Here is a 105,732-nt window from a genome sequence, read left to right on the forward strand (position 1 = left end):
GTCAGTGTGGCCAGTCAAGTTCAATGGCTACAGTTTATCAACACTCCTCAAGCATGATTTTAAAAATAATTGCAAAAACTATCACCAAATGGTTTCAAGACTTTCAATCTTTCCACCATGTCCTTTTCGTCAGTCCCCTTTTTTTCAGTATCACTGATGATATAGCCTAGGAACATGTTCTGGAGAGGAAAGGCACATTTCTCACCCTTTACATACAAATCGTTCTCTAGTACCCTTTGTTGCACCTGGGATCGGGGAGAGAGGCAGACTAAACCAAAATGTTCTCTAGGCAACTACTAATCTTCCTATCATGTACATCATTGATGAATGCCTGGAATAACGCATCCAGAATATAGGCTGAAAACCAGGCTAACATGAATATAAAGGCTCAGAAATGTAAGGTAAGCAAACGACTTCACAGTAACAAATGGGATATATATATATATATATATATATATATATATATATATATATATATATATATATAGGGAGAAACAGGAACCAAGACACAAGTGAGACTAATAATTTGGGGAGTTGGATCAAACAGGAGGCTTGTGGGTAGTGTAGTTGGTTGTGGACTGAGTCCATTAAGAATGTGTGACGTATGTGTCTCCACCCATCTACTACATCTGTCATGCACATTTCACATTGGCCAATCTTTTGGGTAACTGTTTAGCTGCCAAACGTTCTCCAAAATAGCTTTTTCATGCACAACATGAGAGCCAGCCACATGAATAAAATCTCTACCTAGACTGACTCATGCATATGGCAAACTCCATATATATAACCTGGATCAATGTAAATGGTTTGGCAGTTGATAACTCACATGGATGTGAGTGCTTTAATTTCTGCTAGATGGGCTGAAAATGGCTAAGGCACACTAGTCTTGAACAAAGTCTGGATTTAGTCACTGTCTTATAATAAATGCACAACAGTATATCTCACTTATTGTCCCCTTTTCCTTTAAAGGTGGATCCATCTACAAATAAAATGAGTTCAGTATGAGTGATAAGTTTAGACTCCATGTGTTCCCTAAGTTTCAAGAAAATTCTTTATAAAAATGTTGCAGTTATGAGGGGTCCCATCATCTTGTTTGACCATCCCCTCAGCAGGGGAGCTCTTGAACATGTGTATTGTTAACTTGGGTTCTGACAGGATAATGTCATATAATGGTGTTGGTTAGTACAAAGGATGATACTGTTAATAGCATATGCAATGCGGGACTAGTGTATAATTAAACTTTATACCCCATTATAATTGCTGTTGCTTTCTCATAGGCATAGGTGACAAAGTGGTGCTCACAAAACAATGTGGGGTTTATAGATAATTGAAACACATTTGAGGGCAAGCATGGCCTTTTAGTGCAGGATGGTATCTATCCTACCATGGAGGGTGCTCTCCTTTCCTGTAACATAAGCCACAGTATTATGAGAGACCTAGTTAATATATGACAACCTAGAGCAGAGGCCAGGCAGCAGACAAAGAGGCTAAAGCAACTGTCTGTTGGTCGCTACGTGACATCACCCAAGGTTCATCATCTTGACACTGCGTCTGTTCCCTGAACTAAGCAAAAAAAAAAACAAAGAAAAATGTCAGAATAACCTAATTAGTATTAGTAACATCTTCTGGCTACAGCTATGTGCATTGCCCTCATTTAACTGGCCATAGAGCCGGCATTGCCGCTATTTATACTGACACATTAGTCATAAACCAGAAAGCTGGTTATACTATTGAGTCCTTTATCATTATTTTTACTAGCATAAGTGATGTAGCCATTGATAAGAAGCCCACTCAGCCTCTTCCACATTTTGGCATTTATAGGCCACCAGAACCCTATTCAGAATTTATTAATGAGTTTGCAGTTTTTCTCTCTAATCTAGTCACTCTAGTAGAAAGAGTCATTATTGTTGGTGATTTCAAAATTCACTTTGATTTTGCCCAATACTTTCTGAGATCACCCTTTAGTTCTATATTAGAATCAACTGGTTTCACCCAATGTATAAGAGAACCCATAAACTCTTGATTTAGTAATAAAATATGGTGTAGCCATAGAGAGTATGGTCATACTATTCAGTCTGATGCCATCTCAGACCATTCCCCCTTTTCTTTTGAACTACATATGAGCCACAGTATAGTAATCTCACCTTGCTACCACACCAAATGCACAATCATGTCAGCCACTGCTTCTAGATTTATTGAGAATCTCCCAGACTTGGATACCCTCAATCCCCAAGGAACTTGATCAAATGATTGAATGCTTAGAATCAGTATTCCACTGCACACTCAATGATGTTGCTCCACAAGAATAAAAAGAAATTAGGGACAAAAGATTAGTACCTTGTTATAATGAAAATTCACAATTTTCAAATGTAATTCTCAGGTATAGAAAGGACTTATTACCATCTTATCTCTCAACCCTATTAGAAAACAACAAAAATAATCCTACATTTCTATTTAGTACAATTGCACATCTAACTAGGAATAAAATTGACACCAATGCTCAGATTACAACATCACATAGTGGTAATGAGTTCATGAATTTCTTCAGTGAGAAAATTAAGCACATTAAGGATAACATGACATTGGGCAGCTACTTAGAGATCAGAACAACCAAGCCAAAAAGGACTCTAGAATCCTTTACACCTATCCAAGAGCCAGAATTTATGTCTCTGATCTTGCACTCAAAATCCTCCACTTGATTACTATTTTAACAGTCTGCATACTTGCTTAAGAAAATCCTACCTGAAGTAATTGAACCTTTAGTAAATTTAATAAACTTCTCATTGAAAATTACCTATGTACCTAAATCATTCAAATTAGCAGTAATCAGACCACTTATCAAAAAATCTAACCTCGACCCATGTCAGCTCTCAAACTACAGGCTGATCTAAAACCTTCCATTTATTTCCAAGATCCTAGAAAAAGCTGTAACTCAGCAGCTAAGATCATACCTAAATCAGAACCGGATACAGGAAGTCTTTCAGTCAGCGTTTAGGCCTCATCATAGTACAGAAATAGAACTGACTAAAGAAGTGAATGACCTTTTGTTGGCTTATGATCTAGGTTATGTCTCTTGGTTTATGTTATTTGATCTGAGTGTAGCATTTGACACTATATATCACAACATTTTACTAGATAGACTTGAAAATGTTGTTGGGATTAGGGGAATAGCCCTTTCTGGTTTAAATGTTAGGTTGGAGGTTAGGTTGATTGGATCCTCTGAATTGTCCTGTGTGAATTTGTGCATGTATGTCCAGTGATGGTTGGTGTTCTGTCATGGTCTTAACCTACTCCCTTTTCCATGCATCAGGTGCAGTTCCCTAGGGTTGCTGGTTCAGAAGGTTGCTGGTTCAAGCCCTGCCACTGCTAAGTTGCCACTGTTGGGCTCCTGAGTAAGGCCCTTATCCCTCAATTGCTCAAGTTGTACACAATCATAATTGTAAGTTGCTCTGCATAAAAGCATCAGCTAAATGCTGTAAATGTAAATAGTCTCTGACTGAAAGTATTGTGTGTGCAAATTGGCTGCCACTTCTTATCAGGTGTTTGAATGTGTAAAAGCAGATATCTATCTGTAAAACTGTCCTTGAGTTTGAGAAAGGCACTATATAAATGTAACTAATAATAGGTGACATTAGACATAAACACTGCGCTAGTTTCCACTGCTACGCTGATGATACTCAGCTATATGTCTCAGCCAAACCAGAGGACATATATCAGTTTAGTATTACTGACGATTGCATAAAGGACATCAGACACTGGGATGTTGAGGAACTTTCTCTCTTTTAATCCTGACAAAACAGAGGTGCTTCTATTAGGCCCAGAGACAGCTGGGTCCTCGCTCTCTAATTATTCACTTATCCTAAATGGTCTTCCAATCACAGCTTCTCTAACAGTTAAAGATCTTGGAGTAATTATGGATCCTAGTCTCTTGTTCAAAGCTCATTTAAATAATATTCTAGGACCGCCTTTCTCCACCTCAGGAACATTACAAAGATTAGGAACATACTCTTCTCACATGAGGCAGGAAAGCTAGTCCATGAATTTATCACTTCAGGATTGGATTACTGTAATGCCTTACTAGTTGGCTGTACCATTAAGTGCCTAAACAAGCTCCAGCTAGTTCAAAATGCAGCAGCCAGATTTTTTACTAGAACAAGAAAATCTGATCACATCACTCCTATCTTAGCTACCTAACATTGGCCCCCAGTAAAATTTCGTATTTATTATAAAATACTTCTAATGACCTACAAAGCTCTGAATGGTCTTGCCCCACAGTACCTCAGACAGCTCCTAGTGCATTACGGCCCACCACGTCTGATTAGATCAAAAGGTGCAGGTTCTTTACTAGTACTAAGAATAAGAAAATCAACCACAGGTGGCAGAGCCTTTTCAACTAAAGTTCCCACACTATGGAATAATCTTCCTGTATTTGTTTGATACTCAGACAGTCTCAGTATTTAAGGCTAGGCTGGAAACCTATCTGTACAATCAAGCATTTTATTAACTACTTCCCATCTTAGGTAAAGGTGTAGATCTGGGGGGTCCATGGGCATTGAGAGTTATGGTAAACTGGGATGTTATGATGCTGTCACTTCATCTCTCTTTTGTCACTCAAGTTTGTTGACTGAGAGTGGTGGAGTGCTGATCTTGCAGGGTGCCCTCATGTCTGTGGTTCCTCCTGACTCTTTCCTTTAAGCTGTGCTGCCATAGCTAGATCTGCCAGAGTCCATCTTTGTACATTATACTTGCCTAATTTACACTAACCTTGTACCTGGATATGCCTAATAATCTATTCTTTCTTTCTGCCTACCCCTGATGTCATGATGTTACTGAACCTCAACCTGGATACTCCCGCCATCCCCTGAGGTCCCCTGCTGTAACCCAGCATACCTCCACCACAGCCAACTGTGTTCCGGACACATGCGCAACATCAGGACCAGACTAGGACTTCTAGAAAACCACACTAGACATTAATTGCTTTTTTTTTTCTTCATTTTATTAAAATTGATTTATTTTTCTCAAAATTGTTACTGTTGTGGTGGCCGTTGTCAGCCAGAGGAGGATGGGCCCCACCTTTTGAGTTTTTGTTCCTCTCAAGGTTTCTTCCTCATGCTCTATGGAGTTTTTCCTTGACACTCTATCCCGTGGCTTGTTCACTGGGGCTTGGACTCAGACATTTGTAAAGCTGCATTTTGACATCTGTTGTAAAAAGTGCTATATAAATAAATTTTATTTAATTTGGTTAGCGACACCACTATGAAAATAGAAGGTCTGGCTAAGACAATTGAATTTGTGTCCAGTGAAATAAAGGATGTCAAAAACGTGCTGGCAATACTGATTCAAGACTTGCGACTTACAAGAACAGCAAATGGAACTATGCCTAAATCGTATTTCAGCTCTTGACAGATGCTTGCAGAGATGGAATCTGTGAATGTACCCAGAATGGAAAAACAGGCTTCCAGAAATGATTGATAACATAGACTTGCATAGACTTAGAAAAAGGACCTGAAAAGGCCTCATCCCATTATCATGCAGTGTATATTCACTTTCTTGTCAATACCTTCAATTCCTAAAACAATATGTTGGAAGTTGAACAATTCTCTCCTTTCTATTGAGTTAACGTTGTTTTTGATCCAAAGTCAATGGAAAAAAAAAATCTTACAATCTGAAAGCTTTTAGTTATCAGTGGGGGCTTCTGAAATATGAAATATCAAATTTTATGAGGTCTTTCAGAAGTAACTTGGGTAAATTAAGAATATTTGATCAGGAAAGTGTAGCAACCAAAATAACATTTTATCCTACAAATCTTCTGACTGAAAAAGAGATGCTTTGGATATCTGAATGACAAGTTAAACTACACAAGCTGTATAGGAGAAATATGAGGATACATTTGGAAGCTCAAGGAGAAAATAGATAGAAGAGGGGGAAGAAACCTCTCATTATTTCATATTAGAAAAAAGTAAGATAAATTCAGCCAGTACTATTTTGTAAATTGTTGAAAGACAATGATTACAAAGCAATAGCTTCTACTGTGCTAAGCTTTATAGCAACCTTTATATATCCAGGGATTCTCAGGAAATGGCATCTGTTCTTTTAAATTCTATTTAGTAAATGTAAATCAATCTCTGAAGAAGACAATACATTTTGTCATAGAGAAATAACAGAAGATGAAATACTTTGCTTTATAAAAGGTCTTAAGAACAACAAATCCCCAGGATGAAGTGGTCACTCAGTTTGTAGTGTGACCAACAATAACAGTAACTATTAAATTTAAAATAAAATATCTAATTTCTCTGGCTGAAATATTACTCACTGATTCAGTATGCTTAAGTATTTTAAAAATAGTTTTATGCAAATTAAAGGAAAAGAAAGGCTGTTAAATGCATTTAAGAAAGCAACTGTGACATATCCCAAAATATGAGATTACTTATTTACAAAAACTCAACAGTAATGCAAATTATTTGTTTCTAAATATTTTATATTACTGGGAACTTGTTAAAAACTGGGAACTTTTTAAAAAGCATGTTAAGGAAATTAATTTTAAGATAAATAATTGCTGACATTTTTTAAGGCCATGCCAATTCATCTAGATAAAAATAATAATTAAAAAAACACTAAAATCACTTAAACTAAAATTTTAATATGAATTTTTGCACCCAACATTTGTAAAGTTTGACTACTTGCAACAGATATTACTTTTTGTATTTTAAATTGACCTGTTAAATCTTTATACATCATTAACCCATCAAAAGATACCAATGTATATTAAACTGTACACATTAGCAAGATGTACATTAAACTTTAGACCAGCAATAGATACAATTCAGAAACAATTCAGTTTGTGGCTCTTCAGAGACATAACTTTAAAAGGAAGGACATTTCCTAATAAAGCTAAAGGCATTTCTAGATTAATTTACAAAGTTCTCTCCTTATATGTTGATCCATCTGCAAGTAAGTGAAACAAAATGCTCTTAGTTTTTTTAATAGAAAAATAGAACTTGTTATATAAAAGATTCTGTTTTGAATTCTGTAGATAATGGTAGTCTTAAACTCTTGATTTCAACTCCTTAAACTGCACCTTCAAAATTAAAGCATTGGTTCAACATGTTACTGGTTTTCTTTTCCTTTCACAGCTCACTTTCTTGTTTTTGAACAGTCGGTCTTGCCATGGAAGTGGCCCTTAATTTGTTTGGACATAAGGCTGCCAAGAGACAGGGACAGTGCTGTCTTTTGCAGCTTCTAACAGGTTTTCCTCCAGGATTACTTTGTATTTAGCTCCATCCATCTTCCCATCAACTCTGACCAGCTTCCCTGTCCCTGCTGAAGAAAAGCATCCCCACAGTATGACGCTGCTACCACCATGTTTAAAGGTGGGGATGGTGTGTTCAGGGTGATGTTCAGTGTTAGTTTTCCACCACACATAGTGTTTTGCATTTAGACCAAAAAGTTCAACTTTGGGCTCATCTGACCAGAGCACCTTCATCCACAAGTTTGCTGTGTTTCCTACATGGCTTGTTGCAAACTGCAAATGAGACTTCTTATGGCTTGCTTTTGAAAATGGCTTTCATCTTGCCACTCTTCCACAAAGGCCAGATTTGTGGAGTAAATGGCTAATAGTTGTCCTGTGGATCTCTGCAGATCCTCCAGAGTGACCATGGGCCTCTTGGCTGCTTCTCTAAGTAGTGCTCTCCTTACCTGGTCTGTCAGTTTAGGTGGACGGCCATGTCTTGGTAGGTTTTATGTGAAAATGAGTGGTGACATTTAGCTAATGCTTTTATCCAAAGTGACTTACAGTTATGACTGAGTACAACTTGAGCAATGGAGGGTTAAGGGCTTTGCCCAACAATGGCAACTGGGGGGCTTGAACCAGCACCCTTCTGAATACAAGGCAAGTATCTTAACCACTGAGCTACCACTATCCAGATTGGAATATTGGACTATTTGTTTGTTTGAGTTTGAGTTTGACTCCAGTAGCGTCACTAAAATGTTTATCAATGTTATATTTTTAGCACTATGCTTGTATTTCAATATTGATACATTTTAAAAGAAATACATGATCATCTTATGTTTAAATTTACCTGAAGAGAGTGCTATCTCTTCTCATCCCTAGAGTATCAGCATATTAAATATCTATATATTATATCTTTTTCCTGCTCTCTCTCTCTCTCTCTCTCTCTCTCTTTCACACACACACACACACACACACACACACACACACACACACACACACACACATTGTTCAATTCAGTTTTGATAATTGAAATGATATTTACTAAAATCATTAAAACTATCAAAACTGAATTTAACTATGTAATATGAACTATTAGTAAATGTTATACTGCTGATCCAGTGTTTTTTGCAAAATGTGTTACTATTGTGTTCACAATAACTAAAGTGTTGGTCCCCCCTTTGCTGCAGTAACTGCCTCTACTCATCAACTGTTGGACCACTGCTATGAGCATTGATTGCATTCTGCCACAAGAGTTTTAGGGAGATCGGGTACTCCAACACTTTTTAGATACTATAATATGGTATGGTGGGAGGCCCAGTAAACTGGCAAGTCAGTTTTATATGGTGTGGCATTAGCTAAGACAATATTAAGGACAAAAAGACAATGACTTTAATGTTTACATTTCATCATTCCCAGCCTAGAAACAAAAGCAATAGTTTCAAAAACCCTTGTATAGTCTATATAAAAGTATCCCTTATAAGATAATGTGTCTAATGTGTCTGTTTCCCAGCCTTCATCACGGAGGCTTTCTGCCCTGCACATTTTAAAGCTTTAGCTGCTTTGACACACTTCAGCTGAGGAAGGGGTTAAAGTAGTGATTAGTTTGATCATGTGTGATCATGTGTGTTTGGAACAGGGGAAAAAAACAACTTGTGCAGCACAGGGTCCAGGATCAGACTTGAGAGACTTGGGTGTAAATGGTTTCCCTGTTCACAAGGTTTATCAATCATCCCAATACTCTATTCACCAATTGTTCTATACAAAAGTACATCACAAATGAAATCTTAGGACATGGGATTACTGACATTAGCATGGTGTGTATGCAAATAAGGATTTGTTTACATAGTTTTACATTTAAGTTATTGTATAGTTGCTGTAGCATCCACCCATACCCCATTCCTCCAAAGACTTGTCAGACCGAATCTGCACCCATGTTCTTACATATATTCATATTTTGACTACTTAACAAGCTCATAGTTCAGTAAATCCAGAGACATTTAGGGAAATAAAATACTTTTTTCTTGACTCCCTGAAAATATGATTATTACATGATTCTTTCATCTTTCAGTATGCAGTATAGAAACATCACCTTAGAATGCCCAGATATCACTTTAGTTCCAGTAATATTAAAAAAGCAAAAACCTTTGGAATATTACTTGAGGAAGAAATGCTATTTTTTAATCCTTAATAAGACCACATATGCTGAATCCTCCCTATGTCCGTCTTAATTAGCTACAGTTGTTTAACCAGTAAAAGTAAGAATCAGGGAAACTTAAAACTTCTTGACATATGCAACATATGGATCCCCATGTGACTGCTGGTGATAGTATTCTCTGGAATCTGCATTAGCTCCTTTGTCACATTTCATTTTGCTGTCTCTCTACTCCATTTCCAGGGTACTGAAAGGAAATATTCTAAGTAGTTCTTAGTAAACTATATATGAGACTGATTTCAGCAAACCCACAATGAACCTGCACTTGCCTAGGCCTCCCTGGGTCAGGTTCATCAGTTGTTTTTCTCCTTCACTTTTCCCACCCAATTGTACTTTTTAACTTAAGATATTAGGTTATACTTATACGTTATATAGAGATACATTATATATCTTTATAATGATGTTACATAATGAAAATACAGTAATGACTACTTGTACAGCCAGTTTGTGTGAATTAATGAAAAAGGATAGTGATGCAATATGAGGGCAATATTATTTGGATGGGGAAGTCCGTTGGGAAACCCCAACAAATTTAGTCCTTGCTATGCAAACGTGTCAGTATCCTGCTGGAGAACATGTCTCTCTTGCTCCCTATATATAGGCTACATGCATGCTGAGATATCACCAGACCTAAGTGTCTCTCAAGTCAGTGATAAGACAGGCGCTGCATAAATTATCACTTTCATCTGGCATTGTCACTCACTATGGAAATTTGCTGACACGACACTAAACCTTTGATTGGCTATCTAGTGTTTGAGGGAGGATAATAACATATCCACGTCGTCATCCCATTGGAAAGGAAGGCAGAACGTAGCTAGACGGAATTTGCGAAGTTCCGAAGTTGGAGGCACGAACGCATCATCAAATTGAGGAATCAAAGAGAAAGGAGGTGGATTGTTAAAACTGTGGGATCCAAAAACGGTATGGCTGCTAAGTCCAAATAATTATACAGTTCTTAGCGGGGACGCTCACTCTCACGAGGCCTCATTTTTGTGTGTCGAATCTGGTGGTAGCGGATGGGACAGCCTGCTTGTCATCTTGCATGCCATTGTTAAAATAATGGGCTGTGTTAAGATAGCCTTATTAATTAGCTAACCTAGATAGGTTAGTAGTTTCTCAGCCCTGTGGCAGGCAGTCGCCATTCTTGAACTTTGTACAAAATCGTAGAGTCTACAGCAGTCAATTTGAATGACGTTATTGTGTGGCGTTGCTAGCATACAAATTTAGCTATCTGCAGCCTTACCATTTTTGGGCACATTTGAGGGTTGCCTTATAGAGAGCCGCGCGAAGTCCATGTAACTTGTAATTAGGAGACGTTGTGATTATTATTCGGCTATCTAATATTTAACCTTTAGTCGAAATCTCTGTGTTGTGACTGTCTTCGTGTTGTCCGTTGCGTAACAGGCCGTTGCTGTTGTGTGATTGTCAAAAGCTTTTCTCAAAATCAGTGATGATTTACAAACCTCATTCTTTGTTATGGTTTCCGAAGGCAGTAGTACATTTTGTTTTATAAGACTAACGCCACCTTGGGTGTTTCGACTTTACAGCCCAATACGATAAAATAAGTTAATCTTTAGCAATGCTTATTACAAGGTTTTCCAGGGGTTGTACACTTTTTGTGTTATCACTCTGTATTTTGTCTATGGAACTACCTGACGATAATGTGTTTTCACTAACGTACAGCAAGAGCTCTGTTATTCCAGAACGCTGTCTGCTCATGGCAGGGTTGGTCTAAGTGGCACCGATAACGCTTTTTGTGTGTGGATTTTTGTTGTTTTGATTTTGTTTGTTTTTTTGCAGGTGCTAAGACACAGGACTGTGATGTCTGATAATAGCACCGGCAGCAGTGGGTCTTCCAGTAACAGCTGGACTCTCCTCTCTCCTGAGGTAAATAAAAGAAATGGTAAATTGTTTGGTGTGACTATTATGGATAGTGACTTGGATACATTTTCTGTTACGGACTGGTCCATAAGGCACAATAGGTAAAATTGGTTAAAAGAATGCAACAGGCAACAGTCTCATTAGAATGGAGGAATGGAAAGATTTCTCTGGCATCACCTGTACATGCAGCTGGGCATCTGTTCATGGTTGTGTGTACATGTCTAATTTTCTCTCCCAATGTGTAAATACCAAGTAATAAATTTATCAGGTAAATGTACTATATAGCTGCACCTGATAATTTGACATGCATTTTACAGTCAATCTACCAGTGCTGCCACTACTATGATGAGCTATAGTCAGTTGATTGACTGTACCCTGTGTGTGATGTCAAGCTTTCGTAATTGACTTGATTTTGGTCAAAGTTTTTATTTATCATATGTGCAGCATGTCAGAGACATCATACATTGAAAAGCTTATAGTGTGGCTCAAGGTAAATTTATGGCAAAAAGGGTAGGTGATGGCTGAATGCCTTTAATATATATGTATAATGCCAATGCATTTGTTCATGCAAATTCTTCATAATGCACCATAAACTAAAATGTATGCATTTTTGTGAAGGAGCAAGAAAGTATGTGTACATGCTTTTTATCATGCAAGTATAATGTGTCAAGATAATAACAAGTGCAATACTTCAGCAAAGTTTATTAACCCTTTTGTATTGCCATCACAATCACACAACCTGACCTCTCCCACAAACAAATAGAAAAAATTATAAACAACCTCCCCTTTTTGTTAAAGGGGAAAGAACAGATAAAACAGCAAGGAACTTTTTTTTTTCTTTTTCTTTTTTTTTGCACAGGAGTTCAACATAGGTTTTAGTTTAGTCTATCTGTACAGACTTTACTTAAGTTCCCATACAAGTTCACTTAGGTCCTTAAAGAGAACCAATGCAGATGCCCCCACTTTCTTAAAACAGTCAGCAAGTTGCTTCTTTGTAGCTGACCAAAGATTTTGCTGTTTACTTCCACAGATGACTTCCTTGATGTTGCTAATTTCAAGGCAAGGTCTATTTTCTGTAACATGGTGGATTTACAGAATCAGAAAGATAGCAATTGTCCATTACACAAAGGATAGGCAAGGCGTGCCCTTTGTTGTTACCTGTAGTAAGTGTAGAGAGAATGTAGCCAAGAAGATGGTGTAGAATCTCTGCTGAATTATGGGTTGGCTCTCCAATTGATTGTTTATATGTCCTTTATTTTTGCAGCACATAAACATATCATAAGAACGAAGATCCTGAAAACTTACTTATTTCTGAGTAAAACATTAATCATGCAACACACAGTCTAAGTTGGCCGACAATACAGTTTAATTCAACAGTTTAAAATCAGTACATCTTTTAATACAGTTTTAATCTATATTTGGAATTAATCCAATCAGATTGGTGAAAATTTATGTAAACATAGCCATTGAGGATGTTCCTTACCATTCCGTAGGGCTTTGGTGAAACCTTCCTAAATATATTCGTCTTTGTATTTATATTTGGACATTGTGAAGACTGTAGCTAACCTTATTCAGACTTCATAACTGTCAGATCTCAGGAAGCAGTAAATGGAGCCGTGGAGTGGACACACTGCTGTCTATAGATGCAGTCTATTATGGGCTTAGTTTGTGTGCTTTTGTTTTCTCTGCCTTGTAAGGGTAGTCTCTGGGGTTCTAGATTACTACTTGCTTAGTCCTTAGTCAGTTTCAGTCTTGTCTTTTGCGATGATTAATTGGTCAGTACAGCTACAGTTTTGGGTTAGTCCCACCTCTACAATTAACAACTGAGGCTAACACCAATAAATTAAGAATGTAGCCAAAAGAAGGAAGAAGGGTCTACATGCTATTCTTACTACCTAATTGAACTTAAGATGATGCCACACTAGGGCAAAGTGGCTACTGTGGGCTCAAAAGGCACTATTTATTGTTGCCTGCAGCCAGACCTAATATATCTGTTGCTCAGTCCTCCATATAATCCACACATATGGGCCTCAAAGAAACCAGTGCTTATGTCTACCTATGCCAAACCCTGCTACAGAAACCAACCAACCAATAACTATCCAGGAAATGACCTACTGGAGCAAACTGAGACTGCTACAGGAGCCAGGCTCCCAGACCTCAGCATCATCTGATGCCAGTGGTCAGGAGGAGGGTACGTCGCAAGTGATGTGTAATAAAACAGAAGCATGGTAAGAGGGTAGGAGTCCATGCCAGGATAAGTTTACCCTAGTCGACTAGTTCTACCATCCATCCTGCTCTCCAATGTTTGCTCCCTGGACAACATGCTAGCCTATTGCACCACCCAATATGAATTTAGAGACTGCTGTGCTTTTCACAGAAATGTGGCTCATCGACAGAAATCCTCACACTTCCATCCAGCTGGATGGGCTTGCATGTTTTGTGTGGACCGAAATAGAGCCATGTCCTGTTAAACTCGAGGAGGGGGTATGTGTGTCTACATCAACACAGAATGGTGCAAGAACTCTGTGCTAGTCTCCAAACACTGCTCACCACTGGTGGAGCTTATAACTGTTAAATGCAGACCATTCTGTCTGCTGTAGCAATTGAACACTGTGTTCATAGTTGCAGTGTACACTCCTCTCCCCCCAAGCAACAACATGAGAGGTTCTCTATGATCTGTATGGGGCTATTGGTGAACTGCAGAACACATACACAGACATACTGCTTACTGTGATTTCAATCATGCAGATGTCAAGTCTGTGTTCCCTAAATTCCATCAGCATGTAGACTTTGCAACAAGAGGGGTGAACACGTTGGATCTTGTTTACACAGACATCCCCAGTGCATACCAAGCAGCACCCTGCCCCAACCTCAGACACCCACACCACATCTCTGTTATTCTAAAACCAGCATACAGCCTGGTCGTCAGATGCTCCAAGCCAGTTCAGAAACAGGTGAAAACCTGGCCAGCAGGAGCCATCCATGCTGTTCAGGATAGTTTTGATCAAAGTGTCTGGTGCACATTTACGGAAGCTGCAACCAATAGTGACTCCATTAACCTGGAGGAGTACACAGTACATGTGCATGCCCCAAACAGAAGCCACAGATGACTGCTGAAATGCATACACTGCTGAAGATGAGCAGGTGCCAAAGTGGCCTTGAAAACAGCATGGGCCAAAATATCCCAGGCTATCGGGGATGTGAAGTGCATACATACTCAGAGACACTTCCAGGACTCACATGACACATGGCACATATGGCAGTGCATTTAGGCAACCTGTAATTACAGAACACCTCCTGCATGTGACGGTAATGCCTTCTTTCCAGACATGCTGAATTTCTTATATGCGTGGCCTTAAGCACAGAACAACAATGTGGCAAAAAGACCTTCCCTTCATCTAACGATCAGGTATTGGGCCTGACCATGGCTGCTGTAAGAAAATCTATGTACAGAGTCAACCCATGGAAGACTGCTGGACCAGACAGTGTTCCTGGCTGAGTGCTCAAGGGATGTGCAAACCCTTGAATGTTCTCACAGCCATCTTCAGCATATCCCTGAGCAGCAACACCCTACATGCTTTAAGGCCACCACTATTGTCCCTGCACCAAATAAGTCTTTAGTGTCCTTCCTGCTCCAGTGACTACTGACCTGTTGCACTTTCCCTAATCATCATGAAGTGCATGTCATGAGGCATATCAAGATGCAACTGCACTGGACCCCTCACTGGACGTTCAACAGATGATGCAGTCGCCACTACCCTTCATCTGGCCTTTACCCATCTGGACAAAAAGGATGCGTCAGAATGCTGTTCAGCATTTAACATCATCCCTCAGCATCATCTTGAAAAGCTGAAACTGCTGGGCCTGAAAACCTTCCTCTGTACGTGGATCCTGGAGTTTCTGACTGGGAGATCCCAGTTAGTTTGGATCAGGAGCAGCATCTTCACCACCACACAGCATCAAGGCCCCCCAGGGCTGTGTGCACAGTTGGTTGTTCACTCTTTTAACTCACAACTGTACAGCAATGCACAACTTGAACTACATCAAGGTTGCTTATGACATGACTGTGGTGGGTCTCCTCAGCGTGGATGACGAGTACGCATACAGGGAGGAGGTGCAGTGGCTAACGGACTGGTGCAAAGTAAATCCCCTGAATGTAGAAATGTCTCTGAATGTGGAAAAAATGAGGTGGTGGTTGACTTCAGGAAAGTATGTGGTGATCACTTTCTAATCAATATTGGCAACTCCTCTTTGGAAATCATTCCAAGTACAAAATTCCTTGGTGTCCACCTAGTAGAGAACCTCACCTTGACCCTCAATTACCAGCGCCATAGCCAAGAAAGCCCAGTATCTTATTTACTTCCTCAGCATTTAATTGCTACTTATAGTTCCATTTAATCCATCTCCAACTGTCTTAATTGTGTTTAAATGTACTTTTTTTTTTTTTACTGTTAACATTGACAAAAGATATCACTTCAGGAAAATATCAGTGACTTCATGACTGTGTGTAAACATCAGACTGATTGCAGTAATTACATTTGAGTTATATGTAGGATTGCACTTCATCTGATTTGTAGCACTGTTTAAATGCACAGAAAACCCTTAATATAGTGGCAATTCACAGCTAAACATCCTCCTCCCTTAAGTCATTCTTCATAACAAAGAGTGGCTAAATGTTAACAATTCCACCTTCATGACTGGAATGATTCATATCTGGGAAAGCAGTCATCTTTGCAAACAGTCTGCCAAAATAAATGCATAAATGTAAAGCCTTAACAAATGTTTCATTTTTGGTAGTATCAAAGTGTTTCTACACAATTTGAAAGAAAAATAAGTGAATAACGTGTCTTGTCTAATCTGCACAAAATGTACCCCAACTTGGTAGCACTTTCTACGAATTTAAAGAATGGTGCTCAAGATGGAGCACACTTTCTGCAGTATTCATATCAAACACGGGTCAGCACTCTGAGGCAATCTCAAAACTCCATTATTTATGCTGCAATTATTCACTTGAAAATATAAGTATCTTTCCTCCAAAAATAGCTACAAAGGAACTAAGCTGAGAGTACAAGTAATATGCTAAAATTCAAAGGAACATTTGCTGACATTAAAATATCCAGAGAAAATACTCATACAGATAACACTACCCCAAAGTGAAGCACTTATGACAGAACACTTTAATTTTCATACTGACCCTTCATTAACTGGTAATTTAACATTTTATAATTTTAAATGTGTGTTCTAATAATAAAATTATAATATAACTTTCCTAATAAACCACAAGATGGGCTCATTAATGCACACCCTTTAGTAGCTAATTTATATGCCTTTAAACTCCCTACCCCCAGTCTAGGAAAAAGCATTAATAGTGCCACAACAATTGTGTGTACATGCTAATTGTGTTATTTCCCTTTATTTGTATACTGCACACCTGTTACAGTTATGGTGAGCACGTGCAAGTGTTTGACTCCTATGTCATTTCCGCCATGGGACTTTGTATACTGCAGTTAACAGATAATGGACACACAGTGAAGTCGAGCAGGTAAACGGGAAATTTAAAATAACTTCTGCAGTAAACTGCGTGACAATACGTTTTACTATTTTGGAACTGTGGAGGTCACACAACATGCTGTCAGTCTTTTGTAAAAGCTGCATTTTCTCTTATCCACACTACAGCACCCAAGCTGCATTTTCTGAATTATCCACTTTGGAGAGCAGATTTCAAAAGATGCAATAGTGGAAAATACTGTTTTAGTATGAATGGGCAAAATGTGACAACAGATGTGTTTTACAATTTACATATGTTTGATTTATGCCTAGTCCACACTTTCATGAGTATTTTGAGGGTTGCATCTCACTCTTCCAGTTTGAGAGAGGCTACAACTAAAGCTTTTTTTCTTTTTGTCCAGTTCTACAATGTCTCTACACATTTCCGCTTCATTTTTGATAACTTTCATAGGCTTTCTTTTAATCAAAATGCAATGGGATTTTGTAGAGAACAGCAACCATCCTCTACCTCCAGTGCCATGACAATATCAGTGATGAATGTGATAGTTACTGTCTCTCTTGCATGGCCATCAGTCACAAAACCTGCCTGTACCTACAAACACCCAGTTTTGTTCTATAAACTCATTTTATTTATTTCAGGAGGTTGCCAGTGACACTACTGGACACGTAGATGATGGAACAGAGAGTATTGGTGATGCACCAAGCCTTTCAGAGGAAGTTGCAGGTTACCTCTTCAGTCCTACAGTGTCCCTTTTTATATCAGATTCTTAATTTCTCAGTAGAGGGTGAATGTATTGAGAAGAAACCTCCATTTGTAATCTGAAATTGTTTACACAGTCTACATGTTGTAGCTCTACATGCCCATTTTCCCCACAGCAAGCTCTTCGGATGTGAAACCAAGTGAGGGTGAAATTCCACTGGAGACCATTTTTTCAGAAGAGGGCCACCAGGTTGGGCATTATAATGTGGTGTATTTGTGATCTTTACCACCTATAATCCTGCCAATTAGTCTGTCAATCTGTTATTCAGAAATGTACTCCTAACAGTTAATTATTGTTGTCTCATTAAAGTTATTTTTACTTTAACCTCCCCTTCTTTTTTCACAGATGTAACCATAACCTTAAAACAAAACTAAAATTTACATATGTACATGTTTGCAAAAGTATTGTTCAATTATTATTTAAATGTCATTAATCCTGTTTTCTATATTGCCATACAGTATTTGCATGTGAATATGGTTTGAATTGGAACAGTGGAATACAAAATATAGATATAGTTTTTAATTTCTATTTTATAAGCAAGCAAACTGTAGTATATAGTATGAAAAACTAAGGAACTCCTAATAGAATGAGTCAAAACTTTTTTTTATGACACAAATGCAAAGCCTAATACCTAATACTAATATCTGGTGATGGGAAAGTTACTGACATCTAGTGGCTCACTAGAAAAATAGTTAATAAAACATTAATGTTAACTGTTATTTACAGATTTGTCAGGAAACTTCCCCGGAGTTCTTTGAGGGGACAGCTTCTGGTCTGGCTATTGAAGCTGACCCTGAAATATGTGCCCCTATCATCCATGATACTATCACCAGCTCCCCTCCTGACAATGATCTTCTTGGTGCGGTTCCCTTTAGCATCGCTACAGAGTCAGCCCTCTTGCTTTCAGAGGAGCCAACCCTTGAAGAGCCTTATGTAGAGACCTTTCCTGATGTACAGCCCACCGTTGAACTTCCTTCCAAAGAAAGCCCTGCCACTGAATCAACACCTGAAATTACCACTAATTCTGAACCAAGAGAAAAGAGTCCCTCTCCTGAGATTCCTGATTCTACTACTTCTGGTGTTGGTGCAGACATAAGGTCTCTGGTCTCTGACATCAGTTATACGTCTGCAATCCCTGTAGAAGATATTAATGTTGAGGCAATTCCTGGCCCTGAAAGCCTATCTCCAAGTTTACTCTCTGAGGTTGATTTTGGTTCAGTAGCAGAAAGCCCACAACTTGAGAGCCCATATACAGAAACAATCACTTCATCTGCCTTGGAAGAGGAGGAGTCTGAAATACAGGGTGAAGAGCTCAAGCCAGCAGATAAATCAATGGATGTAATGAGGAAAACAGGTATGATGTGGAAAGAATGCAAAGCTCAACAATAATATGCCTTAGCTTCTAAACCTCTCACGTTATTAGTCATTTTCTCCCTTGCTCGTGATGTGTGTAGAATATGCTGGTGTGGATATCTCAGTTGGCACTCCAGCAGAGGGAGATGGACTGCGGCTCCGGCATGTGCCACACAATGAGGTGGAAAGACAGAGCTCGGATGAGGAAGAAGAGGAATTTAAGCTACCAGAGAGGAAAGAGGAGAAAGCAGGCTTCTCACTAAATCATCTGATTGTAGGAGCACTGGTGCTGTTGTGTCTTGGCTCGCTTTTCTTCTCAGGTGAGTTGATAAACAAGAACACAGGTCCTTAGTTCTTCATCTGGAATATGCTAAAAGGCTCAATTAAAACACTTCACAAATTATTAACCTTTGATCAGTGAGCTTTGATTTGTAATCAGCAAGGGCCTGGAGCTCAATTTCCTTCTTTGATTTTCAGCTAATTTTAAGTGCTTCAATTGCAGTACTAAATTGTGCTGTGCCTCCAGGTTCCATGGTTGACCAGGATGGCGGTAGGTACACAGTGAGTGCTAGGTGGCAGAATAAACTTATATTGTTGGTGGGTAGGAGTTCCCTTCAGCACCATGTCAAGGCCATCTTCCTGGCTACAGATGCTGACATTAACAACTTAATACAAAAACATTGTAAACAACATTTTTTACAAATTGCAAAATACAAAAAATTCTTCCTAGATCACAGGCTGAGGGTCACTTCTGTTTGCACTTTTGTTCTGCTAACTCCTTCTAACCAGCAACCAGATGCCCACCACTCAGCTTTGCCAAAGCAGTGTGACACTTCTAGCATTTACTTTCTTCTAAGCCATTATAGCTTGTAGTATCTCCTAGACAAAGCTGAACTGCTTAGCAGATATGCTTAGCAATAGTAAATGGTTACTAAGCTATTTGCTGTAATGAAATTGTGTGCTGAATTCAATTAAAGTGCAACCTGATCATTCTGTTCCCAGGTGATTGTTTTTTAATTGTTTTGTTTTTACAAATTCAGGCTCAGTGAAAAAGCATCTATTTTTCAGATGTGTGCTTCCTTGTAAATGGGGAGGAGCAGCAATGAAATGCTATAGCTGTACTTTTAGCTACATCCTTTGCTATGTATCCCTACATTCCTGTGGCTTATAACAGTGCACTGTTGAATTTTCTCTTTTCTTTATCCATCCCTTCCTCCCTCACTCTCAACCCAGAAGACTTTGATGCCTCTGAGCCAAGTGAACAGGTTAGCTGCTACTTTTAAAAACAATTTGGACAGTTTGTGTATAATGCAAATTTTGCATCTTACTATGATATACTGTTTTTAGCAACGTGTGTGTGTGTGTGTGTGTGTGTGTGTAATCCCTGCATCTGTTTGCCCCTTTATCTAATTAGTTCTCTAAATCTGTTCCACCCTAGGAACTTCTTGAAAAACTTGCTCAAGAAAACAAACAGATTTACATACTGGAGGCCGAGATACAGGTCAGGATATTATATATGCAATTGCATAAAATGTGTAGCAGGACATTTTGTAGTGTGAGTCTCAATTTCCTCCAGTGGAATTCTGATTGCGAGTGCATATATATATATATGTTGAATATTCAAAGAGAACTTGATCAAAAATTGGTGATGGTGATTGGTACTCTGTAGGCGTACAAGAATTGTCTAATGTTGTATAATCTTTATCAGCATAATGTTGAGTTTGCATTTCAGATCAAATGCGGGTATGTATGAGATTCTTCAAGTGCTAGGTTAAATTGTAGCTATAGGTACTGTTTCGTAGAAATCTATGGCAAAAGAGTATGTATGTACTGTGCTTGAATCCTTTTTATCTGAATATCCATTGTTTTTCACATTGTTTACTATGAGCTATCTGCACTTCTGTGAAAAGTTTGGTAACGTAACATATTACATGAGCCGGTTGACTAATGCTTTCCCAAGAAATATCAGTTCTTTTTGAAAGCTACACATTAACCATGTATTCTTCAAATATTTTAATTAAGGTTCAAGATGGCAATGAGAAGAAAATGTAGCTACCTGAGTGCATAAATATTGTATTGCTTACACAATGATGGTAGATCGATGTTAACACTGGATATGATATGAAATAATGGCTACCTTGGTTTTTCAAACAACAAAGGACAAACCGAAGCAAAATAAGAAGAAAAAGGAAAAAAGACACTACTGGCAAAGTAATTGGCTAATGTCAGTGAATTAGCTGCTATTACAAGGGTATTTCGCCCTACATTACAAAGTTAACATTAAACTCCACAAATATGTCTTGCAATTTTTGGTAGCTACCTAGCCAGCCACCAACATAACTGCTTATCAGTAATTTGCAGCTTTTTAGTATTTTGCTTGGCTACAGAGAAGGACCAGAGATCTGTACTCTGGACTGCTTCCAGGCTCGAAAACAGCTTTCACACTTTGCCAAATGTACTAAACTCATGGAGCAAGTGGACCTGGGTCTGGAAAAAAGTTCTAGTCTGAAAATGCCATGAATCCCTTCATGTTGCAGAGAAAAACCAAGCCCATGTTTATTCTTATCTTGGCTCAAGATAATTCATTCTCCCTTTTAGCTTGCTGACCCTCTTCAGTTCAAGTTTCAGGGTTTTTTTCCCCCCACCAAACCTGTTCGTTGAATGAGTATTTCATGCTTGTTGAAAAATTGTAAATGTGTCAGAAATCTTGGACAGTGAATGCTTGTGATTGAACAACTTGGAACGAGTGAGTTTTATATATGCAGTGTGATGGGCAGTTGTTGGCCAGTAATGTGTATGTACTGGCGATGTTGCTGTATATAATCTGTAAGGGCATCATTTTGTATATAATATACATACATTTCTGTAAGGGGATTTTTAATGCTTTTCTTCGCCATGCACAAAGGCTCAATTGGCTAACTCATGGATTGTGAATTAAGGTTAATGGTAGATAGTGATCATGACACTTTACTGTCTAGTTTGTACTGACCTCCAAGTTGTAATCTTGTACATTTATTATAAAGATATACTTGTGAATACATAATATGCAACTGGTGTCTGAAATAAGCTGTGTGGTCCTTTTCTCAGTCCCAGAAAGAAGAGTTGCACAAGGCACTGAGGCTGGCTGCAGATAAAGGTACAACTGATGTAGAAAATGCTATGATGAAAGAAGAACTGTCTGCATTGCCTGGTCTGAAACAAGAATTAGAGGAGCTCAGAGCCAGGGTCATGGAACTCACCCAGCTTACAGGTATGTACATATAGCACAAAAGACCTTGGCCTGCTTTTATAGATGGAACATACTGTTTGCATTTTTGTTGTTGTTGTTGAAAGGAATATCGTGTGTGTAGTGTGCCAAGAATAGTCTGTTTGACAGTCATAAAGAATGCAATCAAGTTTAAGAATTTTATTTTGCTTATGATAGATATGCTACTAATGAGCAGGCAGTAAGTTTATCATTTGGCCAGTTGCTTAAAAAAAATGTCTCAATTTTTATTCAGTATTTGAACAATCAGAAATGTACATGCAGATGACTATTTCTGAATCTGACCAGCCCTTCCATGCACATGGATGGAAAAATGCAAGTAAAATATGGGATGAAACAACACGAACAATTTTATGTCTGCACTTTATAAAATATTTTATAACCTTTATATAGTCTTACTGCTATAAAATATTTGTAAAAGTAAATATAATTGCTTTGCCTGAAAAGTCAGGAAGTTATGAAGGCCCAGTGAAAAAATGAAATGTTTAAGTAATTATCCAGCAAACTAGGTCCCTTGTGAAGTTGGATTTTAACAAAAAAACACCCTCCCCAGCCATAAAGCTTAATATCAGTAAGGTGTTCAGCAGTCACAAAATATGCAGTGACCTGTATCCAAATCATAAAACTTAAAATAACAATAAAACTGCATAATGACTACACCTCACAACTTCTTTGTTAAGCTGGTTTGGCACGTTTGTCTTTCTCTGTGAACATCATAATTTACAAAGGAAGTTATCGTTGAAGAAACGTGAAATGGAAAGACGAAGAACAGCAACTGAAATGCAAGCATATAGTGATGCTCTGGGGGCCACTGTGGCATTTTGTCTCTTTTTAATTACTGCAAAATCTGAACAAACATGAAGTTTGATGTCAGAATTGAAGCAGCCATTTAGGTCTTAGCTGACTAATATTAGTAGAGTTTATCGTGACAGTGAGGAGAGAGAGAGAGAAGACTTTTTGTCTAGTGCTAGCAGTAGTTATGATGATCTGTTGCACATGTTAACTTCAGGCATGCCTAACTCTGGTCCTTGAGGGCTGGACTCTGGAACTGTTTGAGTTTCATTAGTCATTCAACTTATTTAAATACAGGGTTTTAGGTGTATTGAAGCAGGAAACAAATTCAGCAAATTCATATTTTGTTTAATACACAGATTTTCTGGTCATAACAGGCTTGACAGCTTGGATCAGTTGCTAAATGTTTGCCACAATCTGAATAGTGGCAATGCATAACAGAAATATTTAATTTCTTAAATAATGAACAATTTGTCTGTAATGGGACTGGTCTGGTTTGCCAACTGACAGTGGCCTCATTATAGGGCCTCTCTGTGTGTGTGGTGTTATGTAAAACCTGTTTACTTTTAATTACAGTTAATGGAGAAAACATGTAGCATGACTGTTGAAAATAATTGCATTAGGAGTTCCATAATTACTGTGAAATTGTAATTATGCACCTTCAACAGGAAATCTGCCATCAAAAAGGCCTCATCATGCATCAAGACTCGAACCATATTTTTTAAATGCTATCCTTTTGTTACATCGCAAGAACCTTCACACCTTTCCAAGAAATAGGGACAGAGTAAACAGAATCGGAATCAGGCTTTATTGGTCTACTATGCTCATGCATGCAAGAAATTTGTTCTTGGTTACAGTAGCTCAGCCCATACAGTGGCTTGTACTTGGCACAACAAAGACACCACACTTGCAACACACACCTACACTCACAAACATACAAACCCAGTCAGTCATGTGAACCTTGTCATGTGAACTTGTGAACCTTGCATGTGCATCAATTGTTCAGAGTGCTGTGTGCAGTGGTTGGAGATGCCTTTGTAGAATGATGAAGTAAAAATAAATAAGTAGATTGACAGGTGAAATGTAGGGCAGAAAAGTGCAGATAATGGTGAAGTACTACAACATGATCGAGATGAAAAAGGTTCAGGTGTCTGATTTATACAAGTTATGGGCAGTTTATATGCAATTAGGTATTCAACTTTTCATGAGTTTGATGGCATATGGAAAAAAGCTTCTTTGTAGCCACGTTGTCTTGATTCTCATTTGGCTAAAGCGCCACCTTGAGGGAAGGCGCTGGAACAGGTGGTGATAGGGGTGAGATGGCTCTGCTGTCATTTTTTCCACCCGCTTCCTGATTCTGGAAATGAGCAGATATAGCAGTGTGGGCATCTTAACACCAGTGGTTTTCTCTGCAGACCTGATCATGCGCTGAAGTCTGTGGATGCCATGTTTGGTGGCTGAACTGCCCCACACTGTACTGGATGTGGTGATGACCAATTCTATGATTTCAGCGTAGAACTGGTCCATCAGCTCCTGGGGCAGGTTGAGCTTCCTCAGCCGATGCAGAAAATACATCCTTTGTTGGGCTCTCTTGAACCTTGGTCATTGTACTACCCAGGAACTTGAAGGACTCCACTTCTGACACAGTTCTGTCAAGGATGGTGAGTGTATACAGGGTCAGGGGACTTCTCCTCTAGTCCAATGTAATTCCACTGTTTTTGCTGTGTTCAGTTCCAGGTTATTGTGGATACTCCAGAGGACAACCTGGTCCACCATGTGTCTGTAAGCAGACTCATCACCATCATGTATGAGACCAATGACTGGTATCATCTGCAGGATTTTGACTAAGTGGAGCATGGAGGTGCAGTCATTTGGTCTACAGTCATGGCCAGAGGTTTTGTGACAACTTTTGGTTTTAACAAAGGTTACTGCCTCAGTTTTTTTTAGATCCTTTTGGCAGATGTTTATATGGCATAGTCAAGTACAATTCTAAGCATTTCATAAGTTTTTTTTTTTTTTTTTTTTTTTTTTTTTTTTTTTTTTACTTTTTATTGACAAATACTCCCAGTTTAAGCAAAGTCTTAATATTTACAGTGTTGACCCTTCTTTTTTAAGACTTCTGTAATTTGGCATGCTGGATATCAACTTCTGTGCAAAATCTTGACTAATGGCAACCCATTCTTGCCTAATCAGAGCTTGGAGTTAATCACAGTTTCTGTGTGTGTTTGCCCACCCTCTTTTTGAGGATTGACTACAGGTTCTTAATGGGATTGGAGACCTGTGGAGTTTCCTGGCCATGGACCCAAAATTTCAATGTTTTCACCAAGCCACTTGGTTATCACTTTTGCCTTGTGACATGGTGCTCGGTCACTGATGGTCTGGGTTTTGGATGTGAACTTTCCCCACCCCACCAGCTGCTTTCCGCCAGTGAGGAAGTTGGTGATCCACTGCCAGGTCGATGAGTGTGCTGTGTAGTCGAGCTGGGTAGTATAGATGATAGTATTAAAAGCCGAGCTGAAGTCCAAAAAGAGAATTCTTGCATAAGTTCTTTGGTGTTCAAGGTGCTGAAGGATTAGGTGGCGCCCCATGTTCACATCGTCCATGGACCTGTTGGTCCGGTATACAGACTGCAGGGGGTCCAGCAGGGGGGTTGTGATATCCTTCAGATGATCCAGTGCCAGTATCTCAAAGGATTTCCTGACCACCAAGGTCACTGAGACAGGTCTGTAGTCGTTCAATCCAGTTATGGTGGCTTTTTGGGGTATAGGTATTAGTGTGGCGCATTTGAAACAGGAGGGTACTTCACACAGCTCCAGTGATTTGTTGAATATCTCTGTGAAGACAGGTGCAAATTGATTCGTGTACGCTGACCGACAAGATAGTGAAACTCCGTCAGGGCCAGGTGCCTTCTTCACTTTGTTTTTTTAAGAGGTGTCACAAATCTATCTCGCAGATCTTCAGGGCAGGCGGAATGGGTAGCTGGGTCGAATAGGTGTGTGGTACCGGGCTTTTCAAACCTGCAGTAGAATGTGTTATGGTTGTTAACCAGCTGACAATCATCCATTGTCTGGGAGGGTGGCCTTTTGTAGCTAGTCCTGCAAGCTTTTCCAGATAGTTGATGGCTTATTAGTGAACATCATTCTACGCAGTTTGTTTTGAGTAGTTTCTTGCCTTCTTTGTTCGGAGAATTCCTTGCTTGATTGTACAGTGACCGATCCCCACTTCTGTATCCTTCCTCCTTGGATTGGTGCAAATGTTTCAGCTTTGCATTAAACCTGGGCTTGTCATTGTATTTAATGTGGGTTCTGGTGGGAACACTTTGCTAAAGCCGATGTAGGATATCAGTGTCTGTGTATTTGTCCAGTAAGTAACCTAGCCATCTTTTTAAATGATCATCATCAGTTTTCAGAATAATATTTTATAAATAATAAGGTGAATATATAGAAATTAAAATACATTTTAAGGGTAACTTTATGAACAATATTAATTACTAAGCTGCTTAGACTTTTTTAACTTTTCAGGTATTGCAGTTGTTGGAATGAGTCTTGTATTTATTGACTTTCACTTATATTTGCCTTACTCTGTTCCTTGATTCGCATGTATTTCTGCACAACTTCACACACACAACCCCAATAAATAGGGTTTTTGTGACCTGTAAATTAATAAGAGTAAGAAATTATAGATAAAACAACAGGTAAAACAAATGCTAACATAATTGCAATATCCCATTTATCTATATTAATCCAATGCTCTTGTGTACTTGAATGCTGCTATTATAAAGACAGTCACCTTGACCATTTTTGATAGGCAGAATAAACATGAGGCATGTGATACCTTGAACACCTTCATTCAAGGTATTATTACTTAGAATCAACTTTGCAACCAAGGCAATCATTCTTACTTTCAGTACTCACAAGGAAATCAGTAAAAAAAAAAAAAAAACTACCAAGCTTTTCTTTTGACTGTTAAATTTACATCAATTTCATGTTTTTTGTGATTGTTGTTGTCTCATGATAATTAACAATGAAAATCTAATGATGCATATTTTGGCTCCTTTAGCTGAGGAAGCCTCTGAACCTTCTGCCAGCTCTGTACCATCTTCACCTGGTGTTCCTGGAGAGAGTCAAGGTTCATCTGGGCCTGAGGCATGGTGGGATAAGAAACAGGAGCTTAAGAGACAAAGGACTCTATTGGAAGAGAGCAGAAAGAGGCTGGAAGGAATGAAGAAACACGGTTGGCACCAAAAGGGCCTGAGGGAGAGTTTGGTTGAAATGCAGCAGAGGCTGTCTAAACAGGTGGATCACCTAGGTAAGAGGGATGAGTGGAAAAGGAAGTACAAGCACAAAGAGGGAAAAAAGGAATGGTGTAAAAAGAAGAGTAACCACTGGAAGGTGGAAGAGTCTGGGAAGAGAAAGGATGATGGTGACAGGAAATCCAAAGACCACTTCAAGAAGTACCAAGAAGAGTGGGACTATAAAAACGTTGAGAGGAGGCTTGAAAGAGAGCGAAGAAAACGCAAAGAGAGGCCATGGCAAGTCAAGCTCGATCAGCACCAGCATAATCCCCATCATCATAAACAGCACCATCTTCACCATGAGTCTGTAGGCTTTTGGAAACACCAAGAGGAGAAGCTCAGAAGGAACAAGCACCCTCCAAAACGCTGCCAGGGTGTGGCAGAGTGTGCTGATTCAGAGGGACTAATGCCTGTGAAGTTGTCTGAGTTTCAGGCCCTCTTGGAAGTCTACCTGAGTAAATTGGAAGGGGTTTCTGAGGAGAACATAGAAGCTCTTCATCGTCTCATGGCACAGTTCTTCCAAGGTGGGATCTTCATGCATGAGAGCATGCTCTTCAGAGAGTTTGCTGAAGATGTGGCAGACATCTTGGAGGACCTGGCAGATGTTCTGAATGATGAGCAGCAGGGCGGTGATGATGACGTGCTTGAGGAGCAGATGGAGGAGTTTGAGAGGGAGGCCCTGTGGAAATTTGCTGCCTCTTCTGCCTAGAGCAACAAGGCTTTACACAACCAAGATGGACTGAAAAATGAGCCATGTGAAAGAAAAATGGAATGCCACACCAAAATGAGATGAACAGACATTGGTTATTTTCCCCAGGCTATATGGACTAACTGTAGTGTGCCTGTACTCTGTGAAAGGAGTGTTTTCCTGGAGTCTTGTCATTTAGTGAAGATCCAGTACATTGGGGACCCTGTTGTGAATTACCCCTGTAGTGCCAAGCCCCTGGTTTGTGCTTGTTGTTCATCGATTACTTTGAGTTTGTTGTTGCCTCTTAGTGTCAAGTTAAATCAAATCATCTTTAAAGCAGAAAGGATTCCCTGATTCCTTTAGGGAAAAGTATTAAGGTTGGTCTGGGCTGTAATGAAAGAAGTGAGCCAGCCGAGGCATGTATGTGTATTTTGTACCTGCTGCTTTGGACAGCCTGTATGTACCTGTTTACACTCCTACCATAATATTGCTGACTGCTTGTGTGTCAAACTTGCCTGTTCCCTGTGTAGATATGACCACTTCAGTAAGATGTTTTAAAGCATACTGCACCATCTGAGTGGTGGTGTGTAATTTTTTATTTTTACTTGTGAGGAAAGCTGGCAGATTCTGATTTGACTTGGTATATGAAAAAAATAATGTCAAAGACTGCAAAGGTTTGCTAGTGGGGGAACATGGTCCTAATTTAATCAAATTTCAAAATGTCTGACACGTCATTAAATGAGCTTGTGCACTGCACAGTTTTATTTTGTTTTTGACATTTTTGTGCATAAAATAATCATTTGAGGAAAATAAATTTGTTTGCTAACGTGCCTTTGTTTGTCTGGAAGAAAAGATGGTAGTCAATATATTGTGGACTTGTAGATTTAGTTTTTCTGTTCTTTTTACTGGAGGAAAATGGCCATTTTATTAAATAATTGACTTAAATTATCATTTTTGTCACTAATGGGTCATTATACAGGAGTCTGGCTTTTATAAGCCAATCTGTAAATATGAGGAAAATAATTTAACTAAAGTAATTTAATACAAATTTGGCACTTTACAGAGAAGAAAATTATTTATTGCTAATGTTTTTCTTGTCAAGATTAATTAAATCCAATGGCTGGGCTGGATTCAGACAAACAAAAGTATGAACAAATTTGGAATTTTAATAAAATTTTGTGAGGTACCATCATAAAAATGATTCATTATTTTGAATGGAATTCCTGAGTAAAATATTATTGCACTTAAAGGAAAAAGTAGCCAATTTGATGACTAAATGCAGAGCTTTGTAGACTGGGTGTTTTGCAAGTAAATATGAAATATTTACTACTAGTATTTGCTTATCAGTGTTTGTTAAAGGCTATTACTATCAGTGTAGACTGTGTGTTATCTTATTTGCAATGGAAAAATCTGTAAAGCAGATTGAAGCATCTGACAGTTTGGAATCAGTGGTGTGTGTGGAATATCTTGTTCAGCAATTTTTTTTGTTTTCCACTGAGCTGTGCTTTAGGATGAATGGAATAAAAGGAGGTGAAAAGAGACGAAACGTTACTTTGCCTACTTCTGCTGCTCATACAACACTACTCAGGTACAGTGAAAACTGTTTCCTTCCCCTTTCATTTTCTCTCTTTTATACTTATACGCACGTTTCAGTTATTTTCTGCTTATAATAATTAACTAAAATTTTGTTTGTTGAAAGATCACAATAAATAATTTAAACAAAATTGTTTAACCTTCACTGTAACTTTCAGTGCTATTATTAATAAACTAAAGAAACAACTGGGTATTTTCATTAGTGAATTCAAACAGTTTGAAAAATATGGTGAAAACTGGGCCAGTTTATTAGACCAAATATTCTGCATGTAATTAAAATGTTTCATTTGTTTTGTGCAGTATTTGTGTTAATAAACAATGTTTGTCATTGTGATTGTGATTGGTTTGAATTCTGTTCTAAAGCATCCAGTTTTGTCACGATGGAGCCTGCCATTAATGTACTAGTCTCCCAGTTCAAGACTTTTGCTGGCAAAGATGGCCCATCACACACCTTGAGCAAAGAAGAATTTCAAAGCCTAGTAGCATCCCAACTACCAAACTTTGTCAAGGTCAGATGGTCTTGTCCTGATCACTATTATCCTTAAGTTCTATGTGCACTTAAGTACTGTGGTAGGTAATGTGTGTTTTACTGGCTATTGCATGGACTGCATGGAAACAAATCCTATAATGTGGTTTCTTTAACCCTGTCTGTGTAACTTGTTTCAGTAGTGATGTGTAGATATTCCTACTTTCTAGAGTTATTTGTGATGAGTGGGATGAGTACCATACATCTAGACAGAGTAATGATGTAGGCATCATAAAATATTTTTTGTTCATAAAATAAACAAATGTGGCACCATACAAGTAAGTTTTTCAGCACTCATATGGTGAGTCAGTACTTGAAGAAAAGATGACTGAGTTGATTTCTGCATTTTAGCTGCATTCTGTAAGGCCCAATCTCTCTTAGATTACTGGAGTAAGACATGAAGAAAAGCCTCTAACAGTGTTTACTGTCTGCCCTATAGGAAGTTAGCAGAAGTGAATGTGCAGTACCTTACATTGTCACTGGATGACGCTACTGTCATAGCTTTTTAACTCTGTCTTGAACTGTATGTAAATGCTTGTCTCTCCCCTATCTGATTACCTTCAGAATGCTGCTGATCCAGCAGTGATTGACCATCTTATGGGCTCATTGGATGTAAACAATGACGGGGAACTGACTTTTCAAGAATTCTGGCAGCTGATTGGCAAGCTGGCAAGCAAGCATGGTGGCTATAGCCAATAAATGTACAGAAAAAAATTTTTCAATTGTATCCCCATTATGTTTTCAAGCATTAAGGTCAACCTTGTGCCCTTCTGGGCTAGCTTTAATACAGAGATTTTAGTTATTCATTGACCAAGGCAGGTGATGTGAAATAAAAGAAACTATTGTTTTATTCTCAAGAGTGTCTTACCCTTTTGCCTTGTGGAACTTATATGATTATCAACATACCTGACCACTGCAGTTTAGACAAAGTTCTGAGGTAAATTCAGATTTTACTATGCAAACTCACTCCCAGTCTCTGCCTTCCTGAGTCATTAGGTAGCCGTATGTCCTTGATTTAATAGCGTAATTATGCTGCAACTATACACCACCTCAAATCCTCCTCCATGGTGGTGTAGTTGAAGCCAGGTTTCTGCTCTTCATGACTGGCAGAGAGCAGAGAGAACTTTTTACATTGCTCACCATTGTCATTAAACAAAAGGTTTGCCTAGAAAGCTCCCTATTGGTGATTTTAGTTCCTCTGCTGATATATAAAACTGAACTGTAGCATTTCTTTTGGATTCTGTAACAGTTCCTCATAATTTAACATCTTGTAAAGATTTCTTTAGAAATTCAAACTAGATTCTTTGCACTGAAAAATCAAACCCACTGGATTTATCCAATGTTGTGGACGTTGGGCCCACATACATCAACAAACTTTAAGTTAAAACATGTATTTATTTAAACTGAACACAAGACCCGGTCTAGTATATTCAATTCAGCAAAGCCTCATTTGCAGTGGAGTCATATCAAGGATACCATATGGTGGTAGATTTAAGGACAAAAGGAATTTTAAATCATAATTAAATGAAAAAGTAATAATGGTAAAAGCAATGACTGCAGCATTTGAAAATGTGAACATAAATCACTGAAATTTGGTCTTTATTGGTGGGGGACTGCTAAATTTTGTAAAAGACCCAATAGTAATTCTAGATTATAGTAAATGCATAACCATGAAAATTTGGGCTGTACCGGTTCACCCTGGTTATCAGTGGCCTTGTGATTTCTCACCACTTTTTTTCTTTCTTTTTTTTTGCGGTTCTACATGTGGGGTTAACATATTAGGAGAAATTAAGTTTTATAGGGTTGGTTTGTATTTTGTTAAAGGATAATGGAGCTACTCTCCTTTAGACACTACAAAATGTATCCAATCTTTATCAATTTATCTAACCTTATTGACGAATTTACATATGAAGTGTTATGTCTGTTCATTTATAATGGACTTTATTTCACTTTTATTTTATGAACGAGATTAGATGACCTGCGTAGGAGGCTGATTCGTTCACTACTCTGGACTTTGTAGCCTAATCAAACAAGAGTAAGAGGTGTGACAAAAGACTAGTTTACACACACCGATACAGGCAGGTATAGTCACACGTTACAAGGGCGTCGCCACCCTTCGGCGTGTACACACACACAAACGTACGTACTATAAACACCAAGATCTGATACGTTTACTCAAGTAGATAGTAAATGAAGCAATAGGGCTACCTCATACTTCAGAGATGCCTGATTTAAAAAGATGTTATTGTGTACCAGTCTCTCGTGCTACTTTATCAAAAACCCCTTACTCTGCAATGCCGACAATGACATTTCTACTTGCGGCCGAAGTGCGACTGACTACGCAACAGTTTCAGAAACGCCATCATGCCGAGTAAGGGTTAAAGTACTGTCCTCCCCACTGTAAACCCGGACAAATCCCTCCTTCGCTATGTAATCTGCCATGTATTCCCACATAAATTCAAAATTACATGAAACTACATCTACGCATGACGTACACATACAGTACGCAACAAGTGCATCTACAACCTAAAGGAAAACGATTCATGACCACTGGTTACCCATCTAAATATTTTCTTGAAACTAACGTCCTAAAGCCTACGCTCGTCCCATATCTTTTCCCAGTCCTTGCTCCCACGTACACGCCCTCTGACTTGTCAGCAAAAAAAAAAAAAAAAAGTTAAAAGAAAAAAATAAATCACGGAAGAGGTTCTGTGGTCTTTCCAGTTTGACAAGTTTTTTGCTTGCAAAGAAGGGGGAAGAGACGGGAAAACGGAAAAGGCGTAAAATACGGTTTGTCAGTCGATTCTGTCCCTGTTTTGTGGTAAGTGCACCAGATCCATTTTGCTTTTAAGTTCCTGAGTTTGCTAGTGAGTTATGCAGTTTTATTAGAATTGTTTCATCGCCATTTCAACGCCACGTTTTAGATACACCCTTCTAGTGCAGGACTACTCAAACTCGTACTGATGGACGATAAACCACTTCTGTCGCAACCAGTCGTTACTTTTTTCGGATTTTAGTCGATCTGAACTTGATCGTTTGTCACAACTTGTATGATCGTTTTTCACAATTAAACGTTTGTCTCCAAGATATGAACATGGTTTGGTATTACTGCATAGTCTGGGCCAGAAAATCATAATCTGTGCTAAGAAATTGGCAACTTTCTTGCTATAAGTATTAACATTAACAATATTAGCAATAACGAAATTTGCGGCCTCCGTGATTGGTGTTGTTGCACATTAAATTGTTTTGTTAGGCTACTCGCTTTAACTATAGACGGTTACGTGTCAGTTATCTTGTATTAGACTTACTAAGGAACACATTGAGTTTCAAAGATGATTATAATTGGGTTTATGTAAAAAGATTACTATAAATCAATGACATGTTTATCAGTCTCAAATTATTTTGGCAGTTGAATGTTTTGTATATAATGCTGAATGAGGTGTTGAAAAGGCATGGATACGTGTGTGAAATTGGCAAAAAATAATAATTTTGGAAAAGATACAGCCTCAGCCTGTTTTTTTTTTTGTTTTGTTTTTTTACTACGATGCAAAAAGACAGGCACCCTACGAGAATTCGCTGGGTTTTTATAGACAGCCCAACTTGTTCCTCTGTTAATTTTTCATAGGACGCGAGCGGCAGTATTGTCATTACTGAGATAGAACGCGTATCACGTTCACCAGTTAGGAAACGCAAACCTCCGATCTCTTTTGCGCATTGGAGAGAAACGGGAGCTCGTACGGGTTATATAATTAATTATTTGCGCCTGTTTTTTTTTTTTTTTGTTTTTTTTGCAAGTAATAATAGGAATTAGCTGTGCATCGGAACAGCGCGCGAGAGAAAGTCGCAATGGTGATGAACGTGCTCATTAGGGGAAGTATTAAACTGGCGGTAATTCATGTGTATTCGATCAGAGGCGCTCCAACCGTTGACGATGGCTCGCGGTTATTGACCAAGTATTCAATTATTTATGTGACTTTACGGCTGAAATGGCAGTTGCGAGGTCGCTGACCTTGGGGTGCAAGAGTCACCAGAAACGGACTCGTGGAAACAAACGTTCGAAGCTTAGCTGTAACATAGTAGTTGTAAGACTTGTGACAACAGTTCGTTGTTACAGACAAAACCACACCCTTTGATCCGGACAGCAGTACTTAGGCGCTTGTACCTAGGTCTGACAAGTACTGACATATTACGCACGTTTGCAGAGTTACCCATTTAAAATCGATTTCTATGGTTGGTATAGAAAACAAATTTGTTGAAAATTAATTAAAATACACATACGAGTAAATGGTTTGATCTTTTATTGTCTGTGGAGTCACCGAGTACACTGAAGAGGATAAGATTCTTAGGACTATCTAGAGAACAACTTCCATGACAGAGATTTTAATAGTAATGCCGTCACCCCATGTCAAACAGCCCATGAAACCAGTGAAACCAAATACTTTAATAAGGTTCTACTTCCTTGGCATATTCTCGCTGTTCCTACTAATTATTATTACTAATTAGTCTAATAGCTATGTTCCCTAATGGCTATTACCTGTACATTAGCTAATAGCTGACGGTTGGGGTACTTTGTGTGTGTGTGTGAGGGGGCGGGGGTAAATTCACCTATTTATTCAGTAATGCAACGGTGTATCAATGCAATAGAACAGAAAATAGTGTATTTTAAAAGAAAAAAAGAAACTCTTTACTTTATCCACAACTTGAAGCAAACTAGCAATCGCAAGGCTAACATTCCAGTCAATTTTGCATGACTCATCCAGACAGCAATGCATGGAATCTCCATACTAACAAGTCATTGGCTGCTTTCTGTTGTTTGCATCTGTTTGTTCTAAACTTTCTGTTCTGTTGTTCATGCGTCATTTGATATTTCACATTCACATTGGTTGATTGCTCATGTTTATGCCAAAAATACACTGGAAAGAAATATTTTTATTTGGTGTAGTCAGTATTTTAGTCATTATTAATATACTTACAGATTACTGGTAACAATTTATAGTGGAAGATGTCTGGGGACACATGTTAGTGTGCACTTGTTAATATGAAGGCAGGGACCAATTCAGTGAATAAAAGGAACAGGACTACATATGTGACAGTAATGTTCTCTTTGTTACTTAGAGCAGAAGAAAAAAGGAATGAGTTAGAGAAAGAGGGGGAAATGGTTTGGGTGCTGGTAATTCCTCAGGTAACAGGAAGCCACTGTGCAGTTAGGCCTTCAGGAGATCAGATGACCTATCAAAGATCAGGAGAGCCATCGTGGCAACTTGTCCTCTTCTCTCTTCCCTTATCTGCAATCAGCTGTCAGTTCTAGCCCTAAGATTTCCAGGCTACACACTGCAAAGTCACATTGTCCTTTAGAAAAAGAGCCAGCAGTGTTACCCAGTATTTATAATTTACTTGATGACTTTGGATTTCACACCCTAATATGGCTTCAGTGATATAGTGGAAGGGGAGACAATTCAAGATGCAGATAATTGCATCCAATTATCAGTTTCAGAAGAAAATAAAGCAGGTGAATAAAGTTTGATGCTTGGCTTGAACTACAGACAATATGTATGTTACATTTGCTCTTTTATGACCTTCAATAACTCAGTTTTCGTAAGTGATGTATTTCAATTTCTTTCTTAAATATGCCCTTTGATCTTGTGTAGATAAAGAGTAAGAATGGAGTCAGCGATCAAGACAGTTGTGACAGTCTTCTTGAAGTCGTCAAAAGGCAAGGAGAACCTTGGAGAGAAGGACTTCCAATCCCTAGTGAAGAACCAGCTGAAGAACATACTGACGGTTAGGAACTTTGTCCATTCTCTGCAAAATACACATTGACACTGTTATTCAGACTCAGTCCTTCATCACTTCATCAGAGAATCTCAACTCTCCAGCTGATGAGGATCCCACTGGCATTGACCTCTTTCTGGGTCTTTTAGCTGGGGAAAGCTTTAAAGAAGTTGTGTTGAATGTTTTATAACTGAATGAAAGCTGTGAAAAGGCAGAATATTTTTGTAGCCTTAACATAACTGTGTAATTCTTTCATCATAAAATTTATACAACAGTGTCACACCATACTTACAAATGCTTGTAAGTTCACCAAATTGTCATCAATCACTTGCATGCTCAACTCAGTTAAAATAAGAGCAAACGTTCATGAGAATTGTTAATTAGCATGTTTCACACCCACATTGACTCAGAGGGCTAAGTAACCTGCCTGATTTGAAGTGGCTTTAATAAAAACACCATTTAAAGGTAAAAAACAGAAACAAATGTCCTGTTTTCCAGAGCTCAGTAAACAAAAATATACCATTAGTTCAGTTAGAAAATGACAAAGCCAAGGAATGGAAACATTACTTTGTTGATGCTATCATATTTGTGCTGAAGACATAGGCTACATAAGTAAGATATGGTTTGATATGAAACCAGATTTAAAAACAAACAAAAACGTCTCACCAAAACATTCTGCATACTTGAAATGGAAGCAGATCAAAGGGAACAGAGGCAAGAGATTACATGTCATGATAGATGATGTTGCTCTGTTCTCATACAGTGACTGCCAACACCAATGTCACAAAATGTTGAAAGGGGTAAATGAAGTTTAACTGAAGGGTAATTTGCACTGTGGCCAGGGAAAATATCATAGTACCTCAGACCTTAGCAGATCAGATGATTATCCATGGTCATGATTAAATACTATTGTCAAACAGGATAATTGCAACATGATTAGTTTATTATTTATATTCAAACTCAAATGTATTTAAACCATTAAAGACCATTGAAAAACAGTTTAACTAGAGACAAATTCAATTGGTCCAGTTTTGTTTTTATTGGGGGAATTTTATTTGGAGATTTATGACAGGTCTGGACCACTCATTTTGTTTGTGCTTAAGATAAAGTCTTAAATGTGAGAAAATTGGTGAATTAATCAAGTCCTCTTAAATCACTGTATGTAGACATTGGACCTCATGAACCACTGGTATGAACAGATTTGTTTTTTAAATCAATCATATGAATGAATCTGGTCATATGATACCCTATATCTGCAAATAATTAGCAATCTAATTGAGAAAGCCATATAGCTCAAATTTAGCAATTCCTGAGCATCATGATAGATTTATTTAAGATACAAATAATAAGATACATTTAGTTACATTATGATATTATTATAGTTAAACTAGAACCTATTGATTCTAAACTAAGGAGTAGCTGCCATGGGAAATCAAAGTTGCTATTCTTTGTTTATAGCGTTTTCAATGAGTCACCTAACTTGTGATTCATGTAGTTAACTTGTTCAGAGCTAAGCATCATTTTGAATTAAAATTACTGTTTTGGCGCTTAGGACACAGACAGCACTGAGGCTGTAAAGACAATGCGTCAGGGCCTTGATTCGGACAAGGATGGAAAAGTCAGCTTCCCGGAGTACCTGAAGCTGATTGGCTACATAGCAGAGTCATTCAGTGGACGGTGTTTCAGCGAGAAGGAGACACAGGTGGCAAGTTCAGTCCACGAGACACCGGCTGAGGTCCCAACTGTGACAAATGTAGAGCCCAAAGATGGCAAACAGGAGGAGCCTGTAAAAGAGGAGGTGGCAGCCAAAGTACAGGAAGAGGAAGATGAAGAGGAAGGAGAGAAGGCAGAAGCGGTAGAAGAAATAGAGGAGACCTCATAAGAGCTTGAGACAGTTTAAACTAACTTCCCTAAACCTCATGTATACTCACATCTGTTTCATTGTCATATTTTTAATAATATATTTTATTACATAGCCTACCAACTTTGTCCACATTACAACGTCAACTTTTACCACTGCATTGCAGTATAAACCACTCCATATTGTTCATTCTTACAAAACCTAATTGTCATTTGTACTGATCTGTATTGTATTTTAACCATTTAAAGATTCATTTACATTAAAAATGCATCATGGATCTATAAATATGCAATGCAGTATCTCTGGCAGTAAGTTTACAAGTGCCACTCTTGGCATGTATAATCAACTGACTTTCGTGTTACTTATGAGCCAATAGTATACCCACCTGTGATTCACTGATTCAGCCCCATGTCCACAACTATTGTCAATTCTTTTTTCTAGATATGTGCAAACGTTTACGTCTTTTTATACACATTGGGATGCTTAACATGCATGCTAACATTATTTCATCACTTCTTACCAAGTGGTGGCCAATATTGAGCCTTAGTTCACATACCACTGCCAAGTTTGAATGAAGCCATATTTGCATGACAATAAACCTATTGTCTTTAAGAATTTAGTTTAATAGCATGCGTGTTCTTATGCTCTCCTTTTTTCGTCTTGTTTTCTTTTATTTCTCTTCTTTGGCGTGTCTGAGCCTAGCAAAGCTACTAGCAAGTGCTTCCTCTCCATGAGTCAAATATTTTTCTGTCTTATTTGCATTTGTGTTCTTCTTTCACTTAGCTAGCTTTGTCTAGCTTTATCTTAAGAACTGGTATGTCAGGTGCTTGGTGTCCTTATAATGACTGGAGCTTAATAATTAAAAGCCATTAGATGGAATCCACACCAGTGGACCCACGTGGCCCTGTCGGAGCCCAAAATAGCCCTGCAGTATTGGGCCAATGACCGAGGAAGGGCCCCAAAACAGCTAGCACACCTTCACACAATATATCCACACACATTAGGAAACTGGAAAGAAAAAAGAAAGAAACTTAATTTACATTTGAAATTTGATTACTTATGCTAGATGTTTTTTGTTTGCATCTTTCTCTTTAACAGTAACTTTTGTTGTTTCCGTTTTTGTTTGTTTTTTTGTGATGTGACAGGAATGCGGAGAGAAAAATGATCATGCCATCAAAATTGACTTGCTTTTAGAAATTCTCCCTAATGCATTGGCTAGTTTTCTATGTGCAGAAAAGTATTACTAACAGAATACTAATGTGAATGCCTAGAGTGGAAATGGATGTTGGGCAGGGGCAAATCTAATTGAAAGTCTCAGTTAGGAATCACTGAATTTGTCAGGTTATATTTTTCCTAAAACTTTCAAGCGACAGCCATGCAGGTGGGAATTAAGAAGTTGGGGACATATGGGAAGCCAGTAGATAACTCTTAATGAAGTTCTCTGTCCCTGCTAATGTCAATGTTTGTTAGTTTATTTGTATCTATGCAATGGAATCACATAACTCCTACAACCACAGCTCTGTATGTCATAATTGGGTTTTTAATTTATACTAATGAAGCATCTCTGAGACCACTAAATGTTCAATGTATAATTTGTATCTATGTATCTGAAAGAAATCAATAGCCATATGGGTCAGTTTTCATAGCGGTTTTTCATGTTCTACTCCGCCATGTATTAGCTACATATTCATTTGACTTTTTTTTTTAACCTGACAATGTATCAAAAGCTTGAAATTAGAAAATGTATCTTGCTTTAGACTTTGTCACTGAAGCAATTTTCTCCATCTCTGCTTAACGTTTGCCTTTTTTATACAAGTAGATAAAGAAAATTATTTTTACGCTTGGTACAAAAAAGTCTTGGGTGCTTAACCACTTCTACATTTTTTGTGTTTTTAAACACAAAATTACATTAGTATCATTAGTTTAGTCCTCAGCAAGGGACATGAAATTCTCTATAAATTCCACAAACATGGAATTTTAAAAATGGTATAAAATATTTGCTTGATGCACACGTGAAGACACGCAGATGTATGTCAATAAGATGTGTAGTAATTATCCCACCCCACAGATGCACCCCCATCTCCCCCAGTCATTGGGTATAACACTTTTGCACTGCCAAACAAGCAAATACAGTTAGATCATATCTTGGCTATGTAAAACCATCCCTAAAGGCTATGTTACTGTCTCAATGGCTTTCGATGTGTCTGGGACTTTACCGTGCCCGGTGACGTGGGGCTCCATTACGCTAGCATTAGCAATGTGCCGTCACTCTGAAAGGTGATATGGGGCACCACTATGCTAGCCTCCTGGAATTAGCCCCATGCTAATGTCACACACCACTGAGTATGTTTATAAATTGATGTGCTCATACTTACAATGCACTTTTTAGGAACATTTATTAATTAGAAACTCACTGGACGTGAACCATTAAAGTGTAAAGTTCTGTCTGTTACCATACACATTTTGCCATCCTTCAAAGCATCAGTGGTCACTTTGACCTTTTACTGGGTGGCAGACCATTCTCAGTCATGCTGTGACATTGACACATGTAAAAGCTCCAGCTCACAGCTGTGCCTGAATGTATAAATTACTACATCCTCTGCTGCATCAGGGTTAATATTCAGTCTGTCTTTCCAGAATAACTGTACATGCCAAGATATGGGCTACAGTCTGTAACTGCAATTATAAAATGTCTTTATAAAGTAGGTCCACCTAATCAAGGGAACAGTGAGTGAAGGTGCATAGTAGGTGATCCTAATAAAGTGAATGATTGATTGATTATTTTCAGTTCATTTAAACTTTTATTGTCATCCCAATACAGGGCTGTACAATATAAGTATAATGAAACACTGTCCAGCTATACTCCAGTGCAATTATAAGAGCAAATGATAAAACAATATAACAAGATAGTAGACAAACATGAAGACTGTATGTGCATAGCTATTAAACACAGAAAATGCACAGAGGTGGTCTTAAAGGGCAGATTATGGTATCAATAAATATTTAAGTTGGAAGTGGCCAGGTCAGGTGTACAATGTTATGTCTCAATGGTTAAGCTTTCTAGATCTTATCCACAGCATTGCTGGTAAAAATTCAGGTGGAAATATAGTTAGTAGATGACCATTTAAGTGGTTAAAGTGAAATTCTAAGCACATGAATTCTTTACTCCAAAGTCCACTGAAGATGTAAGACATGTGCTCTGACAATATTGAAACTGTCTAAGCAGTTGGCAAAGAAGAAATGCAGCGCTCTGTTCTAACTCAGCCGGTCTGCTGTGTTCCCATGGGTAAGGAGCATCTCCTTGTGCTGATGCAATCAAGCAGTCAAGTCACCAGAGAGTAGGGAAGAAGAGAGGTTGGAGTGATGGAGAAATAGAAGCTGATAGTGATGTGCAAAGAGGGGGAGGGGTAGGGTTGGTGGGATGGGCGGGCTGGTGATATTTAAACCCTGGAGATACTCTCTCTTCAGCTGTTCCTCCACTCTCTCGCTATCTTATCCACGTCTCTGACTCTTCATCACAGACAAAGGAGGCTCTTCGGAAGTACTCAGGTAAGACGGACGTCTCCAAATAGAGGCAGGGTACCTTTCTCTTGTAGCCTTTTCTTGATGACTGGGCAGACTAGATTAGTTCAGATCTCTAATTTTATTGATTGCCCTTAGATTATTAATATTGGGTTGACGTCTTTTGAAAACCTTTTTTAAAGATCATTCTTTATAATATTGTTTTAATAATAGTTTTATTGTTAAGTCTTTGGGATGTTTCACATTTTGAAAGTGTGGCAAAATACTCTGAACTTTGTTGATTTCAGCCAAATGAATTTTTTTCCTTAGATATTTTTTATATTCTTTTCCTCAGGGGTTTCTTAAACATGCTATGACTTTTCACCCCCATGTCATTGTTGGGACTTCATTACCTAAAGTCTAAGGTTAACAAACAAAAAGCCTTCAAGGTTAGTGTATGAAAAGTTATTAACCAAGTTGTTAACCATGTATGTCTAAAAGCTATTAATTTCTTGGTGTCCTTAGGCCACTGTCTTACATTACTGTTCATGTGTTGATTGCTGTGGTTTCTCACTGTGGTGTTTCAGCCTGTAGCCTCCACCCTTACTAATGAAAATGCCATTTTGTTAACTCATGTCTCTTAAACAATGTGCCATATTTCATCTTTTTGCTAGGACATCTTTGCTAGAGTGATGTACAGTTGTTATCTTTGTGCAGTGCAGCCACTTTACAGTTCTTTTGTGTGATTGTGCCATATCTGCCAAACAATAGCATGGCCTCAATAGCCTTTAACCTAAGGCTACACTCCTTCAAATGAAGGTCACAGTGGCCAAAGGTACTGATTCCAGACTTCCACCTTACCATTTGAGCTGCCTAACTATGCTCCTGCTTTGGTGAATTAATTAGTGAAATTAAACAGTGTAGCACTTGAAATGAGTAATAGAGACATGCAGTTCTCAGCTGAGTAACTTTGACTTAGGCTTGACGTTAAGGAAATTGCTTCATGTCTGGAACACATTCAGCAGAGGAGATCTTTTATTAATTCAGTTTATTGTAGATTGGTTAACCTGAATGAAATCGTAGTAGAAATAGAATGCATATTACAAGAACTTGAGCATTAGTTTTGCTGAATTAATTTCCCTTCATGACCTTTAGGATCATATGATTAATATAATAATGATATGTTATCATTAGTTTTAACATTAACTTATAATGTACATGTCTTCATCGGCTGCCTCTGAATATTTGTCTTGTGTTCCATTTTCCTGTATTTTGACAGTTATGCATTTCCCTTGCAGTTTGATTTTGTATGATGTGGATTTTATGCGCTCTGACAAGGCATTGTGCATTAGTTCAGAATAATCTAAATATTTAATGAGCTCTACTTTGTGTGTTAGTGTAGATATTGCAGCTAAATTATTGTAACAATGATAACAAAGCAAAACACTGATCAGAAACATCTTACCACTTGTACTGTAAACTTAAACAGCTAGTGAGTTCCACTCATTTTTCTTCTCCTACTCTTTGTGCTTCATGGGCTTTTGGGCCTTTCTTTGAATTTGGTAAATGACTATGTCTATCTTTAAAATCACAGTAGCTTGGCAAGCTGGGAGACAGAAGATCCAAGATGCCACGCTCACGATGTGATGTGTAAGAATGTTGCTTTTCAAGTGATCTCCTCATAATCCCTGCCCAGACCCCCCCCCCCCCCCCCACATACACACACACACACCCCAATTCAAATGAAAAAGTGTGTAAGACTTTGGAGAATGATGGAGGCAATTTGTCATTTGGGTCTTTTAAGGGTGATCTAAGACTGGTTTTACTAATTGACACCACTTACAGCAATTTTACTCATTAACACCATTTTGTTTCCTCCCTGCAATTCAATCCTTGTGCTTGTGCCATTTCAGTTGAGCTAAAGCTCCAACCATGTCAGTCATGTGACCACACATGTGGCTGGGGCTAGGGAAGGGCGCACCATGCGCTGTGTCTCACTTTTGGCCTTTATGAATGCCTTGCAGCATGTCCAAAGAACCTAGCACCAACCTGGAGAGTGCCATGCAAATGCTCATCAAGACCTTCCATAAGTACTCGGGAAAGGAAGGAGACAAGTACACACTTAGCCGAGGGGAGCTGAGAGAACTACTTACAGAGGAGCTGGGAAACTACTTAGGGGTGAGAAGTGCATACAGCCTATATACAGCACACCACTGCCCAGGGGGGCTGTCTTAGAGCTATTGGAAACTATTAGTCTTTCATCTTCTGGTATATTCTTGTATATGAATTCTAACTTTCAACACTGTGAAGGCAGAAATATATAGTGGAGTGTTCACAGAGAGAACTCCTAATTGAATAAAGGAGGGTGAAAATAGTGTGAATAGCATGTTAAAACATGCCTCAATTCTCACTACATTTGAGGATAAATACTTTGAATATTTCCCTAGAGAGGCTGTCACACAAACCCATGCACATATAAATACCTTACCCATTCATGAACAAGATGTACAACATGTATGTTTATACTTTTTTGTTGCACTATATGTATCATTCACAAGCACTAATTCCCATTCACAAAGTCTTCCATGCTCCAGCACATGCCCAAAATCTATTAATTCAAAAGCCATTCATTCAAACATTCAGACAGCCTAACTTGCAGACTGCAGCATTACCATGTCTCCTATAGCAAACCCACAGTTGCTAACACTGCCCTCTGTCCCTCCCCTCCACCACCTCCTCCCCCAAAGAACGCGCAAGATAAGGATGCAGTGGAGCGAGTGATGAATGACTTGGATGCCAACAACGATGGCGAGGTAGATTTCACTGAGTTCATCATCCTAATGGGGGCACTCACCGTGGCCTGCAATGACTTCTTCCTTGACAGCCCACCCCCCAAAAACAAGGGTGAGCTCAAGTCGGGCTCAGTGGAGTGCGAGAAGAAAGAGTAACAAGGGGGAGGAGAGAGGAGTGAAGCCAGCCTGGGAGGTAGAAGACAAGGCAAGAAAGGGAGCTCATCTTTTCATCCATTTCTGTAATCACAATTGACAGGCCTAATTCCTTGAGGTCTGGGAGAAGATCCCTCTCTATTGAGCTATTAATTACTTGAATTTATCCATCATCAAGATTGTAATTATGTTATGTCCCGAAGACATGAACAGGTGCATTTTCAGCAATGCAAGAAACCTGTTTGCCCCAGCCTGTTATTCTACCCAGGTAAACAGAAAAAGTACTTGCTTGAAGATATTGTTCAAAGAGCATACTTGTTGGGGTAGTAGGAAAGATGTCTTCCATTTAAAAGTACATTCTGTGATTTTAATAGAACAAAGTGTGGCCTCTGCAACATGTACTGTCAAGCTCTCTATGTACCTGAGGTTCCTCAATTTCACAGACACAGCTAAAATGCAAATAAACAAGAGCAAGTAACTCGAAAAACCTCATTGAAGCTGTTGTGGCTTGGTTTACAAAAGCAATAAAATAGTAGATGTATACCAAAAAATGACTTATTCTATATTACTAAAATCAGTGTGTGGCTTTAAATTCTTGACAGACTGAACATGGAACAACACAAAATGTAATAAACAAAATCACACCAGCAAAATAGTGTAAATTATGTCCATGTAAACAATATTAACAATATTATCAGGGTTGACCATTTGAAAGTGTCTTCTTTCTTGGCACCAATTTTGTAACCTATTTTGTTAAGTGTTAATATGTATCTTTCTCATAAGAATAAACATATGTAGTTGATCTTCAGTGGGCTCACATTATTGTGAATTGTGAACTTCTCTGTCTGAAGAACTGCTGATATGAGTTCCTCAGATTACTGACAGACACAGTATTATGAAAAGTGATACTGCACAAGAGGAGATATGTATTATAGCCAGGTCATTTTGTGAACCTACTTTTGCAGAAATGTATTAATTTAAAAATTATGGATTATTATTCTATGAACATTATCAGAATAATCAGGAAAAAAAAATCAAGAACCATATTTTATCTTAAAAACTAAACTAAGACAAATAAATAACAAAGCACCAGTTACATGATTTAAAATAGTACATTTTGGCTTGTCATACCAAAAAGTGTGCTATCCACCTAAAAATATAGTCTTTGGCCTAATATAGCCAACTGTCCAAAAATGTGTGCCGACATGCAACAGAAGTTAATCCATTCTACCAAAGCTGGGTGCAAAGGTTTATTCACTGTGCTCTAGAGGATTTTTCTGGGCAAGTAGCATATGGACCACATCAAAATGTTATTACAGATATAGGCCCTGTTACACTTGACAGAGCGCTCAAAAGGAAGACATTCTAAATTCAAAAAAATCTAAAATAATGTGGTTTACAGGGGGAAATTGTTTAAAAATGCAAATTCAGGAAATTAATAATTCAGAAAATGTGAGAATATAAGTTTGATAGAAATATAGATTTTTTTAAATGTCTCTTTAATACTGTAAACCATCTGGACCTCTATTTGTTTTCTTATACATAGTATAATATATAATATATAAATTTGTTCTCAGTCATAGCAGGACTCTAGACTGTATGGGGACTGTAGAATCATTCTGAGTATGTGCGTAAGTTCAGGCTGCTTGCTGGAGCATATCCTGGGCTGTCCTCATATCCTGCTTATCCTGTTAGACCTGTCCCATCTACCTGCAGGTGTTAGATGCTAGGAAAGGAAACAAAAAATGAAAGAAGTGGTCAGACACTCTTTTCATGGTTGTTCAGTGACTATAAAAAAGAAAATCTTATTTAAGGGAGCATGGCTTGAAACATCAATTAAAATGTGTGGGCACATGTGTATGTGAAAGAGAGACAGGTAGAGACTGAACGTGTGTGTGAGTTGGAGTGTGGATATACAGGTATGTGTGGGCACATGAGTTCATAAGTTTAATAATTTATATCTGAGAGAACAGTCATTCTCATCATGACTCCTTAATACCACAGACCTTTTAAGATTTTCAAAGCATACCAGCTCTTAGCTTTAAAAATCTGTGTAAATACTGCCTACAACGAAAGTTCCTTGGTCTTTTTAAGGCAAGCTGCAATGTAGTAATTGTAGTGTATTTGTGATGGTTACATATGCTACCCACCCCTATATGCCATGGACAGTAGCCCAGATCTTGGGGCTTGGTCCAATATTCAACCTGGGCCAGGTGTGTCAGCATGCCTCTGACACAGTGGTGTCGTCTGACTCCACCGGTAACCATAGTTCCCCCTGTCACCATTATCTTGCCAAGCTGTCTGGAGTGGCCCAAACAGATACCTTAGCCTGACATACATGAGCTCAGGATGTCACACCTGTCAGCATAACAGGAATGACATGAAGAGTATCCATATGGGAAGAAGTACAAGATAACAAGATAATCACCATTCCAGCATGCACAGATCACAGACAAGATGGGCCCCACATGTGCAGTATCATGAGGATTTTACAGTACATACATGGCATATTACACAAGAATGCAGGAGTATGATAAGATCTTTGGTGAGTAAGACCCCAAGCTTGCTTATATACAAGGGCAGCAGGCACTGATGTTCATAGGCACAAACAAAATACAACTGAGGTGAAAAGATGGTACTTTTTGAAAAAGAGGTAAAGATTTCCTTATCAGGGGTCTCTCTGGAGAGAAGACTGTGTAGCACACCACTTACTTCAAATAAAACAGGTCACCCGTAAGCAAATGCTCTTTTATGAGCACATTTAAGCTGAAAAGAGCCATAGAAAGAGATATAAGTAATGAATGATGTGGACTATGATGTGGTCTATTATATTAGTGATAACCTTACTGGGTACACCCTCTTGGTAGTGGAACCTAAAGGCTACCAGTGCTTTTTCTATCAATTCTATGTTCTCTGAAATTAATTGACTTGAATTAATTTGTCATGTTATGTTCTCTGCACAGTTGCAGTGTTTCCAATTGCTCTTTTATAAGTGACCTGTTTAAAAATAGGGCAGGCCTGGATATTTTTATGTATGTATATATGAATGCAGATTTATCAGTCGATCCTGTATTTCTAAGTGTTTGCTTAAACAAACAAGTATACAGCATATAAAAAATATATATTAAAAGCATCCAGCTAACACCACTTTTTGTTTAGAACCAGGTCAGTCATGGAGCATATTGAGGGTACAGGAATGCTTTTTGGAACTACATTTGTTATATGTGAGTATAGTGTGCATATACAGGTAATAGTTGTGGCTGCCCTTCATGGTTACCTATAATTTGATTAATAGCAATAGCTCAAAAGTCTATGAGTAAAGTATTGTACACATGATAAAAGACTATTGTCAAAGTCTTCTAAGATTATTTCTTTACATACAGACTGCTATCACTTTACAAAGGGATTTGCTAATGACCCAGTTGGCCCCAGCAGTTCTGGCTGGGCAAGCAGTGATTAAGGAACCATTGTTAACAAGTACTGAATTACAGAACATGTTCTCTGAGAGACTTTTTAGGTTGACTGTTGTGTCCTATTGTTTACTCTCATTCTCTCTCTACCTCTTACTCTCTCCCTCTCAAACGAGCATGTAGATCCATACTTGAATGGAATCATAGCAAGATAATCACAAGAGGCCACTTATCAGACTCAGCAATCGCAGTGATGAAGTGAGAAAGGTAAAGGGAAGGGGATCTTAGTGTATTGAGTGAAAGAGGGAGGTGCAGTGTCAGTTCCCTCCTTTTTTCCCTTCATGTTAAGTGTCTCTAATGCCAGTGAAACGATCAGATGGCAGTGCATTGCGTTTTTTTTTTAATTTTTTACTAGTGTGCTTTTGCTCCTGCTATCATATGCTGCCGTAGTTATAACCTTAGTCTCAACCTTGGAGCCCATATCCTCTGTGTACATATGATCTGCAAACAGTCATTAGCCCCATCGCTTCCTTGACCCCATCCCCTAACCTTTAACTGTGATCTTAACCTGCCTGTGACAGCATCACCAGATTAACATTTAATCTGCTCTCTAGATAATACAGACAGCTACTCAATTCCACAGCTATAATGAACCATAATGAGGGTTTAAGTGTGCAGAAATGGTTAATTATAACTGATAAGGATATACACACCAGGGTAACATCATCTGGATAATTCATAACTAATGACTAGTGGTGATGAGAGGCTAGGAGTCTGACTGACAGGTCGAATTGTGCTCTGTTGGATGTGGAATGTGATCCTCTGGGGCTTTGAAACACGTGTTTTTTTTTTATGTACAAATACAAATTAACGTTATTTTGTTTGTTGAACACATTTCTGCATTAAAGGTAATCTGCTATAGTTTTGTGAAGTTTAGTCAGATTATAGGTCCAATGTTAGACATTAGCATTCTTCCTAAATTATATTGTTACATCTAACTGTATAAATACTCAGAATTGGGCTGTGTGATGCTAAGGCTTGGAGGGAAAGCAAACTGTAGCTAGAAAACTGCCTTGGCCGATGTTGACAGTGGACCAGAATCAGAACTAGGCTACCTATATTCCTCTACCACGACAAGATAGAGAAGACCCCAACACACGTGTACATTGGGAACTGGACACGACTAAAGTTTTTCAGTTTTCATGTGTGGGGGAGGTGGAGATCAAAGTGTAGGTGGAGATCAAAGCATCTTGAAAATTAGGTGTTTGAGAATACTAAAAGACACCTGGATATGTGCTAACAAAGACCTGGACCCAGAACATGTATTTATAAACAAATGTATTTATAAATTTGCTCTTTTTACAACACACATTCTCACAAAGCAGCTTCACAAATGTCCAGATCTCTAATGAGCAAGCCAGGGTCAGCAGTGACGAGGAAAATCTTCCCAATTGGGATTTAGGAAGAAACCTTGGGAGTCAGAGTAGCCACTTCAGTGTAGATGTGGAGCCACACTTACTCCAGTGGGTCTAGGGTGGGCGGGCTATTTTTGAGATGGTGGCATCTGCTTGTCCACTGGTGCCATCAGCACGACTGCTGGTGGCTTCGGCGCGTGCAATGGTGAAACCAGATCATTTTCAAGATGCTTTGTCACACATTAACATGACTAGACCAATGTTGGTATTATCTCTGCAATAGCAGACAGCAAAAAGACAAAAACATGTAAGTTAGATTTGTAAAGCTGAACAACACATGAACAGTTAATATGCAGATATACAGTTCATATACAATACACAAATGCCTCTGATTTCCCATCTAAATCCTAAAAAGATATAGGAGTTACTTCTTGGACCCAAAGCTACAAGAAGCAATGTATCTAATATTATAATAAACTTTTAATGGCTGTTCAGTAACACCCAAATCTGTTATAAAAAGCTTAAGTGTTACTATTGACTCTGAACTTTGACACACATGTATGTGATGTTACTAAAACTGTATATATACATTTATGTACTATTGCTAATCTGAGACATTAACTGTCCTTATCAGATGCAGAGAAATTGGTCCATGGTTTTATCTCATCAGGACTGGATTACTGTAATAGTCTTCTAATTGGATGCTCAAAAAATTTCAGCTCGTACAGAATGCTGCAGTCAGAGTCATAACAAGGGCCAGAAAATCTGACCACATTAGTCCTGTTCTTTCAGCTCTGCAATGGCTAACAGGAAAGTTTTGGATCAATTTTAAAATTCTCTTCTTGACATATAAAATGCTAAATGGTCTGGCCCCACAGTATCTGAGAAAACTCACTGCATAATATAATTGCTGTTCCTAAATCCACAGTCAGCTAATTGTAAGGTTAAACTTTCAAATATAAAATGAAGATGCAGACTTCAGAATTAGTTAAAGAGAATAGCTGGTCAATCTTTTATTGCAAGTTAATGTTAACAAGCATTATTGAGGCACCTTCCACAGAATGTCTAACAGCCAAAGAACCCACATTTTTATACATTGTTCAGAACTGATTATGTATTCACCCCACCATTTTACATACTAGGTTTTGCATTTGCCATCATTACAGCCAAACCATACATTAGTCAACATATGCAAACTGATATTCAACACCCATACCAGTTGTAACCTGTTACCAACACATTCCAAGAGAAGACTTCCCTTAACTTTGTCCTAAAGAAGATTGTTTTTCTGTACCATCCTGAGCCTGGTGGAGAGGACATAAATCTTGCCTTGAGGTCCACCAAAGCCTACCCAGGATCCTTTGCTGAAGCCTGCAGGCCCTGTATGCAAATCATTCTGAAAGGACAAAGACTCTCTATACTACTTTGTTTTACATTATTAATATTTCTAATGCAATGTTGGGCCTCTTTTGCTGGTTAACACTCTTTTATTACCTAATAATCCACCTCACCTACTGCACTCTCAAAATGCAGGGTTTCTCTTAGTCCCTAAAATTACTAAGACTATAGCCAGGGGTACAGTGTTCTTCTATAAAGGTCCTCAGTTATGGAACAAACTTCCAGCATCAATCTGAAACTAAGACACACTCCCAATTTTTAAATCTATGCTTAAAACTTAATCATTTACTCAAGCTTTCAGTTAGCCTTCTGCATATAAAGGTGCAGAGCCTGGAGCCCCAGTCATAGTCTTAATTGATAAACATACACATTTTTAATTCATAATGTATAATATGATTCATAGTGTAATGTGATATCATTCATAATTTATGATATTATTCTTAATATTATTATTATTTACATTTATGTAGCACCTTTCTCATGCCCCAGTATACTTTACAACACATAAACTTTACTTTGTGTCTACGTTCATTTTTGATCAAGCAGAACCTTTAACCTCCCAGTGTCAGTGCAACCTGACGTGATGAAGTGTGACAGAGCAGCCCACAAGAGGGAGCCAGATTTTTGTATTTGAATTGCTAGGTTAGCACTTCATTTCGTACAGATATACGAAAATAGAAAAAGGGGCGTTTCTGAAAAACAAGAGACTGCCATCTTTTCCTAATCACTTCAACCTAGGAACGTGTGAAACTACTGGTAGTACTATTCATTTTGTAATTTGGGTTTATGCACCAAAGAGGTAATTCTTGAAATGTTAAAAACTATAACGTGACTATCATTAGTCTCTCTGCTCCAGAAATAACACCAAGCTGTGTCTGGCCTCCAAACTCAAGAGTCATAACTTATAGAGATGGCCTTCAATGTGAGATTACAAGTCTCAAAAGCCTGTCTATCTCTGTTTCTGTTTATTGTAAATTGGGGGACACCGAGGCTGTCATCACGTTTACAAAATTTAAAAAAAGAAATATAATATGACAATCTTTGACAAAACTTATACAGTCTCACTTTTTTAGTATTTTAGTATTTCTTTATGTTATTTGTATTTTAGAACTTAAAGGGGCACCATTCCACACGAACTACTCAATAGGAACAGAAATAGGAACAGACAAAGAAACTGTACTTTTAGAGGATGTAACCAATTTACCATTTTACAGATTATTTGTTTCAAGCAAAACTAACTGTTTTAGAGTTTCCATATCAATCTGCGTGAACTAAATATGCATGAAATAATGCATATATTTAATGAATCTATATATTTCTCTATATATTTCTCTAGAATATCTATATTTCTCTATGCATATAAATAAAATTTCACATATAGAATATCTATATTTCTCTATGCACCCGTTTTCCTTTTCCTCAGTTTGGACAGAGCACTCTCAACCATTTCACTGCGAGTTATACTGTGTATGACTACGTATGTGACAAACCAAACTTGAACTTGAATCTTGACTACACAGGCATTTTTCTACACAGCTATACCTTATTACTTAAACACCGCTCTTAATATCTATTATTATATATATTACAGCAATGCTCAAAAACATCTATTCAAGTATGCAAATCAAATTCACCCAGTTTAGCATGCAAAACAGCTTTGCGTTATTAGCATGAACTTGCTGCAAGAAGAGCTGTGTGCCAAGAGTGTTGTGCTCTGTGCAACCGTCAGCTGAAAGATAAGGATAATTTAGTGTAAACCTCTCGTTTTATACATTTTCTTCCCCCAAAAATATGCAAGAAATTTCAAAACTGGCTAACAACATGCACATCCTGTCTCCGTAGATTCCCTGTCTCTTATCCTTGTTTAATTTGATCATGTTCTAGTCCTTGTTTATTAGTTTCACCTGTTCCTCGTTTTTATCTTGTGCGTACTCAGCCTGCGTCGTGTTCTCCAAGTTTGTATTTAGCATTGTTTTGTTTTAGCCTGTGTTTTCTCTCTTAGTCTGTCCGTTTATCCTTTTGCATTTCGTGTTCTTTGGACCTGTTCGTGTTGGCTCTTTGACCCTGGGCCGTTATTATGACCATGATTTTGGATTTGCCATTAATAAATATTACTCTTCTCAGCATATACGCCCTCTTCGTTTCCGCTCCGCGTTACTAGTAAATCCACGTCTAGCAAATGCCCTCAGAATCAGTTTTATTTGCCTGGTATACACATGAGGAATTTGTCCTGATGCGGGAGAGGGCAGTGTGAAAGAGACTATCACCCCTGAAGAAGAGGGTAGTATGATGGAGACCATCATTGTGGGGGGTACAATGTGTGTTCTGACAGCTGTGTGAAGGAGCTCGTAACTTTTATTTTACCTCCGAATCTTTAATTATGAAATTGAATGTGGAAACGGAGACTTCAGCAAACAGTAATACCTGTGGGAATAAATGTGTGGCTTGTGCTGATTCTCTTATTAATGAACAGGATTTAGCACCGCAAAAGAGACTGAGTCAGCTGGTATAATTCAAAAAAGCTATAAGCAACAAAGCTAATAGGAAGCTGTAGATTTGAGTGTAGGTTTCAGTGTTTATTTTCATGAGGAAAAGGTAAATTAATAGGTAAAGTTTAATAAATAATTATTTACCAAATTCAAGTGTAACAATTACTTGAATAAAATCTGTTAGTCTAATTTGAGTAAACTCCTTTTAGATAAAAACAATAATAGCTTATGAATGATGGGGAAAGCAAAACATGAACAAAAGTTGTTCTAAAGAATTTCACATTCCAAGTTTAAAGAGTAATTGATTTAAAGAACTATATGTACTCAATGGACATTATGTTGAAAACAAGGCAACAATGAAATAGTTCAAATCACAAAGGTGACGAGGCTGTCACACATTTCGACAGCATGGACCTCATTAAACTTTGGTCTTGTATATGGCACTGGGTCTAAGAAGTGCAAAGCAATGACATTAGGCATTACAATAAAAATGGATACTAAGTTATATCATATAATAAGTATCTAACAGTATTTAATGGTAACAAAAAAGAAGAAGAATATTTTTAAAAGCTTGCCACTCAGATGGTCCATTGGTTGACTTATACAAGGTCCAGTATTTTTGGAGACTTTTTTCTTGCTGGGTTTTTGAATGTCTGGCTCCTTATACTTACAAGGTATAAACAGCTGTGTAATTCAGTCACAAGTTAGTGTTTACTGTTACTGTTAAAAATTTAAAAACTAGACCTTCTCTTGAAATGATCTAATCATGACCATTTGCAGTCAATGGCAGCCAATTTTTCCATATGCAAACGGATTTCCTTTTTTTTTTCCAAAGCTTGAAGCGATTCCAGGTTCAAGCATGATTTATCATGTCATAAAGCAGTGTGAAATCATTATCTTTACAAAATTGACAGTTGTTAAAGACATTAAATAATTTACTTCATTCACTGTTGACTTGAGTGTGCGGTGGCTGGTATTCAAACCCCAGATATTCCATTTGGTTGGCTCATGCTTAAGATGGGGAGTCACCGTGGAAATTGAAATGCTAGCCACTTTGTGATTTTTGTTAAGTTTAATTAATTTTTTTAAGTTTAATTAATTAATTGTAAAATTCAAGTTTAAACATATATTTTCAGAGTCATACATAGGAATAAATATAATTTACTATTTTATTATAAATTTACATTATTTGGTAGTTGATTGGCAAATGTTAAACCTATTAAACGCCTGATGACAATTAATTGCCTGAGAGTGGCCATGTTTTTTGAGTCAAGACCTCATCACTGAGCGTCCTGTTAGAAGTTGACTCCCTGATGCTGCACATCATGTTTTGGCTTGATGTGACCAATGGTTGATAAGAAACAGTTTTGTCCATGTTCAACAATGTTGTCCAGCATTGGCATGTGTGCTCAGATTCATCTGCCCTATCAGAATATCAAGTTTCATGAAGATTGATAAAAACATTGTTGAGATTTAGCTGTTGAAGTAAATGAGCCCTGCCTCTGAGCTGTTGATTGAGATATCACAGCCAGGCTTTATACAAATTTCAAAATGTTTTTGACAATTATTAAGGTTCTTGTGAATTGATTGACACCAGTTTCATAAATATTAGCTGAAAAACCTATTTAGAGTTGCAGCACGTAGTGCTTTTTATTAATATTCTTCTTTTTCTTGGCTAAAATGCAACATGGAGCATAGACTGTAAGGCCTAGAAACAACAAATTTGGCAGGAAGGAACCTTCATTGGCCTGATGATGGCACTATAGTACAGAATTTTTTTTCAATATCTCCTAATCTCTGCCCTAATCTCTGCAACATACATGCAGTGGATGGAGATTGTGGGTTATTGAGGCTTTTTTTGCATACTGGAAGACTAATAATCACTGAAAAAAATTATTTTGTCTGTATGACATACAGTATAGGAGTTATGGACTGGAACATGTTTGGGAGTGCCATAGCAGCACCTATAGTCTGATCAGGCAGCCATTGTGCACATGAGTATTAGGAGAGACTACTACTTATTGACCAAGTTTCATGTTTGTAGGACTCATGGTTTGGTCTGCACGATTCATTTTAAGGCAGAAGAAGAAGAAGAAGAAAAAAAAAAAAAAAGAGCAGCAATTCCAGATCCAAGCACAGTCTCACAAGTCTGACATGAAGCATTGTGAATGTAGAAACCTCCCACCAGGGACTCATGATATTCTGGCTTTGTCCGCAACTTCCTGAAGATGCTGTAGGTTTTTAAGGTTAGATAACTGATAAAAAGTGTTCTGATGAACTGGAAACTTGAATGAGGTGTTTGCAAAGTTATGAAGAATGTATAGACATATAGACTGGGATATCCTGTGCTCTCCATCCAGTCATTAAAGGGCTTGTCATTAAAATGGGAAGTAGGTAATTGTACGCTGTACAGACTCCAGATAGACTATCTGCCTCATACTTTACAAACAATGATTACATGTATGTGTTTAAATTTCTGTGTAGATGTTAGCTAAGTTTCCTTACTTTTGTCCACCTATGGATTTAAACACAAGAAGTGAGATAATATACACAGTAGTTAATTTTACACTGGGTTCAAGCATGTATTCCTATACATAAGACACAAGGGGCTCATAAAGCTTATGAATCTTAGTGTGTAACTGCTTTTTAATTATATAAGATGAATTAATTTAGTGACATATGACAGTAGCTTGGTCTTTTAATTCCCAAACCTATGGTATAGTTTGGCTAATTTTGCTCTTATTTGCATCCATGTTGCAAAGACTTAAATAAAATTTAAAATCTAAGAGTGCACTGAAATGCCCTGTGCAGGCCATTCAGGGTCAACACGGAAAAGCATTACCAGAGTGTTATGGAAATCATGTGCTTAAAGTTTTATGTTGATCTGACTCACTGTTGCTGACTTGTGTCCATTTAAGTAAGAAACCTCAAGGCCCTTGATTGTATATAAAGTTGTACACTGTTAGCCTCCAGATGACAGCAATGTCATAAGTGGCTAAAACCTTGCAGACTGTCATTACATGTGTGTTTCAGTGTTGATGTGAACTACTTTCCTTACTTCTGCCCATTTATGTGTGAAAACACAAAGCTTATAAGCAAAATAGGTAATTCTGCAATGTGGAGCATCCCGGCAATGGATTTGCCTCAAATTTTGCGGTTTTCTTCAGAATGGTAGTGTGAATATATTTCCATTTTGGTCAAAATCACAAAACTATGATAGCATTTTAGTGATATGACTCGTAAAAGTGATATTAGTACTCATTTGATCAATGTGTTGCAGCCACATACAGTCAAAAAGTCAACATTTTTTGGAAAAAAAAAAGTTTCAGACTCTAAAGATTATTTAAAAACCTGATTTGATGTAATTGAAAGAAAACACCAAGACTAATACAAAAATGTTTTGCAAATTTTATATAATTAATGAATGTGACATTTTTGAAAAGCACTTGCAATTGCAAAGTTGTTAGGACTACTGCAAGGAATCTTTTGAACCCAGGCATATGTTGCTAAGTGAAAATATGTAGGAGATATACTTAATTTTTTGGAATAGAGCTCCCTGATGGTCAAATGTTTTGAAACTCTACAGAATCACAGAGAATCCTTACATATCCACAACCTTTATTTTTCATCATGATTGTTCACTGACAAGCCTGTCAAATGGCTTCTGACTTCTGATTGGCCAAGGGTGATCACACTTTTTGACATGTTGGATAATTCTTGTATATTAAATCTAAAGGATGCAGCATGCAAGGTTTCATCTTGATCTGATGTTGGGAAGCTGAGATACAATGTTCTGGGGTTTATAGCGCTCCCTATTGACATACATTCATCAAAATGATTACGACACCCCAGCGTGGTGGGCCTAAACGGCCTATGAAGCTTCAACAAAATTGAATGAAGCATTCATGAGCTATAGGCATATGCATATGGCGACCATATTGTTTTGAAATGACAAAATGTTTTTGATCATTATTGAGGTTCGGACAACACGTAGTATTTTCTCACCAAGATTGTAGTGATCGGGTAAAAAACCTAGGTCTAGTTCACAGTCTGTTTCGCACGTTATGCAAATTGGCAAAAAAATAAATAAATTAAAGCTAAACAGTTACTGATGCTCTTTGTTATGCTTGAGCCACGGAATTCACTGGAAGTGGAATTTTGATTCTAGGCCTTACGGTGCGTTATAGACTGGAACGTTTTTGGGACCTTACAAATTCCAGAAAATACAATAGGGTTCCCAAAACTCAGATAAACGTTTCCGCGCCCTGACATTGTCTTGCACCTGAATCAAAAGTAGTTTTATCCATGGCCCTTCATGGTTTGATCTCGAAGAGTCCAATTCTAAATTTTACGTGGGGTAATAGCAAAAATGTTGACACAAAAATGTTAAATGTTGACACAATATCCATGAACGTTGCCTTATGTTTTGATAAAATATTACGTTTAATATAAAAATATCGAAAAATAGTTTATAATAAAGCTTATGTGGCTTTATTTTATAAAGTTATAAAAACATTCATCTTAGACACCCCCCTCGTTTCCGACATCCAGTGTAGGCGTCTATTCCGGCTAGCCCTCTTTGTCCGGCAGCGACTGTAGGCCATAATAGTCATGGCCAATTTCGCGTTTGAGGATAAATTTTAATTGTAAGTTTATCTGATATTGATTGTTTGTCTTATGACGATTGGTAAATATGAACCAATGTAACGTTTTCGGTCATTTTAACGGGTAGTGTGAGCGACATACCACTTGCAAAGCCTGAGCTAGCTGATTTACTAGCTGTTCGGTTCCAAATAGCTGGCTAGCTAACGCTAGCAATCTTGCGAGTTCTTTCACATAAGACACATTGAATTAAATAACAGGTGAATCGGCTCCTGCTACAAAAACAGGACAGTGTTTCATACTGAATGTGTGCGGGTCATTTTCGCTGTATGTAAACCGATGCATTTCCGCTCATTCTAACCATGCTTTAGCTAGATCTCCGTATTATTTCTTCAGGTGTCTAGCTTTGCTAGCTAACATTTACCCTCTTGCAACACATCTGTAATTGATCATAAGGAAGAAGGGGAGTGTATCACCGATAGCCAACAAAGAGATTAGTTCGGTACATGCTGGTAACTTAAGAGTGTTGCGCGGGCCTCGTCACTTCTTCGTGTTGATGTTCACTAATCCCGGGAAAGAGCAGACGGTTAGTATCGCAACGCAAATAGCTGGTCATGATCATCTGTCTGCCCTGTGGCGAAGAGGTGGAAATGTTTGCTATCTAGAACCCCCGTAACAAAGCGTGGCTAATGAAATAAGAAACCTAACTGTTAATAATTCTGTTAGTAATATTTGGAATACGGCCAGTTTTGGTCGGCTTCTCCTATTAGTGCACTTTAGAGTTTTTACTTGGACCTAAGGAAATATTCGTCAATTATACACTTTTTCTCTATGTGAACGGTGACATGGCACCGCACCGACAGTCATTTTAATGGCTGCCGAATCGGGGAGACTACTGGCGGGACAAGGTCAAGGAAAACGAGGCAAAGGTAGGCAAATGTCCATAAGCGCATCTCCGTGTACAAGCGGAATCCACAGCTCTCGCTGCAAATCTGCCTTTCCTTGTCCGCTCATTCCTGTATGTACGGTGGCCCTGTTTTTCGTGGGATCTGTCTCTGGCTAGTTGTATGTCAACTTGGCGATACCTGTGTGTTTATTGAGCTATAACCGCGCATTCGTGTGTCTGCTCTTTGCATTCAGCTGTTTTCCAACTCGTCATTTATCTTGAGCCTCTCACCCAGGTTAATGTAGGGGATGAATACGCAGCTGAGTGCGTAACTGACGCTTATTTCTAACATCCGTTTTCATTATTTTTTTAACATTAAACATTGCACAGTTAATCGCAACTGTTCACTGCATTACAGTGTTAAGCTTCTTAAAGTGATCGAGTGTTATCTTACACATGTAGTAGTTTAGGGTATATAAACATTTCCAATTTCTTCAATACAAGGTGAATTCTGTAACTCTTACCTGGATCCAGTTTATAATATTGTTAATTGTGCTTAGACCCATAAATGACACGTTATAAATAATGCAGTACATTGTAAGTTAATTGTATGCATAGGGTTAGTCATTTGCATGTTGATTAATTTTTAGCCCAGCACATGAAAAACTGCTTAATCTAAGAGAATAAGCAAACAAACAAAACAAAATGTATTGTTTACAAACTACTTCCAGAAATATTGTCATGTTTCATAACATATTGGCTTTTCTTTGTTTTCTTTCTCTGCCTCATTTTTTCCCTTCTGTTTAGGTTCCCAGATGAAAAGCCCAGAGAAAAAAAAGAGGAAATCCAGCACTCAGGTAAATGTACTACAGAAAAGCAAATTTAAGAAAATAGGATTTAATTGTAATAACTTGATGATTGTTCAGTCAGGCATTCAGCATTTTCATCTCTCTCTTGTGTTTGTAGGGAGCCGCATTCTCCCAGCTCTCTGAGTTTGCGCCTCCTCCAACTCCTATGGTAGACCACTTGGTGGCCTCCAATCCATTTGATGATGATTTTGGCCCTCCAGCACGCCCTGGTGGAGCTGGCGGTCCAGGAAGTGCACCTTTTCTGCCAAGCCCAGGGGCCAGTGGGGGAAGTGGAGGCTATGGAGGGCCTGGAAGAATGGGAGGGAGTATGGGCTTCATGGGTGGACCTGGAGGACCAGGTAGTGGACAGCCTGGGCGAAGACCCCCATTTGGACCTCCACCACCCAACACAGGACCACACCATGCATTAGGATTTGGGGGGATGCCTGGATTTGGAGGTGGGGGAGGTGGTGGTGGAGGTGGCTTTCCTCCAGGTGGGCCCTCTCAGTTCAACATGTCACCTAATTTCAGCCCCCCTATGCACCCAGGACAGGGCTTTAATCCTATGTTATCACCTGGTGGAATGGGTGGTGGTCCTGGAGGTGGTGGTCCTCCTCACCCACGTTTTGGCATGCAGCAGCCTCAGCATGGACAGGGGGGTCATCCGTTCAATAGTCCTCCATTGCCTGGAGGCTCAGGGCCTCGTGGCCCTCCTCATGGCCCAATGAATCCTATGGGAGGTATCCCTGCAGGAATGAATATGATGGGAGGTATGGGGGGTGGAATGGGTGCAGGTAACATGGTGGGAGGACACCCAGGTTTACCAACTCAGGGGCAGTTTACCCCATCACAAGATGGACCCTATCCTGGGCCTGGTACTCCTGGTAGTGAAGAAGGCAAGAACTTTGTTGGTGGACCAGGTGCTGGTCCATCAGGTCCTCCTCAGCCACCCCCTAACCTGAACCCTTCTGGCCCTCCCTCCAACAATGCTACCCCTGGTCCGTCCCCAGCCTCAGTACCTCCGCAGCCTGGAGGAGGATTCCCTGGTCACCCTGATGTTCAGCAGTCAACACCCAACACACCTGGGCAGACCTCTTCTGCTCCTCCACCCAACCCTAATTCCTCTCCAACTGGTCCTCTAAATGGTCCCCAACCTCAACAAGTGCCACCTAATCAACACCCTCCACCAAATTCTGCTGGTGGCCCTGCTCCAAACACTCCATCCAGCCAGCAGCTGCCGACACCACCCAATTCTACCCCAGGCACTGCACCCTACAGTCAGCAGAACAGTGCTCCTGGCAGTGGTCCTATGCCTAACCAGCCACCCAGCACCAACCAGAATAACCTTAATAGCAACAACAGTGGAGGGAACACTCCAGGTAACAACCCTAACCCTCCATCCAACTCAACGTCCACGCCAAACACACAGTCTCCACTTCCCACTGGCCAAGCTCCACCCTCTACTGGCCCAGGTTCTGGCCCCCCAAAGCTGGGAGGGGGCATGGTGTTCCCCTGTGGCTTCTGTCTGTCAGAAGTCCATGATGACCAGGAGGCCATTCTGTGTGAGGCTTCATGTCAGCGCTGGTTCCACAGAGACTGCACAGGCCTGACTGAACCAGCCTATGGGCTGTTGACCAGGGAGAGTGCAGCAGTGTGGGCCTGTGACTTTTGCCTCAAGACCAAGGAGATTCAGGCTGTGTATGTACGCCAGAGCCTTGGACAGCTGGTGGCTGCAAATGAGGGCTGAGGGAGTGGGATTGAGAGGAAAGGAAGGGAAAAGAAAAAACATAAAATTGTGATCAATGCTTTTGAGCCTTGAAATAAAACAAGTAAATGCAAGTGAGCTAATGAAATGGAACAGGGTAGGAATTGTATGAAAAGACCTTAAACCAGTGGAGAAAGTGAATGGAAGACATGGACTGCCTCTAATTCAATGTTACTTCCTGTGTTTAGTTTTCACAATCCACATGAGCACTTTTTGGGCCCCTATTCCTGGATGATTAGGCAAAAAGCATGATTTTTCAAGAATACTATGAAAAATAGTGTTTATGTCTACTACAATCTCCACATTTTTTGTGATATCAACCATTTTATATCAGTGGTACAATTTAGCTAATATAAAGTTGGGGGGGGGGGGGAGATTTCTCTTCAGACTGCTCAAATTAAACAAATGCAAACATGACCATGAAAGTGCAAAAGAATATGTTGTCATTTTAAACCAATTACTTAACATCTGCCTTTTGATTTGCCAGTCATTTTTCTCTGGAAAAAAAACAGCTTGTATACCAGCAAAGCACTGACAACAACTCACTACCTCACAAATTTGACAGTTGACTGGTACAAATGCTTGGGCACTGACTGAGTAATATCTAAGATGAGGTTTCCCTACACCGCCTTTCACTTTCTGTGTTTCCATTTCAGTGTATCCAAAAGAAACTAGAACCTTCCTTCACCTCTGAGAAAAATGGTGTGGACACATGTAGATAATGAACATTAGTTACTGTTTTGTCTGTTCATCTTGGGATACACAGGAGTTGTCTAGACACAAAGACCCCTGTTATTTCTACTCATTCAACTTCCAGGTTTTGTCTTGATATACATCCATTTACCATTTTTATTCAAGATTAAACACTGAGATTTCAGTGTTGATGGTTGGCTTTATTGGGTGTCATAACCATATCAATTGTGAATAGTCTTTGGATTGCATGTGAACCAATGCAGTAATTTGTCAGCCATTTTTAATTTTCTTTTACTTTGTTTTTTTTAAGGCCCCCCTGGGCTGTGAAGTAGACCAAATAACAATGAATCAAATATCAGCTTTTATTGCTGTCATTGAGCAAGATGTTTGCTATTCTCTTGTTTCCACATTTCTGTCCAAGTTGCCTTTTCTTAGCAATTAACCCAGTCCCCTTCTTGGTACTAATGTCTGTGCTTTCCAGTGTGCTTACTCTAGTGCCCTCTGTTGGCCAGGATGGTGCAGTAACGTTTGCGTTGGGCAAAAGTCAGGTAATGTTCTGAAAGCTAAATGTTTTTGTATGTGAACTTGGCTTTTTTAATTTGTAGCCTATTGTTGCATTAAACTGGGTTTGACAACCCACTAAACCAAGACATGTAATTTAAAGTAATCTCATTTTCCATTACAAATCTTACATTTAATTAACTTGTAGACAGATGAATTGTGTGACTAATTCTGGTTGTGGAGGTCTGCCACCTGGCAGAGTTTGGTTCCACCTCTAATCTTCACACCTGATCTAATTCATCTTCAGCATCTGGATATTAGAGCCTGGTGTAATGGAACTAGGCGGAGTGATTGCTATCCAGAGTTGTGTATCCCTGGATCAGATTCTGAGATCAGAAGAGGCGCAATGTGGTCGGTTTGTTGAAATTTAGAATTGAATGGTCATAGTAATGAGAATTTCCTGTCCTACATCAAAACTCATAAAATATTAAGATGTCAACACATCTAGCAGATATTAGCCAAATGCTGTGTTGCTGTTAAGATGTAGTGCACACACTATCCATAGATAGATGAAACAGGATGTTTGAACAGAGGTCCTTCAGCTGTGCAAAACAACTTCTTTGAAGTTGGAGCAGTTGAGACCAGTTTATGTTCATAACATTTTTAATAACTACATTCATCCATGGATTCTAAAATTGGGTATAGATCGGTTCTTTCTCCTTAAGTTCCTAACTTAAATGCAGCCATAGAAACAGTTGGCAATGCAGATACATCATTTAATGCAACGTCCATAAGCACTAAAATGCATTGCTACTGAAAGCTAAATCCTTAAAGACTTTTTTGGTTTCTCCAATGTACATCTTATTACACTTCTTGATACTATACAAAATCAAGTTTAAATGAGCTGTTTCCTAAACATTTATCTTGGTCTTGCGTAGAGTTGTGGGAGTCTCTGCTATTGCAGTGGGTCGGGTGGTTGAGATGTTTCTGTGTCCACTGGAGTAGACTGGGTGGTTGCATGGATATGGCAGCACCAAGAAAATTTATGGCATCATCCTAGATGATTTGTGACCAATGAGCAGGTCCATTCCAGCATAGGTATCTCCACAGTAATATGCAAATAATACTACGATGAGGATGAACAGTCCATATTCAGTAGACATGCCACTCAGCAGCATGCAACTCTGGCAGGTTTATCTGGAATATTAAAACTAAAATGGCCAAAAGGTAACCACAGTCCTAGGGGATCTCTGAAACACTGCATTCTACCAACATCAAATCCAAGTGAATGCGTGAAGTGACTGGATGACAACGTCAACATGTCAGATTACCAGAGAAAACGACGACAGCCCAAGGCTCTGCACCTTTGCAGGACAATAGCTTGAGTAAATAAGTAAGTCTTTAGCCTGGGTTTAAGAATTTGGAGTGTGACTTGAGTCCCCAATTAAAGCTGGAAGGTAGTTTTATAACGGACAGGCTTTATATGAGCATGGCTATATTTCTAGGAACTAAGAAAAACCCAGCATTTTGAGAATACATTGGGTATGGCAGGTTACATTATAAAATGGGTTCACTCAGATACTGTGGGGACAGACCATTTATCCTTTAATGTATCAAAGAGTATTTTAAAGTCTGATCAAAATTTATGAGAAGAGTGCAGAACTGAAAGAACAGGACTAATGTCAAACTTTCTATCTTGTAAAGTTTAAGACTGCTGCATTCTGTACAAGTTGGTGTTTATTTAATAACTTTTCAGGGTACCCAATTAGAAGACCATTACAGTAATGCAATCTTGAAATAAAAGCACTGACCAATTTCTGTGTGTCTGTTGAAAGTATATGTCTAATTTACATGGAAATGGTAAAGGCAATGTTAGTAATGTGTGTATCAAGAAATCAAAGAAAAAAGCAGCTGTAGCTTTTTAAATGTGCATGTAACAATCTAAAAAATGTTATCTGTGTATGCCAGATGTACCATATGGATAAAAAACAGTTCCATTTTAGTTCAGATCTGGGAGGGTTCTCAGGTCTTGCATGGAGCAAATTTTATAAAGCAAATGTTATAAAACAAGTTCCACTCATCAAGTGAGAATAAATGCAGCTCTAGATTTGCCCCGCCTAAATGTATTAATACAGCCACTAAATTAACCGGCCCAAAATGATCACTTGTCACACATTCCCCCTCATGCATCACTGCAGGAGTTGACTTTGTATGTCCTGCAAGAGATGTATTCAAAATGCAGCACTTTACTAATTTCATAGGAGCATGTATTTAATTTGGTGGGCAGAAATAAATGTGCCTAAGATAAGGTGGATAGAGTTGTGCAACAAGTGGTGTGACATTTAAAATATGGGGATGCAATGGTATTTTGGATTAGAACAGTGCTAATCATATGTATTTCATAATTGTTGGTATTGTTAATAATAACTATTGTATTTTTGTCCTTCTCTGATTGCCACTGGAAGAGGTTTCATTTATTTGATCCACCATGTTTTGGGTCAAACTGATTAAACTAATCCCATCAAATCTGGACTTTACCATTCTGGCAAAGTGAAGTTTGTGCAAATCAGCACAATGTACATACAGCTGGGGAAAGCCATGCACTGACAGGATGTGATACAACAAGCAGTATTTTTATTATTTTTTTCAGAAAAGAAAAAACTACTACTGCCACAAAACTTGAGAGGCACTTGGGAGAGTTGGTTGTCTTAAGTTGCCTGTGGCCAGACAGTACATTCTGATTCTGTATGACCAAAAAAACAAAACAAAACCAAAAACAAGCAGGGCAGTGTACCACTAGACAGGTTGTTGCATGTACCAGCTTCTACCTCCAACATTGCATTTAGACAATGTGCTGAGAGCCATGTATCAAACTGCTATTTGGTGCCACAGCCATCACCAAAGGTCTGTACTGTGGAGTCCTGTGGGGAAGGGCTGGAGGTTGATAGAAGGAATGGTGTTTCCTATGACGCATGTCAAGACAGCAGCACTTCAAGATGTGCAAGACCTTACCAGTCCTGCAAGGAAGGGATGACCTTGTACTGCAGCCAGATTGCCTTGCAATAGGTTCTGTGAATGTGCCCTAGTATAATTCTGGATGGAAGCACAGTTGCATCCTAAATGTTAGGTCAATCTGTCAAAACAAATCGATCTCTTGCCAGTATTGACTTATTTCAGCAATGTATCTTCAAGAAAACAAAATCTTTGAAATAAATTACAGTTTTTTATTAAGCTGTTTTGTATCCTTGTCTTAGTACATTTACATCAGTAGGGCCCCATTGTATCTTTCACTGTGCAGTTCTGGTGGCACATGGTGTCTATTAGGGATTAGTGACACTAGAGTGTTAACTGAATAGTTAAAGAACTTTATTTTATGAGAAGATAGCAGTCTCTAGTACTTGTAAAACTATTTTTACTGTTTTCATTATTTTTGATGAGAGATGTACTAGATATTTTTTATATATAAATTATCTATTCAATTTCCACCTCTATTCAATGTTTAAGTGTGTATTTTTTCAAAATAGGAATATTCTAGTTACTTATTTCACTGTAACAACTACCTAAGGGCATACCATTATTCCTAGAGAAACTTGTGAAAACACATGCCCTTACTGTAGACTCCTAAATTTTCACTATTTTGATTTTGAGTAGGTTCAAATATCATCCAAATAAGCTACTTTTGCAGCAAGATATTTTATACAACCATTTCATAAAATACACATGAAATATATGAATAAATATGGTTGTGCATTGTCTTGTCTCAGTTTTGTGTGCTGACCCTTCAGACATAGCTATCTCTACTTTTACCTTTTATACAAACAATGCAAAATAAAAAAAATTCTGTTGTCATTTAGCAAGATTTACTTTAGTTTAAAGTTATGTTTCTGAAGAATTAGAACAAAAAATAAGTAATCCAGAACAAAATAATAATAATAATAATAATAATAATAATAATAATAATAATAATAATAATAATAATAATAATAATCCAATTTATTGCACTTGTTTATATTTGTAGTTTGGTTCCCTTGTTGCCAACAAAAGCAGAAAATGATATATTGTTGCTTTTTAGCTCTGGTTTGCTTAGTCTTCACACTTACATATTTACCATCGGACCAAAAGATGTAAACAACTTTTATGCTGCATATTTTGCAGCAATAACTATGATAATGCAAACTAAACGAAAACAGGGCACTATGCTGTGCTAATTGCTCATGTGGGGTTTGTGTATGTGAGGTGTTATCTTTACCTGTTGAAGACCTGGCAAAATGCATTAGGGATGCAAAACAGCACAAGGATTTCAACCACTGCCAACTGCATTTTGAATTTTTAAACATTTTTGTGCCTAAGTACTGATATGCTCATTAGACCAAATATTAATGAGGAATTTTACCTCCTCATTGCTCCATGTTTTCCCACTGCTCATTTTCGCTACAACTCTGTCCACTCACATGATGTTTAGGGATACATCTTGTGACATCATGTCCTGTGTTTCGAGTAGGGATTTTAAAAAATCTACTTTTGTATATTTGTCTCGTTTGACATTGTCTCGTAATGATTTCTGACTCCTAACTCAGTATAATTAACAAAACGTCCGGCACCTTTAAGACATTCCTCGCTGGTGCTATCGCCTATCTTATGCCTTTTTCCTAGCTCCGGTGTTTTTCTGTCAGTAAGATGTAAACTAAGAAGACCATGAGGTCTCATGATATACCCCATATTGTCTAAACCTTATGTTACCCTAGGTCTAGATCATAAATGCCCGTGTGACATATCGTATGGCTTTAGGATATAGATTAAGGGGGGATGGGGTTTTTGTCTTTCACTTAGCAAATATCTTAAGCCAAAAAAACAAACTCTGAATGTAAATTGTCTTTACATTACTTTGGGATAAACAACAGGTACCCGAAAAGAGCGATTAATACTGGAATTTATGTATTAGCCAATAACTTGTGCTTGCACGCAGTCTTTAAACCATTTATAGCCAATCGGGGATTTCGGGAGGCGGGTTAAGAGATGGCTGACGCAAATGCAACAGGTTGTCCTGGAGTTTTTTTTTTTGTTTGTTTTTTTTTTTAAGACTGACATCGGGGTGCATGAACTCTCAATCCTCTTTCAAAACGAACATTTTCAATAGACATGTTGAAACATTCAAGGGGAAACTGATTTCGCCATTGGTCGCCATAACCTGAAGACTGGGATAGTCTTTCTGGTAAGCAAATGGAACGCTAATGTTTACCCGTGCTGGGTTGCCTGGTCTTGTCTGTGTTTATACCTGGTAGCACGTACATACCAAAAATCATTGGTAGCCAATCGCTAGAATGCCATTAAATCTAGTTTTATCCTTGCATTGCGTCTACCTTTACCCGTGTTTGCTGATCAAACTGGTCACCTGTTGCTTTGAGGGTGTCTTGCTATTGAGATTGCTATGTGCTGCTAATGACAAAGAAAATACTCTGCTTGGGGGTTCACAACAGTAATGTAGCTTTCTTGTGTTTAAAGCCTAACAACCCTTTTAAAAACTTGAATCATAGATGTAGTGTAAACTAATGTTTTGAAAATGATATCCCACCTTCGTAGACTTGGACCATGTGACAATATTCATTCTAATGTGTTTAGGCCCGGGCAATTACGTGTTTAAAGTTGACCGTTTAATCTGCAACCAGTATACGACCTTACAATAAGATAGAAATAAAATTAGATCTATTTTATAACATATTTATATAATTACAGCTTTCGCATGCGAATAGTGATGTTGAAAAAACATCGCCTAGCTTTGAATAAGGTAGCGTTTCAGTCTTTCAAACAAGCATTGGGTTTCGCTCCCACCGATACTGACAGACCTGCTGGATTGGTATGACGCAATTAAATTGTGCAGTGTTGTGGAAAAGTCGCATGTCTGGAGGACGTGGAGTTTTTCTAAACCATAGAAAGAAAAATACCCTTAGGCTTCATTTGATCAAAATCAAAAACAGAATTTCCGTTTGCTCAGAATTAATGGCTCCCACAGGTGTAAAATGCCTAGAGGGCTTAATAGAGACTGCTGCATTAATGACATTACAAACCTCTGACAAGATCTAATTTTATGTTGCAGTAATATATCTTTATATTGTGTAGTTGCACTCACTGGGTAATGACATTGTAAAGTTCGTCAGATTACATAGTTTACATCTGTGAATACTGGAAAGGGAAATGAGTCTGTGCGTCGTTTCGACCACTCATTCACGTCATGTCCACAGGCCTGAACCTGATACTGAGACTCGATCTTCGGGTCCAGTGACATTCCTTCTGATGATGACAGAAAAATTTCTGATGCCAGGTCTGAGCTCAGGTTTGTGAAAATCATATGGAGGCTAATGTTACTTTTAAAATAAGGAAACTTTGTACCTCATATCAATGTCTATATGAAAGTAAATACAAACCTGACAATGACCAAAAAGAAACCTGAACAGAAGTGGTTTGAGACTGGAGACAGATCTTGTGAAACCACAGATGGACCAGAAACAGGAGTTGGTGTGACTCTCTTTCCCATAAAAAGATCATGAGGTTGGCATGGAGTGCCTTATCTGGCAACAGCTTGTGTATTCAAAACAGAAGGCAAATTCAGTTTCTGGGGGGAAAATATGCCTCGTCAGCTATACATATTTCCGCACCTATTACTTTTTTGTAACTGTGACATTTCTTAGTTGTATTGTTTCTGTAGTGTCAATTAGTAACAAATGTTTGGCATTTAAGAGAGAATCTTTAAATTGTGATTATGATCTTGTATGCTAAACACCTTGTGTTTCCCACTGATGTTTAAATGTTTGGTTTTCCAAAGACCACCTGCTTTTCTTTTCTTTACTACTGGGAAAAGCATGGCTTAGCGTTTGGAGATTTGGGAACAACATTTGGAGAAATAGAGGATTGGTTAATGATTGTGACCTTCGCTTGCATGCTGCTTTTGGAATCATGCCCTATCCTGAGGTCTTAGCATTCACATACCATCCGTCCTCTTTTAGGACACTACAGTGTCACTCTCCTAACTGTCTTCATTGAACCCATGCAGCAGTGTATGTGCAGTGAGAATGTCTGGAATTCTGACTGTGTGTGCAAGACAATGGCTGACTTGGTGTTCATCAGCCTCACAAACACCTCACCAGAGTACTTCTTGTAATGTTGTAATCCCCCTCCCCACTAACAGTTGGTTACTAATTGACAGCCAAGATTCCTAAATGCTGGTCATTGTAACTGTATAAGTCTCAGGGCCAGTTCTGGCAGATATATACACACACACACACACACAAACACACACACACACACTTGAACCAAAGCCAGATAGCAGAGGTTGCAAGCACATATGTACCATGGGGGAAGAAAAACATTGTGATCTAACAAGTGGAAAAGATAAACAGAATAGGAAGATTAGATGGGGAGAGAGTGAGCCCCCCACTGCATAACTGCAGATGTTTTCTGCTCGGATGCTTTAGGACATTAGGATGAGTATTTCCCAGGCCTTCTACACCTGGGAAACCTCTAGGTGGCTTTTTTTTTCTTTTCTAAGAGCAAATTGATTAATGAATTCACAAACACAATCTTATTTTGAGTTTTCGAGATTTATTTTTGATTGATTTTTATGTTTATTGTATGAACCTGCAGTCAAGAAACAGAGATGGGGATTAACCTGTAATGTACCAGAACTGGATCAGACCCACTGCTACACTGTCTGTCTTTCTCTCTCTCTGATCACATGACAGACATATTGAACTTAAATATTCAGCAGTAGATGCTGGTTAACCAGTAGTGGGATCTATAGTAGTTGGAGCCTAAACATCATATATACCCAAGTGAGTCTGCTCCAAGCCACTTGCAAGTATTCAATATTTTTTAAATAAAGTGATTTGGCAAAGGGCAGTTTCACAGATTAGGTGGCATGTGAGAATAAGGCTTTATACTCTTCCATTGGCAGAGCTGTAACTTTTAATTTACAAGCATGGAAGATTTTCATCATTGTTTTTTATGAATATGAAATTATGTTGTTAGATTTGAGTCTTACAGTAAAAATGACCAAGGTAATATCAGCACTTATTTTATTTAATTTGATACATTTTTTATTATTCTTTGCCATCTCTTCTATGATGGATACCAGTCTGAGAGGGTGAGGGTTAAAACTTAGTTCCACCCATACTTCCTATGAAGCTAGTCAGTGAATCTTCTTGAACCTCTGCCTGTGCAGTGTCCTAGGGGATTAAACACAGGCAGAAAGTGCTAACTGCTGAGCGCAGTTCTTTTTTTTTAATTTTATTTTTTTGTCTGGCTTGATGAGCATCTTTGACTAGATAGCATTGCAGGAAAAGAGGACTCCTTCCTACCCGCTGGAACAATATTCATAACTCTCAGACATGTGCAGCAGATGACATCCACTGAGAACTGAATGTAAAAGTATCCTGTTTGCAATGTTGATTTAAATTTTCAATAGTTGTTATTGTCTTCAGTTATGATACTTGATAACAGGAAATCATCATTAATATTAAATCTTGCCTTTTTGAGTCTGGGTGATCCTGTAATACTGTCTACTGAGTTAGAGAAAAAAAAAAGTTTGCATTGCGTTGTTCCCGTGCGCTGCATTTTGACACTGAAAGGAGTTGTCTGTTCAGTCTCATGTTCCAAGGGGATCAGTTTACATTTATTTTCTCTTCATCCTTTGGATATTTATGGTGGCCGTAGGCGCAAAAAACATGGACCTAAACAAACATGCTTCTAAGCTGACTCAGTCTTGCATGTAGCCTGCGTTATTTGAGACTGAGCAAGAAGAACAGCCTGTACCCACATCATTGTTCTACACTGTTACTGAATTCTGTCTAATAGAACAAGAGTTCATTCTTTTTTTAATGTTCTTTTTTAATCTCATGTTCACAGCGAGCCACAATGAGTTCCCCCTCAGCAGACAGAAAGCCTCCTCTGGACTACGGTGTTCAAATACGCTTCATCAAGGACCTGGACGACACAGGTGGAGGTTACGTGGAGAGGAGTCGTGGTGTCGGTGGAAGTGCTGGAGGCAGCGGAACCCCTCCATCCTCCAAGTATGGAGTGGCAGTGAGGGTTCAGGGTATCTCGGGGCAGCCCTACGTTGTGCTGAAGGATGGGGAGAAGGGGGACTCTTATGGGGTACAGCTAAAGACACAGCCCCCAGATCAGATTCCAGCCTCGGGACATTCTTCCCCCTTCATCAGCTTGCCTCGAGGGCAGAGAGATAGGGCACAGACTCCCAAGGACCCATATCGACCATTTGGGCAAGCAAGTTCACCATCTGAGGAATCTGCTTCTGAATTTGGGAACATTTTGAGGAGGCCACCTGGTGATGGACAGGCAGGGAGTCATGGGGAAGGCGAGGGAGGCTCAGAAGAGTGCCCCACCTCCACTCCTCCAGCCAGTGATTTGGAGAAGAAAGACTTTGGAGGACTGAATGAAGCGGGGCTGAGGCGGGTTGGCCAGATTGGTAATGGTGGAGCTGAGTCGAATTGGCCTGTGACTGGAAAACAGGTCAGTCAGTATACATCAGCTGAGGCTTTTTCTGAGCCTCCAGCATCTGTTGAGCCTACAGGTGAAGCCATTGACACCAAATCTTTAGCTCCCATTAATAAACTCATCAGTAAGTTCAATAACAGTGGCCCAAGCAATGCCACTTCTGGCATGCCCAGCCAGACTAGAGGACGCTCTGGAGCTCGAACACATCTACAGTTTGATGAGCGACGGCGTTCTCGCAGCTTAGATTCTCATAAGGAGCCTCAAGAACAGCCTCCACCATCACCAACTATAAACCCGTATGCTCCCATTGCTACCACAAAGTCGACCTGCACCCTCAAGTCCCCCACGCCAACAACCTACAGCAGTCTCGGACGGGGTTCTGCATCAGTGGCCAAGGTGCCTGCTGTTTCTGCATCAAAGCCACCTACGTTCTGTCTGTCACCAAAAACGTCTGTTGCTATGGAAACACCACCTTCTATATTAAAGAAGCATGTAAGTGTTTATATAGCTTGTGTAGGGTAGCATTTAAAGCATTTATGAAGAATTTCCTGAAACTGCATCACTGTATTATGGGTCTGCTATAGTCCTTTGCTTTTGTTTGGCAGGCAGTGTGGGTCTACCATAGCACATGGCCACTGGGTCGCATCATGGCCTTTCTCTCCTTTTAGCAGACCTTTGGAATAATACAATAGTTATATCCAGTGCAACTTGGAGCTGTAGTTTCTACCTGATTAAAAAAAATTAGGTTGTCTTTAAAATCACTCATCGAAAATAAAATGGATTTAATATATAAATCGATAAGTGTGTTAAATGATTTGTTTTTTTGAGATGTTGAATTCTTAGATTATATTATTGCTATTGTATAAACAAAAGAACAATATACAATAAAATCTAATGTTTTTGGTTTTTTTTGTCTTTAAATATTTCTTTTTATACCTGTATATATTTCTGGTTATAATATGCTCACTTTGTATGAAGGTTTCATCCTAACTAGTCAACTAACCATAAACATTTGTTTACTCTGCCAACATTCTGTTAACACATGAATGAAATGAATCTGCTACAATGGCAGAGATAGCCAGCTAACCCTTTGCCTAGACTCTGGCATTGGTTATTTTATAAGCTGTTCAGGGGTATCTGGCACCCCCAGAGGGAGCTGCCTTTTCATTTTTAATAACCGAGTTCTACTTTTGCCAAATGTCTTCAGTAACCCTCTCTGATACTCATATAGTGAACACATGTGATGTGCCAGTACCTCTGAAGCCTCTATTCTCCTCTTTCAGGTGGCTCCTGAACTTCTGAAGAGCCAAAGTCAGAATACAAATTCCATGTATGGAGAGGAAGCCCAACTCAAACAAGCCATTTACAACATCCTCCAAGATGGGTAAACTAGTCCTTTTTTCCCCTCTAAAACAAATGAGTAACCATTACAAATGCAGTCTTACTTTTCCAGTGTAAGCAAATTGCCATTTTTTGTTTACCTCTCAATCACAATTAAATTACTTTACCTTTTTTTAGTTGGGCTATTTTCAGTTGGGCCATGATTTATCTTAGCCAAAACTGTCCTTTTTCTGAAAAAATCCCTTTTAACAGATACCTCAGCCTTTTGAAAAAGTGTTTGACTCATTGTTATTCATTTCTCCTTTTTCTCCCACCCCATCAGGTCTACTGAGAGTGATGTTTCCCTGAGACGCAAAGTCAGCCTCATTCAGGAGTGCTTCAGTGGGATAAAGGTTAACATGCTTGTATTCACCTGAGTCATTTGCCTTCTCCAGAGCTCAGTGGAACTGGGCCTCTTTTGTCAGCATGTGTAAAAGAGGAAGCTACATCAAGAAGTGTGTGTGTGTGTGCGCGTGCGTGTTGTAGTATTGCTTCACTATTGCTTCTCCCATATATGGATCATCCCACCTACAGTAACTTGGCAACTGCTGCCCTAATAAGGAAAACTGATTAGGAGCTCGTAGTTAAGAGTCCTTGTGCTACATCAATAATAGCGTTAGACCAGGAACCAATAACTTTTGAGGGGAGGCTTATCATCAGTGCTGCTGCTCTCATGTGTCCATCTTGAAGTATCAATGACTTTGTGATGGCAATCCTATTTTCTGGCTCTGAAGACCAATATTGAGGTGAATTAGCCCACCAAAACAAGGCACAGCACTTGGTTATAACTTATTAGTGAAAAGCTTGTCTGACATAAATAAGTTTAGCTGTCCTTTAAATGGATGTTTCTCAGTATATACATAGCTGGTCTTATACAAGAGCAAAATGTAAAAGAGCAAAGTGACTGTGGGGTCACATGCACTGAGGAGTGGAAGGAGTATGTGCCAGCATGTGACCATACATGATGCTTTCCCACGTGTACTTGTGGGCTTTGGTGAAGTGGATGCCAGCCTTTCTCATTGCTAGTACCTCTGGTGTCCTTTTGTCCTCTTGGACTTCTCGTTCATCTTCAGTGATCAACACCAGTACTTCTATCCAGCTCTGTTGATGTTTAGCTGTGTGTGTGTTTACATTGGGAAGCTTCAGGCTTCCTGCTTGAGCAGCTTTGCCCAACAGGGCTGTCCTAGCTCTGGGGTTAAAGTACACAATTGCCAAGTAGAGTGGTGCAAGAGATGTGAACAATGAGCAATGTGGACAATCTGAAGCCCACAGTGCTTGGCATCTCATGGTGTTCAGTGTCTGCACTAGGTCTGAATCAGGCTTTTAGTCCTTGGGCTGGTTTTACAAATGAATGAGTAACTATTTTAACTTTAATATGTGCAGAAGCTGTTTAACTTTCCCACAATATCTAATAAATTTGCCTTGTAATGTAATGGTGGTAGAAAAGACAATAATGCACAGAGGTTGGTTGTTTCAGAGTTTTACTTGTTAATGACATGTCAATTCTGGGACAATTATTTAAGTAACATATTTTAGCTTTTTAGAAGTGGAGACACATTGTATCATTTTAAATGTGTTCAGTGATGTTTAAGTATAGAGTATTTATAGCAGTCTTAGAGAAGTTCATTTTTACATGTGATACATTTTCTGTTGATTCTCTCCGTCGTTTCAGTGTACAGTAGTATTTTACTGTATTTTACTGTATTTTACTTTTTATTTTATTTGCACAATGATATGCACTTACAAGTGACAGTTTGGGCCCAGAGGTCTATTATTATTATATTATTATTATTATTATTATTATTATTATAGTATTATAGTGTTAGATTATGTAATGGATACTTAAAGCTTATCCATCTTCAGTGAGCGTAATGATCTTCTTTTATACTTCCTTTTATTTATATATATATAATATATTTAAAAAAAATTTCCTATCATTTATTTTTAGAGGTAATATTTTGTTGCCGTCAGTGCACAGACCTCATCGTGTTTAGATCCGTATCAGTTTACGTTTTAGACATTATTGGGTAAAAATTGACAATTGGAGCAATGCATTTCCTGTCACCAGCATATGATCCTGCTGCAAAACAGGTGCATGGTAGTCAAAATGTGGTTGCTATGACAGCAGTGGCAACAGAACATACATCTGTAGGGCAGGGTTGGCCCAGCCAGCTGTTCCTATTGAAACCTAGCAAGAGACGGGTGACTAAAGTGTGTATATGTTCACATATGGCTCTAGAACGTTATTGTATACAATGATGGCTTTAAAAAAAATCAGTGAAATCTAGGAGCCTTTATATAGTTCATATATTTTATACAATAACATTAGTCTAATTAGTTATTGTATTCATTTCTAGTATCATTTGGTCAGTTTTGTCCAAGGAAGCATATTTGGTCAGTCAAAATTCATGCTGTATGTCATTTTTATTTTTTGGTTAGTGCGGAATCTTGTGATACTAAATGGTGTACCTGGTCTGAATATTTGAAGTTGTATGTTTGTGGGTTCCGCAGACAACACCGGGAGAGTATGGTGTGAAGACTGTGCCAGCGGAGAATGAGAGGAAGACCAAGCAGCTACAACAGCAGCTGGACCAGATCAAGAGAGAACTAGGGCTTGCTCAGGACCAGTAAGAACAACAAATGTGTGAGGGGTGCACATGTGTGTGCACGTAACACACACCCTATTCTATAATGTTTATAGTGTTCTATAGTGATGGATGACTTTAAGAAAAATGTAACACAACAACAAGAAATTCTTGGCACTGGTGGCTTGACTTTCTGTGCTCAGACTGGTGGAGCTGCGCATGGAGAAGGAGGGGGTGGAGTCTTGCTTACATCAGCAAGAGGATGAGCTGGCTCAACTGCAGGAGCAGCTCAGGAGAGTATTGGAGAATACTCGGACAGACTCGCTGCACATGGTACACACACACACACACACACACACAAAGATACACCCACGAAACAGCATGTGGACCATTCTGTAGACATTGGAAGACATGTCCAACAGTTGGGCTATATTGTGGCATGTGATTACTATATTGTGGCATGTGATTACTTCATAAGCAAAATTTTCCTTAATATTTGGAAGTGCATCGAAGCAAGAAAAGTGAATCATGCATATTATTGTTCACGTAAACATATCCTCAAACTGATGTACAAAAACATATACACAAGCCGCCCTCTGTAATTCAGGATCGTGTGTGTGTCGGCAGGACTTGATGGCGGTCCAGGCAGAGATGTCCGAGGCGGTGATGTTGCGGCAGAAGCAGGAGGAGATTCTGCGTATGAGGGAGAGGGAGCTCACCGCTCTGAAGGGGGCACTGAAGGATGAGGTGGCCTCTCATGACAAAGAGATGGAGGCGCTGAGAGAGCAGTATAGGCAAGATATGGAGGCCCTCCGACAGAGCATGGAGCATGTGTCACAGGTACACACACACACACACACACACACACACACACACACACAGTTTTTAGTCCATTATAGGCTGCTCAATTTATTGAAGATATTTAATCTATACAGTGCACACTTTACTCAGATGAGTTCTGTCCAGTAGTTCTTGATTGTAGGAAAATGAAAGCACAACAGCTGGGCTGGGTCTAAGATAGACCTCATTGGTTTTCTTCCCCATCTCTCTTAGTCACAGCGGGAGATCGAGGAGGAGCGTCAGAAGGTGAACGCTTCCATTCTGGCCCTAGAGGAGGAGCTAGACAGCTACAAGGAACAGGGTGATTGTTGGAGCGAGCAGATGATATCAGTCAAACAAGAGTGAGTCTCCCCACTTTGCACAAATTTATATAACATGTTGTAACGTTAAAATAGCTGGGAAGGCCCTTTGGCGCCAAGCAGTGAAAACGGTGAAAAGCACACAGTATTAGGCAGATGCTATGAGGCACACTGGCATTCCTGATCTCAAGCCCAACTGTAGTTATGTTACAGGATGACCTCAAACAAACCAAAACCCCTGATGTCTGTGGCAACTCCAGTACTGATATTTTCAACCAGACCCAAACGGTCTGACTGCTCTTGCACTCAACTGTAATCTTTATGTATATGGGACCCAGTTCACATACAGTAAAGTAATCTGTAACGGTCCAGGGACCCTATGGTATTTCAAAGATTGAGCTTCCCACTGAGAGGGCACTTTCAGTTTGTGTTCAAGTATCGTTGCCGAGTGTCTGGATGAGGATAGAATGCGTAAGTAAAGCCAAAGTTCAGCCTAATGTTTATTAAAGGTGTAGCAGATCTTTTTGCTTCTTAGAACCATGTTTAAATGTTATCATATGTATACACAACTTACTGGTAGGGCTCTTCCAGTGTATTAGTCACTATTGTCTATAACCTCTGAAGAGATACTGTCAATTCATTTGTATGTCTAACAGCTCCACCCTGAATAGTTTGTAGGCTGGAAGGGCTTATCCAAGGCCCAACCCATCCTGTCATCTTCTAGGCAAAAAGGTCCAATCTCTTTCCTTTGACTTGCATCGTAGCTACTTAAAGCAAACAAGTTGTCAGATAATGGCTTTAGTTCATGGGTGCTAATATTTGAGCATTGTCCTGTTTGTTCTCTCAACACAAATATGTCTCTGTAATGCTTGCATAGTATGGTTCAGCTCTCATAGAGTAGTTTCAATTACAATTAGTATGTAGTAATAAAACTTTTTGTATCCCAAGAATTAATTCTTTAGCAGGCAGTTTTTCGGACCCAGATTATATGATGATGGAGATTCTATTTTGAATTAGCACTCCCTCCATTGACCAAAGCAGGATGAAACTGTTTGGGGAATTATGGTCAGTCTAAAATCTGAAATCATTGTAATAAAATGTGGCTTCTTTTGCCACACAGAATCTTATGAAAAGGAGAGTGCGGTCCAGTCTAATAAGCAACTTACCAGAAAGATAATTTCATAGCAAAAAATGTGGCATATCCACTAGGCAATATTTGAGAACGAGTAAACCATCAACTAAAAAATAATGCTATTATAGATTTGGACCAGCTGCAAGAAATTAGCCTTAGTGTTTCAGCTCTGAGAATTGTCCTTAATTTTCTATTCAGTAATTGCAGACATCTGTTGTGTTATGTGGTCATATAATGTGTGTTTTTTGTATTGAATGCTTCTTGGTTTGTGTTTCCTAATGCATGACTAATGCACCTCTGGTTTCTGTTTGCCAGGCAAGGGCAGCACAGCGCATTTCAAAAGTGAGAGAGATCTGTAGATGCATTGCAGGGCCTGATTGACTTATTATAAGAAGCAATACACAATATTTTCCTGTTCAGCTTCTAACTTGGTGCACTGCTGTATGTCATGGTCACTCTAATGACCTGAACCCCCCCCAAAAAAAAAAAAAAAAAAAAAAATATATATATATATATATATATATATATTTGGGGGGTTTTTTTGTATAAGGAACTGTTATTTAATTTTATTATATAATCATAATTATTTTATAATGAGGAAAATCCTATGTATTGCTCCTTTAACAAAACAAGTAATGCAGCCTTTGACTAGTTTGAGTTATTTTGTTTGTATTAGTTAAAGGTTGTTGTATTCGATTTTTGTGGGTTTTAATACACATTGAATGAATCTGGCCTTTCTTATTAATGCTTCTCATGATCAGAGAACTGTTTACTATTGTGGTTGTTGACAAAAAATAACTGAATCAGTTGAAATCACACTGAATTATTAAGGTCGGGAATTATAATCACACAAGTTTCTCCTCATCAAAATTAAATCACAAGATTATTTATCACTAACCTAATAAATCATATTTGATTTAAGTGACTTTTGCTAACCAAATGGTTACCCACTTCATAGCTAATTACAAAATGGAAAAATTGTGTGCATGCATATGTGCATCAAGTAAATCTGGGTACTTCGATTAAAATCATATATTGTATTTTATAGGAATAAAATACAATGGTAATTTGCAGAACGTGTGTGTGTGTGTGTGTGTGTGTGTGTGTGTGTGTGTGTGTGTGTGTGTATCTACACATACATCCAGATGCATGCATATTACACACACACACACACACACCATAGTCACTCTATGTATGTATACCATACTCACGCTAACCCCCTCGCTCTCATATATATATATATATATATATATATATATATATATATATATATATATATATATATATATATATATATATATATATATATATATATATACATATAAACACACACATATGTATGTGTATGTGTTTTGCATTGTATTTTATTCCTTGAAAATGTACATTTATTAAAGAAATAAAAAAATGGCCTTATGATTCATAAATTTCAAGGACTGTGTGTGTAGTATATAGTTTTGAAGCGATTGCCTGTAATGTGTTGTGTTCAGCCTGGTGATGCTCATTTGTGCTGTAATACTTGAGTGTGTTGGCTTTGTGTAGGCTGCTGCAGGCTCAGCAGGAAAAGAAGGAGATGGAGGAGAAGCTGCTCAGGATGAGGGAGACGTGTGAGACAGACTCCCATCCGTTAGCTCAGGTAACACACACACGCACCCACACATCACCTGCCTCCTAGGCATATGTAGACATAATGCATTAACTAAACTGTTATATAAACATAAAGGATATATTTATATTTATGCTTATATGTGCTGAAGTATTTTTTTTCTTAATTTTTCATTCCATTTCATTTATACATTTCTATAAATTTAATTGTAGAAGTCCTTTGATAGCAGTTGGACCTTTTACATGTATTGACAGATGATATCACAGAAATCATTTTTCAGTATGGATAAAGCATGGGCCATACAGATTGCATAAAAAATGTCCTTTATTTATATATAATCTTGAACATGGATCATTTCATTAGTTAATTTATATATTTTGAGGACTACATAAGCACTTACACCGAGCAAAGGCATGAATGTTTAGTGATTAGTTTACCTCCCTATGTACTATGTGCTCCCACAAAATAATTGACGGGGATGGAGAACTGCCACTTTGCAGCAATCTTTCCTGCTTGGTTAATGGAGCCAGAGCACATTAAAATATTTAGGTGCTGATTAACCCAGGGCAGTCACAGAGGCCATTTTCTTTTCTCCAAGCAAATGATAGCTGTCAGGATGTAAAGACTTTAGCTGAAATATTCAGTACATAAATCACCTACATTTGCTCTGATGTTTTGAAACTTTTTTTTATTCAGTTGAGCCTAATTCTGTAACATCATAAAACAATTTTTGACCACATGATGTCATGATGGTCACTATAAGCTGATTTTATGATGTAAATTTAAATACATATTCAAGTTGTATATGTAAAACATTATTTTCATGGGATTTTTCAATTAAATGTCAACATTTTATGTTTTTTTATACTCAGGAGCTACAGCATTGTCGCAGGGATTTAGACCAAGCACAGTTAAAACTTGCCGAGCAGTTGAAGAAGGAGGAGCTTAGGTCTTCGAAGAAGATGAATGAGGACAAAGAACTGGAGCTGAAGTCTGAGATTGAAAGACTGATGGACCAGTCAAAGAAGGACAAAGAGGAACTTGCCAAATTGCTTGAGAAGACACAACAGGTTTACTGAACCAGCTAATTGCTTTTATTGCTGTAGTGTTAATTCATCATTGCTGCATTTGTTTTATATTTGCTTTAAACTGTATAATCCTTTGTGACACATACCTGAAACCTTATAACAGATCTCTGTCACAGTATTTAATATATCATTACTCTGAGCAGTTTTTTTTTTAATTATTCTTATTTTGTCTGCCCTCCCCAACATGTCCTTGTCTCCCCTGCTCCAGTTACCATCCTCAGCTCAAGATGTTGGCACCACCAAAGAGAATAGTCTGGAACTTGAAGAGGCCAACACTCGCCTTAGAGAGAGACTAGCCCGCATGGTAAAACATGCATATGGCAGGAGATACTAGCTTAAATGCATAATTAAGAAAGCAAAAAATAAAGAACATGCATGTGGTCAAGAGCAACCAATTGCAATTACATTTACGTTTATGGCATTTAGCAGATGCTCTTATCCAAAGCAACTTACAAAATTGCTTTGTCATTTACTCATAGAACACATCCTAGCCAGTACAGTAGGTTGGAGACCAATATACCAATTAACTAGAATACTGTAGAAATACAAGTATCAATGCTGATGCCTAGAAGTACAAAATACATAAGCTCTATCTAAGACAACAATAAATACTAGTTTGTTAGTCAACATTGATATAGTAAACAATACCCTACAATAAGTACTAGTTTCGGTTAAACAACATAGGAGCAGGGTAAGTGGTCATTTAAATATTCCACGAACAGATGGGTCTTCAGTCTGCGTTTTAATACTGCAAGGGACTCTGCTATCTGGACAGCAAGTGGAAGTACATTCCACCATCTAGCAGCCAGGACAGAGTATAGTCTCAATACTTGTCTTCCACGAAATTACAAACATTTTGCCTCCCCTATCCCACTTTTTTTTTCCTTTGTTGGTCTAGTCCCGACTGCAATCGGGTAGCAGCAGTAGCAATTCGGAGGTTCTTGAAGAGGAAAACCGCAGCCTGCGTATCCAGCTGGATGAAGTCCGGCGTACATCATCCCGACTGGGGCAGGAGAAAGAGGAGCTCAGCCGGCGAGTGGAGGAACGAGAAAAGGAGAGGGAGTCTCTGCGCCGCAGCAAATCCGACTTAGAAGAGCAGAAGAGATTGCTTGACCGAGCACTGGATAAGATGAACAAAGAGGTGAGCGAGTATGTGCAGGTGATTTTCATTTGTCTGTTGTGTTTCCAGATGTCCTTAGGATACCAGTAAAATTTCATTATATCAGGACATTTCAGGACATTTTTTGAGTGCATGTTTAACTTTTGAAACACATTTGCTAAAACAACCTTTTGTTAACAATATTTGCTCAGTCATTTGTCACATCAAGGCCATGCTGTGTGCCTCATGCCTTTCAGATGGAGGCGATGATGGGGGATTCCCGCCTGTCTGTGCACGCACTGCAATCTCAGCTGGATGAGTTTCGGGATCGCGCACGCCGAGAGCTGCAGGAGGCTCTGAGGTTGAGCAAGGAGCGTCTAACAGATCTACAGAGGGCGCAGGGCAGCCTCAAATCACTGCAGGAAGAGGTGAAGGGGTCATGTTCTGCCTGCATGTCTACCCCTTGCTGACAGCTAACCATAAACCTTGTGCTTGGTGTGTTTTACATCTGTGTTGCTGTCACTGACACCATGGCCTTTTCTCCAAGAGACAGTTATAGGGAAATTCAAGTGGCATCAACTTGCGTCACTTGTTGTTAGTCTACAGGAAGCATCTCCCAGTATTGGCCTATACTCTGAATTACTAAATTCAGCCCGTTTCTCCCTATTGTACCTGATTCTTCAAAACAGTAGTGTAGCATGAGCACACAGTGGGAAGTCAGTGCAACAAACCCTGGAGAATGCTTTTAATTTCTAGTGGTGAGTGTTGTGAAGCAGTGGTATGGCACCTTCTCAGCTGCAGCTGTGCATAAAAACCACAGCCTTGGCTTTTGTCTGTGAAATCTGCAACTGATGTGTCAAGCCAAAGAAAGCTCTGGTCTTGGTTTGGTGCAGCTGCGATTATTGAGTGCTCTGCAGCCATGTTGAGGTTGGACACCACTCTCTGGATTTTTGTTTTGAGGTGCTGCCCTTTTAGGACATCCTTGCAGTGCCCAAACTCCTGTCCATGGTCCTGAAAGGTGGGGAGGATCCAGTGACTTGACTGTACTTTGATTGGCTAGATGCTCCACTGCAGTGTACCATTTTTCTGATTATGGTTGATGAATATATATTTGGATGTTCTTCTCCTTGAATCTAGTTCAGAGAGACCTGTTCGTAGTGATTGAGAGCAACACCTGGACAGGCGCACCTGGAACTTAACACTACTTGGTGGTTTCCTGGACATGGATGGAATTGGGGGCAGGGTGGGGTTGTGGAAGTCTGTCCCCCCTAATTAAGTCTTGGACCCCACCCCCCACCCCCCACCCCCCATTGTTAGTGGCTCACTTCATTATTAGGTTAATGATGAACTATAGGTTAATGTAAGTAGCTAGCTATTTAGCTTGTTTAACAGAAATCTACCTCATTTTTTTTAGGTAGATTTGCCCAATTCTTGTTTTCTTTTTTGTTTTTGCAAGGTTTACTCAGTAATTCACAGGCCTGTATCCACGAGTTCTCAGATGCAGGTCCCTTCTGGTGGTCCTGGGAGGCAGCAATCTCCTGCATGGGCAAAGAGCCACTTTTATTTCTGTAGTATTTTGATTTGAGGAAGCTTCAATCTGAAGGATTTATTTTTTTGTTTTTGTCTGTTCCAGTCAGTGGCTTGCCTTTTTTCATTTATTAGTGCTTGATTACACTGTCAATTAAATGTTTTTGCTTGGAACTTTAATTTTGGCACTCCACATAGACTGTAGAAAAGAGTGTGTGTGTGTGTGTGTCAGGTGTCACGTCTGAAGAAGGAACTGTTGGCATGCTCTGAGGAGAGGGAGAGTGCTCAGCTGGATAAGGAGTTACTGAGCAGCCGACTCAAGCACCTGGAGAGTGAGCTGGAGACAGAAAGGACCTCCCAGACGGATCGCAACAGGGAGATCCGGATTCTAGAGGTGGGGGCAGGGTGTGGTTATGTGCATGCAAATTCTGTCTCACTCTCCCTCCTTTTACCCCTCCATACAGTTTTCCATTTTAAGGACAGTTGCTGGAGGTGTAGGAGTGTTCTAGTGAGTGTTTTAAGATGAGAAACTAAAAGGTCACATTTAAGGTGTATGCATAGCAATATTCAGCCATTAAATTACATTACATTTCAGCTTTTGGCATTCTTACACAGAACAACTTGCACAAATATCTGTGTAGTATCTTCCATAAAGAGTGTGTGTGTGCGCACGTGTGTGTGTGTGCGCATACATGTACATCCTTTCAGGACAAAGTGAAGTCTCTGGAGATTGAGCTGGATGAAGAAAAGAGTGGAGAAGAACTACTGAATGACCGCATCACACGCAGCCGTGAACAGGTGCCAGGATACTCAATTGCTCACTCAGCATATTACAGTTTAATATGAATCCCACAAGCTGCTCATCTGTTTATATATTTAGAAATTGTCATGGCCACTTTTCCTCCAGTTTTGTTTATCCCCAGGGTTTATCTCCTTCATTGTTTAAGGTGGAGCAACTTCGCTCTGAACTGATGCAAGAGCGCTCAGCCAGACACGACCTTGAGATGGACAAGAGTTCACTAGAAAGACAAGTACACAAAAACGCACGCACACAGACACACAAATCAGGGCAGGACTTTTTATCTGAACATGGACCGGACATTTTAAGTGAATGTGGTACATGTTTCATCTGTGTGAAATGTGAGACGTGATTCACTTCCCTTGCATCTGTTTGGCTTGCCTTTGCAAATGTCTTCCTCCTCTGTGCATCCGCTCCACAGGTGAAGGAGCTGAGGAGTCGTATAACCGATATGGAAGGTCAGCCTCGACCATCTGTTGGTGTGAACCTGTTGGAGAGCAAGATCCAGGAGCTGGAGGACCGGTTACGCAGTGAGGAAAGGTATACACCTCCCCTAAACACACACACACACACACACACGGCACAAATCAATGCACTTTTTCTTGTGATTGAAAAACTGGATTGTAGACATGGAGTTGCTAGTGTGTGCACACTGAGTTGCTAGTGGATACTGTACTAATGGATAATCAGGGAGAAGAACAGCATTCTAGCAGCCCAAAGGAGGATGGAGCGAAAATTAAAGGATGTCAGTGCCACACTGGATCAGGAGAGAAACCACCATGCTGAACAGAGAGACCAGGTACACACACATTAATACTCACTCACTCATCCACCCACTGCAGTTCCAAACACTTAGTATTCTCTACACAGGTGCTTGTGTACTGGCTTGAATTTTTGTGTGTGTCTGTGTGTGTAGCTCTCCCTGCGTGTGAAGTCCCTGAAAAGGCAGGTGGATGAGAGCGAGGAGGAGGTGGAGCGCCTGGAGGGCGTGAGGCGAAAGGTTCTGCGAGAACTGGAGGAGCAGCAGTTGCTGAAGGAGGCACTTCAGGCCAAAGTCAGCGCACTGGAGAATGAGCTCAAGTCTGTACACCTCCTACATCATCCCAAAATCCATCCCAAAGAGCTTTATTACTGGTTGAAATAAAGCTGCTTAAAATAACTATTTTGTTCTACTTGAAAAAGGTCCTTTGAAGAATGCTTTGTTTTTAAAGGTATTGAACACCGTAATTTTCTTTCAAGACTAACATGACCTGCATTTGAGTTTGCTTTGCAGAGTGGAAGCATTTAATTAGATGCTGCATTCATTTTAATTTGAATTAGCATGCCTAAACATCATGTTTGAATACATTTATTTTACCCATGCCCTTACAATGACACTTTCTACATTTCACTTTGTTCTTGTAGAGTGGATGTTTTGTGGTTTGATTTTACACTGCAAAATGATTGTTGCTGATTAATATTGATTGGATATATAGATCGGACTGGGGCTACTGGGAAATTCATATATTTTGCGCATATTGATTTTGTTGAGTTGGCATCGTGTGTGTGTGTGTGTGTGTTTCAGGAGGAAAATTCAGCAAACGAGACGTCCAGCTGTGGCCTCCACTCTGAGTTCTGAGGATGAGGATGGATACTTTGACTCGAGCAGCATCACATCCATCCTGACAGAGTCTTCGCTACAGACAAGCAACTGTTAATGAGAAAGCAAAATGGCAGTAGGGAATAATTGTTTTAACAATGTTGAGAGTTGGCTAACGAGAGAGAATAGAGGAAACAGTGGGAAAGGTAGTCCCATTTCAGATCAAGTAGACATGTATATGGTTATTTATTTGTAGAAAGATGACCAAATAATTTTGAGAAGTCCTCAGGTTTCTAAAGACGATCTAATGACGACAACCTTTCAGGCTCACTTTTACATTTTGATTAGTTTAATCTTGTGGAACTTTCCTTCCTTTTTGGAGCAATGGCTGCATTTTGAATCAAAATACAATTACCATGATGATCATTAATTAAATTAGGTAAAACTTCCAACTACTGCTTTTGGTGTAAAGCTTCTGTAAAACTCTAACAGTGTAGTTAGTTACTGTAAAATTTGAAATGTGTAGTATCAAATAATTAGTGCCTTAATTCTGTAAGGAAAATCTAAGAACAACCTTAATGTCTTAGTGTGAAGAGACATTAAGTGAAGAAATGATGCAGAAATGAATCTTCAGTATAGTAAATCAAATGAGCATGTGATGAAATGAAGACAACCAAAACTAAGCTTAAACTGATTCAGTTTAACTCTTGGAAATTGAAGGAATACTGACAAATTTACTTTATATAAACAGCTATTTTATTGCAGCCAACTGAAATACAGCAAACTGGTGCAATGCTATATTCATTTATTCTTGTGATAAGTGTGAAGTTAAAAAGAACTCATTCTTTGTATGCCTGATTTGTGTGTGTGTGTGTTTCTTTTTTTGTTTGTTTTTTTTTTAAACCCATACTGAACTTATGTAAGCAGAAATCAGCTGTGATGTAATAGGGCAGGTACAGAATCCCTGTAACATGTTTATCTTTAAAATTAAATATAATTCTCTGCCTAGTGGTCTTGTTTATATTTTTTGTTTTTTAAAACTAATAGATTCAAGCTACACTTGAACTCTGAGTGTTTTGTCACTTGGTTGACATCTTGCATACGTTTTTTTTTGTTTGTTTGTTTTTTTTACTTTTAGATCTATTTTATCCCTGTAAGACAATAGAAGACATCTTGTATTTGGAAACCCACAATCTCTTTGAGCCATTCCAGTCTGGATTCTGTCCCTTTCATAGCACTTAAACTGCCACTAATGATCTCATGTCTGTGCATTCTGGTGCTCTTTGTATTCTTTTACTGCTATATCTAAGTACAGCCTTTGACACAGTAAGACATTCCATCCTTCTGTCTAGGCTGCTTGAGCTGGGCATTGACTGCTTCGCCCTGGACTGGTTCACATCATATCTGAGAGAAAAAATGTTTGCTACCTTCCCTCTGGCTATACTTCTTCCACATCTCGTTACTCAAGGATCCATTCTTGGGCCCCTCCTATTCATTGTGTACATGCTTCCTTTAGGACATACTTTGTGTCATGCCTCATTCACACCTTCATCTCTAACCCCTTGACCTATTGCAACTCTCTTCTATTCTGCATTAGCTCCTCTTCTGTTCACAGACTTTAGAGGGTTCAGAACTCCTGTCCACCTTCTCACCCACCTTGCTCTTACAATCATATTACACCCATTCTCCAACATCTTCATTGGCTCTCTGTAAAATACCATATTCAATTTAAAATACTCCTACTTACTTACAAAGCCCTGAATAACTTCACTCCTTCATACCTGTCTGATCTCCTTCTTCACAAACCTACTCACTTTTCTTTTCCCCCTTGAATATAATATCTCTCAAACCTAAACTTCTTTCCTCAGCTCTTGCGCATATTCATATTTGGAAATGTTGTTTTATATGCATCAATGTGTTTTCTTTTGTACTGTCTATTGTGAGCATTTTTGGGGTCCTTGAAAAGCACTATATAAATACAATTTAAAAAAAAAATAATTTATTAAGTAGAGAATATGAAATGAAGTTCTTAAGGAATTGCTTATGGAAGAATCTAAAGTACAAAGTTAAAGTCTGACCTACACTAGTTTACTTTTATCTTTTTCAAAGAAAATCTAGTTTTAATGGCAACAAATGAGGAACCTGTGTTCTCACTTGCAGTTTCCAATATCTGAATAGATACAAATTGATAAGGGTGAATTTCTTGCACTTTTCAAGATAGTACATCTGAATATCTGCATGGGGTTAAGATGGTTTCTTTTGTGCTTTGCAATGTATTTTGTTGAATGGACATCTTATTTCACCAAAACATCTGTTATAGCACTTATGGGGGCAGTCACATTGCTTAGATTTAGGCCTAAATTCAAGATCACCTTCAATGTGTTACTGGGATGTAACAGTCTATTGTTTTTCTACTGATGTATTTAAGATTCTCTGCAGAGGCAAGGATTAGAATTGTTTAGAAACAGGGTAACGTCAAAAAGGTCAGTAGGTTTAATTACTTATTTGCTGAATATTGTGTAGAACTGCATCACAAAAATGTTAAAGATGTCTTGTCTGTCATCCTATACTTTAAGATTCTGAGCATTTGAAAGAGCTGGCTTGTTTTTCAGTAGTTATATAGAAGTGTCAGATTTACACATTTCCAAGCTTTTCTTATTTCAATAAATGATCTGCTCTGATATCCCTACAATTGGGATCAGGAACAGCTTTGATTTTAATCATAAGGATTTCAAAAATCTTAGATTTAGACTAGTTATAAAAGAAAAGAAACAGCATATCTTTCACAATTATTTGGAATTGGCACTCAGAACAGTACAATATCTACAGATACTAGCTGTCTATATTCTTCTTAATAATTTTTGAGATTTTCTTCTGGATAATTGCTGGAAACGTCCTAATTTTTATCCACAATAAGAAATCTCCTGAATATGATTCCAGAAAAGTGTTTTAATACCACTGGTATGTTGTGAAGTGTTGTGAAGGACCTTTCTTCCAAAATCTCCAAAACATTTATATGGAAAACATTAAAAATAGCAATAATAAAAATAAGAATACAAAAAAACATGGTAAAAACAAAACAAAATGGAAGCTTGATATATAGGCTTAAATCAGAATTTAAAACACCTCTATAGCTTGTTTTCTACTATACCATGAACCACTATTCCAGGTTTTATAAACCATATATGAAAAATATCTCCCAGCAGCTGAGTTGCAAGTGAGCCAAATAGATCAGCAAGATATAATGGAGCTAGGCCACTAATGGCTTTAAACATCAAAAGCAAGACAATGTAGTGAGTGCACACCTTTAACAGGAAGCCAATGTACATTCAGTAACACAAAGATAACACTTTCTTTACTTTTTAAGGATGTAGACTGCTGCATTCTGAACTAAATGTGCACCCCAAATCCAGGCTGCTGCATTCTGAACTAAATGGAATAAATGTAGATAGGGAACACTTGAGTTACCTACTTAGTGTCAATGACTAAAAATATGGGGAACATTCTGTAAAAAAAAGTATTTGATACAAAGACAGCTTTCATTTAATATACAAAAATGTAACCTTCAGACTGACTCAGTAAGAGCTAAAATAGGACAGTTACAGAGCTTAGGTAGGATATTTAATGTCTGCACAAATTAGCCCCAAAACCATTATTTTGTGGAAAACTACATTTCAATTTTAATCAAACAAGAATATGAGGAGTAGACATATAAACAAAAGAAAGCTTTGAGTTATTCTGACAACCACCCAAAGTTCTTTCTAAACAGCTGAACAGATCTGAAGATTTGTGATTGTGGGTGCATTGAGAGTGGACACTTGCTCAAACATCTCTGACACCAGAATATAAACATTGCTTGAAGTGTCAGGGATGTAAGTGAAGCACTCTTACCAATAACTGCACACATTGCATCTTGACTAGCAACATGTCCAGGGCTACGCAATTTTGTAAAACCATCTGCCTGATTGAGGCAGTTCATTGTTAATCAGACTCAATGCATTAGTAGTGTCATTACCAACCTTTTCAAGGGCATAAACATCTTATTGTACCTAATCAAAATCAATGCTTATGCTGTCATTTCAAACTAATGGTGCAAAAAGCGCTTAGTGGAGCTTGCAGCTGGCTCAGCTGCAACAAAAAGGTCTCTCCTACACACATTATGTAAGGGACTGTATGCATCTCAGAGCTGGCACAATGTAAGCTCCATAACAAGAGCCAGACCATTTGACAAGGAAGTTATATGCATACTTGCCGCATACATACATGGTACTGTTGACAAATGTTTAGTGTTTGTTCCAGGATGTCTTAGGTAAGATAAAGGTATGAATGTAATTTCCAGGAATCAGAGTAACACTATAGTGCAATATGCAAAAAATTGTATTGCCCCCATTACTCATTTTTTGGCTTATACCATTATTTTGCCAACATAGTCTTGGCAAGAGACTGATGAGGGAGAGGTTACATCATGTGAGTGCTCCTCAGTACTGAGGCCTGCTGGTGCAGAAGGGGATCAGCACATATAAAATAAATCCAGCAAAATAAAATACACCTCTTACCCTGCACATTAACAGTTCCTTCTGTGGTTTCTTCATTACGACTCACTGACCAGGACTCATGTTATAACTCTCTCAACAGGTTCTCCCCAGAAACCCGATGCCTGTTCGTGAGCAAAATAGAAACAGAAATTGTCGGAGATATCGACAAGTAGGAGTAGCGTTAAGAAGCAGTCAATGAGAGCGAGAGGCTGAAAGAATGACAATTACGGCATAACCAAAGATGCGTTTCAGGGCTTTTAGGAAAGGAGGCGGGAGTAGACTATCTTTTTACTTGTTTCTGTACAAATGAATGTAATTTCCTGAAATAGCCTGCATTTGGGGATAAGGCGCGTTTTGTCAGGGATCTGTGCAGAGCAAAGATCGTAATGCTATAACGTGTGAGTATTGTTTGCGATCACCTTTGTAGCGTGCACACAGTAACAACCCCAAAACAACTAGTCACAGGTGACAAATGCCGTCTCATGTGAATGTCATAAGGATTATAAGATTTCGAGAGTCGTGTAGTGAACCCTAGGCATAAAAAACAGCTTCCACCCATATTGAAAACTTATTCATGAGCATAGATGAGCTAACTCCTGAACAAGCTAGCAGGTTTGCTGAAGGTGGTGGATTACGTTCAGAGTACGTCATCGACGGGCGCAGCTTGACAAGTATTTGTAGTTGTCCCATAAATTTAACGTCATCCAATGACCTCCTCTCGTTAGTGGCTTGTAGACGAGCGTCGTAGCAGTCACATTCTGGTACAAGGAAAGAAAATCACAGCTTACAGTGTATTGCATGTTAATTTTTATAAAAATAAATAAACTTATTATATTTGAGAGAATTTACCTACATCAGTTATTCCTTCTTATGCTATAGGCTGATTTTTGATTGTATTATGAATAGTACAGATAGCAAGAATTTAAGTGTTGCACACCTATTTCAACACCTAAACACACCACCACTTTGTTAGTCAATAACATAAGTGGAAAACAAACACAGACAAGTTAAGTGTGTGCTATGGCCTGGTACAAGATATAAACTTCAGTACCAGTGGATTAAATTGATGTTTGTATGTTCCAAACTGCAGCAGATGCATAACTTCATTTGGTTGCTTTGCTTCAGGTTCTTATTCCCTTTCAAGAACTGTGGGATTGTGGTCCAGAAGCTGTTCAGGCCAGAACACTAGTTTTAAGTTTTCCTCAGATTCTTTGTTCATCACAACTTTGAGGTACTTTTGGCCTGTGATGTTCTGAAGATTGAAGAACTTCCCAACTATTCCTAATCCTTCAAAGGCATAAAGTTGATGATGTAGTAGTACTAGCCTTGATGGCTCCATGCTTGACAAAGATAAATTGTCTGATCAGCAGGGCAATCCCAGACCATGACTCTTGACATCATGCTTGACACTGGAGAAAGACATGCTCATCTCATGTGCTCAATTACTCTGCATCTTGCAAATTCATAAGATGAAACTAAATCTGTTGAGAAGACCAACTTCCATGCCTCAAACATCAAAATTCCTTTCTCAAAATCTGTAATGTTTACATTGCAGCAAATTTTTGTGTCTTCTAAGAAAGTTTTAATTTGCAGTAATATGGAGTGCAATGGCACTAGGTGGTTTGCAGAGACTTAATCAAATTTCATGTGCTATCTGAACTTTCATATCAAAATACCACACTGAAGCCTTAGAACCAAATCTGGAACAATGTCTGGTTATGAGTACCCGGAATAAAATAATTTGGTATGTGGTTTGTTGCTATGACTACTGACAAAACTTTACAATTGTCAAATAATTTATTCCTCAAATAAGCCCCTGATGCAGCATTAGCAAGCTAGCTAAGCAGTGAAGTCAGAGTAAAGCAGAGATCCATGTTTTCCAGTGAGTTAATGTAAACATTTGATGGGTTATGACTAGTTGAGTCATTTGCTACATGACCACCTAAGGAACTGTTTACTATACATGAATTAATTTCTGTCCCTCTTTTCAGTGTGGCAGTTATTGCTTTAAAAAAATAGTGACAAATGTCTCGAGAAGAAAATAAAATGACATACAAGCACCGAGTATATCTAGGCTCTTATCATTAGCTTCCAATGTTGTTAGTCTTTGTGTTTGTAAGGTCATATTTGAATCTATATACAATATGTGTGTGGATGTGCTACGGTATGATGTTATGTGATTAAAAAACATTATTTCCGTCTCACCAGGACGCCAACTTGCTTCCTGAACCAAGCCTCACTTGTCCATATAAACTGAATTCCAGTAGAGGGCGAGGTTATCCACCTATTCTTATCAACTGCATGTCAATTGTGTTACACTGAGAAAGCAAGGCAAACTTGTCTTGACGTTGGGACGCTGACTGTGTTTGTAATATGACACAAAATTATTTCTAGTCCAGTATTTTCTATGCAATATACCCTACTGCAGTATGTATTGCAAGATTTTGAGATGTTATTCTAATCATTTGTTGTTATTTGCATATGTGTAGCATTGTTTTTTGTGGGGGGGGGGTTTTTCCGATTCAGTTAATAGTTAAATTCTTGCTCATACTGTTAATGTTATCTGACAGTATCCAACAGACTATATCAAATATGGACAGTAGTAAGTGGTTATATTACTTTATTACATCAATTCAACAGTAGCTCCACAGTAGGCCTCCACACAGTTCAGATAGAAGACAACAGAGTCGTATCACGGTAATATAATGGATTATATTATATAATGCTATTATATAATGGTTACTGTCTATTGTTTTATAGACTTTGTATGTGGGATTTTACACTTGTTTCATAGCACAGTTTTTGTGTACTGTAACCAGTCTGACTAGATTGGTCATTATTTTTACTTTTTCTGGTTTTGTTTTTTTGCTAGTACACATAACTGATGCATGGTTCATTGGTCAATTGCATGTCATTCCTCTCAAAATCAAACTGGAAGGTAAATCTAGAAAAAGGAAGAAAAAGGATTTAATAATGTTTTTCTTTATTGTATTTTTATGGATTGCTTTTCCATGTCATGTCAGTTGTTTTCCAGAAGGTGGCCCTGTTCTTTTTCAAGATCATACTTCAGGCTCCAGGCTCTTTTATTTTCACAACAATCTTCATGTTTTCCAAAGAAATGATGTGTGCACTGTGTCTGCCTTTAACTTCGGTGTGAAGCAGAACATCAGGCTTCATGTAATTATAGTACTGACAGATTTCCCCACTGACTGATGTGCATTAATCCTGCATTTGAGTGGCAGCATTGCTAAACACACCTACTAGTGATCACATCTGCTGATGGTCTTTCATTTTCTTTCTTTATTTTCTGCAGGTGATATTTGTGGACAGCTCACCTTGCTTCACTTCCAGACACATGCACATAAACATTACAGATCCTCTACTTATGAGAATTAACAGAATGTCCCCACATCCACTGTAGTTTTCCTCATTGCAGGCCCTCGCTGCCATACTCACATACATCAAGCTCTTTTCTCTGTGTCTGGAACCTGCCCTACCTTAACTAAGGTACACTGTCTTAAAACAAAATGACATAGTTTATGTATTGAGATTTATGATGGTTATTATAGAACAGTGGTTCTCAAACTGATGTGCATACCACCATGGGTGATACCCCATGATAGTGCTGGGTGCACTGAAAAAATATTTGACAAACCTAACCAACAGTGTTTCTGCTGTATATATTTTATTGTGTGCCATATAGTAACCATATAAGATGATTACTTGTAATAGCCAAACAATTTGAAAATAATTTGTAAAAATTATCAAATTCTTGAGATGTGGGCAGAACTTGAATGGGCGGTGCCACCAGCATGCACATTTATTTACCCTCAAAAGCATGATCCTTCTGAACGACTCACAGTCTTTGGAAAGTGAAACCAGATAGTGTCAAGCATAACTCTGTTTAGCTCCCTCCTTAATAAATGAAAGCTGGGTGAAGTTATGACAGTCAGATATGATTGCAATAATTAAAAATATGGCTTGATACTGTTGAAGGATATTCCTGGTGAAAGATGCATAACATTTTCTAGTGCCTACCTGTGAATTATTTTTGAGGGCTCCTAAGAGATGGTGTCTGGTAGGTGGATAATCTGTCCTTTGGTCCAAGAGGTGGTACATGGTCCAAAATGTTTGGGAAGCACTGATAATAGAAACATGACCTCTCTAACCTCTTTTAAAAGACATCAGTAATCTTAGACATACTTATATTTATCATGAATTATAGAACACAGGTATGTTCAGATCCGAATGAGAAAATCTTTATTTGCTTTACAATACAGATAGGGATTGTAAGAGAGGTTCGTAGGATCAGTGTTAGTAACCAGGCGATGCAAAGAGTAGTTAGTCAAATCCAGGGTCAGAGCTGAGTCCAGAGTGAACAGAAGGCCTAGGAGCAAGGCATAGTCGGGTGGAAGCCAGAAAAATCAACATGTGGCGAGAACACTTGGTATGCATACTAGGATGTCAGTACTTTGCAAAGAGGTCTGGGATACCAGAATTTTTATAAAGGAACAGATGGCGATAAACAGGTTTTGCCCATTAGTACTCAAGAGAAAGTGATCTGCTAGGTCTGGGTGTGGCAGTTTGTAACAGTATCATGCTTTTTCCTAGGATCTTATACAGTTTCTACATAATTTGCCCTTCTAATGTTTCATGTTTATTATCGAGGTTAGTGTGCATGTATCACTGTGGGCCATTATTTTTAATATATCCATCTTTTACTCATTGTACTTTGCTACAGTACATTGTTGTTGTTTTTTTGTTTTGTTTTTTGTTTTGTTTTTTTTACAAAAAAGGGGTATTCTGACCAGTGTGGGCTGATTGTAACACCATTAATCACAGGAAGATTAAGGTTTTCCATGTGAAAGCTTGATGTAAAACACATTTAATTATCTTTTCTGAAGGTAAATTATATAATGAGAATTTGGCTCATAGACCAGTTGCTCTGCCTGAATCATGTATTAAACCTTAATCTCTGTATTTGGGTCACTACCTCAGCTCAGTGTCATGAAATATTTTAAAAATGTAATCTAAAGTTAAAAAGTTCATGCCCTCAGTCAAGCCTTGCCCAAACACTGAAACTGCAGCTATTCTCTTACCAACAGTTTTTTTTTAAAATCAAAAGTCTTAATGTCAGCAAATAAATGTGCAAAAACATGTTACAATAAACTGCCAGTCAGGTCTGAATTGGCTGCATGAACTGTTCACTTTTTATAATGTAAAAAAAAATTAATTTGTGATGGATGAGACACTTGTGAAGTGCAGAATATTATATAACGATATGATAAATGTGTTTATTTGTTTGTTTGCTTACTTTATGGCCTCCTAAATAAGTTATTACAAATGCAAGGAATTCAGCTCTGTTTCTATTAGGATGCATCAGAGGAGCTCCGTGCAGCTTTGTCATCTGGGAGGATGTAAGAAGTACATTGGTCTTCCGAGCATTTGAAGCCAGCCATTGCATTCTTTCAGCTCATTGGTCTTATAAACTGAATGCATGAAACATAACACTATGCGTTTAGTTTTCCCCCCGACTGGATGGGGCATTGCAGTGTTGGGAGAAGCGGTCATCCTCTGCCATACGCAGCCATGTTTTTCCTGGCTGTGCCATTGTGCTAAGATACTCTGTAATGTATTTATTTCTTATTCTTTAGAGAATGAATACTAGTAAGATCCAAATTACCTGCAACATAAATTTCGGGGTATACTGAGACTGGTCCTTTGTAATTACCGTCATTATGAGCGAACTTTGGCCTGTAGCGCCTGAGATTGTTCAACACTGCGCACATTGTTCTGGTCCAGATCACAGCACAAGTAAAGAAAATTATGAAGCATGTTGGACACAAAACCACCCAGTTGAATGCAGAGTATGTTTAAGTTTGTTTGGAGAAGAAACAAAATGTGGACTCTTCCTATACATTCAGGGTATTGCTTCTGCGCATGGAACTTGACTTAGGTAGACCTACTCAATTAACTTCTGTGCAGTCTGCGGTAATTTTGAAATATTGTACAACTACATTATACTATACTATGTTATCGTTACATTGTATTTAACATATTAACAGGCTGTTTTAAATAAGGGGAATTGTATGAAAATGACAACAGTAGGTTAGCTCACTGATTTTTATTAACACCATGTAATGCAATTTTACGTTCATTTTAGGAACATAACTTGGAACCGTTGTTATTGGAGACATATGGCCAGATTCATAAAACTTGATGGTAACCGCATTACATCATACAAAATAATTTAATTCCTATTTATAAAGTTATTTTGGTTCTAATTAGCGCGCCTGTTTCAACTTGCTGTGCTAATCTCGCCCGTGCGAATTAGGTAAAAGGCAATCAAAACCGACATGTAAATGATTTCATACATATTAAATACACAGTCTTTATACAGCTCAATTCGTCGCATGTAAATACACGTGCTCATAACGAACTGGGTTCCCCCCTCCTTAATTAGACGGGTTCTGTGCATGTGCCTTTCCCTCAGTCGCTCACTTAATCATATTCCTTTTTCACTATATCACACTTAAGACGAAAAATGTTTGTCTGCTCTTTGCTGTTAACGTCACCTTGAATCTGACGGTAGTTGTTATGATTTTGGCCCCTAGGTTATTCCCTACCAGCCCTGTTCTAGATCAGCATACTGACATTGCCTGTAAATACTCCACTAAATATAATACAGTTATCCAGCCTTTTAAAAGCAACGAACAGAATTTTAAACTTTATAGTCCGACGTGTTGAATGCTTTATACTAAATGTTTAAAATGTGTGATGTAGATTAAATTTGTGCTGTTCGTCGTTGCAGGTTTATTGGGTTTCTTTGAATAGCATCTAATCACCGTCCCGTTCATTGCATGAGCGTAAAAAAAAGGTTGCACCATGCATGCACACTTCGCCTGAGGTTTAGTTTAAGCACTAACAAAGTAACAATATCCTTTGACGTGACAGGTCGTTTTCCATTCCTGTTTGACGCGCCTGCAAGTAAGTTATGTGCTGGCTGCATTACAGGAACAAATCTTATACGCCGTTTTACGACAAGCATATGTCGACGGAGAACATCCCAGAAGCCTGCACTTGACGCAGTGTTGTCGTCCCAAAGAGAAATCTTAGCAAAAAGCTCAAAAATAATCTTGTTTGTAACCACACGAATGATATTTCCCACTTGGAGATGGATGTTTCAGATAGAGCGGGGCAAGACTTCAGCAGTAATGGAAAAGAAACTGTAAGTGTTTTATCATTTTAGTTCATTTTTATTTCTTACATCTGGAGATATACTATTAATTGAGTTTCACAAATCTATAAATCGTACGCTTTGTGTTTCACCTGTTGCGAGTTGTTTTGGGTGAATTTCAGAATTATGTACTAACTACTATGTAGACTATTTGCTAAACGTTCATCTTTATTCTAACTTAATTTTTCTAACGCAGACTGAACTAAGTGGTTTCTTTTCTTTCTTTGTTGAGTACTGGAAATCAGGAGAATCAAATTAGGAGAATGTTATCTATAAAAGTTTCATTGCCAAACTTTCTTGCCTGATAGTGACCATAGTTTTTTGAAGCAGTTGCCAAAATGAGACATTTACATTTTATGCTTCAGAATGAGACAGATTAGAAATGTATCTGTTGGTGAATAATGTAAGTTAATTATAGCACACGATCATATGCAAAAAGACTTTTCAGCCTACTTCAACTGACTATTATTCTCGCATCTGAAACGTATTAAGCAAAAACATACATCAAGACTATTTGGTACCCAGGTGAAATGAACTTCACTTGTCTGTACAGCTGAGACACAGGCTGTCTTCAAATTAAAACTGAAGACTTGCCTCTTCACTGACCAATTAAGTGTGTTACTTTGCAATTAAATATGCAATTAAAATCCTTTACTGTCTGGAGGGTATAGCATTCATTCTCATTCCTGCATGTTGTGACCATTATGCTGTGATGGCAGTCTTCCCTACATTAAGCTGTGTGCTGTTAGTTGCTGAGTGTAGGTACTTGTTGGGATTTTCTAATGTGATATTTGTGAAATTTATATACACAAGCCCATGAAGGAAGAGCTTAAGTGCCTCTTATTTGAAATAATGACTTTAGCTTTTGTTGTGGAATTATTACCACTTGGCAAAATAATAATAATAATAATAATAATAATAATAATAATAATAAATTACACACTGACCTGTCATTAAGGATATGGCTTTTCCTGCAGTTCTTTTGGCTCATCTCTGTGCCTGGGCCCAATAGGCATGTTTTGAACCCAGTTCTGTGCTGTCTCTTGCTAATAGATAGCATGCTAATAGATGAAGCTAGATGGTAAGAGTTCCTTCAGAAGGATCTGAATTACCTGGTGCACAATTAAACTCATTGGCCCATTCAGGGCATTCCTTGCATCAAATGTAGGCCTACGATATGTATAAATATGCCATTATGAAGCTCACTTTTTAAAAGACAGATCTTCATCAAAAACATATTGATTTAACATGGTTTTTAAAAATGAGTATCATGGAGTGGTACGTCACGGGAACGTGCTATGTCATGGGAATGTGGTATGACATAGATGCGTTCTTGGTACTTATCACACACAGGGGATCATGTATATTTGTATACAGCTAGTATTTGTATCCTGTTTTTAGGCTGACATATGGGCACTGGCACTCATGGCCAGAGCATACAAAAGTTCATATGCTTATTTTCATGTCAAAGATTAATCAATGACCAAAAGCTATGTCCAGATGAGATTGAACCATGTTGAAGAAGAGATCTTCCTAGTGACTATGAGTACATGTATCTCAGAATGTGTATTTATAAATGGGGCATCCTGAGCCATCAGATTAGCTTGCTGGGCTTTTATCATATATGCATAATAAGTCGACGAGTTCTTTCTAAAAGCATGTTGGCAGTGTCCTTATTCAGTTCATGACTGGTTATGTAAGTTCCAAGGACAACTTGGCTTCCTGAAGGCATTTGTATAATGGCTCTTAAGTGATGACTGTTATGTAAGAGTATTTAGCTGGTAAATGAATGCCAGTTACCAGTTAGTACACTCCACAACTTAAAATGTTCGCAGTTGTGCCTTTTTCTTCTGTCTCTTGTGTACATCTTGTATACATCTACTCTCTCTGTTATACATACTCTTTCTGTTCTGATCTGTGTGCAACATGTATATATATATATATATATATATATATATATATATATATATATATATATATATATATATAGAGAGAGAGAGAGAGAGAGAGAGAGAGAGAGAGAGAGAGAGTGAAATACTATACCATGATGAGAAAAAAGTGAATGCACCTGTCTGAATAATTTATAACATAGTTATCTCCTTTGTAACCTTTGTGTTCATAGTAGGCCATATTCAGATATGGTTACAGCCAACATTTACTTTATATTATTTTTCTTAAAGATAAATGAGTTGCCTGAGATCCAATGGCAATTTGCACATAAATTATATTTGATGAGTCATTGATCCTTCCAGATCAGGCTGTTTATGCTAAAATGGCTGAAGATTAATGGAGTCTTACCGAAGATTACAGGATGGTTGATCTAGAGGAGAGTGAGCCTCTTGTTTAGTCAAGGCTAAAACCAAACAAGAGTATTAAACTCTTAAATATTAATTTATTTATGTTTATATGTTTAAGATAGCAAAGATTACAAATGCTTCAGATAGCTTTGAAATAAAAAAGACACATTTTACTAATAAAATTAAGAGCGATAATTTTCTTTATATAAAGATAAAGGAATGTCAGCATAATTGTGACTTATTTTAAACCATTGTAATTCTCTGCAATGCGTTCTGTAATACCACTTATGTACTCTAGGTGGAGCAGTGCAGGTAGTATGGGAGGGATGGGCTGGTATTGGACATTGCTTTTGGCATGTAATGTAATTCAACATTCTTTTCTGTTCTGACTCGCAAAAAAAAACACATCCAGCACATGCTCAGACTATCACCAAGCAGTATTGGGTTTCTGGTATAAGGTAAGATAGACATCTCTCTCTCTCTGGGTATGGTTTTGTGTGTACAGACATGAGTTATATTATTTAAATACATTAGTTATTTGGTAGTGTAGTTGTATTTAATAATATATTTATCGTACAATTGTACATGTTGGTTGTTTTGTAGTTTGACCACACAGTTCTTCTTACAATATCTTTGTCAATAGGTAGAGTAAATACCACGTATTCCAATGCAAAAAAAAAAAAAAAAAAATTATACGTACAAGGTCTTGAAGACTTTCCTGCATTCTCTGTTCTAACTGTCACTTGTGCACTTTATGCCCTTTAGACGTTTGATGCTAAAAGAATGATTACTTATAATGGCTTGTTGCTATGGCTGTATATGTTTTTGCATGTGGGACTAGCGTAAACATTCTTGTTTTGAGATTACATTTCAGATCATTATGTTGTTAAATGCTATTCTGAAAGAAATACAAGATCATCAAGCTCATCTGTTCATCATTATAACATAATGGTTTGTTACACAGTATAGGCATAGTGTCATGTTTCATATGTTCTATCTCTGTGGTCTAATTTGGATATGTTCCATCTCTATAGTCTTGCTGACTCATTGGAGAGTTTCTCAGGCTACTGCTCCTTTACTGGCATAAGGGGGTTAGTGATGTCACTCATAGTCTTATGCCTGGAGAAAATTAAGTCATTTGAGACTGGATCCTTAGAGTGGTTTTCATTTGGTTCCTTTGCCAACATGTTAAATTGCTGTTTTACCTCTTTTTACTCTTTAGGACTGTGATTCACTGGTATAAAGTGTAGTTTAAAGTGCTTTTTAACAATGCTATGTTTTCACTACATAATGACCCTGTCAGTAAGTTGATTACTTATATTTGATCTTTATTTATAGGGAATCATGTTATTAAATCAGTGACTGGATGATTAAATGTAAATGGTCAGCAGACTATATTTTATACTTAGGTCAGGTCACATGCCATCTGTGCCCCAAATAAGATGTTGCTCTGGAATGTGTCCAAGAAGTGAAAGTATTGAAAGACCTCAGACCCCCCCCCCCCCCCCCACCCCCCCCCCCCCCCCCCCCCCCCCCCCCCCCCCCCCATTATATCTGTGTGTCTTCACATGCTTTGCAGTAGGCTCCTGTCAAAGTTGAACATTGATTTATAGCTTGTTGGTCAGGAAAGACTGATATGAAATTTACTAAAAATGGTGCCAGAATAGGCTACACCAGCCCAATAATAATAAAAGTATATGTCAGTCCTTAATGCTTGCTATATTTAATTACAGAATAGAGAGTAGTGATAACTCTATTCACAAACACAACATTTTAAAGTATATTTGTTAGATTATTCATCCAATATAGAGAATTAAATAAATATCTAAAGATAAAATATGCATTACATTCGTGAACAGCATTAAACAAATAAATGTAACCACAATATGCTTTCAAGTGATGTACACAAGCTTGTGGAAACACATGTATGTAGGATGAGGGTCTTCTTTATCAACACTGAATGGGAATTTAAGGATAAAATTTAATCAACATTCTTTAAATGAGAAAATTGTCAAATAAAACCATTATTGATAAAATATACATGCATAATGCTGTGGCTCTGTTGGGAAATTTCATTCCAAACTTCCAATAAACCACCATTAGCTCTTCATTTAGGTGAGGAAATAAGTCATTTCATGCATAAGTACGCAGTAGCAAACATGATGTGAACTTACTCAAGACAACTTTGCAATACTGAAAATGATATTTTGTATTCTTTGCTTGTACTGTATTCTTTGAGACACTTCAGGATTTGCTCTGGGATGTTCTGGAATGACATTCGTATTGACCATCACAGTGTGGAGTAATTAGTAATCCACCAGTCTCCTTATACTGAGCTGTAATAGTTTTCACTGAAAATCAGATCAAAATTTAATCAAAAATAAAGAAACTGTTTTGGGGGTTTTTACATCACTTTTCCAATGACTTACTCTGCGTTAGACAGCTTTTCTGTTGCGTTCTTGGTATATCATTACCTGAGGGTGAAAAAAGGTTTAGAGTCAGATGTCAAAGTGTTAGGACACTTTGGTTCACTAAAAGTCTGATATGGTTGCTAATTGGTAATAATAATTTGGCTGATATTATAGGCCTCATTTGTTGTTTTCAAGTGTGAAAACTTGAATGTATAAACTTGAATGTAGCTTGTGGCTTTATATTTGCTATTTCATAAGACACACTAGATAAATATACCATTAAGTACAAAATAATTTGTAATTTGGAATAATGCTTGGAAAGCATTCTTATTAGAATTTTATTTGTTTGTTTGTTTGTTGTCTTATTTGTCACAGAGCTGGTATTACAAATATTTAAGATTTCTTCTTACATGTTTTTATTATTTACATTTTTTCCAGTTTACTCTGAGATTCCTTTTCCTTGTTCAGGTATTTACAGATCCAAACTATGTTATAAATTATTTTTTGGAATTTCCTCATCTTTCTCCCAAAACATATTTTTCATGTTATTACTACTAAAGGCATTATTTCTAAAATATGTGGTTTGATCCTTGTCCTAGTGTCTCTTTCTTTTTCCCCTAGGGCAGATATTGGAATCTAACATACAACTGAAATTTGAGTACGAAAAATGGGACAGCATCCCTCTTTGAATTAATTCTTTTTCATGAGCTAGACATAATCTCAACTGAATTTAGACTAACATATTGTGTGTACTGGATTAATATCAGACTGGCCAAACTTAATTTTAGAATCTAGATTCTTTATGTGTGCAATGCCACCAAGCCCCTGCCACTTCTCTGTCATATGTTTTTTTGTAAGTATTTGTATCTTTTCAATGTGCTTTTTTTGTTTGTTTCCTTTCTTCCCTAGAGGGATTGGAGTAAGATTTGGTTTCAGTTGGTTTTATTTTTTAGATTTATATCTGATACATATTTTTTCAGTTTGTAGTCTATTCTCTCAATAAAATGACATTACAAAATTGGTAAATAAAGGAATCATATTAAGAACACGGATATATATTTAGATATTTATATTTTCAGCTAATACATTCAGGGTAAATGCTACATCTTGGTTGAGGTTATTTCAAAACACATTGAATAACATTTTATTTGTTATGAAAGTCAGGGCACAATTCAGAAAAGTATATGTTTTCATACTATTTTGCAAATCTAGGATTTCGAAGGTATGGGTGTGCGTGTGTGGGGGGGGGGCTTCTTCTTACTCTAAATGTCAATATATTCAAGTTTTATAAATCTAAGCAAGTTCAGACTTATATTAGTGCACATGTAGAATACAGTTATAAAGCCTTTGATATTGATATCAAGTACCACTTCTGCCTAAACTTGATTTTGAGCCGTGAGGGGTTCATTAGTGAATGTGCCTTTATCTTTCTGTGTTGATTTTATTTATTTTTCAGATAGAGAAAATCATGTAGACACCAAGCCTGTTTATGTATAAGGTTATTTTACAGACATGTAGTGGAATGAAGCCTCAGTGGAAAATCCTTGTGTTGCTCCATTTGAGTAAAGTCAAATTATATAGATAGGTATGCTTATTAGTTCCAGCCTTTGAGGGTATTTCCTCTAAACATGCAATATGTGTGGGTCAGAGAATGTAATGCTTTCACAAGAGTTAACCAATCAGTCCTGACACTGCCAATAGTGTGTGTGTGTGTGTGTGTGTGTGTGTGTGTGTGTGTGTGTGTGTGTGTGTGTGTGTGTGTGTTGTGTGTGTGTTGTGTATGTCTGTGTCTGTGTCTGTGTGTAAATTTATGTTTATTTGAGAGACTACTTCACTCTTTAGGAAAAAACAGCATCTTTCCATGTTTACACAAACAGTGGTGTTTATACTGATTGCTAACAACTAACAGTTAACAAGCTTGTGTATTTTACATCTCTAAAGAGCAAAGCATATTATACCTAATGTATAATGTAGTTAAATGCATGAGAAATAGAAAAGCAAGCATGAGCTAAAAAGGGTGTGTGGCATTGGAGAGTTTGTTGAGTCAGTGAGCACCTCGGGTGTTGTCACTTGCCTTTATGATATAACAAAAAGAGGTGAAAGGATGTTTTACCCATCTGCTTCACTGAGGTTCTTTCTGACTGAACAAGTAGTACACATGGTGTTGGGGTGTGTGTGAGCATGTGTGCGTGTGTACAGGAGTGCCATATGCACATATTAAATGAGGCTTTTTCCCTCACTTTCTCACACTGCGTGTGTGTGTGTGTGTGTTAAAGGAGGTTTTCTTACCACTTCCTACTTTGTGTGTGTATGTGTAAGCCCTGAGGCTTTTTATCTTTGTCTCTACTCTTAGGGAGTAACATTAGAACTTCTAAACTCTGCCAGTCATAATGCTGATGGTTTTCTGCTGTTACACCCCAACTAATTATCCCTGCCATTATGTGCACTCACACATATATCATCATACTGTTACATTTATACATGCGCACACACACACACACACACACACACATACACACACACACACACACACACACACACAGAAATGATTTTGCTTACAATTTCGAATCTAGAATATACCCAAGGGAAACTGTCTATTTGCCCAATGCTGTACTCTTAGTATCAAAGTCTAATACAGTCTGAGTAGGAGTATTGGGACACTGCATTAACTGCAATTTCAATCCTGGTGGAGTAGATGTTTCCACAAACACACACACACGCATCTCTTTTTAACCCAGCATGGTAGCTGGAACATGCTGACTGTCTGTACCTTGCTACAGTGAGATCACTATATCTCATTCCTTTCTCTGTCCCTGTGTGGACAAATAACAGTTAGCTATATTTAAAGTACTCAATTTGAAAGATTCCCTTTCCTAAGTGCAATAATCTGAGCAATATTTGGTCCTTTTTTGAAGCATGCTTTCTTTGAATCTGGAAGATATCTAACACAACTAAAGACATTTGTTGCAGAGAATGCTAATGTGTATTACAGGAAGTAATGTGTTCTTTCTCAGTATACACACTGGTCCATGCTGAAGCTCAGTGCCACACCAACACAAATTCACTGTGATATCACACTTCTGTCAGCACTGATTTTTTAAAATTCCTATAATCAGCATGTGGATATTATTATTTTCACACAGGCAATACTTGTGAGGTATTTATTGAAGAAAAAATGTGCTTTCTCAACACTGGAAACTAGTGCCATGCACTTTATGTACTCATAAAGCTGAATAAATAATACATTGAACTAATAAAGCCAAAACACTTCAGTTAATATAGGGTTAATTTTTACAGTATCACTAAAATTAATTTAACACCTGACATCATTTGGAACAGCAATAAAAGCATTTATTTGCTTTTATATTGTCAGAGCATTGAATTCCTCATTGGATTTATTTCTTTGTACATCTATTACTCTTTTGTTATATATTTCTGAATGATATGACAGAAATGATAAGTGCTTTCAATGTTTTGGTCAAGAGGGTAACTTAAGAAAGAGCATTGGCTTAGCAGAAATTTTAGTTATTGTAATTAAGAGCTTTACAAAATTCCATAGCTTGCATGTCCACACATAAATCTAAACCTGCTAAAATACATACTCACAAACAGTGGAAGTAGACA

General features: G+C 38.3%; 7 protein-coding genes and 1 long non-coding RNA gene across 17 annotated transcripts in view; 7 read left to right on the forward strand and 1 right to left on the reverse strand.

Annotated features, from left to right (window-relative positions):
* Positions 1–10,072: 10,072 nt before the first annotated feature.
* On the forward strand, positions 10,073–28,813 carry pbxip1a (pre-B-cell leukemia homeobox interacting protein 1a). 4 transcript variants are annotated; one of them, XM_035528839.1, is made up of 11 exons: positions 10,073–10,364; positions 11,244–11,330; positions 17,472–17,556; positions 17,709–17,782; positions 18,320–18,947; positions 19,048–19,266; positions 19,473–19,496; positions 20,180–20,211; positions 20,385–20,447; positions 22,034–22,196; positions 27,063–28,813. In XM_035528839.1, the coding sequence occupies exons 2-11, from the start codon at positions 11,265–11,267 to the stop codon at positions 28,004–28,006; spliced, it is 2,298 nt and encodes a 765-aa protein (XP_035384732.1). In that variant the 5' UTR covers positions 10,073–10,364; positions 11,244–11,264; the 3' UTR covers positions 28,007–28,813. The 4 variants fall into 4 exon arrangements, with proteins under 4 accessions (XP_035384732.1, XP_035384733.1, XP_026858081.2 ...); XM_035528840.1 differs by having other exon boundaries at positions 20,183–20,211; XM_027002280.2 differs by lacking the exon at positions 19,473–19,496.
* A 659-nt stretch (positions 28,814–29,472) lies between these two features.
* Positions 29,473–30,961, forward strand: s100a11 (S100 calcium binding protein A11). Its single transcript, XM_027002313.2, has 3 exons — positions 29,473–29,573; positions 29,942–30,087; positions 30,669–30,961. Exons 2-3 carry the CDS (start codon positions 29,959–29,961, stop codon positions 30,801–30,803), a joined length of 264 nt encoding a protein of 87 aa, XP_026858114.1. The 5' UTR covers positions 29,473–29,573; positions 29,942–29,958; the 3' UTR covers positions 30,804–30,961.
* A 1,789-nt stretch (positions 30,962–32,750) lies between these two features.
* On the forward strand, positions 32,751–39,606 carry s100u (S100 calcium binding protein U). Its single transcript, XM_027002344.2, has 3 exons — positions 32,751–32,925; positions 35,753–35,885; positions 37,429–39,606. Exons 2-3 carry the CDS (start codon positions 35,766–35,768, stop codon positions 37,756–37,758), a joined length of 450 nt encoding a protein of 149 aa, XP_026858145.2. The 5' UTR covers positions 32,751–32,925; positions 35,753–35,765; the 3' UTR covers positions 37,759–39,606.
* Positions 39,607–42,838: 3,232 nt separating this feature from the next.
* Positions 42,839–44,903, forward strand: s100s (S100 calcium binding protein S). Its single transcript, XM_027002324.2, has 3 exons — positions 42,839–42,888; positions 43,263–43,416; positions 43,986–44,903. The coding sequence occupies exons 1-3, from the start codon at positions 42,866–42,868 to the stop codon at positions 44,184–44,186; spliced, it is 378 nt and encodes a 125-aa protein (XP_026858125.1). The 5' UTR covers positions 42,839–42,865; the 3' UTR covers positions 44,187–44,903.
* Positions 44,904–57,055: 12,152 nt separating this feature from the next.
* pygo2 (pygopus homolog 2 (Drosophila)) lies at positions 57,056–62,337 on the forward strand. Of its 4 annotated transcripts, none has more exons than XM_027002331.2 (4): positions 57,056–57,071; positions 57,954–58,426; positions 59,191–59,240; positions 59,350–62,337. In XM_027002331.2, the coding sequence occupies exons 2-4, from the start codon at positions 58,369–58,371 to the stop codon at positions 60,976–60,978; spliced, it is 1,737 nt and encodes a 578-aa protein (XP_026858132.2). In that variant the 5' UTR covers positions 57,056–57,071; positions 57,954–58,368; the 3' UTR covers positions 60,979–62,337. The 4 variants fall into 4 exon arrangements, with proteins under 4 accessions (XP_026858132.2, XP_026858128.2, XP_026858131.2 ...); XM_027002327.2 differs by lacking the exon at positions 57,056–57,071 and having other exon boundaries at positions 57,464–58,083; positions 58,361–58,426; XM_027002330.2 differs by lacking the exon at positions 57,056–57,071 and adding an exon at positions 57,468–57,541.
* A 4,892-nt stretch (positions 62,338–67,229) lies between these two features.
* cgnb (cingulin b) lies at positions 67,230–86,636 on the forward strand. Of its 4 annotated transcripts, XM_027002352.2 has the most exons (22): positions 67,230–67,402; positions 71,089–72,189; positions 72,981–73,081; positions 73,361–73,430; positions 75,589–75,704; positions 75,866–75,995; positions 76,290–76,502; positions 76,716–76,843; positions 78,249–78,275; positions 79,473–79,566; positions 80,409–80,606; positions 80,833–80,928; positions 81,523–81,765; positions 81,981–82,151; positions 83,483–83,644; positions 83,959–84,048; positions 84,198–84,281; positions 84,471–84,589; positions 84,740–84,848; positions 84,966–85,129; positions 85,232–85,260; positions 85,614–85,745. In XM_027002352.2, the coding sequence occupies exons 2-22, from the start codon at positions 71,098–71,100 to the stop codon at positions 85,658–85,660; spliced, it is 3,483 nt and encodes a 1,160-aa protein (XP_026858153.2). In that variant the 5' UTR covers positions 67,230–67,402; positions 71,089–71,097; the 3' UTR covers positions 85,661–85,745. The 4 variants fall into 4 exon arrangements, with proteins under 4 accessions (XP_026858153.2, XP_026858150.2, XP_026858151.2 ...); XM_027002349.2 differs by lacking the exon at positions 85,232–85,260 and having other exon boundaries at positions 85,614–86,636; XM_027002350.2 differs by lacking the exon at positions 85,232–85,260 and having other exon boundaries at positions 76,722–76,843; positions 85,614–86,636.
* LOC113572625 lies at positions 84,293–90,787 on the reverse strand. The gene is made up of 3 exons (XR_003410141.2): positions 90,583–90,787; positions 90,185–90,285; positions 84,293–84,536 (listed from the first exon to the last, which is right to left on the reverse strand). It is a non-coding gene; the product is annotated as an uncharacterized LOC113572625 (long non-coding RNA).
* A 9,293-nt stretch (positions 90,788–100,080) lies between these two features.
* The window catches only part of tuft1b (tuftelin 1b), a 12,306-nt gene continuing 6,654 nt past the window's right edge, over positions 100,081–105,732 (forward strand). Inside the window, exon 1 of the mRNA XM_027002295.2 lies at positions 100,081–100,155. The gene's annotated coding sequence lies outside the window, so the exon portion shown is untranslated. The remainder of the gene's footprint in view (positions 100,156–105,732) is intronic.

The sequence above is a fragment of the Electrophorus electricus genome, chromosome 8 (assembly GCF_013358815.1).
Source record: "Electrophorus electricus isolate fEleEle1 chromosome 8, fEleEle1.pri, whole genome shotgun sequence".
Taxonomy (NCBI): domain Eukaryota; kingdom Metazoa; phylum Chordata; class Actinopteri; order Gymnotiformes; family Gymnotidae; genus Electrophorus; species Electrophorus electricus.

Bases quoted from the DNA above. Each gene is read 5' to 3' on its own strand.
- pbxip1a (XM_035528839.1), top strand. From the start codon at position 11,265: ATGTCTGATAATAGCACCGGCAGCAGTGGGTCTTCCAGTAACAGCTGG. The intron at 18,948-19,047 runs GTATGATGTGGA...TGATGTGTGTAG, and splicing joins GGATGTAATGAGGAAAACAG to AATATGCTGGTGTGGATATC. The intron at 22,197-27,062 runs GTATGTACATAT...TGGCTCCTTTAG, and splicing joins GGAACTCACCCAGCTTACAG to CTGAGGAAGCCTCTGAACCT.
- s100a11 (XM_027002313.2), top strand. From the start codon at position 29,959: ATGGAGCCTGCCATTAATGTACTAGTCTCCCAGTTCAAGACTTTTGCT. The intron at 30,088-30,668 runs GTCAGATGGTCT...GATTACCTTCAG, and splicing joins AACTACCAAACTTTGTCAAG to AATGCTGCTGATCCAGCAGT.
- s100u (XM_027002344.2), top strand. From the start codon at position 35,766: ATGGAGTCAGCGATCAAGACAGTTGTGACAGTCTTCTTGAAGTCGTCA. The intron at 35,886-37,428 runs GTTAGGAACTTT...TTTGGCGCTTAG, and splicing joins AGCTGAAGAACATACTGACG to GACACAGACAGCACTGAGGC.
- s100s (XM_027002324.2), top strand. From the start codon at position 42,866: ATGCCACGCTCACGATGTGATGT. The intron at 42,889-43,262 runs GTAAGAATGTTG...AATGCCTTGCAG, and splicing joins CCACGCTCACGATGTGATGT to CATGTCCAAAGAACCTAGCA. The intron at 43,417-43,985 runs GTGAGAAGTGCA...CCTCCCCCAAAG, and splicing joins AGCTGGGAAACTACTTAGGG to AACGCGCAAGATAAGGATGC.
- pygo2 (XM_027002331.2), top strand. From the start codon at position 58,369: ATGGCTGCCGAATCGGGGAGACTACTGGCGGGACAAGGTCAAGGAAAA. The intron at 58,427-59,190 runs GTAGGCAAATGT...CCTTCTGTTTAG, and splicing joins TCAAGGAAAACGAGGCAAAG to GTTCCCAGATGAAAAGCCCA. The intron at 59,241-59,349 runs GTAAATGTACTA...TTGTGTTTGTAG, and splicing joins AGAGGAAATCCAGCACTCAG to GGAGCCGCATTCTCCCAGCT.
- cgnb (XM_027002349.2), top strand. From the start codon at position 71,098: ATGAGTTCCCCCTCAGCAGACAGAAAGCCTCCTCTGGACTACGGTGTT. The intron at 76,844-78,248 runs GTGAGTCTCCCC...TCTGTTTGCCAG, and splicing joins ATGATATCAGTCAAACAAGA to GCAAGGGCAGCACAGCGCAT. The intron at 84,282-84,470 runs GTACACAAAAAC...TCCGCTCCACAG, and splicing joins AGAGTTCACTAGAAAGACAA to GTGAAGGAGCTGAGGAGTCG.